We start from the raw sequence: 121,896 nt of genomic DNA on the forward strand, positions 1-121,896 counted from the left end.
AAGCGGAGTTGGTAACATCCTGATGTAGCCTGACGTTGTCATACTCATAATTCTAGTCAGAATATGAGTCTGATACCGCTCTGTTGGGCTGTGAGTATGGGGCGTGTTTCAACCGAAACCCGGAAAAATGCCTCTTCGCTCAATTGGATAGACCTACAACCAATTAGAGCAACGTAGTATGTTGTTTGCTCAACCCAAGCGCTCTTTGGTGACGTAGTTGATTACGTTACTGTTGATCATCTGTCCATCATCGTATAACGCCCGCCCTGACAATTTTATTGGTCCGAACAGCTCTTGTTCGGACATAGTTTTTCCCCAACCGAGCGACCCCAGACCCAACTTCCCGACCAAAATGTTTTGTGGGCGGGGCTAAATTCCGCTGGCACCGAGGCTAATCCTGATCATGTGCACACGTGCATTTGTACCATTCCTTCAACGGGCTGAAGCAAAGCTTTTTTTTCAAGTAGTAATTATTCATTCTAATAATTTTGATGAAAGAAAATGACAATTATCATGATAAAGCATATTTGATTAAATATTTAAAAAAACTTTAGTTTACACATTTCATAACCTGCAAAATGTGGCTCTGTTACAGGGCAGTTACAGTTGAACAGAACATTTCAACCTCATATGTTTAGTTTTATAAAACCTCTTCATTAACTCCTTGTTGTCCAAAGCCTCCTGGTCCAGACCATTGATGACCACCTTGCAAAAAATGTCTAGAACAAGTATCTGTTGCGCACGAGTGATTTTTTTTACATTCATACCTTAAACTGCATTATTCTGATAAGCAGGGCCGGGGTGGGTAATCGGGAGAATCGGGAGAGTTCCCGGTGGGCCGCTTCACTTTTGGCTACACACGTTCCGCATTCTGACACCTCAGCCTCTGCATGGGTTGTACCATGTGAGGGAGTTCTCCCCTCCCAAATAGAGTTGGTTGGGTCCATAGCGCGTCTTTTCCTAAATGTTTTCTCAGATAGGCTACCGATAGCTGGGACGGGCGGCCCTACCGTAACGATACGCGTCAGGGAGGATGGATGGGAGCAGGGCTGGAGTGATGGCATCACAAGACAAGGTTTTACCAATTGAAAAACGTCTGTTTATTTTACATAAAGCTCAAAAAAGTATTTTGCGCTCAAATAATGGCCACAAATTTTGCGCGCTCTCATTAAGTGTAGAAGTGCCTATCTTGCATCACATCAGACCCATACGTCCTAGGTTGGGGCAAAGCTCCGAATGTTTACAACGTTTGGCTACGTGCCTGATTAACACTCGGATCGTTAAAGATCCTGTAAAGTAAATTCCATGTTTTGCTTCTAAGTACATTATATACGTGTGAAATGAGTTCCTGAAAGCATGTGCAAAGCGCTAAAACTTTGTCACACTGAAATGTGGAGTTAAAGATCCTGTTTAAGTGGAATTGAAAACGAGTTATAAGTTCACCACACCACAGAAGAATGTGTTATTAACTACCCATCCAAATTCGAATGAAAAAAAAACACAGACAAGTATGTTAAACTAGAGCGGGTACAATTTCTGGGGAAATTGTAGGGTGTGCTTGCTTGCGTCGGTTGCACAGGGATCCGTTTTTGAATGACATTTTTACAACTGATTTCTGTAGGCCTATATTTTATATGAAAATGCATACTTATTATTTATAAAGATTAAATAGATTTAAAAGCATTTTTTTTTTGCTGCTCATTTACAACTGAAAATACAAGTGAAGTGTAGAATGAAATAGATGTCTTCTCATTTCCCCTGCAAGAGGCAGCCTCATCGTTGAATCAAAACGAATAAATTTGGCAGACCGGTGTAAAAATTGACCTAATCTCTATGACTTAAACGTCATTTTAAGTTTTTCCCTTCTAGTGATATTTTCAGCCATGTAGCCTACTCATTGCATTCATTCATGAATAAAGAACCCCCTTTGAAGATTATTCTACGACGTTACCCGGCAGTAGAAGATGGAATCGCGATTCAAATAGTACCATCTGCTAACTGAATATGCCCCCCAAATAAACTTGACATTTATTTAGTGGAAAATCGCTCATTCATAAAAAGCTCACTGGTAGCGATCATTGTCAGTAACAACGCAAAATGCGATATAGCCCTGTATGGAGAAGCTGCCCCGGTAAATTCTACTACTACTGTACAGTACAGTACTAGACTACTGCTGTGTTCGTCTTGGTAGCGATTGCGTTGGTTGAATTCGATTTAACGTTCCGTTGTATGGTTTAGGCTGAAATTAATTATTTTCATGAACAGATTGACAAAGTTAAGGCTGTGGCAATGAAGTTCAAGTTAGTAGTCAGATAGTTTCACCTATTGAAAGACTTTTGATATAAGTAAGGGGAGTGCCGAACATGTTCTGTCGCCGTTTGACTTCCTACAGCTGTGTAGATGTTTTTGTAGTGTGTCTCGCGTAGGCTACAGCGTTGCAGTGAGCAACACTGGTTTGAAACCACAGGTAATGATAATTTCACCAACAAATCGTTTACTTGTAATGTCATAATAAATACTACAACGAAAATGTATTTGTGAGAAATGTTTATTTTAACGATTGAAAACAGATGCATCATAGACCACTGTAGTGTGTGTTGCCCGGGCAACAGAGGCTAATGTCATGCTAATGCTTCAGTGAAATAGTAGACTACCGTTTCCGAAAGTAGATGTGGGCCTACTTCCTTAATAATATCAGCTAATATTGTACATTTCACAATTGTGTTTCACATCACAAATTAAAATGAGTAAATAGTTATCACCATGGCCTCTTTACTTGTGGCGTTTCTGCAGCTGCCTTGCAGTAAAGCTATAGTTAGCCTAGCTATCCCCTAAGTTAACAGATGCGAAACGAATGTTCTGCTACAGGTAGTCACGCGTGTTTTCGTGACGTTAGTGACGTAAGTAACGTCAGTGACTGTGGCTAGCAAATTAGCCACCGTTAGCTTCACTTTTCGCCGCAAAACTTAACTTCAGCCTAAACCATGCAACGGAACGTAAATAAAAATACAAGCAACTCAATCGCTACCAAGACGAAACTTTTGACACCTAGGTTGTCTATGTAGGCCAAATATTGACAAAGATTTAGGGGGGCAAAAATAAATAATAACTAGAAACGGCTGTTCCTGCGAAACAGCAGTGAGAATGCTGAAAACCTGAATGGGGATAGCTGACCATGCTAAAAAAGCGGAAAATTGTGAAAATTTAGTAGAAAGTTATAAGCTGAAGCTTCAAAGCAACCGAAAGGTATTTTTGAAAGGGGCTGGAGCAGCATTCCAACAATGATTTGAAAGGATATACCATTACTTTTAAAGGGAGAATAATTTGCACAAAAACCTTAATATTTTAAAAAGTATAAAAGTGAGAAATTAGAAAATACCCGCAAGCTGAAATGAATTTCAAAAATGTGTGAGTCACACAAAAGAGTCAGTGTGGAAGCTGAACTGCATCATCTTAACAAAGCTAAGAACTAAAATAGCCTACAATGCGGGAGAAGCTGAAAGCTGAACTGTTAAACAGAAGAAGTAGGCTAGCTAGTCGTAACAAGAATATTATCGTTTTAACAGCTGAAATTATAGTTGGGATAGTAATAGCAGTAGCAGATGTAGCCTACCATTGAGTGCGTTTACTCGGCTTTCTTAGTTGGATTCAATGTGTTGATGGAATGAAACATACAGCAGTAGGGCCGATACAGGAAGACACAGCGACACTTTGTTGCAGAAGGATGATGGTGCAAGTTTTGTCCGTGGAGCATACAACGATTAATAAAAAAGAATCATGTAGACGCGTTTATTGAGTAATCGCATAACTAACTAGAAACGGCTGTTCCTGCGAAACAGCAGTGAGAATGCTGAAAACCTGAATGGGGATAGCTGACCATGCTAAAAAAGCGGAAAATTGTGAAAATTTAGTAGAAAGTTATAAGCTGAAGCTTCAAAGCAACCGAAAGGTATTTTTGAAAGGGGCTGGAGCAGCATTCCAACAATGATTTGAAAGGATTTACCATTACTTTTAAAGGGAGAATAATTTGCACAAAAACCTTAATATTTTAAAAAGTATAAAAGTGAGAAATTAGAAAATACCCGCAAGCTGAAAGCTGAAATTAATTTCAAAAATGTGTGAGTGACACAAAAGAGGCAGTGTGGAAGCTGAACTGCATCATCTGCATCATCTTAACAAAGCTAAGAGCTAAAATAGCCTACAATGCGGGAGAAGCTGAAAGCTGAACTGTTAAACAGAAGAAGTAGGCTAGCTAGTCGGAACAAGAATATTATCGTTTTAACAGCTGAAATTATAGTTGGGATAGTATTAGCAGTAGCAGATGTAGCCTATGCGTTTACTCGGCTTTCTTAGTTGGATTCAATGTGTTGATGGAATGAAACATACAGCAGTAGGGCCGATACAGGAAGACACGGCGACACTTTGTTGCAGAAGGATGATGGTGCAAGTTTTGTCCGTGGAGCATACAACGATTAATAAAAAAGAATCATGTAGACGTGTTTATTGAGTAATCGCATAACTAATTACACATGTAAACGGAGTAATCGTATTATTGGCATAAACCGACAATTGCTAGTAATCGTGTTTCTCATGGTCAAGTAAACGTACCAATCACCTGTGTGAGAGACTGAGTGGTGCGTGTCTGTCGTTACGGTGATGGTGCAGCTATGATTGCTAACGCGCTGAGGGAAGAGAATAAGAGAAATGTAGCTAGAATCCACACCTCAAACAAGATAACCTAGACGCAAAACTGTACGTCCAATCCAAAATATAAGGATATTTTCCGAGACCCAAGACTCTGCCGAAACCAGAGATATTCTTTATATGTCTGTGCAGTCAGAAATACGACTCTACCTGCAGTTTCAAAAACGTGTTCCTTTTGCTTTCCTGGTGCTTGTTTGTTTGGTTGCCACGGTGATGGCGCAGCTGTGATAGCTAACGAGCTAGGCAGAGAGAAAAACGAACATTTACCTAGCATCCACACCTCAAACAAGTTGACCTAGACGCAAAACTATACGTCCAATCCAAAATATAAGGATATTTTCCGAGACCCAAGACTCTGCCGAAACCAGAGATGTCCTTTATATGTCTGTGCGGTCAGAAATACGACTCTATCGGCAGTTTCAAAATCTTGTTCCTTCTTGCTTTCTCTGACTGATTTTACTCACCTCTCCATTGAAGTTAGTGAGAGAATTTGAAAGGCTGCTCTCGCTTCAAGGCTCATAGCTGAAAATCTGTAAATGTGAGCTCTTTAGTAGTTACATTGGCTGAAAGAGGACAAATTTTCCTACATTTTAAGGTATAACTTGTTTCTGTAAGTTAAACTATATGAACGTTAGAGGAATTTGTTTGACAAATTAGTTGAATATCAGAAAAAGAGCAGCAAGCAGAGTGTGCCACTCTGCTTGATCAAAAATCAAGAAGGAGCAAACATTTTAATGTATTTCAAACTGTCATAATTCAAAATTGGCTGAACATTTGAAAAAGCTGAATCATTTGGGAATAGCTGAATGTCTTGTGAACATTTTAAAGGTTGAATGGTGTCTCTAGCTGAAAGTAAGCTGAAGTAGTTACGTTTGAAAGAGGAGGAAGCTTTTTAATGATTTGAAAGGATTTACCATTACTTTTAATGGGAGAATAATTTGCACAAAAACCTTAATGTCTTAAAAAGTATAAAAGTGAGAAATACCAAAAGTCATAGCCATCATCTCCTGAAGGAGCTGAACGTTTTGATACAAAAGTTGTAGGAATCGGTTAAAGTATGCAGAACGAGTTAAAGGCCAAAAAACGGCGGAAGAACTAAGAAGTTGATATAATAATAAAGAGAAACAGGAAAACAATAGTGAGAATGCTTAACAGCATTCTCACAACTAGAAACGGCTGTTCCTGCGAAACAGCAGTGAGAATGCTGAAAACCTGAATGGGGATAGCTGACCATGCTAAAAAAGCTGAAAATAGTGAAGGTATTTTTGAAAGGGGCTGGAGCAGCATTCCAACAATGATTTGAAAGGATTTACCATTACTTTTAAAGGGAGAATAATTTGCACAAAAACCTTAATATTTTAAAAAGTATAAAAGTGAGAAATGAGAAAATACCCGCAAGCTGAAATGAATTTCAAAAATGTGTGAGTCACACAAAAGAGGCAGTGTGGAAGCTGAACTGCATCATCTGCATCATCTTAACAAAGCTAAGAGCTAAAATAGCCTACAATGCGGGAGAAGCTGAAAGCTGAACTGTTAAACAGAAGAAGTAGGCTAGCTAGTCGGAACAAGAATATTATCGTTTTAACAGATTAAATTATAGTTGGGATAGTATTAGCAGTAGCAGATGTAGCCTATGCGTTTACTCGGCTTTCTTAGTAGGATTCAATGTGTTGATGGAATGAAACATACAGCAGTAGGGCCGATACAGGAAGACACGGCGACACTTTGTTGCAGAAGGATGATGGTGCAAGTTTTGTCCGTGGAGCATACAACGATTAATATTGAATTTTGAAAATGAATTCCGTTCATATTTTGAATTCTTTTTCAATCCTTATAAAATGAAGTCACTTAAAGATGCTAAATAAGTTGACAAAGGGGAAAAATTAGCAGAAATGTAGTTGCTGGAACTCTTTTCAGAGCTGGAAAGTACTTGTGGAAGGACGTGGAGCTGAATTAGCATTGAAAAACAAACTACTGTAAAACATGTAAAAAAAAGAACAGTGCTGAACAATACAGTGTAAAGAAGTTCAACTGTTAAACAAATATATATTTAAAGAAGCCAATATGACCATTGATATGTACTCTGATATTAGAAGGAAAGGAATAAATGAAATCTTAAACTGAACCAAGTCCAGTAAGGTTAATGATTGTTCAGTTTTTATAAAGGCGAGTCACACAAAAGAGGCAGTGTGGAAGCTGAACTGCATCATCTTAACAAAGCTAAGAGCTAAAATAGCCTACAATGTGGGAGAAGCTGAAAGCTGAACTGTTAAACAGAAGAAGAAGTAGGCTAGCTAGTCGTAACAAGAATATTATCGTTTTAACAGATTAAATTATAGTTGGGATAGTAATAGCAGTAGCAGATGTAGCCTACCATTGAGTGCGTTTACTCGGCTTTCTTAGTAGGATTCAATGTGTTGATGGAATGAAACATACAGCAGTAGGGCCGATACAGGAAGACACGGCGACACTTTGTTGCAGAAGGATGATGGTGCAAGTTTTGTCCGTGGAGCATACAACGATTAATAAAAAAGAATCATGTAGACGCGTTTATTGAGTAATCGCATAACTAATTACACATGTAAACGGAGTAATCGTATTATTGGTATAAACCGACAATTGCTAGTAATCTTGTTTCTCATGGTCAAGTAAATGTACCAATCACCTGTGTGAGAGACTGAGTGGTGCGTGTCTGTCGTTACGGTGATGGTGCAGCTATGATTGCTAACGCGGTGAGGGCACAGAATAAGAGAAATGTAGCTAGAATCCACACCTCAAACAAGATAACCTAGACGCAAAACTGTACGTCCAATCCAAAATCTAATGATATTTTCCGAGACCCAAGACTCTGCCGAAACCAGAGATATTCTTTATATGTATGTGTAGTCAGAAATACGACTCTACCTGCAGTTTCAAAAACGTGTTCCTTCTGCTTTCCTGGTGCGTGTTTGTTTGGTTGCCACGGCGATGGAGCAGCTATGATTGCTAACGCGCTGAGGGCAGAGAATAAGAGAAATGTAGCTAGAATCCACACCTCAAACAAGATAACCTAGACGCAAAACTGTACGTCCAATCCAAAATATAAGGATATTTTCCGAGACCCAAGACTCTGCCGAAACCAGAGATATTCTTTATATGTCTGTGCAGTCAGAAATACGACTCTACCTGCAGTTTCAAAAACGTGTTCCTTTTGCTTTCCTGGTGCTTGTTTGTTTGGTTGCCACGGTGACGGCGCAGCTGTGATAGCTAACGAGCTAGGCAGAGAGAAAAACGAACATTTACCTAGCATCCACACCTCAAACAAGTTGACCTAGACGCAAAACTATACGTCCAATCCAAAATATAAGGATATTTTCCGAGACCCAAGACTCTGCCGAAACCAGAGATGTCATTTATATGTCTGTGCGGTCAGAAATACGACTCTATCGGCAGTTTCAAAATCTTGTTCCTTCTTGCTTTCTCTGACTGATTTTACTCACCTCTCCATTGAAGTTAGTGAGAGAATTTGAAAGGCTGCTCTCGCTTCAAGGCTCATAGCTGAAAATCTGTAAATGTGAGCTCTTTAGTAGTTACATTGGCTGAAAGAGGACCATTTTTCCTACATTTTAAGGTATAACTTGTTTCTGTAAGTTAAACTATATGAACGTTAGAGGAATTTGTTTGACAAATTAGTTGAATATCAGAAAAAGAGCAGCAAGCAGAGTGGCACACTCTGCTTGCTGCTCATTCATAAAAATCAAGAAGGAGCAAACATTTTAATGTATTTCAAACTGTCATAATTCAAAATTGGCTGAACATTTGAAAAAGCTGAATCATTTGGGAATAGCTGAATGTCTTGTGAACATTTTAAAGGTTGAATGGTGTCTCTAGCTGAAAGTAAGCTGAAGTAGTTACGTTTGAAAGAGGAGGAAGCTTTTTAATGATTTGAAAGGATTTACCATTACTTTTAATGGGAGAATAATTTGCACAAAAACCTTAATGTCTTAAAAAGTATAAAAGTGAGAAATACCAAAAGTCATAGCCATCATCTCCTGAAGGAGCTGAACGTTTTGATACAAAAGTTGTAGGAATCGGTTAAAGTATGCAGAACGAGTTAAAGGCCAAAAAACGGCGGAAGAACTAAGAAGTTGATATAATAATAACTAGAAACGGCTGTTCCTGCGAAACAGCAGTGAGAATGCTGAAAACCTGAATGGGGATAGCTGACCATGCTAAAAAAGCTGAAAATAGTGAAAATTTAGTAGAAAGTTATAAGCTGAAGCTTCAAAGCAACCGAAAGGTATTTTTGAAAGGGGCTGGAGCAGCATTCCAACAATGATTTGAAAGGATTTACCATTACTTTTAAAGGGAGAATAATTTGCACAAAAACCTTAATATTTTAAAAAGTATAAAAGTGAGAAATGAGAAAATACCCGCAAGCTGAAATGAATTTCAAAAATGTGTGAGTCACACAAAAGAGGCAGTGTGGAAGCTGAACTGCATCATCTTAACAAAGCTAATAGCTAAAATAGCCTACAATGTGGGAGAAGCTGAAAGCTGAACTGTTAAACAGAAGAAGTAGGCTAGCTAGTCATAACAAGAATATTATCGTTTTAACAGATTAAATTATAGTTGGGATAGTATTAGCAGTAGCAGATGTAGCCTATGTGTTTACTCGGCTTTCTTAGTTGGATTCAATGTGTTGATGGAATGAAACATACAGCAGTAGGACCGATACAGGAAGACACGGCGACACTTTGTTGCAGAAGGATGATGGTGCAAGTTTTGTCCGTGGAGCATACAACGATTAATAAAAAAGAATCATGTAGACGTGTTTATTGAGTAATCGCATAACTAATTACACATGTAAACGGAGTAATCGTATTATTGGCATAAACCGACAATTGCTAGTAATCGTGTTTCTCATGGTCAAGTAAACGTACCAATCACCTGTGTGAGAGACTGAGTGGTGCGTGTCTGTCGTTACGGTGATGGTGCAGCTATGATTGCTAACGCGCTGAGGGCAGAGAATAAGAGAAATGTAGCTAGAATCCACACCTCAAACAAGATAACCTAGACGCAAAACTGTACGTCCAATCCAAAATATAAGGATATTTTCCGAGACCCAAGACTCTGCCGAAACCAGAGATATTCTTTATATGTCTGTGCAGTCAGAAATACGACTCTACCTGCAGTTTCAAAAACGTGTTCCTTTTGCTTTCCTGGTGCTTGTTTGTTTGGTTGCCACGGTGATGGCGCAGCTGTGATAGCTAACGAGCTAGGCAGATAGAAAAACGAACATTTACCTAGCATCCACACCTCAAACAAGTTGACCTAGACGCAAAACTATACGTCCAATCCAAAATATAAGGATATTTTCCGAGACCCAAGACTCTGCCGAAACCAGAGATGTCCTTTATATGTCTGTGCGGTCAGAAATACGACTCTATCGGCAGTTTCAAAATCTTGTTCCTTCTTGCTTTCTCTGACTGATTTTACTCACCTCTCCATTGAAGTTAGTGAGAGAATTTGAAAGGCTGCTCTCGCTTCAAGGCTCATAGCTGAAAATCTGTAAATGTGAGCTCTTTAGTAGTTACATTGGATGAAAGAGGACAAATTTTCCTACATTTTAAGGTATAACTTGTTTCTGTAAGTTAAACTATATGAACGTTAGAGGAATTTGTTTGACAAATTAGTTGAATATCAGAAAAAGAGCAGCAAGCAGAGTGTGCCACTCTGCTTGCTGCTCGTTCATAAAAATCAAGAAGGAGCAAACATTTTAATGTATTTCAAACTGTCATAATTCAAAATTGGCTGAACATTTGAAAAAGCTGAATCATTTGGGAATAGCTGAATGTCTTGTGAACATTTTAAAGGTTGAATGGTGTCTCTAGCTGAAAGTATGCTGAAGTAGTTACGTTTGAAAGAGGAGGAAGCTTTTTAATGATTTGAAAGGATTTACCATTACTTTTAATGGGAGAATAATTTGCACAAAAACCTAAATGTCTTAAAAAGTATAAAAGTGAGAAATACCAAAAGTCATAGCCATCATCTCCTGAAGGAGCTGAACGTTTTGATACAAAAGTTGTAGGAATCGGTTAAAGTATGCAGAACGAGTTAAAGGCCAAAAAACGGCGGAAGAACTAAGAAGTTGATATAATAATAAAGAGAAACAGGAAAACAATAGTGAGAATGCTTAACAGCATTCTCACAATAAAGAGAAACAGGAAAACAATAGTGAGAATGCTTAACAGCATTCTCACAATAATAACTAGAAACGGCTGTTCCTGCGAAACAGCAGTGAGAATGCTGAAAACCTGAATGGGGATAGCTGACCATGCTAAAAAAGCTGAAAATAGTGAAAATTTATTAGAAAGTTATAAGCTGAAGCTTCAAAGCAACCGAAAGGTATTTTTGAAAGGGGCTGGAGCAGCATTCCAACAATGATTTGAAAGGATTTACCATTACTTTTAAAGGGAGAATAATTTGCACAAAAACCTTTATATTTTAAAAAGTATAAAAGTGAGAAATGAGAAAATACCCGCAAGCTGAAATGAATTTCAAAAATGTGTGAGTGACACAAAAGAGGCAGTGTGGAAGCTGAACTGCATCATCTTAAAGCTAAGAGCTAAAATAGCCTACAATGTGGGAGAAGCTGAAAGCTGAACTGCTAAACAGAAGAAGAAGTAGGCTAGCTAGTCGTAACAAGAATATTATCGTTTTAACAGATTAAATTATAGTTGGGATAGTATTAGCAGTAGCAGATGTAGCCTATGCGTTTACTCGGCTTTCTTAGTAGGATTCAATGTGTTGATGGAATGAAACATACAGCAGTAGGGCCGATACAGGAAGACAAGGCGACACTTTGTTGCAGAAGGATGATGGTGCAAGTTGTCCGTGGAGCATACAACGATTAATAAAAAAGAATCATGTAGACGTGTTTATTGAGTAATCGCATAACTAATTACACGTGTAAACGGAGTAATCGTATTATTGGCATAAACCGACAATTGCTAGTAATCGTGTTTCTCATGGTCAAGTAAACGTACCAATCACCTGTGTGAGAGACTGAGTGGTGCGTGTCTGTCGTTACGGCGATGGAGCAGCTATGATTGCTAACGCGCTGAGGGCAGAGAATAAGAGAAATGTAGCTAGAATCCACACCTCAAACAAGATAACCTAGACGCAAAACTGTACGTCCAATCCAAAATATAAGGATATTTTCCGAGACCCAAGACTCTGCCGAAACCAGAGATATTCTTTATATGTCTGTGCAGTCAGAAATACGACTCTACCTGCAGTTTCAAAAACGTGTTCCTTTTGCTTTCCTGGTGCTTGTTTGTTTGGTTGCCACGGTGATGGGCGCAGCTGTGATAGCTAACGAGCTAGGCACAGAGAAAAACGAACATTTACCTAGCATTCACACCTCAAACAAGTTGACCTAGACGCAAAACTATACGTCCAATCCAAAATATAAGGATATTTTCCGAGACCCAAGACTCTGCCGAAACCAGAGATGTCCTTTATATGTCTGTGCGGTCAGAAATACGATTCTATCGGCAGTTTCAAAATCTTGTTCCTTCTTGCTTTCTCTGACTGATTTTACTCACCTCTCCATTGAAGTTAGTGAGAGAATTTGAAAGGCTGCTCTCGCTTCAAGGCTCATAGCTGAAAATCTGTAAATGTGAGCTCTTTAGTAGTTACATTGGCTGAAAGAGGACAATTTTTCCTACATTTTAAGGTATAATTTGTTTCTGTAAGTTAAACTATATGAACGTTAGAGGAATTTGTTTGACAAATTAGTTGAATATCAGAAAAACACTCTGCTTGCTGCTCATTCATAAAAATCAAGAAGGAGCAAACATTTTAATGTATTTCAAACTGTCATAATTCAAAATTGGCTGAACATTTGAAAAAGCTGAATCATTTGGGAATAGCTGAATGTCTTGTGAACATTTTAAAGGTTGAATGGTGTCTCTAGCTGAAAGTAAGCTGAAGTAGTTACGTTTGAAAGAGGAGGAAGCTTTTTAATGATTTGAAAGGATTTACCATTACTTTTAATGGGAGAATAATTTGCACAAAAACCATAATGTCTTAAAAAGTATAAAAGTGAGAAATACCAAAAGTCATAGCCATCATCTCCTGAAGGAGCTGAACGTTTTGATACAAAAGTTGTAGGAATCGGTTAAAGTATGCAGAACGAGTTAAAGGCCAAAAAACGGCGGAAGAACTGAGAAGTTGAAAAGCAATAGTGAGAATGCTTAACAGCATTCTCACAATAAAGAGAAACAGGAAAACAATAGTGAGAATGCTTAACAGCATTCTCACAATTACACATGTAAACGGAGTAATCATATTATTGGCATAAACCGACAATTGCTAGTAATCATGTTTCTCATGGTCAAGTAAACGTACCAATCACCTGTGTGAGAGACTGAGTGGTGCGTGTCTGTCGTTACGGTGATGGTGCAGCTATGATTGCTAACGCGCTGAGGGCAGAGAATAAGAGAAATGTAGCTAGAATCCACACCCCAAACAAGATAACCTAGACGCAAAACTGTACGTCCAATCCAAAATATAAGGATATTTTCCGAGACCCAAGACTCTGCCGAAACCAGAGATATTCTTTATATGTCTGTGCAGTCAGAAATACGACTCTACCTGCAGTTTCAAAAACGTGTTCCTTTTGCTTTCCTGGTGCTTGTTTGTTTGGTTGCCACGGTGATGGCGCAGCTGTGATAGCTAACGAGCTAGGCAGAGAGAAAAACGAACATTTACCTAGCATCCACACCTCAAACAAGTTGACCTAGACGCAAAACTATACGTCCAATCCAAAATATAAGGATATTTTCCGAGACCCAAGACTCTGCCGAAACCAGAGATGTCCTTTATATGTCTGTGCGGTCAGAAATACGATTCTATCGGCAGTTTCAAAATCTTGTTCCTTCTTGCTTTCTCTGACTGATTTTACTCACCTCTCCATTGAAGTTAGTGAGAGAATTTGAAAGGCTGCTCTCGCTTCAAGGCTCATAGCTGAAAATCTGTAAATGTGAGCTCTTTAGTAGTTACATTGGCTGAAAGAGGACAATTTTTCCTACATTTTAAGGTATAATTTGTTTCTGTAAGTTAAACTATATGAACGTTAGAGGAATTTGTTTGACAAATTAGTTGAATATCAGAAAAACACTCTGCTTGCTGCTCATTCATAAAAATCAAGAAGGAGCAAACATTTTAATGTATTTCAAACTGTCATAATTCAAAATTGGCTGAACATTTGAAAAAGCTGAATCATTTGGGAATAGCTGAATGTCTTGTGAACATTTTAAAGGTTGAATAGCTGAAAGTAAGCTGAAGTAGTTACGTTTGAAAGAGGAGGAAGCTTTTTAATGATTTGAAAGGATTTACCATTACTTTTAATGGGAGAATAATTTGCACAAAAACCTTAATGTCTTAAAAAGTATAAAAGTGAGAAATACCAAAAGTCATAGCCATCATCTCCTGAAGGAGCTGAACGTTTTGATACAAAAGTTGTAGGAATCGGTTAAAGTATGCAGAACGAGTTAAAGGCCAAAAAACGGCGGAAGAACTGAGAAGTTGAAAAGCAATAGTGAGAATGCTTAACAGCATTCTCACAATAATAAAGAGAAACAGGAAAACAATAGTGAGAATGCTTAACAGCATTCTCACAATAAAGAGAAACAGGAAAACAATAGTGAGAATGCTTAACAGCATTCTCACAATAATAAATATATATGTGAGAGAACAAAGGTTGTGCTCTCGCCGAAGGCTTGAGCACACCCAATTAGGCTTTGAAATCGTGACAAAATCAGCACTTTTCTCTGCTTGAGACTGGGGGGGCGTGTCGCCTGAAGGAGCTGAAGCTCCGCCCCTCGCTGCCTACCTACGACCCAGATAATGGACGTTACGTCAAGCCGAACAAAACAGTATAGAATTAGAATTTATTTGTTCAATGAGTAAAACATACAGATGCATATAAATGAAATGTTCCCCTGAGCTGTAACACAGGAGTAAAAATGGACACCAGAGACAGCAGACAGTGAGCTCTCCAACTACTTCTAGCACATTAGCTACCATTTCACCAAAATACCATCATTCTACACCGAGCATTTTTTGGCTCCGCCCATTAAAACCTGATCGGTCTAACTCCACATTTCAGTGCGACAAGGTTTTAGTGCTTTGCACATGCTTTCAGGAACTCATTTCACACGTATATAATGTACTTAGAAGCAAAACATGGAATTTACTTTACAGTATCTTTAAACCGAAGAACAGTTTCTCTTCCGTTTTCAGATCAGGTTTTAATGGGCGGAGCCAAAAAATGCCCTATCTACGTCATTTCGCCCTATCTACGTCAGATCACTGAATCGCTCCTCCTGCGGTACTGATATTGTAGCCTACATCAGCTAGCTAGCTAGCTTCAGTATGTCTCCCTCCACTCGCAACTGCATCTTCCCTGGATGCAAGAATTTCATCTGCGCTGCAACGCTATTTAATTTCCCTATTGATGAGGAAAGGAAAAATAGGTGGATAGATTTTGTGAAGAGCCACACTGATGGAAAGCTTCGGATAAACTCCAACAGCCGCCTCTGCAGTGACCATTTCACGGCGGATAGTTTTAACATGGACCAGAGAGACGGGGTTCAGGGACACACGGCTTCTCTTGCAGCGCGGAGCCGTACCGAGCATCCCCCTCCCGGCCGTTCCTCCTCCGGTCGCACCTGGACCATCCACCGCCACCAGCAGTTCATCACTCGGTTCTGTGTGCTTGTTATAATTATACTGGATAACCTTTCCAGAGGTATCTCTGCTATGAGTTAGTGCAAACCGCTAACTTGATATTAGGCTACTCGGTGTAGAATGATGGTATTTTGGTGAAATGGTAGCTAATGTTCTAGAAGTAGTTGGAGACTGCAGGTATGGCTGTTATGATATCTGCAATCGATTAAGCTAGTGTTGCTGTTGTTGCTAAATTCAATACATTCGAGGGGGCGGAGCTTCAGCTCCTTCAGGCGACAGGCTCCCCCCAGTCTCAAGCAGAGAAGACTGCTGATTTTCTCACGATTTCAAAGCCTAATTTAACATACTTGTCTGTGTTTTTTTTTTCCATTCGAATTTGGATGGGTAGTAAACAACACATTCTTCTGTGGTGTGATGAATTTAAAAGTCATTTTCAATTCCACTTTACAGGATCTTTAAGAAGAATTGGTTGTAAATACTTTTGAAATCCTTCCAAATAAAAATATGTACTTGACAGATCTTCCCAGGTACACAAGTGAACTTGTGTAGTGCAAGTTGTGTTAAAAATAGGAATTGATATTGTATCCAGATTTTTTTTTTTTTATACTGGTTGAAGGTCTCTTCACATCCTGATAGCTATCAATAATTTAAGTGGTCTAAATGTCATTGCGCAGACAATCACAAGTCATTAGCTCGGGTTCATTGTTGCTGTGTAGAGCAAATGTGACAATGGAGGACGAAGCAACCTTGTGTTCCTCACTGACAGAGATAGACAGGAAATTGGAGAGGGGAGGGGAAGAAATGGCCAGAGGTGTAATCAAACCCGGGATGCTGCGTGTGGGCCTCAGCTCGTATGGTACGCACCCTACCCAGTGAGCTACCAGGGAGCCCCATGCTAAGAAATATTTCCATTAAAGATGAGTCAGTCAGTCAGTCAGTAAAAAAAAAAAAAAAAAGAACATAGTTAACACAAATACAGTTTATATAGACACAAACAATATATGATATTCTTTCAATCAAAACAGATGTATTTGGGCTTGGAAATAGAGCAAAGGCAAAATATGAAAAGATAGGGCATTCAATCAAATATTTTCCAGTAAAGTACAAGAATGCAACACAATTTTGAAATCACAGTGCCAATACACTTTCCTATGCAGGATATTCATTACTTTATTTGTACATAATAATGAATATTTTACTTTTCAATTAAAAAAAATATTTTTCTACGATTTACAATAACTCATAAGGAACATAAAAGTCAAGCCAAAGTTAAACAGCACATTCTGCTGTCATGGCCCCTGAAAAAGACTGCATGCATTCTCCCACATATGGTACAGCCTTTGAATATCAAACAAAATCAATTCCTAAAATTAGTTTATGGACAACATATTAACCATAGCAAGTGACACAGAAACGTCTCCCCAAATGTATGCAGATTTGGCAACTAAGATCCCCATTTAATAAATAAAGATTTTCTGATGTCCTGCACTCTAAATAGTACATTTGTATATAAAAAAAAGTAATTATTGACTGTTCCATCTTGAGGACAGTTACAGCTTTAAACAAGCACAAGCTAATAACTATGTAATGCAGCACCTTTTCGAAATAATTATTCAGTATAAATACAAATGTTTGATACCACAATTATGATATCAATGTGACAATTGTAAGTGCATGACTTGTTCCATTGCCCTTTTCTGTACTTCATATAACCTCAGAAAGAGCCTTCCCCTGCTTTGACATTTTATTTTCACTCAAGTAATTCCTCACATTTTTTAGTTATAAAGATCTTGACTGTCATATACAGCACGAGATATGCTTGCTGTGAGGTGCTGGTGCAAGTATAATTCTGTTCTCGCCATCACACACACTTGGAACTCAAATTCAATAAATTAGCCTGATAAAGCAGTAAGGCAGTTGCACATACATGTCACAAAGAACAAAACATAACACGCACATACAGTACACGATAACAATATGTAAAGTAAGAGCAATACGGTGTTTTCAATTAGTTTTTGTGAATTGTGAAATTTTCAAGGCTTATAAGGTGATCTGGTCAACCTGGGTAATTTTCAGGGTGATGTAGTGGTTAAACCTGTTCTTTGTCTATCACAAGCCAACTCCTGACTAAAGAAAGAAAGAACAAGGACCCAAACCGAATACTGGTTTCACTCAAGGAGGGAACAGTTTGCATTGCAGTGAAAGTTCAAGTAAAACGAGACAAAATAGTAGTTAGAGGAAGTTAACATTCACCAAACCCACTGGCAGCCTATAGCTCTTCGCCTTACAAAACTCCAGACGTTTCCAGGTAACTTTGAAGCTTTCTGACTGTGGTTTTGTCCAAAGAGCAGAGGTCAAAGTCAAAAGTTGTGTTTGTGATATGGAAGTGTCCAGTCTCTTCGATGAGATTCACTATCTGTGGGAACAAGACACTGTAAGAAAACTGACAAGATGATGCAGAATGCAGAAGCAAAACAAAAGAGCAGAATGCAGCATAAATCTGCAGGTGGTGATGTTGCTATTAACAGATTTTCAAGACTAAATGTAACAGACGTGGTCGAGCCCGTAATCGGGATCAACCCCGCCACCTCGGACATCTCAAGAACGACCACTACCAGATACACCAACGAAAAGCCAGCAATTCACTGGCTTGTAACCAATCTACACCGTCTACACTCACCCCTCTAAACTCACTCCACACATCACAGCTACCCCAGCCGGTCGGCTGCAGGTAACCTGATGGAATCCGGGTCACGGCACCAATGTAACAGATGTGGTTACGCACCCTTTGGGGGTACACTTGGCCGAAGCTCGCACATACTTGGGATCGAACCCCTCACCTCCGACATCTCAAGCACGACCACTTCCAGCTACGCCAACTAAAAGCCAGCGATTAGCTGAGTTTGACCAGTGAGTTTAAACAATCTACACCAGCCACAAAGTCTAGAATTTGTATACCTTACTTCATACTGAGAGGAACTGACCTTAAGATAGAGTGTGTGTGCAGTGTGTATGGAGGACTAAATGTGCCATAATTAAATAAATAAATAAATAGACATCTCTTAAGTGACGGGCCACTTTTTAAACGATTTAACCAGATATATTACTGTTAACATGTGGCCTGTTCTCAGTCACATTCATTGAAGCAAGCACGTGATCAGGTAGAGGGTCAGAGAAGTGTGTGTCTTGGTTGTGCCAGGCTGCCAGCACCGTTCTACAGCTCAATACCAGTCATAAACCTTTACAGGTTATGTTTTAGGGCCATTTTAAAAAATTCTGGAAAATACAATGCATTTCAATTTAAATGCAAAGGGGCAGGCCCTGTGCCACATAACCAGTGGCACAGGGCTGTCCTTATTGGACTGCAATGTTTTACTCTTGGAGCACTGTGATTGGACACTTGAGAGCAAACTGACAGACCTGAGCTGTCAATCAAGTAGTAGACATATTCAATCTTATTGAAACACAAATGGGCCAATTTCAAATCTATTGTTAACATTTGGCCTGTTCTCAGTCACGTTCATCGAATAAAACCAACCCAGTCTCATCCCAACTTGCACATTGACTTCCACGTTAATATGTTTGGCTTTTCCCGTAGAACATTCTGAAATATGGCGTTGTATTTTGATGCATTAGGTCTCCAATAGATTTTGATGAGCTGCTTTCGGATTTTTACAAAACGTCACCAAAATAAATTGGGTGATTTTGTAAAAATCTGGCAGATGTGCTTTATACATGTTTCTTTTGTTACACAAGAAAATTGACAAACGTTATTCATAACGTTAAAAGTTATTTATAAAATGTATAAAGAATATAAAATAAACCGATCTAAAAACATATGCATTACATTTTTTATGAAAAGATCTGGCGGACGAGGAATATCATTTTACATTAATCATAATTTTAAGCGCATGGACACAATAATTATTTATCAAATGCACTGACTGAAAAACCTATAACCTAACTAGCCTACATTATTGGTGGCCAAGCCACGAAGCGGCGAAGCCACTTTAGGTGTTTCTACCTTTTCTTCTTCTTATTGGTGGCCAAGCCGCGAAGCGGCGCAGCCACCTCAAGTGTTTCTACCTTTTCTTATAATTAGGATTCCTCCGTAAGGAGGAAACCTATTGTTATTGTTAGTTTTATTAGGATTCCTCCGTAAGGAGGAAACCTATTGATATTGTTAGTTTTATTATTAGGATTCCTCCGTAAGGAGGAAACTTATTGTTATTGTTAGTTTTATTATTATTATTCTAGTTCCATGGGAGTCAATGGCAGCCCCTAGAACCCTTGGATAACCTTTTGTGAAATTTGGCACACTCATTAATGACAGTTCCTTCTATACCTACACCAAGTTTCATGTATCCCATTAGACCACTCTAGCGCCACCAATGGGTCAAAGTTGGACTTGTGTTTACACACGCAACTTTTGAACCGTATGACTTTTCAAAAATGAGGTACCATTGGATTCCCTGGATCAAGACGTCAATTTCCGGTTATATAGATTTTCCGCTATTTCCGGTTGTATCAAAAACCTTTGAAAGCCTACTCCTCCTACAATCTTTGTCAAATCTTCTTCAAAATTACCAGATATGCTCTTCAGACCAAGCCGCACAAAAGTTATCGTAGAGCATTTTGATACCCACAACCGTTTGTCCGTGACAGCCAATCAAAATCAGCAGAAAAGCCACCAAACAGGAAGTGAAGTCATATCTCAGCAGTTGTTTGAGGCAGTGAAACTAAATTTGGTACGCCGTCTCGGAACCTTATTCTGAGGATGTCCTCCAAAGATTGTGTCATGTGACTAAAAGGGGGCGTGGCCGGAAGCATAAACGTGTTTTGGCTAATAACTGTTGAAGTGTTTATCTTCATAAAGTAATTTCTTTGTCTGTTGATGTCTTGTGAGATATCAAGCCTGACTATTAATAACTTTTCATAAAATTCGACTGGACGTGGCCGCCATTTTGGATTTCATGGAAAAGTGTAAAAACCTTTTGCACGCCCCAATTTTTGTCCAATGTTTACCAAATTTGGCAAAGATGATCTTTAGACCCAGTTTCACAAAAGCAATCAGATGGATTTTCAATTTTCAAAAACGTTTGTTCGGTAGAGACGATCTAAAGCGGTGGCGAAGCCGCCAAACGAGGCGCAAGAGCATATCTCAGCAACCATTTGCGCGATTGTCACCAAACTTGGGTTCCATCGTTCCCATGAGGAGCAGAGGAGGCCTGCAGTGTTATACCAGAAAAATAACTTTGAACTCTCAGTACTCTTGAACGCAAACATATATTTCAACCAAACTTGGTGTGTTGCATGAGTGCAACAGGTTGTTGTGACTTAATTGTTGCACAAGTGCTATGGAGGCCATGTCCTGCTCTGGACTGCTTGGCCCCTCCATTGCTGCTTGCAGCTATATTTATTAGGGGCCAAGCAGCAGCGAAGCTGCGAGGCACCTATTGTTATTGTTAGTATTATTAGGGGCCAAGCAGCGAAGCTGCGAGGCACCTATTGTTATTGTTAGTATTATTATTATTAGGGGCCAAGCAGCGAAGCTGCGAGGCACCTATTGTTATTGTTAGTATTATTATTATTATTATTATTAGGGGCCAAGCAGCTACCGCATAGGCGGCAGCCATTCCTTGGGTGCGTCATGTTCATAAGTTCAACCTTTTTACAGTTACGTGTACACGTAAAAGGTCGAGGAGGGAAGCCGTTAGGAGATGTGGGAATTGTGCTTTTAGCCAGATGCTCCGATTATTTTTGTGATTTGTGGACCGGGGGTACTGTACATTGTTTTGACGTTAGCCTCAGAGTCAGGATCGGCTCGCCCACTGGCAGTGTGTAAACAATTTTGTATTTCACTCAATTCTACTCCAAAAACCTCAGGGAGGACATCTTTTTGTAGACGAGGGCCTGCTAAAGATAGCCAGTACATCTGATTTTTCAAGGCGAGCCTGTTTCATTCGTCATATGCCCTGAGAAAGCGACCTACGTTAGCCAGGCTAGTTTTGCCAATTTCAGTAAGTCAGGCTATTTAAAGGTCTCTGACAGTCAGAATCACTGTTTACAGGCAAAGGTCGAGCTGGTCTTTTGTCAGATGTGTATATATTGACCAGTTTAGAGGTAAAAACTCTTGCCAGAGCCTGGAATCGAACCCGTGTTTTGAGTGACTTTGCATGGGACATTTGACAACCTCAAGAAAAGGCTCGTCTTCATTTGCAATGCACCTAGACCATAAGGGGCAATGCTGGGGCCACTTGTAATGTTAGAAAGGCCAGTTACATTAAACATTATTGCTGTCATATACCATGTTCCTTTGATTAAACGCTGCAGCGTTTATTACACAATTATCATTTGTGGTGCAGCGTTTGATAATAAAAAAATAAGAAAAATTGTAGTGCAAAAAGATATTTCAAGGACAGTTCAGCATCCAGATGGCATGTGGGTAAAAACGATCCCTGTATCTGCTGGTACAAGTCCTTATGCTCTTCTATCGCCATCCAGAAGGCAGGAGGGAGAAAAGACTGTGGCAGGGATGACTAGGGTCAAAAAATGATTCACTTGGCCTTTCTCCTGCAGTGCTGGCTGTAAAGGTCCTGAATGCAGTCCTTGTAATACGCTGTGCAGATTTGACCACTCTTGTAGTGTCTTCCTGTCCTAGGCAGTGCTGTTGCCAAACCATGTTGTAATGCCACCAGTCAGTATGCTCTCAATGGTCCAGTGGTAAAAATTGGTCAGTATAGTGCAATCCGTGCCAAGTTTCCGCTGTCACCGCAGAAAAAAGAGCCTCTGTTTCGCTGTCCTTGTAACCACACCAATATGGTGGTCCAACTCAGGTCCTCGCTGAAGTTGATACCAAAAAATCAGAAACTTTTGACTCTCTCCACAGCTGTGCCCTCGATGTGAATGGGTGCATGTTCTCCCTGCAGCCGCCTGTAGTCCACTATCAACTCCTTGGTTTTTGCTACATTGAGCAACAGGCTGTTATGCTGACACCAGGATGTCATTGTTGCCACCTCTGCTCTGTAGGCAGACTCATCACCATTCTTGATGCAGCCGATAATGGTGGTGTCATCAGCAAACTTAATGATGGTGTTGGAGCTGTTAGTGGCTGCACAATCATAGGTGAATAGAGAGTACAACAGTGGGCTTAACACACAACCCTGTGGGGCACCAGTGCTGAGTGTTAGACTGGTTGAGGTGATGTTACCTAGCCGTACTGCCTGTGGCCTTTCTGTCAGGAAGTTCAATATCCAGCTGCACATGGAAGGACTGATGTTCAGGTCCTTTAGTTTCACGATGAGCCTGGATGGTACTATGGTGTTGAAGGCGGAGCTGAAGTCAATGAAGAGCATCCGCACGTACAGTTAGGTCCATAAGTATTTGGACATTGACACCATTTTCATCATGTTGGCTCTGTATACCACCACAATGGATTTGAAATGAAACAATCAAGATGTGCTTTAAGTGCAGACTTTCAGCTTTAATTTCAGGGTATTTACATCCAAATCAGGTGAACGGTGTAGGAATTACAACACATTTTATATGTGGCTTCGGATAAACTCCAACAGACGCCTCTGAGCCAGTGACCATTTCATGGCGGACAGTTTTAACATGGACCAGAGACAGACGGGGTTCACCAACATGCAGCTTCTCTTGCAGCGCAGAGCCGTACCGAGCATCACCCCCCCTGCCTTTCATCCTCCGGTCGCACCTGGACCATCCACCGCCACCAGCAGTTCATGACTCAGTTCTGTGTGCTTGTTATAATTATACTAGATAACTTTTCCAGGGGTATCTCTGCTATGAGTTAGTGCAAACCGCTAACTTGATATTAGGCTACTCGGTGTAGAATGATGGTATTTTGGTGAAATGGTAGCTAATGTGCTAGAAGTAGTTGGAGAGCTCACTGTCTGCTGTCTCTGGTGTCCATTTTTACTCCTGTGTTACAGCTCAGGGGAACATTTCATTTATATGCATCTGTATGTTTCACTCATTAAACAAATAAATTCTAATTCTATACTGTTTTGTTCGGCTTGACGTAGCGTCCATTATCTGGGTCGTAGGTAGCTTACTTGAGAGAGGTGGCGCCTTCCAGCGAGGGCAGGGATGTAGTGGGGGCTAAACGCACGTAAAAGCCGTTTACGCACCTCCCGAAATTGGGAAATAGCTTTTATCCACCTCTAAATTCTGGCAATTGCGTTTATCCACCTCTAAATAGCGTTTATATGCGTTTACGGACATCTAAATTACCTGCGCCTCGTATTCTGCCGTTGGAATAATCCAAAATAAATTTGGTATAATTTTAAAACACCAAGAACTAAATTTCATATTGTTGAACATATAAACGCTGTAGTCTGAATCATTTCAACTGTGCTGTTTATAGTCTGTGACCCTCCAATCAATGCGTTGCGGCAGAAAAACCAATCAGGATCCACAAAGTACTATGTAAACATATACACGTTGTGGATTAGCCTACCTGTTCGGAATGGATTAATTAGCCATGGATATAAGGAGACCATCGAGTGCTCCCACTCCCACAGATGCCCGCAAAAGGCCTCAAGTACAGAGTAAGATCAATTCACGTTTGTAAACGTTGTTTTGGTTCGCAGAACATCGCATTAAGACAGGGACAAACGCTAGCGGCTAGCCTAATAACGTGCTTTCAAATACGATGATGCAGGTACAAGCCAACCTTACTGGTTCCATCTAAATAGGCCTAATGAAACGTAATAATAAATAAATAAATAATAAAATTCATAGTTTACCCACCTCTAATTTTACCAATACACCACTGAGCGAGGGGGCAGAGCTTCAGCTCCTTCAGGCGACACGCCCCCCCAGTCTGGAACAGAGAAGACTGATGATTTTCTTACGATTTCAAAGCCGAATTTACCATACTTGTCGTGTTTTTTTTTCATTAGAATTTGGATGGGTAGTTAATAACACATTATTCTGTGGTGTGGTGAACTTGAAACTCGTTTTTAATTCCACTTTACAGGATCTTTAAAGGGGTGATTGATTGCAAAACCGATTTTACCTTGTCATGGTTGAATAATGACAGTTTGGTGGGTAAAATGAACATACAGTGAACCTCAAAGTCCATTGACAACTCTTTCCTATGCAAATTTCAAAATGAAAAAATTTGGCTGTATAACGCTAGCTTTTCAACAAAGCCACCGGACTGACGTCAGTCCGGGGACCGCCTTTTTTGGCTCTGCTCACTAGCCCACTCACTGGTGTTCTTGCCCAGTCCGAGGTAGCATAGATCTCCGATGCTAGTTTAGCTGCGCGCTGCTCGTAGGCTACTTCTAAGCAATTACAAAGAATAACGTTTTGAAGTATAACAAGGATATTGAAAATGGACCACGGTCGTAAATGCTGTGTTCCAGGCTGTACAGGGAAGGCTAACACTCATAGTCTTCCCAAGGAGCCAAACATTCGACAGGCATGGCTGCTGTTTGTCTATGAGAAGATCCCAGAGAAGTTCGACACTCAATTATTCATTTGCTCTGAACATTTCACCCAAGACAGTTTTGACAACCTCGGACAACTTCAAGCAGGATTTGCTAAGAAGCTGAACCTGAAAAGATGTGCTGTTCCGACCGTACGCTCATCGCAACCGCAAGCTGTAAGTAGGCTACAGTATGATTTTGTTATTAGCAGTTAATAGTCATGCTGTCTCCTGTATCTAGCATAGGTATACTGCTAAATACGTTTCTAAACACATCAACATACTTTTACTTAGCAAATGATTCTAGCTGTAGTCGGCATTAGAAGGGAAGCTTCAGATAGCAGTCTGGCCTATTGCTAACACCTGTCTAGTTTATCTATTTGAAAGAACTGGAGAAAGGCAGGTGCTAGATACAGGATACATTAGCATTGCTAATAACTGTTACCGACAAAATCATACTACAGCTTGCGGTTGTGATGAAAGTAAGGTCGGAACGCACCTCTTTTTAGCAACTGCTTCATAGCAAATCCTGCTTTAGCTACATTGTCCCAGGTTTTCAAAACCGTCCTTGGTGAAATGGTTCGCCCAAATGTGTCGAGGGTCGAACTGCACAGGGATCTTCTACGCTACGGTATAGACAAACATCAGCCATGCCCGTCTAGTCAATGTTAGCTAGAATAGCTCATCTGCTTTTAATTAACGCTGATTTGCAAGGAATGCAAGAACAGCTAGATAGCGAAAACACCCAGACTGCAGGCATTTAAACTAGTTTAGCTTGCTAACGCAAAGAGCATAGGTAGAATGTGTGATGATTTAGCCTAGTTTATTGGCAATGGGGCTAACGTTGTTTCATGTTCCTGACTGTTTCATTCAAATTAATAACCCGTGTTGTTATGTAAATCTACAATTCACGATGCATGCTTGTCCAGATCTTTGTCAGGTTATTTTTCAGCAAGATGTCTAGAGCTAGCTTACTGAAGCTGAGTTGAATCACGATATAGTTTGGTTGCTATAAGCTGTAACGTTCTACCCACCTAAGTCAATCCAGTTTGCTTCGACAACAGAGTTGGAAACAACTAACGTTAGCATTTCAAATGATATCTAGTCAATCTGTTGAAAACAGTGTTGTGTAGACACAATAGATTTATTCGCACGTTTTTATTTCAAGTCTCCACCTTCGGTGTTTCAGTGAGTGCTGTTGGCCGTGTTGCGTTTTTACTCCCCAGCTTCACTTGTTGAAAACCAACCAATCAGCGCGCAGCTCATCTAAATATTAATGAGCATACCATAAAAAGAGAAAACCTAGTGTTTTTTCCCGGGAAAATTTCAGAGGATCTATCAGGGGGCATAGAACAGCACCCGGGCCATTTTCAGCCCACCCAATGTTACATACCCTATTCGGAGACCTTAAGGAACAGTGTGAAATACCCCAAAAACCCAGTCAATCACCCCTTTAAGGAGTAGCGTCGCACATATGTGATCGTTCGAATGCGGACCCCACAGCGTAACGTTGCACATATGCACATTCTAATTGAATATTTTACGATAGACAAATACTATGGGACAAACGGTTTAGTACGGCTTCCAAATGTACTAATGAGGAGGCTAACAAGTAACACTAGCATGGTAGTAGCATTGCTACGAGTATTATGCTAGTTACGTTAGCCCAGAAGCTAACGAAAGCTAGCTAGCTTCCGCTTCGTAAAAATAACTCACGCTGTACCAACGATACCTCATTTTGGAAAATGCGGCATATGGTTCAAAAGTAACGTGTGTAAACACACCTTCAACTTTGACCCATTGGTGGCGCTAGATGGTTGGAATGGGAGACATAAAAATTGGTGAAATTGATGACGGGACTGGTCCCAAATTTCACAACTTCTGACAATGCGGTTCTAGGGGCTGCCATAGACTCCCATGGAAGAAGATGTGTAATAAGAATAAGAATACGTAGAGCTTCGCTGCGAAATATTTAGTCGGGAAATATTTAGAACTCACGCATGTAAGGGTTAAATGTTGGCTTTTAGTACTGATAAATTACGCCTTTCATAAAACACAATTTTTTTGTATATTTGTCATATTAAGAGATTTAAATGTAACTGAAGACAAAGATCTTTCCAAAAAAGTTTTTAAATAGAAAATAAACATTTCCGAAAACCCCGCCAATATGTTTTAAGCTAATATGCGGCATATTTGTAGTCCAGGTAGTTCACTATGGTTAAAACATTTGTGTAGCGCACATTATATGAATCCCTATTCAATTCCTTTAGAAATGTGTATAAGTCATAACACGTGTTCAACACCTTAAAAATGAGAATATATATATAATTCATATAGCCGACCTTCTCGCCATCACCTTATAAAGGCATGGATTATTCTGAATGCGACGTCATCGTGCCACACTCCCAGTGCAGACAATTAATATTCAGCTACAAGGAATCCATCATTTAACATTTTAATAGGATAAAAAAATGGACATCTGCTTGGAATGGCCTAATTTTTTATGTAAATCTTCTCTTCATAGGTAGTCTACTCTTATGTCTACCAAGCAAAGGATCAGACGGTGGCTTGTAGACTTACATAAGTGAGTCCAACCACGCAAATCAATGTTTATAAAATAATACCAAAGTTTATTGGACAATAAAACAAGACTGAGGTTAGTGGAAATAAAAACTAATTTTCTTGGATATAACAAGAGAAACATGTATAAAGCACATCGGCCGGATTTTTACCAAATCACACAATTTATTTTTGTGACGTTTTGTAAAAATCCGAAAGCAGCTCATCAAAATATATTGGAGACCTAATGCGTCAAAATACGCCATATTTCAGAATTTTCTATGGCAAAAGCCAAACATATTAACATGGAAGTCAATGTGCAAACCTAGGCGTCAAAAAACTACGAAAAAGGCGCCCCCCGGCATCAGTATAGTGACGCCAAAGGGGTCTGCCTGAGCGTCAATATTTGACGAGTTGGGATGAGACTGGGTTGGTTTTATTCGATGAACGTGACTAAGAACAGGCCACATGTTAAAAATAACATATCTGGTTAAATCGTTTTCAAAGTGGCCCAAGTGTTTCAATAAGACTGAAACTTGTATGTCTGCTACTTGATTGACAGCTCAGGTCTGACAGTTTGCTCTCATGTGTCCAATCACAATGCTCCAAGCACATGAGGACAGCTTCATGTAATGGGTTATGTCCCACCCCTTTGAATTTAAATTGAAATACATGCAACTTCCCATCACTTAAGAGATGTCTATTTATTGGTGGCCAAGCAGCGAAGCCACCTCAAGTGTTTCTACCTTTTCTTATTAGGGTTCCTCCGGTAGGAAAACCCTATTGTTATTGGTGGTATTATTATTATGTTTTACCCATGGGAGTCAATGGCAGCCCCTAGACCAGTAGCGGGAAAAGTTGTGAAATTTGGCATGTTGAAACTACAGTTTCAACATGCCAACTACTACCATACCAAAAATGGGCCACGTGAGACAATAGGTGGCGCTACAGGCCACGCCCCAATATGTCAATTTTCAATTGAAATTCATTACCTTATTTCTCATGAGGAACAAAAAAGCCTCAAGAACCTATAACGGCCGCCATTTTGGATTTTTCTGTACAATAAAGATTTAGGAAACACGTTTTTTCCCAATCCTTCCTGCAAAGCAACCAAACAGGAAGTTGGATCATATCTCAGCAAATCTTTGAGATATCAAAACTAAACTTGGTATGTCACGAGGAAGACACTACAACATATTACCATGTGCAAAGGCAACTATCTAACATATCTCCAAAAATGATTGATATAAAGGAAATCTAATTTATCGCTAACGCTAAAATAATGCTTTACACATCCGCCAGTCAAAAACTGATACTCTGATCACAATCACAAGTTCATATGAAGAAACTTGAGAATGTTTATTACACAAATCTGAGAAAAAGTTGACTGTAAAGTGAAAAATAGCTTTATTGTGAATATTTGAAACATGCATGCTTGGCTAATTGCTAGGGAGATTTCCAATGTAATGTCTCCCTCTGCTCCTCAGCGCGTGCGCTCTCCACATTCTCACACACTCAGCCTTTCCCTTGACATACGCGCGAGCTTGGCGAGACGCACACACATTTCAGGAGATTGTGGGCTGACCAAGCCCCCACTCATTTCTTGGCTTGAAACTAAGGCCCTTGTGGATCTTGATGGTATTGCATTTCCGATTTTGTATGCAATGGTAAAAAGTTCTCAAAATCCTTACTATCCAATGAAACATTGATAGTAAAGGCCAAGAGTAACTACCACACCACAAATGGCCCACCATTACCCATAGGTGACGCTACAGGCCACGCCCTGATGCACAAAGATACAAGGCTTTCTGGAATGTGTTGGCTCACCAAGCCCCCTCCCTTCACTCCTTGGTTTGAAGCCAAGGCCCCTGTGGATCTTGATGGTATTGCATTTCAGATTTGGTATCCCATTGGTAAGTCTGCAGCATGGATTTTTCTATACAGTGACAATTTCTGAAGTATTGAAATGTTTTCAATGGTTCGCAACGTTTGGAGGAATCCGCCATTACTGCTTGGAGCTATATTTGGTTTATATTACACTTGTTTCTACCTTTTCTTATTGTGTGTGCTTTGCCTTCGGCAAGTGCACAACCTTTGTTCTCTCACATATATATTATTATTGGGTGTGCTCAAGCCTTCGGTGAGAGCACACCCAACTAGAGAGGGTACAATTTCTGGGGAAATTGTAGGGTGCGTCGGTTGCACAGGGGTCCGTTTTTGAATGACATTTTTACAACTGATATTTCTGTATACTTGATATCAAAATGCATACTTATTATTTATAAATATTACATAGATTTAAAAGCATTTTTTTTTGCTGCTCATTTACAACTGAAAATACGAGTGAAGTGTAGAATGAAATAGATGTCTTATTTCACCTGCAAGAGGCAGCCTCATCGTTGAATCAAAACGAATAAATTTGGCAGACCGGTGTAAAAATTGACCTAATCTCTATGACTTAAACGTCCTTTTAAGTTTTTCCCTTCTCGTGATATTTTAAGGAATTTAGCCTACTCATATTGCATTCATTCATGAATAAAGAACCCTTTGAAGATTATTCTACGACGTTACCGGCAGTAGAAGATGGAATCGCGATTCAAACAGTACCATCTGCTAACTGAAAATATGCCCCCAAAAACGTAAATAAGCTTGACATTTATTTAGTGGAAAATCGCTTTCATAAAAAGCTCACTGGTAGCGATCATTGTCAGTAACAACGCCAAGTGCGATATAGCCCTGTGTGGAGAAGCTGCCCCGGTAAATTGTACTACTACGGTACAGTACTAGACTACTGCTGTGTTCGTCTTGGTAGCGATTGCGTTGGTTGAATTGGATTTAACGTTCCGTTGTACGGTTTAGGCTGAAATTAATTATTTTCATGAACAGATTGACAAAGTTTAGGCTGTGGCAATGAAGTTAAGGTTAGCAGTTAGATAGACTTTGGATTTAAGTAAGGGGAGTGCCGAACATGTTCTGTCGCCGTTTGACCTCCTAAACAGCTGTGTACTAGATGTTTTTGTAGTGTCTCGCGTAGGCTACAGCGTTGCAGTGAGCAACACTGGTTTGAAACCACAGGTAATGATAATTTCACCCACAAATCGTTTACTTGTAATGTAATGTCATAATAAATCCTACAACGAAAATGTATTTGTGAGGAATGTTTATTTTAACGATTGAAAACAGATGCATCATAGACCACTGTAGTATGTGTTTCCTGGGCAACAGAGGCTAATGTCATGATGCTAATACTTCAGTGACATAGTAGACTACTGTTTCCGAAAGTAGATGTACTTCCTTAACAAAATCAGCTTATATTGTACATTACACGTCACAATTGTGTGTCATATCAGAAAGTAAAATTAGTAAATAGTTATCACCCTGGCCTCTTTGCTTGTGGCGTTTCTGCAGCTGCCTTGCAGTAAAGCAGTTAGCTTAGCTATCTCCCAGAAGTTAACGAGCTGCTAAACTAATGTTCTGCTAGAGGTAGTCACGCGAGTTTTCGTGACGTTAGTGACGTAAGTACCGTCATTGACTGTGGCTAGCAAGTTAGCCACCGTTAGCTTCACTTTTCGCCACAAAAACTTAATTTCCACATAAACCATGCAACGGAACGTAAATCCCAATAGAAGCAACTCAATGGCTACCAAGACGAAAGTTTTGACACCTAGGTTGTGTATGTAGGCCAAATATTGACTGAGTTTTAGGGGGGCAAAAAGAAATAATAATAATAACTAGAGAGGGTACAATTTCTGGGGAAATTGTAGGGTGTGCTTGCTTGCATCGGTTGCACAGGGGTCCGTATTTCTGTATATTTAATATAAAAATGCATACTTATTATTTATAAAGATTACATACATCATTTACAACTCAAAATACGAGTGAAGTGTAGAATGAAATAGATGTCTTCTCATTTCCCCTGCAAGAGGCAGCCTCATAGCTGAATCAAAACGAATAAATTTGGCAGAGCGGTGTAAAAATTGACCTAATCTCTATGATTTAAACGTCCTTTTAAGTTTTCCCTTCTCGTGATATTTTCAGGCATTTAGCCTACTCATTGCATTCATTCATTAATAAAGAACCCCCTTTGAAGATTATTCTACGACGTTACCCGGCAGTAGAAGATGGAATCGCGATTCAAACAGTACCATCTGCTAACTGAAAATATGCCCCCAAAACGTAAATAAGCTTGACATTTATTTAGTGGAAAATCGCTCATTGATAAAAATCTCACTGGTAGCGATCATTGTCAGTAACAACGCAAAATGCGATATAGCCCTGTGTGGAGAAGCTGCCCCGGTAAATTCTACTACGGTACAGTACTAGACTACTGCTGTGTTCGTCTTGGTACTGTAGCGATTGCGTTGGTTGAATTGGATGTAATGTTCCGTTGTACGGTTTAGGCTGAAATTAATTATTTTCATGAACAGATTGACAACGTTTAGGCTGTGGCAATGAAGTTCAGGTTAGTAGTTAGATAGACTTTTGATTTAAGTAAGGGGAGTGCCGAACATGTTCTGTCGCCGTTTGACTTCCTAAACAGCTGTGTAAGTTAGATGTTTTTGTCGTGTGTCTCGCGTAAGCTACAGCGTTGCAGTGAGCTACACTGGTTTGAAACCACAGGTAATGGTCATTTCACCAACAAATCGTTTACTAATGTCAGAATAAATCCTACAACAAAAATGTATATGTGAGGAATGTTTATTTTAACGATTGAAAACAGATAACGCTACATCATAGACCACTGTAGTATGTGTTGCCCGGGCAACACAGGCTAATGTCATGATGCTAATACTTCAGTGAAATAGTAGACTACTGTTTCCGAAAGTAGATGTACTTCCTTAATAATATCAGCTTATACTGTACATTACACATCACAATTGTGTGTCATATCACAAAGTAAAATGAGTAAATAGTTATCACCCTGGCCTCTTTGCTTGTGGCGTTTCTGCAGCTGCCTTGCAGTAAAGCTATAGTTAGCCTAGCTATCCCCCAAGTTAACAGATGCGAAACGAATGTTCTGCTACAGGTAGTCACGCGTGTTTTCGTGACGTTAGTGACGTAGTGACGTTAGTAACGTCAGTGACTGTGGCTAGCAAATTAGCCACCGTTAGCTTCACTTTTCACCACAAAAACGCAATTTATACTTAAACCATGCAACAGAACGTAAATAAAAATACAACCAACGCAATCGCTAACAAGACGAACCTTTTGACACCGCCGCTGTGTATGTAGTCCAAAAAGAGACTGATCCTTAGGGGGGCGAAAATAAATAATAAATAAATATATATGTGAAAGAACAAAGGTTGTGCCCTTGCCGAAGGCAAAGCACACCCAATAATATATATGTGAGAGAACAAAGGTTGTGCCCTTGCCGAAGGCAAAGCACACCCAATTAGCCTAGTCTTATTTTCATTATCACACGATGACTGACATATTGTCACTTTATAAACATCTCTTTCCAAATAGGCGTAATAATTTTATTAGCAGAGAATGTCACTCTTGCCTGTCTTCAAAACTTGAGAGCCCTGAGTTAAAGGACAAAAAATGGCGGAAGAACTAAGAAGTTGGAAAAACAATAGTGAGAATGCTGAACAGCATTCACACAATAATATATATGTGAGAGAACAAAGGTTGTGCTCTTGCCCAATAATGTATTTAAACTCAAGCTTGTGTGGAGTGTCGCTGTCTTCAATGCCACAGCCTAAACTTGATGTCAAAAGAAACTTTTTTCATTTCCGGCGCATTCAAACAATCCCCTTAAGTTTGGCTAGCAACAGCAGCTAAGCTAGGCTAGCTTGCTCGTAGCACAATTTACCGAGGTCAGCTTCTCCACCGTGCAGGGCTCTAGTCTCGTCAAATGGTATTTGGCATTGTTACTGACAATGATCACTTCAAGCAAACTTCTTTTGAATGAGCCATTTCCCCATAAATAAATGTCAAGCTTATTTTTTTTTTTTTTTTTGGGGGGGGGGGCATATTTTCAGTTAGCAGAATGCTTGTTTCAAGGGGGTTCAACTTGTTTCAAAGGTGGTTCTTAGTGAATGAATGCAATATGAGTGGGCTAAATGCTTGAAAATAGGCTATCACTACTGTAGAAGGGACGTTTAAGTCATATAAGGTTAGGTTCATTCTACATTTCTCACAGAGGCTGTGACATCATACATCAGCTTCTGTGAGGAATGCTGTATACCAACACGCACCAGAGTGAGCTACAACAACGACAAACCCTGGTTTACAGCTAAACTCAGAAGGTTGAGGTCAGCGAAAGAGGCCGCGTTTAGGAGTGGGGACAGAGACAGTTTCAAGGAGTCGAAGAACAGGTTTAGCAAGGCGGTGAGGGAGGCTTAACGACTGTACTCGGAGAGACTAAAACACCAATTCTCTGCAAACGACTCTGCTTCTGTCTGGAGAGGGCTCAAGCAAGCCCAGAGCCCCCCACCCCACTAACGACTCCCGCCTGGCCAACGACCTGAATGAGTTCTACTGCAGATTTGAAAGACAATTGGACAGTCCTGAAATACCCATTCCCACCCAGGAGGCCTCCCACCTCCCCCCCTCTACAGTGACGACTCTCTCCATTCAGGAGGGTGAAGTTAACAGAATTTTCAAAAGGCAGAATCCCCGCAAAGCAGCTGGGCCAGACGCTGTCTCTCCAGCCACCCTCAAGCACTGTGCTGACCAGCTGTCTCCGGTGTTTACCTACATCTTTAACACCTCCCTTGAGACATGCCATGTGCCAGCCTGTCTCAAGTCCTCCACCATCATCCCTGTGCCCAAAAAGGCAAGGCCAACAGGACATAATGACTACAGACCCATCGCCCTGACCTCTGTGGTAATGAAGTCTTTTGAGCGCCTGGTGATGGCACACCTTAAATCCATCACAGACCCTCTACTGGACCCCCTGCAGTTTGCCTACAGAGCCAACAGGTCTGTGGACGATGCAGTTAACATGGCCCTCCACTTCACCCTACAGCACCTGGGCTCCCCAGCATCCTATGCCAGGATCCTGTTTGTGGACTTCAGCTCTGCCTTCAATACCATCATCCCTGCCCTGCTTCAGGAGAAGCTCTCCCAGCTGAACGTGCCTGATTCCACCTGCAGGTGGATCACAGACTTCCTGTCTGAAAGGAAGCAGTGCGTTATGCTGGGAACACAAGTCTCTGACTCCCGGTCCATCAGCACTGGATCACCCCAGGGCTGCGTCCTTTCTCCTCTGCTCTTCTCCCTGTACACCAACAGCTGCACTTCCAGTCATCCGTCCGTCAAACTCCTGAAGTTTGCGGACAACACCACCCTCATTGGGCTCATCTCTGGTGGAGACAAGTCTGATTATAGGTGGGAAGCGGCCAACCTGGTGACCTGGTGCAGCCAGAACAACCTAGAGCTCAATGCTCTTAAGAGAGTGGAGATGGTTGTGGACTTCAGGAAGAATACATCCCCTCATCCACTCTGTGTGACTCCCCAGTCAACACTGTGGAGTCCTTCCGCTTCCTGGGCACTATCCTCTCCCAGGACCTCAAGTGGGAACTGAACATCAGCTCCCTCACCAAGAAAGCACAACAGAGGATGTACTTCCTACGGCAGCTGAAGAAATTCAACCTGCCAAAGACAATGATGGTGCACTTCTACACAGCCATCATTGAGTCCATCCTCACCTCCTCCATCACCATCTGGTACGCTGCCAAGGACAAGAGCAGGCTGCAGCGTATCATCCGCACTGCTGAGAAGGTGATTGGCTGCAATCTGCCTGCCCTCGAGGACCTGCACACCTCGAGGACCCTGGGGCGAGCGAGGAAGATTGTGGCCGACTCCTCCCACCCTGGTCACTGTTTCAGTCACTCCCCTCCGGCAGAAGGCTGCGGTCCATCAGGACCAATACCACACGCCACAAAAACAGTTTCTTCCCTTCTGCTGTTGGCCTCTTCAACAAGGCCAAGGGTTCAACACTGACTTTATGACTCAATGCCCTTAAAACACACTGCTTTTTGCACTGCACAATACAATCTTGTAACATTTTTATTTTTTGTAATTTGTATTTTTATATTGTAAATTACTGCAATTTTATTGTATAGTTTTTTTTAAATCTAATTCCACTTAGTATTGCTAGTTATGTACCCTTAGTATAGTTAGTCCTCATATTTCAATTTTTGATTCCTATATGTTTAATGTTGCACCTTCCTGCCAAAGCAAATTCCTTGTCTGTGCAAACTTTCATGGCGAATAAAACCCATTCTGATTGATTCATTTACATATAGTCATTTAGTAGATGCCCGTATCCAGAGCGACTTACAGTACAGGGACATGCTACACTTCACTTTTTGTATTTTGAATTGTACATGAGCAGCAACAAATGCTTTTACATATATGCAATCTTCATAAATATTAAGTAGGCATTTTTATATAAAATATACAGAAATATCAGTTGTAAAAATTACAGTTAATAAACGGACCCATCTGCAACCGATGCAAGCAAGCACACCCTACAATTTCCCCAGAAATTGTACCCTCTCTAGTTATTATTCTTCCGCCATGGTTTCCTATGGCAGGCCCTAGAAGCACTTGGTCAAAAGTTGTGAAATTTGGCACGCTCATTGGGGACAGTCCCCTGGTCCAATTCACAAAGTTTCATGTCTCATACTTGGGCACTAGCGCCACCAACGGGTCAAAGTTGGGAGTTTTATTTACATAAGTAACCTTTGAACCGCATGTCCGATTGTCAAAAATGAGGTACTGTTGGATTCCTTGGATCAAGTCGAGTTCAACGCACAACATGGCGTCAATTTCCGGTTATATAGATTTTCCGCAATTTCGGGTTTTATCAAAAACCAAAATCTTCTTCAAAATTGAAAGAGATGATCTTCAGACCAAGCCTCACAAAAGTTATCGAAAATAATTGATCCTCACAACCGTTTGTGCGGTGCAGCCAATCAAATTCAGCAGAAAAGCCGCCAAACAGGAAGTGAAGTCATATCTCAGCAAATCTTTGAGATATCAACACTAAACTTGGTATGTCACGTGGAAGACACTATAACATGTTCCCATGTGCAAAGGCAACTTTATATCTTCAAAAATGATTGAAATAAAGGAAATCAAATTTATCGCTAACGCTAAAATAATGCTTTACACATTCGCCGGTCCAAAACTGATACTGAACTTCATACTTGAACACAAGTTCATATGAAGACTCTTGAGAATGTTTAGTACACAAATCTGAGAAAAAGTTGTAAGATGAAAAGTAGATTTTTTGTGAATATTTGAAACATGCATGCTTGGCTAATTGCTAGGGAAATTTCCAATGAAATGTCTCCCCTGCTCCTCAGCCAAGCCCCCACTCCTCGCCCCTCGGCTTGAAGCAATGGCCCCGGTGGATGTAGGTGGTATTGCATTTCGTGTTTGACTTCCGACTCTTCCGGTCGTTTTTATTCTATTAACTCCAGTCAACATTTACAAAACTATCTCCCCCAATAATTTTTGTTCGATTCTCGAACCTGGCTCATACTACTAGCTTTTTCATAGAAGCTAGTAGAATTTTCATAGAAGAATTTTTCCTGATTTTTGCTAAGTTTGAAACCAATTCGAAATGGGTAAACTAGCACCCCATTTATTTGCTTACGTCAATAAAAGTTGCCTGCAAATGTGCTCGCGGATACTAACAGGGCACGAGCACAAAAGTTCACATTGGCCGAGAGCCGATTTACCTGGAGCCGAAAGAAATGGGTTCAGTTGCCTGCCCTGTTGTAGCAAGTTTAGCAAATGGTTGTCACACATACATGAAATGTTGTTAATATAGTTTATTCCCGTTATTTTAAAATAGATTAGATTTTTCGTAAAAACGTTCATGACATGATGGCAAATATTATATTATGTTAAGCGTGAGCATAGATTGTTGACATGTTTATATGGAGCAAAGACGAAGATTAATAGTACTTTAACTGATAACCACAATAGGAAATGATATATATATTTAAATAATATTAGTCTTGCCTTCAGAAGCTTTTGTTAAACACACTCATTATTCATTTTTTGATCGTGTCAAAGCCAGACTGCTTTTGTGGGACAATGAAGGTCCTCAGTGACTCTGTTTCACCCCCACTTATATCTGATCGAAACGTCTTGTATATAGTTCTGTTAATATGCCCCTTTCAAAGGCACGTTCAATAAAGTAGATTATATTTTAGACACACTTCTCAATTTATTACATTATTACCAAGTCTTGTTAGATCACGTTATATGGACTCAGGACCCTCTTATTAAGAGGTCTGAGTAGTGTAATTTGACCTCTAGGGGGCACTACAATAGGCATGATTGTGTGTTTACCAATAACTGTTGATTTGTTTGTCTTATTTAAGTGATTCCTTTGTCTTGTGATATCTTAGTAGATCCCGTGTCTGACACGTTAACTTGTGATACCAGCCGAATTGATGTGGCTGCCATTTTGAATGCATAGAAAGTTTTTTCGCTACCTCTCCTATAAAGTTGTCCAATCTTCACCAAATTTGGCACAGATCATCTTCTGACCTCAAGCCTCACAAAATACATCACGTTTTTTGATTTTCTAAACCTTTTGACTGTAACAGCCGATCAAAGTCGTCAACCAAGCCACCATAAAAGAAGTGAGGTCATATCTCAGCACCTCTTTACTGAATTGACACCATATTTGTTATAGGGACTAGGGACCCTGTTCTAAAGAGGTCCAAAATAGGTCATGCCATTTACATTTAGCAGACTCTCTTATCCAGAGCGACTTACAGTAAGTACAGGGACATTCCCCCCGAGGCAAGTAGGGTGAAGTGCCTTGCCCAAGGACACAACATCATTTGGCAGAGCCGGGAATCGAACCGGTAATCTTCAGATTACTAGCCTGACTCCCTAACCGCTCAGCCACCTGACTCCCCATTTCACCTCTAGGTGGTGCTGCAATAAGCACAAATTTGGCACCAATTATCTTCAGATCAAGCCTCACAAACGTTTTCACATGGTTTTTGATTTTTTGATTTTCAAAACTGTTTTTCCGGTAAAGCTTATCAAAGTCGGCGATGGAGCCGCCAAAACAGGAAATGAGATCATATCTCAGGAAATATTTGCTGAATTGACATCAAACTTGGTACAGGTGCTCGGGACCCTGTTCCAAAGAGGTCCACAAAAGGCTGTGTCATATAACCGCTAATGGGCGATCCCGTGTCTGACATATGTTAAATTGTGAATTGATGTGGCCGCCATTTTGAATGAATTAATAAAACGTTAATTCCTTACTCCTACAAAATGTATCCAATATTCCCCAAATTTGGCACAGATTATCTTCAACCACAATCACATTGACATGTCAAAATAGGACTGAATTACAGCTGTTTAAACTTGGGCCAAATCTGACAACCACTTGCCACATGAAAAACTGCTTATAGTTTTACACAGTAACTGAACACAGTAATTTCTAGGGCTGTCCCCACTCAGTCGACTAGTCGATTTTCTGGTCGATATGCTCTTGGTCGACTAAGATATTTTTAGTCGAGCTGCCGTATGGCAGTGTGAGATCTGATTCCCGCTTGTGTCATCATTGCTGAAATAACGAAATGTTCTACAGAAATTGTAGATTATGTTATTTAAGAATAATAAAGCAACTCTAAAAATATATAATAAAAAAAAAAGGTGTTACTGTTTTCCCTTTCGTTAATCTGAGCTTTGTTTTGGTTTGGTGTTTTGCACACGGCATGAGCACAATTGGCTGCCGAACTACAAACTCTGCCATAGCCTACTTTGTCGGTGTTATTAGTCAAAATGGCAAAGAAATCGGTAACCCTTCCTTTTACAGTCCCTTAAGTACTAGGTATTTACATATAAAGTAAAGGGTATGTTATGTGTTTTATTGGGTATTACCGATTGGTACCAAGGTGGTAAATACCTAGATAATTCTTAGTATTTACCCATTAACTAAATACTAACGTACTGGTCATTACTGGGTATATTTTCTGTATTATTGGGTATTACCGATTGGTACCAAGGTGGTAAATACCTAGATAATTCGAAGTATTTACCCATTAACTAAATACTAACGTGCTGGTCATTACTGGGTAATTTGCACTGGTCCTAATTAGGTAAAGACAGAGTACAAAACTTAGTATTTACCTGGAAACTTATAAATATTACTATTTAAATACCGCTGGTAGTAAGTTGGTAACAACGGGAGATATATATGGTAAATTATAATGTGTTATTGGGTAAATACCGCTGCTACTAAGTAGGTAAAGACGGCCAAGCTCCAGCAGAATTACGAACAAAATACTCTACTGTTACCCTGCAGTTACGTAAGGTTTATGTCGGTAACAGTCCACGTCTAATGAGAAGATAAGATAGTACTTTACAATAAAATACCTTTTCAGATACATTTATCGATGGCCTCATTTACTTGGCTGGTATAGCTACCTACCTCCGCGGGAAGAGTTTTCCTCTACTGTCACGGTAAATCTTCTTGGATACTGGGTATGTTCTTGCGCATGTTTGGACTATTTACTCAGTAAGTAGGGGAGACTGGGGACAGTCGCAACAAGGGGCAGTTGCAACAAGTCTTATTCCTCCAATCAGAAACATGCTAGAGTGATGACACTCATACTGCACATGCACAGTTAGATCCCTCCCACTACCAAGAAGAAAGAAGACACATTCGAGATCTGCTGCTGCATTCATTGACAAAACTTGTTTTGGAGGTATGAAAGTAAATTTTTTCATTAAGTTTATTTTTGTCATACTGTCCTGACCGTTTGTATGAATTAATCAAAATGTACTTAGTTTGAATTATTGTTTTGTTGACTTCGAAGTGACATGGTTAGCATGTGTCAATGTCAGTGTGGCTAGCTAGCACATTATGTTTTGTCATGGCTGCTTGATTGGGGACGGTTGCAACAAGTTGTTGCAACTGTCCCCTAGCTAAGCAGCAATATCAAAACAGACCACACAACAGTATTTCTCAACATAAACAAGTCATTTAGTTTGTTTTCAGCATGCCAAGAGTGAGGAAGAGGGTGACTAACAGAGGGGTTCCCCTCAATATTTTGGAACGAGCATCAAATATAATCAGGGATGAGGGCAGGTCAGTCAGGGCAGTGGCCAAGGACTTTGCCATCTGTCACACCACGTTATACAGATTCCATAAAAAAAGAGAGAACCTTACAGCCCAGGGATCAAATAAGCTACCAAGAGCAGGGTACTGGACAAGCAGAAAAGTGTTCTCAGAGGACCAAGAGAGGAAACTCAGAGAGTATTTAAAAAGAGCAGCTGACTTATACTATGGGTTAAATCCCAAAGAGGTAAGATAAATATGCGAGGAAAAACACATTTTAACAAGAGAATTATGTAGCCTATATAAGAGAGTGAAAGACAGAGAATCAGTTTTAAAACAGTTGCAGTTTTGTACAATAAATACATGTTTAATAAAAGTTTGTTGCATTGCAAATTGTTCAATTCTTGCCTGTGAAATATGGAGAGATATTATTTGATAAATATGACAAAATAAATAAATAATACAATAATATTATTGTATAAATAAATAATACGATAATATTATAGTAACACAGTTATTATTTTCAGAATTCTATGCTCATTGAGACAAAAAGCTAAAGTTAATTAGTGAAACTTAAGGTACTTTTAACATGTTGCAACTGCCCCTGATTGTTGTTGCAACTGTCCCCTGGGTTGGGGTCAGTTGCAACATCTGGCTTCTTCCATTCAAATGAATACTGTGAACGATATGTCATATGTAATCATCTTTAAATGGTATGGGTAATTAGCAGACAGATGCAAGTTTGATATATACAAATTTGGTTGGTCTAGTCCAAATAGTCTCTGAGAAACTGAGAGAAATTTAAAAAGTGTTGCGACTGTCCCCAGTCTCCCCTAATCTGAAACTGGACTGTAAAAGGAAGCCGTGTTTGTTTCCATGGTGTTACCAGGGGCCGGTTGCACAAAGCACCTTAAGTTTTTTCCTTAAGTATGACACTTAAGGGTAGATTTCTCCTTAGCTAAGGGATTTACTTAAGGGGGTTGCACAGAATCCCTTAAATGGTTTCCTTAGCTAAGGTGAAACGTTAAGGGATTTACTACATTAAACGTGATTTCACAGCAGTAAAATTCGACCGTTTCCACGGTGACCGCGTCTGTTCAGTTTTATCGTTAGTAGGCCTACATCACCTTACAAGAGCTACAGTAGAGCTAAAAATTGAAAAAAAGGGCAAGAAACCCGAATTGGTCAGAGGAGGAAAAGATTGTCCTTCTACAGGAATATAGCAAAAGAAAACACATACTGAAAAGTAAATTCGATCCGCACATAACAGCCCACAAAAAACTACGAATGTGGGAGGAAATAGCAACCAACATAAACTCACGAAGTTTTATCAAATGGTCAATTTCAGAAATTCAAAAAAAATATGATAACTTAACTGTAATGTCCAAAAAAGAGATCACGCATTTCAGGAGGGAGTCCACTGGTGAGATCAACTTTACTTGTAGGTGTAGCTTACTGTAGTTGCTACACAGTAACGTTTTGTAACATTTACTGTTACAGTAGCTAGTCGAGGTAGACTAGCCGACCCGTAAATAGCCTTCATGTTTAGACTGCAGCAGCACAGTAGCCTATACAGAGTGCTATAAAACAACTACATTGACATACAATACATTTTGTTTGGAATACATTTTCAGGTGGTGGTCCACCTCCAAAACCACTTTCAGATGAGGCAGTGATGGTAGCAAACATCATTGGTATCGACTCAACTGTAAACGGTCGGACAATTTGTAAATTGACTGCCGGTCAAATCTATAATTTAAGATCAATTGCTCATCATTAAGTGTATCCATTGGGTTTTCGCGGTCGCGGAACACTTCTTGGGATAGGCCTACGTTCATTTATATCCATAAACTGGGCCATGTTGCGGATTAAAAATGAACTAGAGGTACCTTAAATTTTCTTCCTTAGTTTGGTTGCTAAGGTCTTTCGTGCAACGCTTTAACGAACTTTAAGGGATTCCTTAAGTATAAGACGAAGTTAAGGAGAAAACCTTAAATACTTAAGGGAACATTTAAGGAAACCTTAAGGAAAATACTTAAGGGTGCTTTGTGCAACCGATTACATTTTAAGGAAACCTTAACTCTGACTTTAAGGAAAATCTTAACTTAAGGTGCTTTGTGCAACCGGCCCCTGGCTCTTACCATACCCTTTGTAAGCGAATACCACTTTGTCAACGTTACCCTTAGTATGAACTTGTACTATACGTTCCAAGGCGATACCAGGTAAAACATGGCTATTTACTCAGTAAGTAATATGAAACTGGACTGTAAAAGGAAGCCATGTTTGTTTCCATAGTGTTACCAGGCTCTTACCATACCCTTTGTAAGCGAATACCACTTTGTCAACGTTACCCTTAGTAAGAACTTGTAATATACGTTCCAAGGCGATACCAGGTAAAACATGGCTATTTACTCAGTAAGTAATATGAAACTGGACTGTAAAAGGAAGCCGTGTTTGTTTCCATGGTGTTACCAGGCTCTTACCATACCCTTTGTAAGCGAATACCTACGGTGGCCGACATGTGCAAACGCGCTGCAAATTAAGAAAACACATGCAAATAGACAAAGCAAAAGCAAATTAACCCTCGTGCTGCCTTCGGGTCACATGACCCAAAGGTTCATAACGAACCATCGTTGTGTTTACCCAATTTTACCCAATACAAAAACAAATTAAAATAATTTTCTTTTAACCTTTGCAATGTGGGGGGTCTGAGACAGCCTAGCTGTTAAAAGAAAATGCTTCACTTTGTCTTTGTATGCAGTAAATCTGTCGCAATACGACGGTGGGTCACAATGACTGATGGGTCAGAATGACCCGAAGATAACACAAGGGTTAAGAAAACAATTTCATGAATTTGACAACACATACGCAGCATTCAGCAAACGCGCTGCAAATACACACAACACAACCAAATACATAAACGCGTTGCAAAAACGAAAGCACGCAAAACAAAAACGCTGCAAATACATAAACGCATTGGGAGCGCTAAGTGGAACATCTTGATTTTCGGCCCCACGGTGCGAAAGAGAGAGAGCATATGAGAAGTTTGGACCAACATCGAAGTAAAGAGGCGACATAAAAAGGTTATTTTCATTTTTACATGCGGCCCTCCTCTTTGACAGTTTTTCAAAAGAGCAACTTCGATTTTGGTCCCATTTCCAAAACAAACTTCTCATATGTCTCTCTCTCTCGCTCCGTGGGGCCGAAAATCAAGCTGTTCCACTTAGCGCTTCCCCTAGAGGCCTGGACAACTTTCGTTGTGAAAACTGGATGCAGCGTTTTTGGTTTGCATGCTTTCGTTATTGCAACGCGTTTATGTATTTGCAGCGTTTTTGGTTTGAGTGCTTTTGTTTTTGCAACGCGTTTATGTATTTGCAGCGTTTTTGGTTTGCGTGCTTTCGTTTTTGCAACGCGTTTATGTATTTGCAGCGTTTTTGGTTTGCGTGCTTTTGTTTTTTCAACGTGTTTATGTATTTGGTTGTGTTGTGTGTATTTGCAGCGCGTTTGCTGAATGCTGCGTATGTGTTGTCAAATTCATGAAATTGTTTTCTTAATTTGCTTGTGCTTTGTCTATTTGCATGTGTTTTCTTAATTTACAGCGCGTTTGCACATGTCGGCCACCGTAGGTATTCACTTACAAAGGGTATGGTAAGAGCTTGGTAACACCATGGAAACAAACACGGCTTCCTTTTACAGTCCAGTTTCATATTAATTACTGAGTAAATAGCCATGTTTTACCTGGTATCGCCTTGGAACGTATATTACAAGTTCTTACTAAGGGTAACGTTGACAAAGTGGTAGTCGCTTACAAAGGGTATGGTAAGAGCCTGGTAACACTATGGAAACAAACACGGCTTCCTTTTACAGTCCAGTTTCATATTACTTACTGAGTAAATAGCCATGTTTACCTGGTATCGCCTTGGAACATATAGTACAAGTTCTTACTAAGGGTAACGTTGACAAAGTGGTATTCGCTTACAAAGGGTATGGTAAGAGCCTGGTAACACCATGGAAACAAACACGGCTTCCTTTTACAGTCCAGTTTCAGATTACTTACTGAGTAAATAGCCATGTTTTACCTGGTATCGCCTTGGAACGTATAGTACAAGTTCATACTAAGGGGTAACATTGACAAAGTGGTATTCGCTTACAAAGAGTATGGTAAGAGCCTGGTAACACCATGGAAACAAACACGGCTTCCTTTTACAGTCCAGTTTCAGATTACTTACTGAGTAAATAGTCCAAACATGCGCAAGAACATACCCAGTATCCAAGAAGATTTACCATGACACTGACAGTAACGCTAGAGGAAAACTCTTCCCGCTGAGGTAGGTAGCTATACCAGCCAAGTAAATGAGGCCATCATCAATAAATGTATCTGAAAAGGTATTTCATTGTAAACTATCTTATCTTCTCATTAGACGTGGACTGTTACCGACATAAACCTTACGTAACTGCAGGTTAATAGTAGAGTATTTTGTTCGTAATTCTGCTGGAGCTTGGCCGTCTTTACCTACTTAGTAGCAGCGGTATTTACTCAATAACACATTATAATTTACCATACATATCTCCCGTTGTTACCAACTTACTACCAGCGGTATTTAAATAGTAATATTTATAAGTTTCCAGGTAAATACTAAGTTTTGTCCTCTGTCTTTACCTAATTAGGACCAGTGAAAATTACCCAGTAATGACAAGTACGTTAGTATTTAGTTAATGGGTAAATACTTCGAATTATCTAGGTATTTACCATCTTGGTACCAATCAGTAATACCCAATAAAACACATAACATACCCTTTACTTTCTATGTAAATACCTAGTACTTAAGGGACTGTAAAAGGAAGGGTTACCAAGAAATCTGTGGTATGGCAGCATTTCATCAAAGTACATTTACATTTACAAAGTACCGGGTGACTCGAAAAACGTTGAATGCAAACTCTGCCAACAAAGGTTTATTTTTCATAGTTCAAGGTCAAATATGATGTAGCCTACTACCTGAAAAACGTAAGTTGGCCTAGCCCTACTTCGCTCATGCTAACGCGCTGGGTTGAAAAATGAATATGCCTATTATAAGAATCACATCCAAATCGAATGACATTATCTTCTCCAGCCAAGACAACAAAATCTTTCTCTGTTAAACCGTTCCCCACTCAGCTTCTACGCAAGTTCGCATGCTGCAAGTTTTCAGGCAGTGATAAGCGCGCTCTGATGATTTGCATGTTAAACAAACATATTTTTAATTTGTAGTACATTGTAAGAGATACTAAATACCATCGGCATTCGGTTACAACAGGACTGGTGATACAAGTCTTATTATTAGTAGGTTATCAACGGCTGAATCTGCAATGACCAGCAGCCATTGAGTCAGATCGGGAAAATGTGTGTACGTTTTTTGTGTGTGAAAAAAGCGTTTCAAATTTCGATTTGTCAATTTTCAGACGTTTTAGTCGAGTCTTGGTCGACCAAATAAAATCTTAGTCGGGGACAGCCCTAGTAATTTCCAGCACTGACAATATCTCACTAGGATAAGTTGGTGTCCTGGCAAGGGCCACGTAAGAGGTTCGAATCCAGCCAAAGCCAACAAGCCTGTCATGTCACTGATTCTCTGTTTAGCAAGTGTTATGCCCCAACTTTAGTGGCCCTATGGGGCGAACAAACATTCCGCCACTGACCCAAAACAACTACTAAGAACACCTTTAAAAGTACCAAATCCAAGGGATTTAATAATACAACATAATTTCACAACTATATGACAAACATAGCAGTGCAACAAACTCCCAGGCTAAGAGGCAGCAAGACCAGCAGTCCCCAAGCTAGAAGCCTCTCTCTCCTGCAGCAGGAAACTGGAGTCTTTATCTGCTGCTTAATCACCTGGCCAGGTGCATCTCATCTGGCAATCATGGGGAACACAACCTGGGCGGAGCTACAGAAAAGGGAAGGGAGGTGACAAACAAAGAACACAACACATGTGGCCGTACCACCCCCACCTTTAAAACAATGAATAAACAGTGAGTCACATACAATAATACTAACAAGTTCACTGACCAATGTTTAATCTTTGTACTCTGAAACAAAAATAGGGACTGCTTCTCACAAAAAGGTGTTAACTTAAAGTCAGAGGGGAATCAAAAAGCTTGCCGTTATGACAAACAAAGGGTAACAAGGTCAAAGTTCATTCAAAAAGGGCCAATGAAGTTGCTGCTACTAGGTTCAAGGATAGCAGCCAAACAAACAGGTAGCCATACAAAGTGGGTCCCACTCCCACAAGACACAAAATGGCTACCACCATGAGGTGAACAAACAAAACCCAAACAAAGTTACTGCATTTACCCACAACCATACACAGCTTCACAGGCGACCAACACAAAGTGGAGTGCAACAGACACAAACCAACAAGGGTCACAACAAGTAGACCTAGACCTACAAAGTTGCTGTTATCCCAACAACAACAAACAAGACCCAAGTGAAGTGAACTGCCACCACCACAAGACAAAATGGACACCACGTGGTCTTCGTGATGGATGCAAGAAACCAGCAACACACAGTGACCTATATATGTAGTGGGTGTGGCCTTCCAATCCAAGATCCACTGATCTCTGGAGCAACCACATCCCACAAACAAAAAGGGCACAACACAACTAATTAGCTGCAATCCAAACACGTAAGAGCATCAACACACAAGTGGCCCAACCAAACGTGGACTGCGACAACCACAACGCACAAATGGGTCACACAGTAGTCATCACTACACACAAAATGTTGCCAACTTACACCTAAGCTAAGTTCCGGCCGTAACACAAGACTGTAAGCCACTGCAAAGTAAGCCAGGTACACCGCAGTCACTAGCTTCCTGTAGCCAAGCTTTACATAGTTTGTGTGAGGATCGCATTGACTATCAAAATTATATTAGATTTTCAAAACCGTTTTTCCGGTACAGCCAATCGAAATCAGCAGCAGAGCCGCTAAACAGAAAGTTGTGTCGTATCTCAGCAAATCTTTGATGGATTCACGCCAAACTTGCCCATGCAAAACCCTCTTCTGAGGATGTGGAAAATTTCTTCTGGGTCATCTTACCTGCTTGGCCACCCCCTTGCTGCTTGCAGCTATATTTTATTCATGTGTTCAATGTTTTACTTTTTATTTTTTTACTAATTATGGCACATTTAGTCCTCCATACTGTGGACTGTACAATGCTTGTGTCAGATATACACACTGTTGTAATAGGGGTGTAACCTGATCTGTTTCACACTCAGCCCTCAGTTGTCATGTAGTAGTAGTTTATTTCTGCCCAAGTGCAGACCAAGAGATCCAGGGGAAAGTATCTTGGGCGATACACTAAGTTATGTCTTGGAGCAGTCTGAATTGGAAGCACTTTAGACATAAGCATCTTTTCCAATTTGTGGTTTCAAAGAAAAAGGTCTGTAAGAAAGGATGGTTTGTGAGATAATCTTTTCTATTTTACTCTCACACATCTTCGAACATGAACAAATGAGCTTAATTCCTTTGGGATTAGTTTCTCTTTCTACATCCTATTGGGAAAACCCATGAAGTGCCTTCATACAATAGGCCACGCCGCCACGACGAAGTGTCCTCTTTTGCACAAACTCAAATCTGGTCACCCTATTTACTTTACAGTTATAAACGTAGTTGAATGTCATTGATTTTCTGTATACTTCACCGCTAATCACCTCAAGCTGGACCTACAGTATGAAGGTCCCTCTAAGTACTCACATCTTGTGCGAAATACACAGTATTTGAACTCACTTGTTGTAATATGTGCCTTTCTCGCAGTGCCATTAGTCTTCTGTGCAGCTCTACCAGCTCATCCAGGTAAGCCTGAGACATGGAAGATAGCAGGTTAGTGGAGAAGAAGTTTGGAATTATGCATTATCATGGTTGCAGAGTACTGCACCCATGATAAAGTCACATTTGGATTTCAAGGATGTTCTCTTGGTATAATGATATGCCTGACAAGAGAGGAGCAAGATGACCATTAGTAAAGAAGGTTCACCTGAGGTTCACATCTCTGAAGTACTTGTTTAACCTCAACATCTATTCTAGTCGAACATTATACTTGTGCATTTGCAATGTGCAGACATCAGTAAACACATTCATTTATGCAACAAAATTCACTGATCAATACTGAAAGTACATCCACTGTATATTGTCATTATGTTAGCTAGCCTGCTCCTTTGAAAGCAGCTGAATATCGGTTGTAAAAGCGAATTCGCTCAGATTTCCCTATGCTTAGTTTCATTTAATTACGAATGCCTTTGTTAAAGATCCTGTAAAGTGGAATTGAAAACGAGTTTCAAGTTCACCACACCACAGAAGAATGTGTTATTAACTACCCATCCAAATTCGAATGAAAAAAAAACACAGAAAAGTATGTTAAATTGAGCTTTGAAATCGTGAGAAAATCATCACTCTTCCAGAGCCTGTTCAAGGAAAGCCTGTCCCCTCCCTATTAAGCCCCATTGTACCAAATTTGGTTGCAGTTCCACCAGAGTTCCACTGGGGGTGATCGCGAGCATTAGCAACAACATTAGCAAGCCAAAACTCTTTCTAGCATGTGTATTGACAGGGAGAGCCTAACCTGTCAGATGTGTTGTCGATGCCTCGAGAGAAAAAAGGAAGTGACCAGAGCTTGCCGTAAAGCAGTATCTCTGGTCGTACGATGTGTATGACGTCATTGACATTTTAAAAGGATTTTTAGAACAGAAAGGTGACTTTAAAAAAATCTAACACCCAGCCTCCCCTTTCGAACTCAGAATTCAAATTACTAGACAAAAAATTATATCCTGAGAAAAGAGGATTTTGAGGGGTATAGCTCCATAGACCATTCATTCTGCACTCGCTCGTTAGTGCCCTCATATGGAACTAGAGTGGAACTTCAACCAGTTCAGAACCCGGAAGTTTCCCGAGAGTGGCAGTTCTCCCTATATTAGAAATTCTCGGACTCTTCTCTGCTTGAGACTGGGGGGGCGTGTCGCCTGAAGGAGCTGAAGCTCCACCCCTCGCTGCCTACCTACGACCGAGATAATGGACGCTACGTCAAGCCGAACAAAACAGTATAGAACTAGAGAGGGTACAATTTCTGGGGAAATTGTAGGGTGTGCTTGCTTGCGTCGGTTGCACATGGGTCCGTTTTTGAATGACATTTTTACAACTGATATTTCTGTATATTTTATATAAAAATGCATACTTATTATTTATCAAGATGACATAGATTTAAAAGCATTTTTTTTTTGCTGCTCATTTACAACTGAAAATACGAGTGAAGTGTAGAATGAAATAGATGTCTTCTCATTTCCCCTGCAAGAGGCAGCCTCATCGTTGAAACAAAACGAATAAATTGGGCAGACCGGTGTAAAAATTGACCTAATCTCTATGACTTAAACGTCATTTTAAGTTTTTCCCTTCTCATGATATTTTCAGGCATTTAGCCTACTCATTGCATTCATTCATTAATAAAGAACCCCCTTTGAAGATTATTCTACGACGTTACCAGGCAGTAGAAGATGGAATCGCGATTCAAACAGTACCATCTGCTAACTGAAAATATGCCCCCCAAAACGTAAATAAGCTTGACATTTATTTAGTGGAAAATCGCTCATTCATAAAAAGCTCACTGGTAGCGATCATTGTCAGTAACAACGCAAAATGCGATATAGCCCTGTGTGGAGAAGCTGCCCCAGTAAATTGTACTACTACGGTACAGTACTAGACTACTTCTGTGTTCGTCTTGGTAGCGATTGCGTTGGTTGAATTGGATTTAACGTTCCGTTGTACGGTTTAAGCTGAAATTAATTATTTTCATGAACAGATTGACAACGTTTAGGCTGTGGCAATGAAGTTCAGGTTAGTAGTTAGATAGACTTTTGATTTAAGTAAGGGGAGTGCCGAACATTTTCTGTCGCCGTTTGACTTCCTACAGTTGTGTAAGCTAGATGTTTTTGTAGTGTGTCTCACGTAAGCTACAGCGTTGCAGTGAGCTACACTGGTTTGAAACCACAGGTAATGGTTTTTTCAGCAACAAATCGTTTACTAATGTCAGAAAATGTATATGTGAGGAATGTTTATTTTAACGATTGAAAACAGATAACGCTACATCATAGACCACTGTAGTATGTGTTGCCCGGGCAACACAGGCTAATGTCATGATGCTAATACTTCAGTGAAATAGTAGACTACTGTTTCCGAAAGTAGATGTACTTCCTTAATAATATCAGCTTATATTGTACATTACACATCACAATTGTGTGTCATATCACAAAGTAAAATTAGTAAATAGTTATCACCTGGCCTCTTTGCTTGTGGCGTTTCTGCAGCTGCCTTGCAGTAAAGCTATAGTTAGCCTAGCTATCTCCCAGAAGTTAACGAGCTGCTAAACTAATATTCTGCTAGAGGTAGTCACGCGAGTTTTCGTGACGTTAGTGACGTAAGTAGCGTCATTGACTGTGGTTAGCAAGTTAGCCACCGTTAGCTTCACTTTTCGACACAAAAACGTAATTTCTACTTAAACCGTGAAACGGAACGTAAATCCCAATACAAGCAACTCAATCGCTACCAAGACGAAACTTTTGACACCTACGTTGTCTATGTAGGCCAAATATTGACTGAGTTTTAGGGGGGCAAAAAGAAATAAAAATAATAATAATAATAATATATATGTGAGAGAACAAAGGTTGTGCTCTCGCCGAAGGCTTGAGCACACCCAATTAGAATTTATTTGTTCAATGAGTGAAACATACAGATGCATATAAATGAAATGTTCCCCTGAACTGTAACACAGGAGTAAAAATGGACACCAGAGACAGCAGACAGTGAGCTCCCCAACTACTTCTAGCACATTAGCTACCATTTCACCAAAATACCATCAATCTACACCGAGTAGCCTAATATCAAGTTAGCGGTTTGCACTAACTCATAGCAGAGATACCTCTGGAAAAGTTATCTAGTATGATTATAACAAGCACACAGAACTGAGTGATGAACTGCTGGCGGCGGTGGATGGTCCAGGTGCGACCGGAGGAGGAACGGCCGGGAGGGCGATGCTCGGTACGGCTCTGTGCTGCAAGAGAAGCCGTGTGTACCTGAACCGCGTCGTTCTCTGGTCCAAGTAAAAATTATCCGCCGTGAAATGGTCACTGCAGAGGCGGCTGTTGGAGTTTATCCGAAGCTTTCCATGAGCGTAGCTCTTCACAAAATCAATCCACCTATTTTTCCTTTCCTCATCAATAGGGAAATTAAATAGCGTTGCAGCACAGCTGAAGTTCTTGCATCAGGGAAGATGCAGTTGCGGGTGGAGGGAGACATCCTGAAGCTAGCTAGCTAGCTAATGTAGGCTACAATAACAGTACAGCAGGAGGAGCCATTCAGTGATCTGATGTAGATGGGTCAAAATGACGTAGATAGGTCCTATTTTGGCTCCGCCCATTAAAACCTGATCTGAAAACGGAAGAACCTGTTCTACGGTCTAACTCCACATTTCAGTGCGACAAAGTTTTCGCGCTTTGCACATGCTTTCAGGAACTCATTTCACACGTATATAATGTACTGAGAAGCAAATCATGGAATTTGCTTTACAGGATCTTTAATCGCATTAGTTCAATCGCAAAATATTAACTTTGCTGAGTGCACGGTTCTCGAGATATTAGTATGGAAACTTGCTGGAGATCAGCGGACCAATCAGAGTGAAAGGGATGCGATGCGACGAGAGCAAGCCAAACTGGCGGAAAAGTACTGTCATTGTTTTTCATTATTTTATGTCGAAATGCTTATCCAAACAACGTCAATCGCAGCACTGCACTCCTTTGGATTACAAAGAGGACACATGCAGAATATGAACTTTGCAGAGAGCCTGGTTCTTGAGATGATCGAGGGAAACTAAATCCATTCTAATTTGTACACACAGATTCCTGGCATTATTAGATATATTAGTGCAGAAAAGCGAGGGGAAGTGCTTTTTATAAATGTAATTTTTCAGGGGAAGAGAGTAGTAAAGGTGAAAGAAAATGCACCCAGAATTTAGTAGATGCTCATCATTCCCCTACAGATTTTCTCCTGCCAACCTCTTTTGATATGCTATCAATCACTGTCCTTTATCAAAATCCCACCCTGGAGAAACTGGAGCAACTTTGGAATACCCAGGGTACACCGGTTAAAGCTATATTTGCTGAGACTGGAATTGCACTAAATGGAACTGGAACTTGAACTGGTGTGAATGATGGCCATCCAGTAAATGCACACAGAAGCAAATCAATGAACCAAATAAAAAATGCGTACAGTCATTATTAATTATAATTGTCACAAAATGGTCTTGTTATTACCACAACAAGTTTTGGTGGCTCATATACAACTACCCGGTTAAAATTGGCACAGCACTATCTAGGTTACTTATGTGCTCTCTGACTATCGGCTCTTTAGCAATCAACGTTTGAATTAATTGTTCCTTCATTGCTTATTGTGGTAATAATAATCTGTAAATTACTCAGTTTCTTAGAAAAAAATGTCTCTACTCAATACATGCTGAACTACAAAGTTTACAAAAGTTTTATATTTCTGGCTTTGGTATAGGATACTAGCTATGAATTAGTCTTACCTGGTTATTACTTGTCTTTAATAAAGGAGGCGGATTGTTGCGTAAAAGGGGTGAAGGAGTAGAGCTGTTTTCACTCTCACTACCATCACTCAGGCTGATCCTATTAAGGACAAGAGAAGTTAGAGATAAGGAGAGGATGGGTTGACCCTTGAACATTATAAAATATAATTATAAACATAAAAATCACTAAGATCTCACTTGTTTGCACCTTCCTGCCACAGTAAATTCCATGTTTGTGTAACATACATGGCGAATAAACCAAATTCTGAATCTGATTCTATAACTTAATCCTGTCAGATTGCAGAATCCGGTTAGATTTTAAATTGGCTGGCTTGCCCCGCCAGACCAGAGTATCATGCAGTTTCTTTGGAAAAGATGGCATTTGTCAAATCAGACAAGTGTAACTCTGCAATAGTTGACTACCAAAATTAGTCAACATGCTACATTTTAATAGCTCAATGATTCTTGAGACATGGGACAAAACACGGCCAGCCTGCAATGTTGACTGAATTTAGGTTTAAAAATGAAAAAATATTCATTTTCAATTGTAGTTGTTCTGAAGGATTAATATAAGGTATTGAACACAATCATCCCCTTCAATTTAATCATCAAATCTATAACACTGCACTACATATAAAATAGTGTGTCCACAGACAGGGGTTCAATCATTTGCATGCTATAAAATAGATACAAATGTTTAGTTTTTTTTAACAATTAAAAAGAGCTTGTTCATCAAAAGCAAAACTTGTTTTTCAATGCCACATGCGTGTTTCATAAAGTTTCAAAGTTGTCCAAACTTTTTGTCAACACCTTCAGACATTCATTAAAATTGTATAAAATCATGCAATATCAGAGGCAGTTAGCACTCTGCAGAGGTGGCTTGTGGCAAGGGGTCCTTCAGAGTGCATCAATGACAGGCAGGCTCAGAAAAGATTTCTAGTTTCAGAATATTTTGACCTTCATGCCAATTTTGTCTGTCAAAACCATGATATGTCAACACCCTCTTCCAGTTTCTGAGGAAATTATTTTGTATTTTTCATTATGCTGTCATGTCCCATTTTAGTATATACACCTTATACAAAACACAAATCTATTTTTATATTTAATACAATAATAAAATGACTTGTAAACCACAAAAACATAACTTCACATTGAACGTCAACTCTGTAATTGGCAAAAAATACAAATCTGACGGTGGTGACATCTGACAGTTTACATATTTAAATATTAATCTTGAATAACATGAGAATGTATTTAGAAATCTTAAAAAACATCTTGATTCCTGTTAAAAGTTCAAACCATTTTTACACATTCCAATTCACAAAACACAGATGAAATATGATAATATATTTTTGTATATATTATATATTTCATATATTTTTGGTAATTAGGGTTAAGTATTTTATCATGGCCTCTGTCAGCCTCTCTGAACATTTGTGTTGACTATACTTCTTATAGTTCTAGAATAATGTAAGTGGAAATTAATCTGTGTTTTTGGTGTCTACATAATAAGTGATGGCAAAGGGAAAAAGCACATTTTGATAAAAAAAGAGAAAGGTTGGATCGAATCATTACTCATTAGCTTAGTACTTGTTAGATATGTACATGTAGTTTAATTTGTGTGAACATATTTTTTACATTTTGAACCCCGTTTTGTCCCACTTCTCCAGAATCACGTAGCTATGAGCTGCTGATGTTGAGTCAGACTTTTAATTTCATTGGTAGGCTAGTCTACCAATTTGTTCGCTAGTCTACCGTTTATTCAATCTATGAGGTTTACCACCTGTTAATCCGCAACAATCATAACCATTTTTTACATCAATCTTGTAAAGAGAGCTAACACCTGTAAGATTAGTCCCTATGGTCACATATCACAATACAAAGTGGTACATTTTGAAGTTCTATCTTGTGAAATCCTACAATTATTAACCATTGCTATTCCAAAATGTAACAATCAAGGTCATTGAATTTCCTGTAGGCTTTTAAAAATAGAGATGCACACATTAAATGTTGTCTTTGACAAGGGATTAGATTAAAAAGTGAATATGCCACTGGGCTTTTCAGTCGGTTTTGAATTTGCAGATATGAAACGACCAGATTTAGGGTTTTGTCTTTAGGTTGAAACACAAGATAACAATGGTTGATCATATTGGTTCACCTGCGGTGGCAATGTGTCATATGTGTGTGCATGGGCCGTTCAAGGTCAGAGTCTGCTTCGTTGTCCTCCTCAGACTCCTCTACATTATCGTCAGAGTGCAGGTCTTGGATGATTGATTGGAGGGGACCCAACACTGCATTTGTGAGAAAGGGGCACACATGTAAAATATTCAAATATGTTGGATTTATAAACAAAGTATATACAAATGTGTGTGTGCACACAAGGTTACATCATAGAGACAGAAAGGGATATAGTAAGAAAAATTAAAGGACACATCATAGTACCAATGGCACTTTCTTGCCTAATGGGAGTTAGAAGACATGTTTATAGAAAGGAGGTTTTTAAGTGTTTGTGTCCATGTAAGGGTTTTTGTGTGTGTAGAAGGGGGAAGGGGGGCATTCTGAAACACCCCACCGGGATCAGATCAATGGTTACCTGTGTGGGTAGTGGCAGGAACTGCCACAACCTTCCTATGGACAAAGTTGGCCCGTGTTTGTAAATAAAAGTGCATGCAAACAGGTGTAAGAGGAAAAGAAGAGTATAAACTGCTGTATCTGCACATCACTTGGAAAAACATTACACAAATTGTTTGCATTAGAGAGAGAGAAGGCAAGAGAGTGCAACACATATCTGTTCATGCATGTTGTTCCTTTCATTTACCTTGATGCCTGGGTATAAAGCTCGAGCTAGAACTTGAACTTGAGCTGGCAGGGCTAGGCTGCTTTGACTGGAATAGAGGAGTAAATAGGACACAGCATTAGAGAACACATTAGAATGCATATAAACTATCCACACGAGGAATAGTTTAATTAAGGTTACTCGCTTAACTGCAAATAAGAAAATAAGAAAGCGTAAAATGCAGTCTTGGATTTGTAGAACAAAACATGCAATTTTATGGTTTGACGATGTGGCATAAATACGATATAGCACTAAGAGAGGCTAAAGTCGTGGCCAAAAGTATTGGCAGTGACAAATGTTTTTAGCAAAGTTTGCAGGTTCAGTATGTGTGGAAAATCCTCACGTTTCTATGGAATAGGCTACTGGAAAACAATAATACACATATCATCGTTTTTCAAAGCTTTTATTGGTGAAAACGTTCAATATATGAAAATAGTCCCCTCCTTTACAGCAATCAATCTGCTCTTGAAATCAAATCAGAATGATAGTGATTTCACCTGACTAGAACTAGTTCACACTTTCCCATGTGCTGAAGATATGACAATGATGTTAGCAGACATTGTATGCCAGGGACCAAAAAAAGTGAAATGTGGGTTTTTGTAATAAACAAAAATGTTGGGGGGCCAATGAAGATTTTAATTAATATCCATCTGATCACTGCAAAATCATTGAGTAAAAATGTCAGGGTTTGTCTTGTCTCAAAATGAGGCGTAGGTGGTAACATCCTGGTCATGTGCACGCATGTATACACTGTAATTAACCTTAATGTGATTTTTGAGTAAGTTGAACAAAACATTTTTATTTGCCATATCAACTATATACAATTTGTTGTTCTAAATAGCTTTATTGATTTGTGTGAGAAAAGTTAGCCTTACTACAATGTTCAAGTTAGGAAGACACATTTATATGTTATACTACAGTCTGGCCCTGAGCAACAACGTTGCGCATGCCCATTTCAACGCCTCGCTGAAACTGGGGTTTCCGAACAGATTTTGCGGGCTTTTCATCCACCGTCTTTCATGCAAGGCTTCCATTGTGGAAAATATGTATCTAGCTACTTCAAAAGGTGAGTATTTTCTTTACAGAAATAGATTTAAATATATAAATTTATTTGCAGAGATTGAATGGGGCATGTTACTATGTATAGGTTTGAAATGTAGGCTATTTAGCATGTTTATTTGCTATCAGATTCACATTGTTTTAGCTAGGATTTCGCTAGCTAGAGGTCAAATAACTAACGTTAAAGCCTCCAGAAAGTTATGTTGAAATAGTGGAAATACATATATGATAGCAAAGTTTAGCATCTCACAAATCACCCACAAAAGAATCTGTGAAAATTAACGTTCAGAACTGCTAGAAAACCTTGTTCAAAAATAGCTCATTTAGCCCTCAATTTTCTAAGACTGTGAAGCTAGCGCGTGGCTGATCACCTTCATACACAGCAATGGCGCTAAAAAACAGTCTGCGCTGTTGCTCCTTAATAAGGACCTTATATGTTTGAGCCGTCAAATTCAAAATCACATTAAAAAAAAATCAAAATCTCAGCTAACACATGCAAAGTTAGCTGAGATTCTCCACACAATGCTAGCTCTGCTTAGCTAATTTAGGTAGTGCCATATTGTTTTATAATTATCTAGCTAGCTAATTGCAAAAGGCTACATAGAGGCTCCTTTGGAATATTGCTCTTTTTTAATTTAGTTAACGCATGCAGTGCAAATTCTGCAAGTTCGTCGCATCCAGTCAAGAAGTTCTTCAAAGACACCAGCGACTGCAGCATGGAAGTGGAGCACACTGGCACTGTTTCCACATTGGTTGTGTGTGTACCTTCAAAACACCTGGAGCATTGAAATCACACCTTTCCAGATCACACAGCAGAACTGGCAAAAGGCAAGATAAATCAACATTCTTTTGTGAATTATGTGACATGCAGTAAAAACAAATTTTTCACTCATCTTGGACATCCTCAAAAAAATCAAGAGTGTGCATTGCCCTTTTCTTAGATTTGAACAAACAATTATAAAACATTCAGTTGTCACAGAAGTAGAAAGTACAAACATCTTTTACTACATGAGATTCGAACTTATGTAAGCAGAAATTCTGAAAATGAATATGATGCTATTGACCAACCATCTGATGCCTGTGTTGTGCCAGAGACTTCAAAGTGTTCTGAGGGAAGAGTCATGTGAAAATGGCAGGGAAGAGGATGCATGAAAACAGTTCTACATGTTTCCAAAAGTGCAATATAGGACAGAGTTGAAGAATTTCAGGATACTCTGCACTTTTCCAAATGTAATTATCTTCAAAGAATCAAAGAGGTGCTTACTAAACATAATATTGAATTAGATGATTTTGTTGTCAAGGAAATTAATGAAACAATATTCAAAACAAATCCACTTATTTTAACTACTCAAGCGAAAGGTGCATTATCCACTGATCACAGGAATAATTTATATTTCAAGGAACACTTTCTTGTGATTGAGCCAAATGAATATTTGTATAATAGGACCCATCAAAGTACCTTTGTTTATGTTTTAATCATTCAAGTTCTAGAGAGTCTACTAAGACGAGCCAATTTTTTAGATAAGGTTCTATTTAGTCAGGAAACCTTACCTGGCCAATACAGATCCTTTCAAGATGGTCAGTACTTCAAAGACAATAAGCTTTTAGGGGAGAAAGAGACAGGTATTTCTGTAGGGCTGTATATTGATTACTTTGAAGTACCGTATTTCTTCGAATAAACGGCGTCCTCAAATAAACGCCGCCCTCGAATAAACGCCGCACCAAAAATGAACGTTGTGTAAGAAACACCGCCCTTGAATAAACGCTGCACCAAAAACATCTGAAAACGGTTATTTAATTGGTTAAATTCAACCCCAGTATTTATTACACATGTAATTAACTTTCTGCACAGCTTTCTGTTTGAAAGCTAACGTGTATGAACGTTTAGGCATGCTGCTTCAGAATTCTACACAATGTAGAACACTTGTATTTGAGACAGTTGTATTACCAACGCACACCTAATTGATAGCCAATGAGAAAGGGAGTTGCCGCACTCAGACAAACAAAGAATAGACAAGGAGGTCAACAGTAGTAGCCTAAATGAAACCTGCGTTTTTAGCTGCATGATTCATTTATCACAATGCCAGCAACGAAGTTGTCTATGGCTGCACTGCAGCTACAATTCACAAAATCTCTCTTACTAATTTGAATGGCGTTAAAGGGGTCATTGATTGCATAACTGAATTTACCTTGTCACAGTTGAATAACGACAGTTCAATGGGTAAAATGGACATACAGTGAACCCCAAAGTCCATTGACACCTCTTTCCTATGCAAATCTCACAATTAAAAAATGTAGCTGTAAAACGGTAGGTTTTGAAAAATCCACCGAACGTGGCTCAGTGAAATTGGAGCCACCGAACTGACCTTTTTTGGCTCTGGTCTGTACCTTTGTCACGCCCCAAAATTAGCTGCGAGCTGCTCTATGTACTTCCACGGAATTACAAAGAATAACGTTTTTCAAGGATATTGAAAATGGACTACGGTCGTGTTCCAGCCTTTACAGGGAATGCTGACAATTTTCAGAGTCTTCCCAAGGAACCAAACACTCGACAGGCTGTGATGTTCGTCTATGAGACAAACATCCAATTTCACCGAGGACAGTTTTGAAAACCTGGGACAATGTAAAGCAGGATTTGCTATGAAGCTGTTGCTGAAAAGAGGTGCTATTCCGACCTTATGTTCATCACAACCGCAAGCTGTAGTATGACGTTGTCACTAACAGTTATTAGCAATGCTAACGTATCCTGCCTGTATCTAGTGTAGCGGGGTTTGCTCATTTAAGATTAGCAATACTTAATTTATAATTAAGTATGTAGTTCTTAGGGGCACCACCTCTTATTTGTTAAAGGTACAGAGGAAACCTTATTGAATAATAGCCTTCGTAATAATCAGTCTAATCTTAAGTGAATTCTATGAAAGTAGAGCAGATCAGATAACGTGAGGGATAATGCGAGTATTAAAAACAATGATTTATTTAAGTAAATGTAATTATAATGAACAAATACCAAAGAAGTTATAGGTTAGTTGAGCGAGTTGAGTTGAACTGTATACAGTAGGTCCTAAACTATGATGAGGGTTGGTGCAAGATGGTAGGTTGAGAGCGCGTGGGGAGGGGGAAGGGACAGAGAGAGATAGGCTTCTGGAGAACAATGGGAGAGTATGTTAACTAATCCTAACGAAAGTTAGGTTAAATCATTTGCAAACTAAAATCAAACGTAACAAATTAAATCACAATATGCCAATGTTCACAAGTAAGAAATGTAGCAATATCGCAGTTACTGTTGTCAGTTTGAAGAAGAAGAGTCAAAGTTCCGTTCGTTGTTGTCAAACGGTTAGAGCAAAGGAATCTTTCGTTCAAGTTCCTAGCGGTCCAGTGAGTTGCTGATTGAGAAGGATAGGTCAGATGTGTCGCGAACACTTCCGGTGAATCCTAGCGAAAAAGCCAGGTTTGCTTGTGCGTCGGTATTTTATAATCCTTGCGAAAGGGGGGTATCCTTTTGGTGGTTAACTCTTTGATTGGTCAGTTACTCCCACCTGGGCGTCCATCCTGAGATTGACGTATGGGTGTGAAGTGGTTGATAACTTTTCAGAGTTCAGCTATTTCAAATGTCCATGTATTGCTTATACTTCAAAATATAACAATACAACATTAATAAATGGTTTAGTTTGTAGATTAAAATCATTTTGATATCAAGATTGACTGATTTATCATAACAGGAAAGGAAGTTACATTAAAACATCAAATTATATCAACACAGCATTAAAGGGAAAGCATACATTATAACACATCAACTACTGTCATTGAAATAGTGTCCATGAGCCATGTAGTCCTTGAGAATATGTTTGTAAATCCAGAAAAGTTAGTTGTTCCTTAAAATCCTTTGTCTCCATACTGTAAGGCCATTTTGGTCTACCTTCTGACCCCATGCTGGGCCAGAAGCTTTGAAGCTCCTGCTCTGAAGGTAAGGACAAAGGGGAAAACCCCCTTTCTCCTTGTCGGGGGTAGGGGAAAGGTGTGATGGTACGTGGTTTGTCTGTTGGCTCTGCTACACTAGCATCAGTAGAATGTGTGATGATTTAGTTTATTGGCAATGGGGCTAACGTTATTTCATGTTCCTGACTGTGTTCCATTCAAATAAATAACCTGTGTTGTCATGTAAATCTACTATTCAAGATGCATGTTTGTCCAGATCTATTTTTCAGCAAGATAGCTAGAGCTAACTGAAGCTGAGTTGAATCACAATAATTTGTTTGCCAAGCTGTAGTGCTAACGTTACCCACCTAAGTTGATCCTGTTTGCTTTGACAACAGAAGTGGAAACAACTAACGTAATCATTTCTAATGATATCTAGTCAATCAGTTGAAAACAGTGTTGTGTAGACAATAGATTTATTTGCACATTTTTATTTCAAGTGTCCACCTTCGATGTTTCAGTGAGTGCTGTTGGCCGTGTTGTGTCTTCGCTCCACAGCTTCACTCGTTGTAAACCAACCAATCAACACACAGCTCATCTATATATTCATGAGCATACCATAAAAGGAGAAAACCTAGCGTTTTATTCCGGGTCTATTTCACAGGATGCATTAGGGCTCAGAACAGCACCCGGGCCATTTTCAGCCCAACCAATGTTACATACCATATTCAGAGACCTTAAGGAACAGTGTGAAATACCCCAAAAAACAGTCAATCACCCCTTTAAAAGAGAATATGTACTGAGTAAGTATCTGTCATACTTCTATCCAGTTACTGGATTTCCATCAGATATTTTGCATGACCTGACCCTTTAGAAATATATTTCTGTCTGAAGGAATTTATTTCAAAAGGATTCCTTACATTTGATGGACTGAATAATCAAATACAATCCTTTCCATACACATATTCTGATAAGGTAAACAAGCCACAGAAAATTACAAAAGCAAATTTTGCAAATTGAAGTTTTGGTGGCAATGGGAATAAAAATTGGGCACTATTACGATTACTCCCTCTTATGATTGGCAGCAGTATACCAGAGCATGAGCCCTCATGGGAAATATTGAAGAGATCGTTGAGATTGTTGTTTCTAGCACCTTCTCTGAGGAAATACTCTGTTACTTGGAGAGAAAACTGTCTAACTATCAGAAGTTGCTTATAGATTGTTTTCCTGACTTTAACTTGTGACCAAAGCACCACTTTATGGAACATTATCCTCATTTGATACGCTGCTTTCGACCTTGGTAAATCTATGGACTATGAGTCAAAGCATAGCTTCTTCAAAAAAGTGGTGCATGACTTTCATAACTTCAAGAATGTGCTTTTTACTATATCTTTGAAACATCGGCAAATGATGGTATACCACCTCGATGGCCAAAATGTGTTCAAACCAAAGCTGTTCATTGGCAATGTTGACAGTTAAAACATCATCATTGGATGAAATGACAGCAATCAAGACAAAATATCTTCACCAAGACACTGTCACTGGCCAAAGACATTTATTTATATGGCACCCAGTATGTAAAGGGCATGATAATATCTGCTGGTCACTGCAGTGGACTACCAGATTTCTACATGAGAAAGAGCATTGTGGTTAACCTTGACAAAGTGTAATTTATCTGTAGAAAGCTCTCATCCAGGTTCATGGAACATTACAGGTCTTACGAACTTGTTGAAAGCAGCTACACAGATATAGAAATCCTGGATCCAGAGGCCTTGAATGATTACTACCCGTTTACTGCATACAGAGTAGGAGGAAAGGTGCTGGTGACCCTGAAGACCTGTCTGCTGCATTGAAAAGACTTTAAATGGTTTGTAAACCCTGTTACAGTATCATTTAAATTTGAAGGATTACCTCCATTTGAATGTCAACAGGAATATGCTATTTTGACGGCCTTTGGATTAAGTGGGGGTCAGATGGCTGAGCGGTTAGGGAGTTGGGCTATTAATCAGAAGGTTGGTGGTTCGATTCCTGGCTGTGCAAAATGACGTTGTGTCCTTGGGCAAGGCACTTCACCCTACTTGCCTCGGGGGGAATGTCCCTGTACTTACTCTAAGTCGCTCTGGATAAGAGCGTCTGCTAAATGACTAAATGTAAATGTAAGTTGAATGACTGAGGTTTAGGTGTCGAGTATTTTATTTTTTGCTATTGTCTGGAAGTGTAAGGATGTCTTTTTTCACTCCTTCACAGGCTTTGTTATTGCGAGTACAGATAACTCCAAAACTCATTCAAAAAGTCCAGCTAACACAGCAACCAGAATCCATAGAGAATCTGCAAACTGAACTCTGGAAATAACTTGAGTTGAATTCTCCTTGCAATATGAAGATCCAGATTTGGGGAATGCACTTTGTAACTTGGTGGACATGGTTGGAACGGGTTGTCTTGCACATTCTGCGGGAATATGACATGCCTGAATTTGATCAACCAGAAGTCCCGTCCAATTCTTCCATTTCCTCTCTAGACACAGCCAGTATTATCCCTCCAGGGTCTTCGTACAGCCCTTCAGCGTATATTCGCAGCTATATGCGAAGCCCCTCACGTGGCCTTCTCCATTTCCGATGTCATCTTTCTCATAAGATGTTGAGTTAAGGGCAATGAGGTGTATGAGAAGACGGATAAAGATCTCAATGTAACAAGACAGAGATGGAAATTCTGGACAAGGTTTCACAGACTACGTATGCCTTGAAAGCCTACCCTTAAAAAAGCTAAATCGAATCTGTGGCTTCTGAACTTGTCCATAAACATCCACGTCTTAAGGAGCCTGGCACTGGCACAGGTTATGGTGGCTGGACCACAAGCATCAGGTACAAGTTTGGCAACTACATCAAAGCTACGTCAAGCTGGCTGCAGTGAGGTCACTGTAAACGGAAAAAATAAAAAAGACAGAGAAGTAGATGGTGAAGAGCATACCTTTTCCTTGACAAAACCCAAGCGAGGGGAGGTTAATTATGTCCCTGATCATCCTGAAAACCAAGATGATGATACACTTGAAGACGTAAGACTTGCCCTGGTGGATAAAATGAAAAATAGAAGTAAAGACATGACATTCATCAGACAGATGATGGACCTTACTTTCTCCCTTAGGAGAAAAGAGGTTGTCGAGGTGCAGGCAATGGTATGAGAGATACAGGACAGATGGCCTGCTCTTTTTTCTGAAGAACAAGTCAAATTCATTTTTTATGGATGGTGTACTTATTTCACGTTTTAATTTGATTAGTTGTATGTAATGAGGAGTGAGATGGCTGAGCGGTTAGGGACTTGGGCTATTAATCATAAGGTTGCCGGTTCGATTCCTGGCCATGCGAATTATGTTGTTTCCTTGGGCAAGGCACTTCACCCTACTTGCCTCGGGGGAATGTCCCTGTAAATACTCTAAGTCGCTCTGATTAAGAGCGTCTGCTAAATGACGAAATGTAGATGTAAATGTAATGACATCAGAAAGTATGCCTTACAATAAAAGAAAATGTTTGCAAATCTAGGCTCACTCCAAGGCTATTGGATTATGTGAACCCTGTTTATGGAAGGATTTTTGAAGTATATGCACAATTAGAATTATGCCTAGACATACTCAACATTAATGACAAAGTCTTCATAGCTGTTTTTGTGATAAACATTTTTGTGCGGAGTTCTACCGCATCACCACCAAGGACCTATTGGAGACTTTCAGAGCAGCCTTAGACAAGTACTCTCCTAGTTTGCTGAAGCTGTACCATGCCAGGGAGTCTTTGGTCTGAAGATGGAAAACCTCCTGGACAAGGTTGATGAACAGGTTCAATTATTCTCAATGTTATTTTACATATTTATTAAACACAAATTGCTACATTCCATTTCCATTTAATGTTCTTTCGTTTTAATTATTTTCTGATTGCTACAGCTTGTTTGCAAGATACAGGTTTTGTTAACACGTTTCATTCTGTTTGCGGCTTTGTTTTGGGCATTACTTATTTTACTACTACTACAGATCTGTAGTCTATCGTCTTAATTTTCGTTATCAAATGGAAATATACGATCATTTTTTACCCATATCGCCCAGCCCTAGGCTGTAAGATGTGCCTAATCTCTTTACAGATAAAATGTTGCCCTCATTGAAGACCATAAAAGGCTCTGTGGTATGTAAAATACATCTAAGCTAAAACAGTTACAAACCTATGTGCCTTACAGGCAGACACCAGAAAAATAAAATATGACAGTTTTACTGACTAGGCTGTCAGAGGCTGGGTATTTAACCTTTGTGTTATCTTCGGGTCATTGTGTAGAGACATGGTCACTCGACCATGTAGAGACAGAAATGACATGCCGTTGTGTAAATAAGATAAATAACATAGGGCCATTTAGTTTGTTTAGTAAAAGAGCAAGCTATAGACCTGTTTTATAGGAAAGGTAACCTTAAATGACGCTATATAATAATAACAATTTTTAAAAACAAAAACAACTTCCAGGGGGGGCCAGGGGTGCCGTTGGGGGGGCGGGGCACCCCCCTAATATAATGGTAGGGGAAACACTGGACTAAATGAAAGAGATGGCAAAGGAAGAATTATGTGGTACAATGTGGTGTCCATCTTGCAATCAGAAAAATTGTAAACATGGCATGTTTTCCATGTTTAGAATTACGAGTTACACGTTACGAGTGATCTCTCACTCTTGTTAGGGTTATTATAATGATACATGAATTTGGTCATAATCTGTTGTCCCTCTAGGAATGGTTTGAAAAAATATTCAGTTGTTGAAAGTCAGCTGGGTAATTGGTGAACATATATCTGATGTGAAGGTTTGAGTAATTATGATAAGTTGATGCGGGTAACAACATCAGAAAACTGAACTGCAACCTACAGAATGAAAAATGGAATGTGGCACTGACAAGGGGGTAACCCCCTATTCACACCGGAGGCAACTGCGGCGAGTTACGGTGTTTGTACCGTCCTTGACGCAACCTCAATTCACATTGGACACTTCTGCGGGGCGTTGCGTCTGTGATGCGACCAGGTTTAGTTTTACAGCATTTCAGAAGAGAAGCTTTGAGGCAGCTGTATTGGCGAGTTCGCGAGATACAAATTTGTGTAGGCTATTTGTGGATTTGTGGTGTCATACAAATAGTGTTGCTCCACTTCTAGGATGAATCTTTTGTTGTCCATGATGTAAAATCCTTTGATTTCTGGCCTTTTGCCACTGAAGTGAAATACAATGATGAGTCTGCACACAGTGTTTTAATGAACCATGATGTTTTAATTTTTAAGTGACCTGGGGCATGCTCAATAAAGCAAATTTAAGCCAGGCATGTCAGTTACGTTCCCATTTCTTTGTTAAACTCTCTTTATGGAACAGGCCCCCGATTTTATGACTTATTTAGTATTTCACCTGACGGCTTGGACGCGACCTCCATCAAAAATAGCCTCTCTCACCTCTCTCGCGCAAAGCTGTGCAGAGGCCCATGTCTGGGATGCTTCTGAAACGCCGAGAAGCGACCATTTCAAAGGAATCGACCACCACCATTCACAAGGAGAAACAATGACAAAAAAAGGAGATAAATAAAATGCAGACAGGGAAACCCCAAAAATATAGCTGCAAGTAGCAATGGCGAATTCCTTGCAAACAATTACAAAATGTACATGGTAGAGACTGTGTCTCAAACATGTATACAACATTTAAGGGGAATTGGATGAATGGGCAATTTTGAGTTCATTTTTGTAGTTTTTCACAAATTGTTAATGAGCAATAAGGCAGGCATACCAACTTTCTGACATTCTGGCCTGATTGGGTCGAAATACCATCATTTTGAATGGTACAACTTTGAGGCGTGGTTTGCCGCACCACCTATGCTCTGATCACATGCTAATGTCTACCTCAGTAACTTAATTACTGCTATCCCTGACTTTCTGTTGCAGATGCCTCCTTGCTCTTTCAATTTGCCTTCATTGCACATTTAGACTTAAATTTGTACTTTCCATTCCACATTACATTGTACTTAATTGTTTCAAAGATTTTTGGGGGGGCCCTCTTCTATTTACACTTCTGGTCAGATGCCAACTGCATTTCGTTGTCCTGTACTTGTACAATAAAGTTTAATCCTGAAACAGGCAAACTTGAATGAGTACATTGCACTAGCATTTAGCATGCCTTTTTCAAGTATAAAAAAATAAATAACATCTAACATTTAGGCATACCTATTTCTCAGATGTGTTACTAAACAGTCAAGAGTCCTAATATGAACAAGTGATTGAATATCAGTTTATGACAACTGAATGTGTAAATCAGTATTTTAGAGTTCTCAATAAATTATGTTTCCCTGTTATGTTTGTATTCGGAGATATAAAGTTGCCATTGGACATGGTATCATACTGTCGTGTCCTTGTGTGTCCAAAGGTCAATGTGGCATTGATTTATGGACACATGAAATATATGCAACAGTCTTCTTTTCACCAATATGTAAATATTTCATCCATTTTGTATTTTAATCCTTATCCATAAGGAATTTGATTCTACACATTAATAGTACATTAGTTTTTCCTGACTCTGCTCTTTTCTTGGAACACAACTCAACTACTGTAGGCTACCTTCTACCAGTTCGACTAGCCACGCACAAGACAGATTCTCTTGGCCGGCCCAAGCTACAAAGTAAGTTGACTACAATGTCTCTCACCCACTCACATTGTCCTACATGTGACATTTTACTTGAATGGTTGACTATGCTAGAGAGTCGTGTCCAGTCGCTTAAAACCTGTTTACGGTCCAGGCCCGCCTGCGGGCCGGAAACTCTGCCCCCTCCTCCCCCAGTTACTGCACACTAAATTGTAACAGATATATTTTTTAAACTGCACATGTCATACATCATTGGAAAGCTACGATTCTTGTGCTTCCATTGATTTACACCATTTCAAGATCGAGTCGCAAACAGCAAGTACACTCAACGTCTTTGTGATATACTACCTTTGTTGAAAAGCGTGAGGAAAAACTATTTACTTACCTAATACGGCTCACAGCTGCAAAACATCCCAACAAAAATGATCTGGTTACATGTATGTATTACCTCCACACAGACACGATCTTGTTGCTTCATTCTGCTTTCGCCAGTTACTCACGCCAGTCACTCACGCACTATTGCTCATGGAAGGAGTTTCGCTTAGAATATTTACGAACAGAAAACGTGATGATGGCCGCTACACTCTGACCTTTCGATTGACACCTTGTTTGACCCAATAAGAGCTTCCATGCCCTGGTGATAGCCTTCTAAAGCCAACTAGGTCTGTGCGTCCTAAGGCAAAGCCAAAGCTCAGGCACATGGTGCACGTATTGATGATAGGTACAAGAATGTCACATTATGGCGCCGATGATGGCTGCCTCAGTCGTTTGGTGCGCTCTGTTTTGTGTCGTTTTGTCTGTTAATTCAGTGTTCTGCCAAGATTTCCGGGGTTCTCTAACAAGAGAAGTACTTCTTAACATCAGGACTACAACTCCTGTGGATTTATTTCCCACTTTCCTGCTTCCAGCGGCAGAATTAGTGGGTATTATAGTCAAAGCCACCCTCAGCTTTGTCCTAGCAGCGAAAGCTCGTAGGAGAGGCAAACGAGCTGGTAGATTTTGAGTGTGGAACATGCAAATCCGGAGTCCTTGGTTATTGTACTAGGCGACTTTAACAAAGGCAATCTCACCCAAGAACTCCCTAAATACAGACAATTCATCAAATGCCCTACCAGAGAAGGGAACACTTTGAATTACTGCTACTCTACAATCAGCAAAGCATACCATGCGGTCCCACGAGCAGCACTGGGTCACTCAGACCACGCCATGGTCCACCTGATTCCAGCACACAGGCATAAGCTAAAGCACTGTAAGCCTGCTGTGAGGACATCGAAACAGTGGAACAGTGAGGCTTTGGAGGATCTGCAAGCGTGCTTGGACAAAGAGGCCGCGTTTAGAAGTGGGGACAAGGACAGATTAAAGGAGTCGAAGAACATGTTTAGCAAGGCGGTGAGGGAGGCTAAAAGACTACTCGGAGAGACCAAAACACCAATTCTCTGCAAACGACTCTGCTTCTGTCTGGAGAGGGCTCAAGCAGATTACCAACTACAAGCCCAGAGCCCCCCACTCCACTAACGACTCTTGCCCGTATCAGATTCAAGACTCTGGTACTGACCTTCGAGCGGTGAACGGGACTGCACCCGACTACATCAAGTCTCTCCTTCAGCCTTACACCCCCACCCACCACTTTCGGTCTTCTTCTGACAACCGTCTGGTGGTCCCACCGCTCAAGAGCGCCCGGTCTCAACACAAGCTCTTCTCCTGTCTGGCCCCCAATGGTGGAATCAAGTCCCCACCTCCATCAGGGACACTGACTGTCTCCCCACCTTCAAGAAAAGGCTCAAGACGCACTTGTTCCGGGAGTACAACGGCACTTAGGAATGATTGGCTGGACCTGCTGTTCGTTTCCTCCAGGATCACAATGTCTCTTATTGAGAGACTGTAGCTTTTGTTGGTTTGTTGTAACTTTCTACATTTACATTTAGTCATTTAGCAGATGCTCTTATCCAGAGCGACTTACAATAAGTACAAGGACATTCCCCCCGAGGCAAGTAGCGTGAAGTGCCTTGCCCAAAGGACACAACGTCATTTCTCATGGCCGGGAATCGAACCGGCAACCTTCTGATTACTAGCCCGATTCGCTAACCGCTTAGCCACCTGACTCCCTCCCTCACTGTCTTAAAATGATTGTACTCGCCGTGAAATATATTATTGTTGCTTGCTTTTTTCCACAGGTACACTCTTGCACTTTTGTGGTTCTTGCTGTTTAATTGTAACTTGTCTAACTACATGTTCTTATTGTTCTTCCCTCTGGGACTTATTTGGTTTTCACAATGTATGCTTCATGTTTGGCTACCCACAATGTTTGGGGCTATCTTGTTGTTATGATCAGTGACCTATGCACTTTTGTAAAACTCTCTTGGAAGTCACTTTGGATAAAAGCGTCTGCTAAATGCGTAAATGTAATGTAATGCCTGGCCAACAACCTGAATGAGTTCTACTGCCGATTTGAAAGACAATTGGACTGTCCTGAGCTATCCCTCCCCTCCTCCCCCCCCTCTCAACAGTGACGACACTCTCCATTCACGAGGGTAAAGTTAACAGACTCTTCAAGAGGCAGAACCCACGCAAAGCAGCTGGGCCAGACGCTGTCTCTCCTGCCACCCTCAAGCACTGTGCTGACCAGCTGTCTCCGGTGTTCAACTTGCCCCAGTTGAAATGGTTTATAACTTCCACTGGTGTACAGCTGGTTGTGAGCGTGCACAAGCCTCGGAACCAAGAGCATAGCAAGCCACTCTACCGCGCAAGACTGGACGACCCGCATGCTCAAGATTTTACAATAGTTTACCGTAAAATCAGTGACCGTTTCATATGCAGAAACTAGGGGTTTAATATGTAACTAACAATTTAATATTTACCTTGGTTTTTGTTGTGTATTACGTTTGTCCATGCAGGTATACCGTAGTGGGGTTATCCAGGGGCACTATGGGATATTTAAGCATTCATTGTTATTGGGTGTGCTCAAGCCTCCGGCGAGAGCACAACCTTTGTTCTCTCTCATATATTTATTATTATTATTTATTTTCCCACCCCTAAGGATCTGTCAATATTTGGACTACCTAGACAACGTCAGTGTCAAATGTTTCTTCTTGGTAGTGATCGAGTTCCTTGTATTTTTATTTACACTCCGTTGCACAGTTTAGGAGGTTACAACGTTTTGTGACAAAAAGTGTCTTCTGTCAACGAAGGGTACCAGTGCTAGCCTACGTCACTACGTCAGCACACGTTAGCAACGACGCATGGATACAATGTGATAGAGACGTTCTAGCACGCAAATTGGAGCTTGTATTATGAGTGAAAAATGCCAACCACCAAAATTACCAACCATTGGGTTTTGTTGAGAAAGCAATTTCGAGTGGAACTGCCATCTCAGATTTTTTATTTAGGTCGTGAAAGTCTTTGTAATTTGAGCGAGTGCGCGTCGCCCGTGAGACTGCCTAGGCGGCAGCCATGCAAGCGTCATAGTAGTTCAGTATTTTCGTAATTACGTAATGCTACCAAGACAAAACTTTTGACACCTAGGTTGTCTATGAAGTCCAAATATTGACTGAGGCTTAGGGGGGCAAAAATAAATAATAATAAATATATATGTGAGAGAACAAAGGTTGTGCTCTCGCAGAAGGCTTGAGCACACCCAATAATAATAAGATATATGTGAGAGAACAATGGTTGTGCTAGCCGAAGCATGAGTTATTAACCTAATAATAATAATAATAAATATAGCTGCAAGCAGCAATGGAGGGGCCAAGCAGTCCAGAGCAGGACATGGCCTCCATAGCACTTGTGCAACAATTAAGTCACAACAACCTGTTGCACTCATGCAACACACCAAGTTTGGTTGAAATATATGTTTGCGTTCAAGAGAACTGATAGTTCAAAGTTATTTTTCTGGTATAACACTGCAGGCCTCCTCTGCTCCTCATGGGAACGATGGAACCCAAGTTTGGTGACAATCGCGCAAATGGTTGCTGAGATATGCTCTTGCGCCTCGTTTGGCGGCTTCGCCACCGCTTTTGATCGTCTCTACCGAACAAACGTTTTTGAAAATTGAAAATTCATCTTGTTGCTTTTGTGAAACTGGGTCTAAAGATCATCTTTGCCAAATTTGGTAAACATTGGACAAAAATTGGGGCGTGCAAAAGGTTTTTACACTTTTCCATGAAATCCAAAATGGCGGCCACGTCCGTTCGAATTTTATGAAAAGTTATTATTGTCAGGCTTGATATCTCACAAGACATCAACAGACAAAGAAATTACTTTATTAAGGTAAACACTTCAACCGTTATTAGCCAAAACACGTTTATGCTTCCGGCCACGCCCCCTTTTAGTCACGACACAATTTTTGGAGGACATCCTCAGAATAAGGTTCCGAGGCGGCGTACCAAATTTAGTTTCACTGCCTCAAACAACTGCTGAGATATGACTTCACTTCCTGTTTGGTGGCTTTTCTGCTGATTTTGATTGGCTGTCACGGACAAACGGTTGTGGGTATCAAAATGCTCTACCATAACTTTTGTGCGGCTTGGTCTGAAGAGCATATCTGGTAATTTTGAAGAAGATTTGACAAAGATTGTAGGAGGAGTAAGCTTTCAAAGGTTTTTGATAAAACCGGAAATAGCGGAAAATCTATAAACCGGAAATTGACGCCATGGTGTGCATTGAATTCGGCTTGATCCAGGGAATCCAATGGTACCTCATTTTTGAAAATGGGTCATACGGTTTAAAAGTTGCGTGTGTAAACACAACTCCAACTTTGACCCATTGGTGGCGCTAGAGTGCCCGAGTATGGGACATGAAACTTTGTGAATTGGACCAGGGGACTGTCCCAAATGAGTGTGCCAAATTTCACAACTTTCGACCAAGCGCTTCTAGGGCCTGCCATAGACACCCAGTCTTAAGAAGTATAATAATAATAATAATAATACTAACAATAACAATAGGTGCCTCGCAGCTTCGCTGCTTGGCCCCTAAATATAGCTGCAAGCAGCAATGGAGGGGCCAAGCAGTCCAGAGCAGGACATGGCCTCCATAGCACTTGTGCAACAATTAAGTCACAACAACCTGTTGCACTCATGCAACACACCAAGTTTGGTTGAAATATATGTTTGCGTTTAAGAGTACTGAGAGTTCAAAGGTATTTTTCTGGTATAACACCGCAGGCCTCCTCTGCTCCTCATGGGAACGATGGAACCCAAGTTTGGTGACAATCGCGCAAATGGTTGCTGAGATATGCTCTTGCGCCTCGTTTGGCGGCTTCGCCACCGCTTTTGATCGTCTCTACCGAACAAACGTTTTTGAAAATTGAAAATTTATCTTGTTGCTTTTGTGAAACTGGGTCTAAAGATCATCTTTGCCAAATTTGGTAAACATTGGACAAAAATTGGGGCGTGCAAAAGGTTTTTACACTTTTCCATGAAATCCAAAATGGCGGCCACGTCCGTTCGAATTTTATGAAAAGTTATTATTGTCAGGCTTGATATCTCACAAGACATCAACAGACAAAGAAATTACTTTATTAAGGTAAACACTTCAACCGTTATTAGCCAAAACACGTTTATGCTTCCGGCCACGCCCCCTTTTAGTCACATGACAATTTTTGGAGGACATCCTCAGAATAAGGTTCCGAAGCGGCGTACCAAATTTAGTTTCACTGCCTCAAACAACTGCTGAGATATGACTTCACTTCCTGTTTGGCGGCTTTTCTGCTGATTTTGATTGGCTGTCACGGACAAACGGTTGTGGGTATCAAAATGCTCTACCATAACTTTTGTGCGGCTTGGTCTGAAGAGCATATCTGGTAATTTTGAAGAAGATTTGACAAAGATTGTAGGAGGAGTAGGCTTTCAAAGGTTTTTGATAAAACCGGAAATAGCGGAAAATCTATATAACCGGAAATTGACCCCATAGGGTGCGTTGAACTCGTCTTGGTCCAGGGAATCCAATGGTACCTCATTTTTGAAAATGGGTCATACGGTTCAAAAGTTGCGTGTGTAAACACAAGTCCAACTTTGACCCATTGGTGGCGCTAGAGTGCCCAAGTATGGGACATGAAACTTTGTGAATTGGACCAGGGGACTGTCCCTAATGAGTGTGCCAAATTTCACAACTTTCGACCAAGCGCTTCTAGGGCCTGCCATAGACACCCAGTCTTAAGAAGTATAATAATAATAATAATAATAATAATACTAACAATAACAATAGGTGCCTCGCAGCTTAGCTGCTTGGTCCCTAAATATAGCTGCAAGCAGCAATGGAGGGGCCAAGCAGTCCAGAGCAGGACATGGCTTCCATAGCACTTGTGCAACAATTAAGTAACAACAACCTGTTGCACTCATGCAACACACCAAGTTTGGTTGAAATATATGTTTGCGTTCAAGAGTACTGATAGTTCAAAGTTATTTTTCTGGTATAACACCGCAGGCCTCCTCTGCTCCTCATGGGAACGATGGAACCCAAGTTTGGTGACAATCGCGCAAATGGTTGCTGAGATATGCTCTTGCGTCTCGTTTGGCGGCTTCGCCACCGCTTTTGATCGTCTCTACCGAACAAACGTTTTTGAAAATTGAAAATTCATATGATTGCTTTTGTGAAACTGGGTCTAAAGATCATCTTTGCCAAATTTGGTAAACATTGGACAAAAATTGGGGCGTGCAAAAGGTTTTTACACTTTTCCATGAAATCCAAAATGGCGGCCACGTCCATTCGAATTTTATGAAAAGTTATTAATAGTCAGGCTTTATATCTCACAAGACATCAACAGACAAAGAAATTACTTTATTAAGGTAAACACTTCAACCGTTATTAGCCAAAACGCGTTTATGCTTCCGGCCACGCCCCCTTTTAGTCACATGACAATTTTTTGAGGACATCCTCAGAATAAGGTTCCGAGGCGGCGTACCAAATTTAGTTTCACTGCCTCAAACAACTGCTGAGATATGACTTCACTTCCTGTTTGGCGGCTTTTCTGCTTATTTTGATTGGCTGTCACGGACAAACGGTTGTGGGTATCAAAATGCTCTACCATAACTTTTGTGCGGCTTGGTCTGAAGAGCATATCTGGTAATTTTGAAGAAGATTTGACAAAGATTGTAGGAGGAGTAGGCTTTTAAAAGGTTTTTGATAAAACCGGAAATAGCGGAAAATCTATATAACCGGAAATTGACCCCATAGGGTGTGTTGAACTCGTCTTGGTCCAGGGAATCCAATGGTACCTCATTTTTTAAAATTGGTCATACGGTTCAAAAGTTGCGTGTGTAAACACAAGTCCAACTTTGACCCATTGGTGGCGCTAGAGTGCCCGAGTATGGGACATGAAACTTTGTGAATTGGACCAGGGGACTGTCCCCAATGAGTGTGCCAAATTTCACAACTTTCGACCAAGCGCTTCTAGGGCCTGCCATAGACACCCAGTCTTAAGAAGTATAATAATAATAATAATAATAATAATAATAACAATAACAATAGGAGCCTCGCAGCTTCGCTGCTTGGCCCCTAATAATAATAATAATAATAATACTAACAATAACAATAGGTGCCTCGCAGCTTCGCTGCTTGGCCCCTAATAACTAGAGGGTACAATTTCTGGGGAAATTGTAGGGTGTGCCTGCTTGCGTCGGTTGCACAGGGTTCCGTTTTTGAATGACATTTTTACAACTGATATTTCTGTATATTTTATATAAAAATGCATACTTATTATTTATAAAGATTACATAGATTTAAAAGCATATTTTTTTTGCTGCTCATTTACAACTGAAAATACGAGTGAAGTGTAGAATGAAATAGATGTCTTCTCATTTCCCCTGCAAGAGGCAGCCTCATCGTTGAATCAAAACTAATAAATTTGGCAGACCGGTGTAAAAATTGACCTAATCTCTATGATTTAAACGTCATTTTAAGTTTTTCCCTTCTCATGATATTTTCAGGCATTTAGCCTACTCATTACATTCATTAATAAAGAACCCCCTTTGAAGATTATTCTACGACGTTACCCGGCAGTAGAAGATGGAATCGCGATTCAAACAGTACCATCTGCTAACTGAAAATATGCCCCCAAAACGTAAATAAGCTTGACATTTATTTAGTGGAAAATCGCTCATTTATAAAAAGCTCACTGGTAGCGATCATTGTCAGTAACAACGCAAAATGCGATATAGCCCTGTGTGGAGAAGCTGCCCCGGTAAATTGTACTACTACGGTACAGTACTAGACGACTGCTGTGTTCGTCTTGGTACTGTAGCGATTGCGTTGGTTGAATTGGATTTAACGTTCCGTTGTACGGTTTAAGCTGAAATTAATTATTTTCATGAACAGATTGACAACGTTTAGGCTGTGGCAATGAAGTTCAGGTTAGTAGTTAGATAGACTTTTGATTTAAGTAAGGGGAGTGCCGAACATGTTCTGTCGCCGTTTGACTTCCTAAACAGCTGTGTAAGTTAGATGTTTTTGTCGTGTGTCTCGCGTAAGCTACAGCGTTGCAGTGAGCTACACTGGTTTGAAACCACAGGTAATGGTAATTTCACCAACAAATCGTTTACTAATGTCAGAATAAATCCTACAACGAAAATGTATATGTGAGGAATGTTTATTTTAACGATTGAAAACAGATAACGCTACATCATAGACCACTGTAGTATGTGTTGCCCGGGCAACACAGGCTAATGTCATGATGCTAATACTTCAGTGAAATAGTAGACTACTGTTTCCGAAAGTAGATGTACTTCCTTAATAATATCAGCTTATACTGCACATTACACATCACAATTGTGTGTCATATCACAAAGTAAAATGAGTAAATAGTTATCACCCTGGCCTCTTTGCTTGTGGCGTTTCTGCAGCTGCCTTGCAGTAAAGCTATAGTTAGCCTAGCTATCCCCCAAGTTAACAGATGCGAAACGAATGTTCTGCCAAAGGTAGTCACGCGTGTTTTCGTGACGTAGTGACGTTAGTAACGTCAGTGACTGTGGCTAGCAAATTAGCCACCGTTAGCTTCACTTTTCGCCACAAAAACTTAACTTCAGCCTAAACCATGCAACGGAACGTAAATTCCAATAGAAGCAACTCAATCGTTACCAAGACGAAACTTTTGACACCTACGTTGTCTATGTAGGCCAAATATTGACTGAGTTTTAGGGGGGCAAAAAGAAATAAAAATAATAATAATAATAATATATATGTGCGAGAACAAAGGTTGTGCTCTCGCCGAAGGCTTGAGCACACCCAATAATAATAATACTAACAATAACAATAGGTGCCTCGCAGCTTCGCTGCTTGGCCCCTAATAATAACTAGAAAAGGCATTTCATGCTGAAAATGCGTTGGAATGCTGAAATCTGAAATTATTTTTTTTAAATGGCTGAAAATACAGAAATGAGAAAATACCCGCAAGCTGAAATTGATTTTAAAAATGTGTGATTCACACAAAAGAGGGAGTGTGGAAGCTGAACTGCATCATCTAACAACGCTAAGAGCTGAAATACAATGCGGGAGAAGCTGAAAGCTGAACTGTTAAACAGAAGAAGAAGTAGGCCTAGGCTAGCTAGTCATAAAAAGAATATTATTGTCTTATCAGCTGAAATTATAGTTGGGATAGTAATAGCAGTAGCAGATGTGTGCATTGAGTGCGTTTACTCGGCTTTCTTAGTAGGATTCAATGTGTTGATGGAATGAAACATACAGCAGTAGGGCCGATACAGGAAGACACGGCGACACTTTGTTGCAGAAGGATGATGGTGCAAGTTTTGTCCGTGGAGCATACAACGATTAATAAAAAAGAATCATGTAGACACGTTTATTGAGTAATCGCATAACTAATTACACATGTAAACGGAGTAATCATATTATTGGCATAAACCGACAATTGCTAGTAATCGGGTTTCTCATGGTCAAGTAAACGTACCAATCACCTATTTGAGAGACTGAGTGGTGCGTGTCTGTCGTTACGGTGATGGTGCAGCTATGATTGCTAACGCGCTGAGGGCAGAGAATAAGAGAAATGTAGCTAGAATTTACACCTCAAACATGATAACCTAGACGCAAAACTGTACGTCCAATCCAAAATCTAAGGATATTTTCCGAGACCCAAGACTCTGCCGAAACCAGAGATATTCTTTATATGTCTGTGCAGTCAGAAATACGACTCTACCTGCAGTTTCGAAAACGTGTTACTTTTGCTTTCCTGGTGCGTGTTTGTTTGGGTGCCACGGTGATGGCGCAGCTGTGATGGCTAACGAGCTGGGCAGAGAGAATAACTAATGTAGCTAGAATCCACACCTCAAACAAGTTAACCTAGACGCAAAACTATACGTCCAATCCAAAAAATACGGATATTTTCCGAGACCCAAGACTCTGCCTAAACCAGAGATATTCTTTATATGTCTGTGCGGTCAGAAATACGACTCTACCTGCAGTTTCGAAAACGTGTCCCTTTTGCTTTCCTGGTGCGTGTTTGTTTGGTTGTCACGGTGATGGCGCAGCTGTGACGGCTAACGAGCTAGGCAGAGAGAAAAACGAACATTTACCTAGCATCCACACCTCAAACAAGTTGACCTAGATGCAAAACTATACGTCCAATCCAAAGACCCAGAGACCCAAGACTCTGCCGAAACCAGAGATGTCCTTTATATTTCTGTGCGGTCAGAAATACGACTCTACCGGCAGTTTCAAAATCTTGTTCTTTTTGCTTTCTCTGACGATTTTGTCACCAGATTTGCATTGGTCTCTATGGGGCGAGAGTTGGACTTTGTCTCGCTTTCGTGGGGCTCTGATCAAATGTGTACGTCTGTTGGATTCAACAGACAACTGTCTACGACCAGCACAAAATTAGCTATCTATTGATCCAAAAACGAAGCATGAAGAGCGAAAATTGTGGCAATGCTGGCAAACTAGAAATATTTTTTCAACGACATCCGAAGCTGCCCTCCACTCTAAGCGTTTCAGTCTGCACTCTAGGGTTTCACGTAAACACCCATGTAAATCTCAGAAACGGCTTGAAAAAGTCATGAAACATAATCAGTGATATTGAAAAAAGTTGAATAGATATCAAAAAGATGAATTATTTAAAAATAGTTTAGGGTTTTGTCAACATTTTAAAGTTTAAATGGTGGCTCTAGCTGAAAGATTGAGGAAGAAGAAGGATTTGGAAGTTGAAGAAGTTTAAAGAAGTTTGAGAGGATTTGAAAGAAAACTCCATTGGAAACCCATGTTAAAAATATTATGAATATTGATTTATATTAATTCAAGCATAAGAGGTACAAAGCTGAAAAGTCATAGCACCCATGGCCTGAAACTGCTGAATTTTTTGATAGCTGAACGGTTTAATAGCTGAAGATTTGAAGGTGCTGAAAGGTGTCACGGAAGAAATAGAAGATAAATAAGTTGAATAAAGATTCAAAGAACAATACTTGGAATGCTGAAGCAGCATTCCAACAATAATAATACTAACAATAACAATAGGTGCCTCGCAGCTTCGCTGCTTGGCCCCTAATAATAACCCTAACCCAAATGAGACGTGAGAGCGTAACTCGGCAACCATTTGTCCGATTGTCACCAATCTGGTATAACACCGCAGGCAGAGGAGGCCTGCGATGTTATACCAGAAAAAACACTTTGAACACTTCGTAATCTTGAATGCAAACAGATATTTCAACAAAACTTGGTGTGTTGCATGAGTGCAACATGTTGTTGTGACTTAATTGTTGCACAATTGCTATGGAGGCCATGTCCTGCTCTGGACTGCTTGGCCCCTCCATTGCTGCTTGCAGCTATATTTGTTAGTTGTCACACAGTTCCGAATAAAAGCCAGTTGAATGCAATAACTCGTTTCCTCCCTCCTTGCAAAAGACAAAGACCCACCCCAAGATATAACAGTTTTGGGTTCAATATGGAGTTCGGTACAACAGGAAAACCCTATATACTAGGTTTCTTTTCATATTACTTCAAATGCCGTATCCTAAACTTTGTCAGTCTGTTCACGAAAGTATTGTCTACCCGACTGTGAAAATTGATAACATTTTCTATTTGGGGCATGTGAAACATTTTAGCTTAAGTCCAATGTTTGCCCGTTTCAACTTTAGAGCGCTGACAAACTACCATTGGCTCTATCTAGCTAGCTTACCGTTTGCATTTCTCAACCTCCCGGCACTAAAATACAGACAGATGAGAGAAAATTGTGCAGTGTTTGACTGACTGCATGCACCAAACCGTGACGTACATACCGTGACGGTTCGGTAACAATACATGTATCGTTACACCCCTAGTAGAAAACATTATTTTTTGTCTTAAATTTGAGGTGTTAACCAGATTACCAACAGGATGATTTTTTTTTTATCACATTGAATCAAAAAGGTGAAATCCTAAACCGGCACCAATACCAATTATTTATAAGGGGAGGAAAGAAACCTTAATTTTAAAAGGTGTTTCAACTGAACAAGCTGTAGACATACCTAGGCCACCAGGGTTGACAGCATGTTGTAAAGAGCACCCGGCATTTGACTCACTAGCCATGCACTCTACCCCTCATTTATGACCTGTCTTGGTGGACAATCTCTTTAGGTCACAATAACACTTGCACACACACAGAGCAGGAAATAGACCACCCTCATATGTTTTATTATCAAAAAGGTCCTGACTGTCCATATTTGAAATAAAACTAGTGTCAGGACAGACAATCAGTGTAACTGTAAAGTAAAAGTGAAAATAATGTGTTAAATTGTATTTTAGGCATTCTAGACTCAGGGCATATACAATAAACTACTGGCAACCTTAAAATAAAAACATGAAATGATTGAATTAAAAGAAATTCAGTCAATAACTAAGGTACCAATACACAGTGAGTTACTTTGTCTTGAATGCAGAATGTTTGCCCAGTGTCCTTGGAAGATGAAAAGGTACCCCTCTGCTATTCATTGCCTCTTTCTTCATTCTCCTTACATGCCATTAAACCATAAATCAACTTGCCTTTCTGTTCCTTAGAAAGCCTCTCTTAAGCAGAGTTTCCTCAAAATGTGTGAGGACATGGCAACCCTTGGATCCTAGACACACTAAGAAGTCTGTCAATCGATTGCCTCCCAAGGGCACTTAACACCGCAACACTGAACTGAGTTTCAGCGAGAGTTTAGAATGTGTTCACAAAATGCAGTCCTCTTTAGTGTTCTTTTTGCTGATAGATCCTCCGCCTGCGCTAGGAATAAAACTCCTTAAGCCAGTTGGTGACAGTAATGTAGCCGTCTTCGTCAAGTGAGTGAGTGAAAAACTTCCTACTCAGGAAGACGAGATATTAGTTACTGTAGATAAGATATTTAACCATGGTTTATAGTCTAGACTCAACTTCAAATTCCCAGCCAGACACCAACCAGTCAGTGGGTGCTGTTCTCCATGACATAAATGTAAAAGCAAATAATCGATCCATAAAACAGTAAAACTTAAACTGGCAAGATTAGTTTGCTGTTCATGGGGCTTTAGAAAGGCCTGCTTAATAATCATCAAATGATGGGTAGTGTAAAGTAACGTTTGCAAGTATTTGAACAAAAAACGTATTGTTAAGTTGAGGTAGCCTGCATAGTAAAACATTTTTGTGAATGGTTTATATCTTGAAAATGCCACAGTCTTTATGTTCAATTCCACCAGGGACGGTGGTGCTGGGGGGGTACATTTCCTGTTTGGCCACCCAGAGAAAGGCATCCCTCTGCAGCTGAACCCCCATTATGTTTATTGGCCCCTCTTGGAGACCAGACCTTTGTTATGGGGGTTCTCTGAATCCCATAATTTAATGTTTATAGCCCGAGCATGAGGAGGATGGAACAAAACACTAACAACCCTCAAAACATAATCTAAAAAATAAAAAAAATAATAGCATAACCTTTCATCTGCATTGCCCAACTCCAGCCTACCTCTTCACTCACATTCAAATTACAGCAGGCACAGAGATCAATATGTTGAATTGATACAAACAAGGATTCATCTTTGTTTACCCTTAATGAAAACCTGCACCCAATTTTTGAGAATATGCAGATAGAAATGTACTTTTAAAGGGACTAAGAGTTTGTGTCTTGTAAGGAATTAGGAGTGTAATGGTACACAAGCCACGGTTTGGTAAGTACCGTAGTTTTGGGTTCACAATTTTTTTCACGAGTTCGGTACAACAGGAAAAAGAAACAAATGCTAGGTTTCCTTGCATATTACTTCAATGTCACAGTCAAACTTGATGCCAATCTGTTCACAAAAGCAACTTAGATTTTCCATTTGGGACCTTTGAGATATTTGATCTCAAGTCCGATGAGTCCCCCTTTACATTTTGTTTGACATCCTTTCACTTACCTAATTTATGTAGCCTATGACTGTTCCAGCGCAGATACAGCCGCATTTAGCAGTGTTGAGTGATAACGCTGACACAGTGGTTGAATCAGCTTGTTTAAAAGGGTTTCTTTTATGGGTGAAATGCTGTCTAGCTAACTAGCAGCAAGACTATATAAAGTGGGTACTTGAGTTTCAGCAGAGATGCAGGAAATTTGATCTAGATTTAATATATTAACATGCTTATATTCAATCTCTTGACAACGTACAACAGACATTGCTGTCCAGGTTACAACAGTGCTGGATAGCTGCCTGACAAGCTCCAGATATTTTATGGGGGAATACATGTTTTTGCTATAGTGTAGCCCTACATTCAAATTAAACTGGGTGTCAGAAAATACAACGAAGGGGGCTTTGCCCCCTCTTGCCTCCTCGTGGTGCCGGGCCTACATTCGCTCTCTCTAGCCAGCTTGCCGCAAGCATTTCTCAAACTCCTGGCACCAAAATACGGACAGATGAGAACATTTTGCATTTCATCTGGTCAACCTCATAATCCGTTTCCTTAAAGTAAAAAGGCCTGTGACCAACTGAACATGTATTCTTCATCTGACTGCATGCACCGAACCATGACGTCCGTACCGTGAATTTGTGGTACGAATACATGTACTGTTACACCCCTATAAAGAAGGGTGTAAAACTGATACATTTCCACCTTCAATGTTTAGATCAGTTATTAAAGATGCAGAATACATAAGAGACTTCAGCCTCTACTCACCTCTGATTTGGTGTATATGTTGCCCTCCATGTCCGAGTCATTAGGGTCCACTAGCTCCTGAAATTGTGGTAACGTAGGTGCTCGTCTACTGTCTGTCATTTCCACTGTGTCTGTCCGCTGTTTTGCCATGCGTATCTGAGATTTGTCCTTCAGCAGTTTCTTCTCCACATGATGTGGGTGCGGCAGGGAGGCTGTGCCCGTTCCCGCTTTCACCGGTAACTCCAAGAAACCCTTCTTGCGCTTTTTGGTCACGTTGTCCTCATTATTGGACACCAACAGTCGCTTGCTGATCCCTGGGCCAGTCCCATAGGAGAGGCCGAGCTCGGTCCGATGTTCCTTGGACAAAGACTTGGGCTCCTTAAAGCCCATCTTTGGGTTCGACTCTGTATCCCTAAGTGGTTGGTTCTCTTTGGGTTTCCTGGAATCTTTGGAGGCTTTGCTGCTAGGTTCACTGCCACAGTCTTTGAAGGCACTTTTGGGTTCTTTACAGTCTTTCAAAGGTTTTTCCTTGTGGTCCTTGAAGGGTTTGTGGAGTTTGGAGAATCTGTTACTATTGGTGGTGGTTGTGGTGAGGAGCGCTGTGTTGGTTCCTTTAGTCCCATCCTATAATAAAAATTGTATTAAATCATTTTTGAACATTCTTAATCTTTCTGAAGAATTAACTAAAACAATAGGTTCTCAAAATATTTTGTGCAGAGGTAAGACATTTGTGCGGCAGTCAAGTATTAAACCTTATAGTGAGCAGTATTGGTTATAATAAAGTTAAAAAATGCATATATACTGTACATAGTTTTCCTTTTCATTACCTCTCCAGCTAACATGCATTACCAAGTAATTGTATAGCAGTTCATGCGTCACTTTAATGTTATGAGATATTGCTATGTAGTTAACATACACCAAGGGGAAAGAGTAATCAAAAGGAAAATAAAATAATCCTGGACAGTTTACTGAAAGAATTGGATGGCAAAACTGTGTGGCGTGAAATAATGGCAAGTCTATTACCCAAAGAAATCAGGCCTGACCATTGGACATTATTTTCAACAGCACTATCAGTGCGAGGGGAAAGGATTCACACAGTCACACATGTGCAACCCAAAAAGTAGTGTGACAGACACCTTGAGTGTATAGAGTAGTAAATGCGTTTGCTTTAAACAACAAAGCTATTTTTCCTGAGATTGTGCCACAAGCACTCTGTCAAAATTCATCGATGCAGTAAATCCATTAAACAATCTAGAGTCTAGACGATGGATGTGTTACGACCTTCCAAAACTACCTCTAAACTTTTTGTTTTGTTTATCTGTTGCTGACCCTGGAACCTCTGGTCTTAAACCTGCTAGCCCTCTTACAGACCTAGACACAGAGGATAGGCAGAGAATACAACTTTAAAGATAATTCAAACCTAAAACTTTTAGTGGTTTGAAAGTTATTGTCTGCATCTAAATAGCAATGATCACTTAAAGATGCTGTAAAGTGCAATTGAAAAAAGTTCATCACACCACAGAAGAATGTGTTGTTAACTACCCATTCAAATTCAAATGAAAAAAAACAGACATGTTAAATTAGGCTTTGAAATCGTGAGAAAATCAGCAGTCTTCTCTGCTTGAGACTGGGGGGGGGGGGGGGGGGGGGGGCGTGTCGCCTGAAGGAGCTGAAGCTCCGCCCCCTCGAATTTAGCAACAACAGCAAAACGAGCTAAATGAATTGAAAATATCAGAACAGACCAACCTGCAGTCTCTGAGTGTTTTATGTGTTAATTACTTTGTCTTTGCATCATACCAGCTGAGTAACAGAATGCAACCGTCTGTGATCAGATCTAGATCGGTCGCTGTGCCGCCCATACAAAACCTGAGCTGAAAACAGGAGAGAAACTGTTCAACGGTCTAACTCCACATTTCAGTGCAACAAAGTTTTGCGCTTTGCGCATGCTTTCAGGAACTTATTTCACATGTATATAATGTACTTAGAAGCAAATCATGGAATTTACTTTACAGGATCTTTAACTGCACATACAGTTAGGTCCATAAATATTTGGACATTGACACCATTTTCATCATTTTGGCTCTGTATACCACCACAATGGATTTGAAATGAAACAATCAAGATGTGCTTTAAGTGCAGACTTTCAGTTTTAATTTCAGGGTATTTACATCCAAATCAGGTGAACGGTGTAGGAATTACAACACATTTTATATGTGGCCCCCCCCCTTTTTAAGGGACCAAAAATAATTGGACAAACTAACATAATCATAAATCTAATTGTCACTTTTAATACTTGGTTGCAAATCCTTTGCAGTCAATGACAGCCTGAAGTCTGGAACCCATAGACATCACCAGACGCTGGGTTTCGTCCCTGGTGATGCTCTGCCAGGCCTCTACTGCAACTGTCTTCAGTTCCTGCTTGTTCTTGGGGCATTTTCCCTTCAGTTTTGTCTTTAGCAAGTGAAATGCATGCTCAATTGGATTTAGGTCAGGTGATTGACTTGGCCATTGCAGAACATTCCACTTCTTTGCCTTAAAAACTCTTTGGTTGCTTTCGCAGTATGCTTCGGGTCATTGTCCATCTGCACTGTGAAGGGCCGTCCTATGAGTTCTGAAGCATTTGGCTGAATCTGAGCAGATAATATTGCCCGAAACACTTCAGAATTCATCCTACTGCTTTTGTCAGCAGTCACATCATCGATAAATACAAGGGAACCAGTTCCATTGGCAGCCATACATGCCCACGCCATAACATTACCTCCACCATGCTTCACTGATGAGGTGGTATGCTTTGGATCATGAGCAGTTCCTTCCCTTCTCCATACTCTTCTCTTCCCATCATTCTGGTACAAGTTGATCTTGGTCTCATCTGTCCATAGGATGTTGTTCCAGAACTGTACAGGGTCTTTTAGATGTTTTTTGGCAAACTCTAATCTGGTCTTCCTCTTTTTGAGACTCACCAATGGTTCACATCTTGTGGTGAACCCTCTGTATTTACTCTGGTGAAGTCTTCTCTTAATTTTTGACTTTGACACAGATACGCCTACCTCCTGGAGAGTGTTCTTGATCTGGCCAACTGTTGTGAAGGGGTTTTTCTTCACCAGGGAAAGAATTCTTCTGTCATCCACCACAGTTGTTTTCCGTGGTCTTCCAGGTCTTTTGGTGTTGCTGAGCTCACCAGTGCGTTCTTTCTTTTTAAGAATGTACCAAACAGTTGATTTGGCCACACCTAATGTTTTTGCTATCTCTCTGATAGGTTTGTTTTGATTTTTCAGCCTAACGATGGCTTGCTTCACTGATGGTGACAGCTGTTTGGACTTCATATTGAGAGTTGACAGCAACAGATTCCAAACACAAATACCATACTTGAAATGAACTCTAGACCTTTTATCTGCTCCTTGTCAATGAAATAACAAACTCCCATGAAGGAATAACATACACCTGGCCATGGAACAGCTGAGCAGCCAATTGTCCAATTACTTTTGGTCCCTTAAAAAGAGGGGGGCCACATATAAAATGTATTGTAATTCCTACACCGTTCACCTGATTTGGATGTAAATACCCTGAAATTAAAGCTGAAAGTCTGCACTTAAAGCACATCTTATTGTTTCATTTCAAATCCATTGTGGTGGTATACAGAGCCAAAATGATAAAAATTGTGTCAATGTCCAAATATTTATGGACCTAACTGTAGAAGTCAACTTTTAACCCTCGTGCTGCCTTCGGGTCACATGACCCAAAGGTTCATAACGAACCATCGTTGTGTTTACCCAATTTTACCCAATACAAAAACAAATACAAATTATTTTCTTTTAACCATTCCAATGTGGGGGGTCTGAGACAGCCCGACAGTTAAAAGAAAATGCTTCACTTTGTTTTTGTATGAGGTAAATTTGTCGCAATACGACGGTGGGTCACAATGACTGATGGGTCAGAATGACCCAAAGATAACACAAGGGTTAAACACCTATGCTAGCTTCTCCAACTACATGTATAACCATTTGCAAGATTGGAATCAACAGCCACCTACACACAAACAGCTGTTTAGGTCAAAAGGCTAATATCCTAAAGTCCCAGTCAACCTAGTAAATCAAAATTCTCAGGAAAAAATAATCCAACCACGTGATGTTCACTTTACTCATTGGTGCCAAAATATCACCAATTAAAATATTTTTATTTTCAGTTACCTAACATGCCTGTCTAAAATGAATCAACATATTTAACCCTATACTCCTTCCTTTATGGAATAAATATTTCGTAGTGTGCTTCTGCAAAGTAGGATATATGGAAACATGGAACATATGTTGATTGTGTGAAGAAAAACAAACAATGTGACACCATGAAATTGGTGTAAAATAATGGGTAGAATAATGGAGAAACGTGTGTGTGTGCCTCTGCTCCAACAGTAATCAATCACACACACAGTCTGTTTGGATTGGAAACAGGTTCCATGTGCAATGGGCCTCTCGTAACTCTGCCCTTGCCAGACTGTGCTCTGCTGGATGCAGTAAAATAAACCCTTTAAATTGACTAAAACTAACACGTAATAGAAGCAACATGCCAATTTATTGACAAGAATGATTTACGGCTGTGACAGATGGTGCCCCAAAGTACATACTCATGTATTTTCTGCATAGACTGAAGTTGCTTTTTAAAGGAACCTACAGCCTTGTCACAAAAAAGTGTAATGCACTCAAGGTTTCAAATTGACAGCTTTTAAAAAACTGAACTTACTTCAATACCTTTATTTATACATTGTGAAACCTTCCAAAACCATTAGTAGCTTGTGATTCCTGAGTGAAAATCATAATGATTGACAGAGAAGTCAAAAAAAAATTAAATTAAAAAGAATTAAAACACACAATATTCTCGAACCTTCCAAATATGCAGGGATTATGGAGTAGGAGACTTCTAAGTGTTAGGAGAATACATTTTAGGGCATACAGTTTAGGGCTGTCCCTAGAAACCACCAACTGACCTTTTCCTGCTGGAAAGATTTGTTCTTCTTAGACTCTGAGAGACTCACAGTCAAAGAGTTGCTTGGAAGTGTCGACAGCTTGAGGTGCTGCCCAAAAGTGGCTTCTTCCTGCAAAACCATTACCTTACCAAGACAAAAGGAAAATGTATATACAGACACCACATTAAAAGTGCATACCAAATTGTATGTTTAATGACAGTCCATTTGAGTTCATTAGACAGTATATCAGAAACTTCTCATTGATTTAAAGAAGGTATGGTACAATGTGCCGTTTAAGTGCAGCGTATGTGGTGCTCTTTATATTACATTTAATATAATTTTATGTCAAAACTTACTTTAGAATTCTCAAAACTACTTTTGTGAGGATCCCGTTGCTGTTGAAGACATAAAACAATTTACATAACAATCAGCAATAAATATTGATTACATTAAATTCTCCAAACCAATCTTCTAAACAGTGAACTCTCTCCTGACAGTTTCTGCAAATATCCCTGCAAGCAGATGATGCCTGACCTGTAGCAGGTCCAGGGTTGCCAAAAAGATAACAGGCACAGTGCTACTTTAACCCTTGTGCTGCCTTCGGGTCACATGACCCAAAGGTTCATAACGAACCATCGTTGTGTTTACCCAATTTTACCCAATACAAAAACTAATAAAAATAATTTTCTTTTAACCTTCGCAATGTGGGGGGTCTGAGACAGCCCACTGGTTAAAAGAAAATGCTTCACTTTGTTTTTGAATGCGGTAAAGTTGTTGCAATACAACGGTGGGTCACAATGACTGATGGGTCAGAATGACCCGAAGATAACACAAGGGTTAAGCTACATTCAATAATTTCTGTGAAGCTCACATAACCCTCAGTTTCTTTTCACCCTAGAAACTCTCTAGAAACGAGTTTTGGTAGTTTAACAAGGTGGAATTATCCATTTTTAAATGGTGTGGTCAAGACCCCCCCCACTCTCCTACCCCTCCGGCTTTCAGAAGCTTTCTGTGGAATTCCTCTGTGGGGTTGTTGAAGGTAAGCTTCTCACAGCGCAGATGATTGACAGGTGGGTGGCCTTCCAGGTGCAGGAACAGGTCGTAATCAAAACGTACTTTCCTAGGTTCTTCCTGAGGGGAGGAGTAGCCCAGAGAAATCATTGTAAATGTATCAAATTGGATAATCTCACAGTGTGATGGACTTTATGATGGATACACTTAAGGCTTCATGTACTAACGCTTTTGCGCCCACTTCAGGCGTATTTGTTTCGCAATGTGAGCGTAAAAGTATGAGGGGCCGTGAGGGACATTATTCAGAATACGCTCTCACACACACACTACTGAAATGCTCTCACACACACTACTGAAAAGCTATACGCTCACACACACTACTGAAATGCTCTCACACACACACACTACTGAAATGCTCTCACACACACTACTGAAATTCTCTCACACACACACTACTGAAAAGTGCTCACACACACATATGAAAAGCTCTCACACACACTACTGAAATGCTCTCACACACACACTACTGAAAATCTCTCACACATACTAGTGAAATGTGCTCATATACACAACTGAAATGCTCTTGCATAATATTGTGGAATATAACAGTTCAGTGGTGAATATGAGCATTACAATTAAAAAGGAAGGCCTTCCTTTCAACTGAAGGAAACAGGAAGTCCACACCAGGAAGTGCATGTGCTTTTACTGGATTTGAAGTAGTACTTCAACCACAATGCATGTTCACCTGATCCTCTTTGTTTTTCACGTCCAAACTTGATTTTTTGAGGTGAGAGGCAATGAAGAGGATATTGTACGTTTTTTTACTAGTGCTCTGCAATGCATTGAGTCATTGCAAAGTGAGGAGTCCAACAATTTCGGTCAGGAGAGGCTTTATAGAGAGCTTGGTGATCATACACAAACTCTATCTGCATTTCTTGCTGTGTCCAGATATGATCATGATGATAGTGTTGTGAGTAATCTACTAGGATCATTTTATAGATGCTTTCGCAACTTGCTTTATGAACATGCGGCCAGACAGGGATCCAGTGATGTGAGTAATCTACTAGGATCATTGTATAGATGCTTTCGCAACTTGCTTTATGAACATGAGGCCAGACAGGGATCCAGTGATGTGACCAATTTGATACCCCCAACAATCTTGACTGGCCATCCAGGTCGGCCCCGATACAGCATAGCCGCCATACATTAATTGTAGACTAAGGTGAACATTTGTAGACTTTATACAACAAAGTTGTAGACTTTATATATATATATATATTTTTATATTACTTTGGAGGCCTACGTACCCTAGCTACTTTACCTATATTCACCCTATATTAAATAGGGTGACCAGATTTGAGTTTTTTGCGGAAAAAACGTCGGGGGGGGGGGGGGGGGTGCTGTTCGTGTATTGCATGCTGCACTATCTGATCAAATTGACAGTTCTCTCTACAGTCAGAGCTCGCGCAAGAAGGTGGAACGTTCAAAACTTGTAAGGGCCTAATAGTTTGTGAAAGACCCAGAGAAACACATATCCGACAAGGCAAAATCCCATACAATTTTGGAATCCCTGCCGGACGCATTTTTTAGGTCTCAAAAAGAGGACATGTCCGGGTAAAAGAGGACATCTGGTCACCCCATATTAAACCTGACTACACAATGTTGGTAACGAACAGCCTTTACATAAGGTTATCGTGATGAAAATGAATGAAAATAAACGGATTGATCTGTTGAGCTGGCATGCCCGTAATTGTTTTGTTTGTTTGAGAGAAACGAGTTGTCACGCGTTGCACACAACACACGCGCGTTCAGACACAGCCTACCGAGAGAGAACCCCCAAGTCGATTTCTAAAATCAGCGAGAAGTTCAAGGAGATGGACGACATCAAATTATTTCTCGAAGTTGAAAAGCACAGGGAGTTGTATGACCTCCAGCAACAATTTTACAAGAACAACGTAGGCTAGATAAGGATCGATGCTGGGATATAGCAAATGCCATGTTTATGTACCATGTCAGCGTAAAGGAAAGCTCAGAGTACATTTAGTCATTTACATTTAGTCATTTAGCAGACGCCCTTATCCAGAGCGACTTACAGTAAGTACAGGGACATTCCCCCTGAGGCAAGCAGGGTGAAGTGTCTTGCCCAAGGACACAACGTCATTTGGCACAGCCGGGAATCGAACCGGTAACCTTCAGATTACTAGCCCAACTCCCTAACCGCTCAGCCACCTGACTCCCTAGAGTAGCTGAAAAGCTTGGTGACCGGCGCGGAGAAATGCACGCTGGTGTGAACAGCTTTTGCTCAGTCGTAGCCGATCGTAGCCGATCGTGGCGCTTCCAGGCGCTTCGCAGCCAGTGTATCCCAGGCGTTAGACAGTGTTCTGATTGTCTCCGCTGAGGCCAATATGTTGAGTAACGCCGTTGCTTCGGCTAAATTGCTTGAGGGCTGTTGAGCACATGGTTGAGCTGACATCCTTGTGCACCTTCCGTTTCATCTGAGGCACCTTCCGTTTCATCTGAGGCACCTTCCGTTTCAACTGAAACACCTTCCGTTTTAACTGAAATTTTCATGTGTGTATGAGAGCTTTTCATATGTGTGTTTGAGAGCTTTTCATGTGTGTATGAGAGCTTTTCATATGTGTGTGTGAGAGCTTTTCAGTAGTGTGTGTGAGAGCATTTCAGTAGTGTGTGTGAGAGTATTTCAGTAGTGTGTGTGAGAGCATTTCAGTAGTGTGTGTGAGAGCATTTCAGTTGTGTGTGTGAGAGGGTATTCTGAATAATGTCCCTCACGGCCCCTCATATAAAAGCATGGCGAGGTATGTACAAACATGCCGCACTGAGGTAAAAGCGCAGACTGCCTGTCGCGGGAACTGAAAATGGTAAATTGCGCTTTTCATGCATGTCATGCATATGCATTCACGGGAGGGTCAGGGGAAAGTGGGAGTTTCCCATAAAGAGATGGGATGCGTAAAGTGCGCCTAATTATGTATTCCGCGGTATGTACAAAAACCGCCTCTGAAAGCGCACCTCTATTTTGCGGTGAAAATTCTCCACCTGTTAAAAGCAGGCGTAAACCAGGATGCGCATAGGCCAAAGGATTTTTGCCACAAGGATCACACTTTTTGTGTTGAGTGAACACAAAATCATTACGCGTTACAAATTAAGCAGCCATGCAATATTACAGTTACTGGAAGAAATGAAAGATTACATCGAATCTCCGACTCAGCGTTCACATTCCATTCCAGCAGTTGTTAAACTCCTCGCTACATTACATATATTGGCATCAGGATAATTTCAAACATTCATCGCTGTTTTGACTTTGGTGGCTGATCCATGATAGAGAGAAGGAGGCCCATTCAATTGCGCATTTAAATGCTCGCAATGTCTGGTATAGTGGGCGGAGAATACCCGATGACCTGCAGGTTTCGTAAATACGACGTAAACTGTAGCATCACAGCGTGTGCTTTCTGCGTGTTGGCCATGGCGCTAATAAGGTTACGTTTGCAAATATACGTACATGAGGCCCTTAGTGTCACTAAAAAGTTTGTGTATTTAAATGCAGTTGTTTAGTGACACCCAAGTAAGACTAAAGGCACATGTCTGTACATTTTCTGTTCTTTAAAAAATATATACATTATTTGGAGCAAATACTGTATAATATTGGTCAAACTTTTACATTTGTCCTATATATTACTATACTACTTTATCAAGTGTTATGAAAAAGTAATTGCATGGAATTAGAAAGATTAAGGCAGAATCCCATACTCTGTTTTACCCCTACCCCTTACCCCTAGCCCTTAGTTCACCCCTAGCCCTTGCATCTTTTTTTCCGCTGCTAATGGAGTTTAATTCAAACTGTAGACATGCATGGAGTCCATTCAAGGCTAATCAGAGAAATGCGGGACTGTTGTGAAAATCAGCAATGTAACATTAGCGTAGCAAACTAGCGATTTAAAAAAAAAACGTTTCAATTAAGAACATGGTTGCAAATACATATGTACAGGTGTGTAGAGCACAAAACAAGACTGTCATATTTTTTAATCAATTATTTAAAATATTACATTTATGGGACTCTGGGTGATCTGTCCGCCATTGTTGCAGGTAGCACAGTATTAACATACCCCTTGGTTTCAAATAAGCTCCCGAGCTCACTTGGTTTTAAGTGGTGTATACCCCTTCATCTTAGCCTTAGCCCTCGATCAAAAAGAGTATTGGGACACCCCTTACTCTCACGGGAATGCACAAAACTAAGGGCTAGGGGTAAGGGGTAGGGGTAAGACAGAGTATTGGGATTCGGCCTAAGTATATGTTTGATGATATAAGATACATAAAAAATGACACATGACACTTACTGTATCAACACCATTCATTTCCTGCAAAACATAGATCCAGTATGGAAGAGGCAATTGAATGGAAATGGTTTTAATGGTACATGAATATTTGTAAAGAACAATATAGATTCTTTCAGTCGGAGTCAGAAGAACATTTTAATGTATACCGTTACCTTATTTCTGAAGTACACTTCAATGGGTAATATAAAACCGGCGTATCCAGACTCCTCCACTTTGTAGGGTGGATCCTTGCACACTGAAATCCAGAAATGAGCAGAGCATGTATTTTATCAGGCTTTTATTTATGATCACGCTGAAACACCACTTTACCATAAAGTACGGAAACACTAAAACTATGCACTTCTGATACTTGATCTTCTATTGTACTTTCTATATGCACTATTTGTATGTCGCTTTGCATAAAAGTATTTGCTAAATGAAAATGTTATGTTATGTATTACAACTGCAAATATTCAAGGTACTGTCGCACAATTCTCCATAAAAATGTGCTTCTGAATCGCCTACATAAGATGCTAAACATAGATTTGGGCAGAATTCACTGAAGGAAGCCATTCATGTATTTGAAACATGAAACAAGGGAGATTCCAGTTCCCTTTAGTGCCTGTGAGATTTGTTCACTACACAAGAACCATATTAGACGTAGCACTCTCCTGAGATCTCATTAGACTAGTGCCATATCTATCACATGTGACACGTCAATACCAGAAATTGTGTCCCAAATTAGATGTCAAGAAAATAATCTGTCGGGAATTCAGCGCAACTGGCATTAATAAGGCTGTGCATTTGGTTCCCATCAGGCTTTTCAGGACAAACAACCTTCTGTCATGGTCAGGTGTCCTCCTTGGGGGACAACTGTTTGTCAGAAAACCCATCCCAGACGATTTTGCAGCAGGAGTGTCAGTGATTGAGGCCATCATTGTAAACAATTTGTTCCTCATAGAATAACATTGATACATGTTTGTAAAAAAAAAAAAAAGCATACAACCTAGAATCCGAATGCGGTCGGTAATACAGAGAGGTGCAGACCATAGGCTGAACACAATTATATAGTAAGAATAGAAATAAAATAAAATTACAAGTAAATGGATGGGGAAATACTGATATTCAGAGATCTGAATTAGTAGAGCATTTGCAACGCTCTACATTGGCATTTGTGAGTTTGGGTTAAGATACACAGCAGAAAAGTACAGAATAGAGACCCCAAATGATAAAAACTATTGGCATTAGGGGGGCCAAAACTTACAAGGGACAAACTTAAAAATATTCAAATCAATTTTCCCCTACAGTCAACTACAACTACAGAGCACAAATCTAACACCATAATTGAGGCCCACTCCCTTACAGGTCTTAAAATGCTAGACAAGGGTCACGCCTTTCAGAACTCAATAACGCTGCACAAATATTGTGAGTCGTGACTAATCGTGCGACTGGGTCAGGTTTAATTACATATAGCTAGAAGCTTCCCTTCTCCATAACATTTGTGTAAGAATAATGTCAGTCAAGGTTGAAGATGAGATGATCAACACAGAAACACTGGGATAGTGTTAAAATGTATGTGCTCTTAAGTGTTTTGAAAATTGTTTAGATTGCAGCAGCAGATTCTGAAAAATTCTCAGAGTGGGTAGTATATCTGTTACTTTTATTTGAAATATGTATTTCAATTACTTTTGAGTATTTTGTATTTGAAAGGGCTGGATAAAAGTGTAATGCAATTTGTAACAACATACTTTGGCGTGGAGTAATTTTGCATAGTCAAAATATTATATACGCACGCACGCACGCACGCACACACACACACACACACACACACACACACTTTTGTCATCCTTGCTGAAATAAACTTCACATCCTGACAGCAATCAATAAATTGTTTGCTCTGACAGTAAAATGAAATAAATCTTGTCGCATGACTGTAATAAACATGACCAATCATTCCGTTCAGACCAAATGCAATGATGGACAATATTCAGACCAAATGCCATGATTGGATGGGTTACTTAACTAACATATAGTGTGTGTGTATTAGGGGTGGGGGAAAAAATCCCCCAGAATAAATTGCGATTTAGTCTGCTAGAGATTCAGATCGATTCACAAATGTATGTGAATTGATTATTTTTTATGTTAAAAAAAAACACCCCTTTTTTTAATCTCTATTTTGACCCCAAGGATCAATTAAAATCAATTCATGAGGTACCAAAAGATTCCCACCCCTAATATATATATATATATTATTTTTTAATTATTATTAAAACATACCCATGTTGAATTCCATATAGAAACTCTAAAAATAAAAACAATTGATACACAATTGTGGCACTTGAAGGAGTGTGCCAGCAAGCTGGCTAGCTACTTATTAGTGATGTTCACTTGCATAGTTAACAAAAGTAAACAACAACCATATATACTGGTTAGCCATGGGTAGCCAGCAAGTATTGGCCAGAAGTATATACAAATTCAGAATTCCCATTTTGAAAATAAAAAGTAGGCCTACATGTATTTTATCTTGATAAATCTTTTGGGCACCAGTATTTTATTTTGATATATTAATTTGAGGGGTGTTTTATAATGAGACACATTAAAATGTATCTTTGCCCATCTCTGCTGGGTCTTTTATTTGGTGAAATGTCAAACTATTGAAATTGTAATGTATATCAAACAGTGTTTGTCAGGTGGATGTGGCTAGCTTGCCTAATGGTAAACAAACCTCACACATTGTAGCAAAGAGAAATAATACTGGTGCGGGACTATGATTATATAGTACATTAAAACACTATGGCAATGACAAAGCAGGGAGTTAGTGGCTTTGAAATACAAGTACCAAAACCACTGAGAATAGCTGTCATGACCAACTGCATCACGGGCACGGCACTATCTATAATTCCAGACGTGTGTGTGTCACCGACAATCGTGGGCATTGTGCCCCATTTATAATTCCAGGAATATGTGTGTGTGTGCCATTAATTTTATCTATAGGTCAAGTAATCTGTATTTTTGTGTTTCACTGACATCTTAATCACCTACTGCATCATGGGCACTATGCACTAGTACCTGTAATTGAGCAGGCCGGGGAACTTCTTTTCTTGCCCCTGCTGCATTAACTCAATATTTACATTACATTTACATGTATGCATTTAGCAGATGCTTTTATCCAAAGCGACTTCCAAGAGAGAGTTTTACAATAGTGCATAGGTCACTGATCATAACAACGAGATAGCCCCAAACATTGCGGAACATTGTGAAAACAAATTAAGTCCCAGAGGGAAGAACAATAAGAGCATGTAGTTAGACAAGTTACAATTAAACAGCAAGAACCTCAAAAGTGCAGAGTGTACCTGTGGAAAAAAGCAAGCAACAATAATATATTCCACGGCGGGTACAATAATTTTAAGACAGTTACAACAAACCAACAAGTCTCAATTAAGCAATAAGGTACTCGAGGCAGTACATTATCGTCAATAAAGTAAGTGTTCCAGGGTGTTGTACTGCCTCTCATACCTTATTGCTTTTATAATACGGTTACCAGCGAAATTATAAATAGTAAATAAATAGTAAGCTGTCTTTCAGCACAAAATAGTTATAGCCAACAAACGTTGTGTATCCATTTCAGTAGCCGAGAGAAAATAGTCCCGTACGTGTGGCTGTTGCTATGCAACGGACAAACAGCATTGTGAACTTCACGTTTGTTAGCCTAGCTAGATCTCGCACCATCTCATTCATTCTCAATGCTCATTTTATAAAAGTTGCCTTTAAAATAACAACAATAACAATGGGACACTTTCAATAAAATTATATTTAATTTAAACATTAGGCCTAAACATTCTAAATCATTCAAATGTAGGCACTGGGTATAGGCTATACTATAGTTACGAGTTACTCAATAGAATAAGGGCAAACAGTGTTTCTTACGTTGCGCAACATTTCAAAGACCTCAATTTCTTTTTTGTCTATAAGAGCATGACGCCCACCTGAATCATCCTCTTCGGCTAACCATTGATCAAAAGTCATCCCCCCCAAAAGATCGAAGTTAACACGAAACATGTTGTTGATGTGATTACTGTCAAGCTTGAAATGAATTGAATGAAACAGTTGTGCACAATCTAACCGTTATTTTGATAACGCACCAATAAGGAACGCTCCTCAGCTTAATTGTAAACAGGTGTACAGTTACTTTTTGAGTGCGCACTAATATGGAACGCTTACCTTTTAAGGTAAATGTAAAAAGGCGCACAGTACTTTATCGCTCAATAATGCACACCCCGGAACTCCCTCTCAACCAATCAGAATGCTTGATTTCATCCACCCGTATTATAATAAGAGACATTGTGATCCTGGAGGAAACTAACATCAGGTTATAAACAGTTACACTGCTTTTCTCTTTTCCTCAAATATTTGGAACAAATCATTGTAAACAAGTTTGTAATGAGCCAGACTTGGACAGCAAGCTGAGCTGTAATTTGGTTATTTAGGTGTAACAGTTAATTCCCTTCATGATGGGGGTTGTGGCTTTCACACTTTTGGAATTACCATATTTCTTTCGATTAAACGCCGCAGCGTTTATTACACAATGATAATTTTTGGTGCACGCTTATTCCAGGGCGGCGTTTATTCGAGGGCGGCGTTTAATCAGTAAGAGATTTAGTGAATTGTAGTTGCAGTGCGGCCATAGACAAACAAAGAATAGACAAGGAGGTCAAACACAAAGCCTATTGTAAAATTGAAGCCGCGCGTGTCTACATTGTGTAGAAATCTGAAGCAGCATGCCGAAACGTTCTTACACTTTAGCTTTCAAACAGAAAGCTGTGCAGAAAGCATTCAACAGCAGCAACAGATCTGTAGCATGCAAACTTGGGGTTGATGAAAGGCGAGTTCGCGAGTGGTGAAATCAGCTACCTTGCTAGGCTAATTGTCGCAATTACATTATAGTAATGTATAATTAGTTTTCAACCAATGTCAGTTTGAATTATAGAATTGCATTCAGTATTATTGAGTGACTATTTGGTAAGAGTACAGTGCCTTTATTTTGAAGGACTTGGAACGCTCGTGAGTGAGAGAGTCGACAAGCTAACAGCAAGCGAAGCACGGACAATTTAATGCTCTGATAAAAGTTTAGCTGAGGTTAGCTATCTAAAGAAACCTCTATTTCCATGTGTACAGCATGCAGCCAACGAGGTGTTGTTTTGTGTCTGTATTTTACTTTGGTGAACGTTCTTTACATGCTGCGCACGTAATGGTATGTTCATATTAAGCTAATGTGTTCTTTATTTTATCGTTATACTGTGGGTTTAGTTTTCACAGTGGATTTGGAGAAGCTTCAAATAAACCTGTAGCAAGAAAGCCAGTGTGTCTGCCAGTGCTTCAAAGGAGTTATAGTACACTTGTGATTTACTTGTGTTATAAATACTGTGTTCCAATTAAATATGTTTTCTGATTTTTTTGGTGCAGTGTTTAATCGAGGGCGGCGTTTATTACACAATGTTGATTTTTGGTGCAGCGTTTATTCGAGGGCGGTGTTTATTTGAGGGCGGTGTTTAATCAAAGAAATACGGTAGTTAAATTAGTAGATTTGTTGATAAGGCATCCAAAATCTCATGTGCTGCCAAAGAATCTACAAATTGTTGTCTTTGAGATGACGACAGAGAGAAGCTGGAGACTTTTTGGTCAAGGCTATTCTTTTTTCCCAAAAGTAAAAGGCGGGCTGAGATTACATGTTCCTCATTTAATTGGAGCATTCTGGCATTGTGGCAAAATGGAATATGTTGGTTGATGGTAGGGCTGGAACAGTGACGTGCGGTCAGGGGAGGCAGTGCCTCCCCTGTGTCATCATGAAATGTAAAAAACGAATAATATAAAATAATAATATTTGTCCATTGATCTGTGATAGAAATATAATTATTGGATGATTCCAATGATTTTTATAGCCAATATCGCTGAATTTGTGTATTTTCCTGTTCAAATATGGAAAGAAGGGAAAGGAGGCAGCGACTAGCTGTGCCTCCTCTCGGATTGTGCAATCCCACACAAACTGGGCTGAGCTGCTAATTTTTTTGCTCAATTTGAGCATGTGCAATTTGATCTCTCTGTATGTCACCAATGTAATGTTTGTACACATTTTTATTATATGTCCTCACATTTCATAGTCTTGGTCATGTATTTTACGTATTTGTATAACATATTAATCTTGCTGATCGTACATAACGCCACAGTGAAAAAGCAGGAGGGGAGGCAGCCAGTACCTCTGCCTCACTGAAGGGGGCGTGTATGAGCACACGGGCTTGTTCTGCTATTGTTCTTCATGTATTACAGACAAATGCCATTGTATGGTTGTTGCTAGGCTAGCTAAAAAAGTCCAATAGAAAAAGTGCACCCTATCGTTTACTTGTATTTTTTTGCCCTGACTGATTATAAGATTATTTATTTAAATATATATATATAGAAATAAATAATCTTATCATTATATATATATATATATATATATATAAAATCTTGCATATATACACTTAGGTCCATAAATATTTGGACATTGACACATTTTTCATCATTTTGGCTCTGTATACCACCACAATGGATTTGAAATGAAACAATCAAGATGTGCTTTAAGTGCAGACTTTCAGCTTTAATTTCACGGTATTTACATCCAAATCAGGTGAACGGTGTAGGAATTACAACACATTTGATATGTGGCCCCCCCCTTTTTAAGGGACCAAAAGTAATTGGACAATTGGCTGCTCAGCTGTTCCATGGCCAGGTGTATGTTATTCCCTCATGGGAGTTTGTTATTTCATTTACAAGGAGAAGATAAAAGGTCTAGAGTTCATTTCAAGTATGGTATTTGTGTTTGGAATCTGTTGCTGTCAACTCTCAATATGAAGTCCAAAGAGCTGTCACCATCAGTGAAGCAAGCCATCGTTAGGTTTGTTTTGATTTTTCAGCCTATCAGAGAGATAGCAAAAACATTAGGTGTGGCCAAATCAACTGTTTGGTACATTCTTAAAAATAAAGAACGCACTGGTGAGCTCAGCAACACCAAAAGACCCGGAAGACCACGGAAAACAACTGTGGTGGATGATACCTGGTGAAGAAAAACCCCTTCACAACAGTTGGCCAGATCAAGAACACTCTCCAGGAGGTAGGCGTATCTGTGTCAAAGTCAAAAATTAAGAGAAGACTTCACCAGAGTAAATACAGAGGGTTCACCACAAGATGTAAACCATTGGTGAGTCTCAAAAACAGGAAGACCAGATTAGTTTGCCAAAAAACATCTAAAAGACCCTGTACAGTTCTGGAACAACATCCTATGGACAGACAGACCAAGATCAACTTGTACCTGAATGATGGGAAGAGAAGAGTATGGAGAAGGGAAAGAACTGCTCATGATCCAAAGCATGCCACCTCATCAGTGAAGCATGGTGGAGGTAGTGTTATGGCGTGGGCATGTATGGCTGCCAATGGAACTGGTTCCCTTGTATTTATCGATGATGTGACTGCTGACAAAAGCAGTAGGATGAATTCTGAAGTGTTTCGGGCAATATTATCTGCTCAGATTCAGCCAAATGCTTCAGAACTCATAGGACGGCGCTTCACAGTGCAGATGGACAATGACCCGAAGCATACTGCGAAAGCAACCAAAGGCAAAGAAGTGGAATGTTCTGCAATGGCCAAGTCAATCACCTGACCTAAATCCAATTGAGCATGCATTTCACTTGCTAAAGACAAAACTGAAGGGAAAATGCCCCAAGAACAAGCAGGAACTGAAGACAGTTGCAGTAGAGGCCTGGCAGAGCATCACCAGGGACGAAACCCAGCGTCTGGTGATGTCTATGGGTTCCAGACTTCAGGCTGTCATTGACTGCAAAGGATTTGCAACCAAGTATTAACAGTGACAATTAGATTTATGATTATGTTAGTTTGTCCAATTATGTTTGGTCCCTTAAAAAGGGGGGGGCCACATATAAAATGTGTTGTAATTCCTACACCGTTCACCTGATTTGGATGTAAATACCCTGAAATTAAAGCTGAAAGTCTGCACTTAAAGCACATCTTGATTGTTTCATTTCAAATCCATTGTGGTGGTATACAGAGCCAAAATGATGAAAATTGTGTCAATGTCCAAATATTTATGGACCTAACTGTATATATAATCTTAACATTTCTCAAAACTGGACTTTCAATCCAAACTGGAAGTGATAAATCATGGAAGATCGATGCCTGGAGCTAAAAGATTTGCTTCAAACGACGGGAAAGAAGATAACAAAATTATATAAAACCAGTTAAGAAAAATTAAGTTATTTTAAAGAATAAAACAACATTTGTCTTTTTGTTATGGGCTGTATATACTTTCATTTCTATTGAATGAGTATGAATTGTGGAATTGTGATGGCAAATTAAGAGCCTCTATAAATGTAACGCATTTCTTTGGCCAAATATGTGTGTGTAAAGAATGCTGATATGGGATATGAAAATAACCATTTGTCAATGTGCAAGCAGCCAGTTGAAAGGTGAATTGATGCTGCTCTGTTGAATTCATATATTTGTAAATCTGACTTTGAAAGAGTCAGTGCCTCCCCAGCCACGAACCTCACCGCATGTCACTGGGCTGGAAGGTATGAACGGTATGTAAATATACCTGTATGAATTTGCCCTACAGTTTGGATTTTGACTATACCGCTATACTGACCGCGATAGAGCCTTCCGGAGAGTAGATTTGCCACAGCACCATTCACACCAGGCACAGCATAAAATTACCGTATGGAATTTATTATAGCTAGCTCACTACAGATATTGAATTAAGTTTTGACAATCCCATAAAGCTACATATATCTCTTTTGGTGGTACATCAGCTTCCATTAGCTTTGAATACATTTCTGATACTGTACGGCACAGCACCGCAAAAGTAGCAGTTTTTATTAATGCAACACACCTGCTGTACCCTCTCCAAATCCATCTGAGTGCAGTAGATTAACTGCAGCGGTACGGATTGATTTCTTCTGCCGGAATGCAATAAATCCAAATGTAGGCACTATAGGCCTATGCAGTCCTATTCTTGCAATTCAGTATTTCAAGTATTTTTATGTTATGTTAAATATGTTCTGTTAATACAGTTAAGATTACAGTAACAGCTGCCATGCAGTTGCCATGTCAGTGCCCATTCAGATGCATTTGTATAGAAATTAGAAAAACGAATATACCGTTACTGAGCAGGCCTAGTTGATGGGTGTTTAAGGCTGGGTGTCAAACCTGCCCCCACCTCTCATATGCTAAAGTCTGGAGTTTCTGGACGGTCTCAACTTGATGGCTCTCACACCCCATTCAAGATTTGGTCTGATTGGTTGGTCTTGTGTATAAAGGGAATTGTAATGCATTGTTCTGTTGATTCTTCATCTCCTGAGACCTTCTCCTCAGTTCTGGCTTGTCCTACTGTCCAACTCCTTGCTCACCTCTTTCTCTCTCTCTGATTTACAATGATCATGGTAGAGTAGGTAGGATTTAAAGCTTTCATTTTGTAACATGTTTGCCTTGTAATTGATTTCATTCATTTGCAATGTTATTAAATGTGTATTTCATTAACGTAGTGACTAACGTCACTACGTCACGAAAACACGCGTGACTACCTGTAGCAGAAGATTCGTTTCGCATCTGTTAACTTTGGGGATAGCTAGGCTAACTATAGCTTTACTGCAAGGCAGCTGCAGAAACGCCACAAGCAAAGAGGCCAGGGTGATAATTATTTACTAATTTTACTTTGTGATGTGAAACACAATTGTGAAATGTAATGTACAAAATTAGCTGATATTATTAAGGAAGTAGGCCCACATCTACTTTCGGAAACGGTAGTCTACTATTTCACTGAAGCATTAGCATGACATTAGCCTCTGTTGCCCGGGCAACACATACTACAGTGGTCTATGATGCATCTGTTTTCAATCGTTAAAATAAACATTCCTCACAAATACATTTTCGTTGTAGGATTTATTATGACATTACATTACAAGTAAATGATTTGTTGGTGAAATTATCCTTACCTGTGGTTTCAAACCAGTGTGGCTCACTGCAACGCTGTAGCCTACACGAGACACACTACAAAACAAACACTCTACACAGCTGTTTAGGAAGTCAAATGGCGACAGAACATGTTCGGCACTCCCCTTACTTAAATCAAAAGTCTTTCAATAGGTGAAACTATCTGACTACTAACCTGAACTTCATTGCCACTGTGGAGAAATTTTTGGACATTCATTTGAGTGCAAAATAGTTTGAGCTCTATGTAAAATAAACCGCCGCCGTTTTCCAATTGGTAAAAACCTTGTCTATGAAGGTGATGTCTTTATCATTTCTGGCTCCAAATTGTCGACAGGGGAAGCAGAAACATGCATGTAGCTTGGCTGTGTTCTCTAACCAAGTTTGAGAGCGATGCCTAGGACCTTGGCTGAAAATGCGCATGGGGTACATTTGCAGAACAGGCTGCATTGGATTGCTGTCATTCAAACCAATTTAGTGATGTGTCGTTCGTGAACGATTCGTTCATTTTGAACGAATCCTTACAAGGACTCAGGAGTAACGAGTCCTCTCAAAGATTGATTCGTTCATTTTCTCGTGGCCGCGCATCGGGACTGTTGCATAGGCTCGTCCAAGTAAACAGAAATGATTCGTTCATTTCCCGACTCGGTCTTCGGGTACGAGTCTTTGGATCATTTTTCACGTGACGTGCATAGGCTCTGTAGTGGTAGCTAGAGGAAACGCTAGAGGGAACGATTCGTTCATTTCCCGACTCGGTCTTTCTACGAGTCTTTGGATCATTTTTCACGTGACCTGCATAGGCTCTGTAGTGGTAGCTAGAAGAAACAAACGATTCGTTCATTTCCCAACTCGGTCTTTCTATGAGTCTTTGGATCATTTTTCACGTGACCTGCATAGGCTCTGTACTGGAGGAAACAAACGATTCGTTAATTTCCCGACTCGGTCTTTCTACAGTCTTTGGATCCTTTTTTCACGTGACCCGCATTGTATTTTTTTGTAGAGGAAACAGTTTCCTCATTCCCTTTCGCGTGGCCGCTGTTTTAGTAAGACGTGAATGATATTCGCTCAAGTCATCATACTGACTGGTTTTGTTATTTTCACTTACAGTTTAGTGCAGTGTAATTGTTTGCCATGATAATTAAATGCTAGTGTGATAATAAATGACCAAATCATACAAACTGTCATGATACATTATTTTAATGCAGGAATTTCTTTTAAAATAGTATCTGCTGGTGCACATGTCATGCACTAACCTACATGAGAATATGATACGTGTTTGCGGTGGACGGATAGCCCCCCCCCCCCACCCCCCCCTCCCCGGTTGAAATGAACGAATGACTCGAAAAAAGATTTGTTCATTTTACTGAACGACATTTAAAGAACCGAATAAGTAAAATGATCCGAACTTCCCATCACTACAAACCATGCTCGCCTTCACACACAGCAGCAGTAATGTTGGTACCGAGAGACAGGGAAGTGCTTCCACTAGGACCAGCACGCTCTGCCTGCTATGGAGTATGAGTTTAATATCCCTTGTTGCAGGGGCAGTAGTAGATGGTTTGGGGATCAGAAATCGATGCATGATAAAAGGTTTTTCTTTGAAGGTACAAAGATGCACGCAAAGAACAATCGATGGCTAACGAAGCTAAAAGACTACTGTTAACGTCTTTAACCCGTGTATCTTCTATGAGAACAAATAAAGATTACAAAAGTTGTAAAGTTTAGGCTGTGGCAACAGGGCCGGATCCAGGGGGGGGGGGGGGGGGGGCGGCAGAAATCTGGGGGGGCTTGGACCGTGCCCTGACAATAAATGATGAATAGTAAATGTTTCCCAGGATAACTGAATCTATCAGACCATTGAATGTTTATGATGTCCCTGTGTGTTTATATTTTTTACTCGGGACAACGGTGTGATTATTGCAAGCCCCCACCCCTCGCCCCTCTGCTTGAAGCAACGGCCCCGGTGGATGTAGGTGGTATTGCATTTCTTGTTAGACTTCCGGCTCTTCCGGACGTTTTTATTCTATTAACTCCAGTCAACATTTACAAAAACTATCTCCCCCAATAATTTTTGTTCGATTCTCGAACCTGGCTCATACTACTAGCATTTTCATAGAATAATTTTTCCGAAATGGGTAAACTAGCACGTCAATAAAAGTTGCCTGCAAATGTGCTCGCGGATCCTAACAGGGCACAAGCACAAAAGTTCACATTGGCCGATAGCCGATTTACCTGGAGCTGAAAGAAATGGGTTGATTTGCCTGCCCTGTTGTAGCAAGTTTAGCAAATGGTTGTCACACATACATGAAATGTTGTTAATATAGTTCATTCCCGTTATTTTAATTTTATATTAAATATACATATATATACATAATATTATATTATGTTAAGCGTGAGCATAGATTGTTGACATGTTTATCTGGAGCAAAGACGAAGATTAATACTTTAACTGATAACCACAATGGGAAATGATATATATTTAAATAATATTAGTCTTGCCTTCAGAAGCTTTTGTTAAGCACACATTATTATTTTTTTGATCGTGTCATCAAGCCAGACTGCTTTTGTGGGACAATGAAAGTCCTCAGTGAGTCTGTTTCATCCCCACTTATATCTGATGGAAACGTCTTGTATATAGTTCTGTTAATATGCCCCTTTCAAAGGCACATGTTCAATAAAGTAAACTATATTTTAGACACACTTCTCAATTTATTACATTATTACCAAGTCTTGTTAGATCACGGTATATCCATTAATAGGCGTTTGGTTTTGTAGGTTGAACATATAAAACACAGGCCAGATTTCTACACTGATGTTAAATTGAAGGCAGTGTGAATTTCGTGGCATTTCGTTTGAATATAAAGTTGACAGTAAGCTATGGTACTTGTACCCCATTCTGCCACTGCAATGCCTTAGCTCACACGCTCGCAACCATATAAATCTATGCTCGCGACTGGTTGTCGCAAAGTATGACGTGTACAGCTAATTGCAAGCGTGCATGAGGTCTCGGAGCTAGGGAAAAAAAGAGCTACTGTTTAAAGCTAGACCGGAAGATTCGGAAGTGGAAAGATGGCGCGGTCCAGTTTCGTGCTCTCGCTTGCCTCACTGCGCCACTGAGCACTTTTCATAGAAATGAATGGAGTCGCCATCTTGGAAGACAAAAGTTGCTTCCTCTAGTAATATTAACTCTATGGATTATTGTCAGCCGACAATAGAATGTTGATAATGTTGGGTTACACATTTAGACCTACTGCAGTCTAAACCTCAACGTGTGTGACAGCCTTTATAATAAATAAAAGATTTCTGAATGATTGAAGCGCTAGACAACAATCGTTCTCATGAAATAGTCACTGACTATCAACACGGAAATGAATGACAGATGGATGAAGGCCACTTAAAGCATGAAAACTTCACTTTAGGAGGTTATTTAACATTAATATGAGTTCCCCTAGCCTGCCTTTGGTCCCCCAGTGGCTAGAATTTTCGATAGGTATAAACCAAGCCCTGGGTGTTCTTCTCCGCCTTTGAGAAAATTAAGGCTCAATTGCTCTGTTTGAAAATCTCCTTGTGACGTCACAAGGAGGAAGGTTAACCCCCCCTCTCTCTGCTTTGCCCGCCCAGATAATCTGGCCCGCCCATGAGAAACTGAGCTACGACCGTGCAAGGGCGAGTGCGATATCGGTTTTTCCTGGAGAGACATCATGGCGAGCAAACGAACGAAGCATAACAGTTGCTCAGTGCTGTACAAATAAAATAAAAAGTATTTTTTTAGTTCCTTCATCCGAGCCTCTGCACAACCAGTATCTTAATTTGATTTTCGCTGGAAATGCGCCGACACAACTTCCCAAAGTTTTGCATGTCTGCGCCAAACATTTCAGAGACAACTGTTTCCACAACTTGGGACAATACAAAACTGGCCTTGCTGAAATTAAATTCTGGATCAGTATTAACTCTCCTTGGTCCAGCTACAAACCTCGGACAAGTAGTTAACTAACGCTATATCATTTTGTTGCTTTACTGTATATGTTTAACTAGCTTGCTACCCTTAGAATGTGGCTGTAACATTAGCTCTGCAGCTAACAGCTGAGTTACTGTCGCTAATGTAACGGTAGATAGCATCAAGTATGTGTGTGAATACACATGCTGTAACGCGAGTGTTGTACACTTCTTTGTTATTTGGATAACCGTTCTGCTTTTGGTGTTATGGCGCGCGCGATATCAGCCTTTCCCCTCATTGAAATGACTGAGTGTGCACCTCTGCAAACCAGGGTGATCAGATGAGAAAGGGCAAATTCGAGGCATCTTACAGCAAAGGGCCTACGATACATCCATTGTAAACATTAGCGCATGGTGCCGCCCCTCAGCTCCTCATTAGCATTTAAAGCTACAGACACAAAAACAGCACGTCTTGAGGAAAGCTCATTGTGGGACTGCTCGTAGTGGCTGTAATTATGCACCAAGGCTTAATTTCGGGAAAGAGACTTCAGATACAGTATTAGGGGACCACTAAGGCCTATATAAAAGCATCCAAAAACAGCATGTCATGTGACCTTTAAGTTTCCAACCTTGCCTTGGCTGCGTGCAAGAAGCGCCATCTAGCGATCATTAGGGGACCGTTAACCCCCCATCCGGGCTATGAGTAGCCTAGTGAAAACTGGCTGCACCGTGATGCAAATCACGCATGATGCGCCCACAACTCAACTGGAAGCTTAGGTCAACAAGAACAAATTATGAGTATTTAGTGATGCTAAACATGTTTATTATATTGAGTGCCTTCTTGAACACTAACTTTTGTAATATGCAAGAAAATGAAAACGGTAAAAACCGAGCCACTTTTCACCAGAGCGTGTCACAATTTGATTGATCCCTTTATGGGTCTGGACACCTGGGGTCCATTCTTCGTACGTCGCTTATTACATCTGAGATCAAATGACACATCCAATATGACATCATCTTGCTAATCATGATCTGGCTAATGAGAATCTTCGAACACCCCTGTTTATTATTAGTATAGCTGGATTGAGTTGTCTGGGATAATTGCGCGTTCATGCGTTGGTTTAAAAGGGGGTATGTATCTATACTAGAAACCTTGATCAGCAACGCTGCTATTGGCTGCCTACAATGCCACCTTGAAATCTACCTATTTGCATTACTCCTAGTGAAATGTCACTTAGTATCAAGTATCCTTGCAGAATTGATTACATATGCTCTTTTAAGCATGTGTATTGGAAAAATAATCAACTAATTGCTTTGAATGAGGGGATTTTTTTTCTCCAAGACAACAGTTTTGAGGAGATATCTTGGTCAATCATTATCAGTATCATTAGTTTATCAAATATTTTGAGTATAGTGGTCTATTTACCATGATTCTATTTACCATGATTCTCAGTGAGTTATGAGTACTTGATCCTGAGCGAAATCCTGGTGTCATATCTGACCCACAAACTGCCAAAGTCTAGAGTACCATCACTTACAGCAACATACTCTAGCGGGCCATTGATGAACAGGTGATATAGCGATGATGCTCAAATAGTTCTACATCTATACTCACTTCAGCCAGCCTGACCTTGTCTTTATCCAATTCTGCTCTCCTTTAACAATCACTGTAACCCTACATGCCTCTGACCATCAAATTGTTTCCTCATCTCCCCCCCCCCCCCCTTACCTCAAACCATAAATCAATTTCTATATAGACCAAGCATCAAAGCTATTTCAAGATAGCGTGGTTTTTATGGAAAGTGCTCATTGGTGCATTCAAACTCACAAAAACAAGATTTGATCAGTGCCATTTTGAACTTCCGGCTCGTCTGTTCGACTTGAAACTCTTTAGCAAAAGACCAAACTCCATTGGGGCCTTTGCTTCAAGTTGAGGAGCTAGGGGAGGTGGATGGCCTCAAAGCCCCCTCAAGCAACTTCTACAAAACACTTTTGACTGAATTTATTCTACACACCCATGAACTGTCATGATCCTCTTTTTCCTGTTCTAGTTCCCATTGACTTGACTTTTACAACCCTCTCTGCTACAGTTCTGTGCTCTCCAACAAACAGGTACCAACATACCAGTCCACATCCCCGCTTTCTCCTTGGATATTTATTGTCTAGAATTGTGTACATCGATAAATCTGCTGAATTGGTTGACATCACCCAAAATCTCTACCTCCCATATTCTGTTCGGACCTGCAGTAAAATAATCTCTCGTTCTTGACAAAGACTGATCACCGGCTTTTGCAGATACATCTACAAGCATAGAACTTGAGCTTATGTTGAGCAAAGTACAGCCATTCTCATTCAATAGTCCTCAACCAATAATTGATTATATATTTCAGCCAGGGCCACTCTGACCACACCATGGTTCACCTGATTCCTGCATACAGGCAGAAAGCCCAGTAAACCTTCTGTGAGGACATCAAAATAGTGGACAAGTGAGGCTATGGAGGATCTGCAGGCATGCTTGGACTATACTGACTGGGATATGTTCACGACTGCTACCAATAGTCTGGATTCAAGGAGTAGAAGAACAGGTTTAGCAAGGCGGTGAGAGAGGCTAAACGACTGTACTCAGAGAGACTGAAGCATCAGTTCTCAGTGACTCTGCTTCTGTCTGGAGAGGGCTCAGGCAGATCACCAACTGCAAGACCAGAGCCTCCTATGCCATTAACAACTCTAGCCTGGCCAACGACCTGAATAAGTTATTCTAATGTTGTCAATTTTTTTCACTAGGGAAGGCAAAAAGTTGCTAAATATAGTGACAAGGTCGTTAAATTGGCGACAAGCAGCTAAAGCGGCAAGGGCTCCAATAACATTTGTTGACAAGAAAAGTGGAATAGCCACGTATGGAAATAACTTTGTGAGGCAGACGACGATAAGAACATCGATCACCAGAAAACAATTAGCAAACATCACCATTCAGGGCTCTCAAGTTTAATCAAAGGTTTGGTGTGAGATTACATTACCATGTACTGTATGCCATGAGTCTCACGGTGAATGCGTGAGACTTGAGAGCCCGGACCATTCATGTCCTTTATGGTTTGCAGGCAAGAGGAAACCTCCGGCGCTGATATTAAGCCTCAAAGATCTGTTTATTTGGGGGCATGGCTGGCTTGATTGACAGGTCCAGTCGCGAGTCATTGACAACCCGTTTGGACAAGGGGGGTCTTCTCGATGGAAGCTAACGATGTTTGCAGTGACTTTGCACAGTTTACTAGCCAGGTGCATAGAGGCAAGTAGAGGAGAAGTTTTTAGATGACAGTTTGTCGAAAAGTGTGTTTTGGAGTTTGGAATGTATATTTACTAGGGCTGGGAAAGTTAACGCGTTAATCTTCTTAATCAATTTGAAATGTTTAACGCATAAAAAATAATTTTGCGCTATTAACGCAAGACCTTTTTTGCATCTATTACAAACACTATAAGCCTCAGTTTTAACCACTTCCTGTTATGGCAGCTGTTGTGAGTGCCGGAGCCAATTCACCCTGGCATGATGGAAAAAGACAACAGTGGAGTTTTAGGAGGAAAGTTTACATTTAAAAAGTATCCGGATGGCAATGTGGACAAGACAAAAGTGGTTTTAGAACAAAAAAGTGGCTTTGTCTCAAGATCTCTACAGACCTTGCAGCCAATTTAATGCTCAACACTTGAATGGGGGCTTATTACTTGAAAGAGTAAGTAAGTAAGTAAGTAAGACTTTATTTATATAGCACATTTCATACAAGAATTGTAGCTCAAGGTGCTTTACATAAAATCAATAAAAACAATAATACAAGTGATAAACAATTCAAACTAAAATAAAAATCCCAATAAGATCTCTGTTCGAGAGAAAACAACTTTAAAAAGTAGGAAAACCCTTTTGAGAAATAATTACTTAAATGCTTCGGTAAAAAGGTAGGTTTTAAGCTGTCTTTTAAAAATGTCTAGCGTATTTGCTTCCCTAATATTTATGGGTAATTTGTTCCATAGTTTTGGGGCGTAATTGACAAAAGGCCGAATCACCAATCTTCTTATGACTGCTTCTGGTGACCTCTAATAGGCCTGCATTTGATGATCGCAGTGTTCTAGCTGGTGTGTAGTTTATAAAGGAGTTAGCAATGTAGCTAGGTCCTTGTCCGTGTAGAGCTTTGTATGTGAGGAAAAGGACCTTAAAGTCAATTCTGAAGGTAACAGGGAGCCAGTGTAAAGTAGCTAGGACAGGACTAATGTGTTCTCTCCTTTTAGTTTTGGTTAATAATCTAGCTGCAGAATTTTGAATGAGCTGTAGTCTTTTAGTGGTTTTCTTGGGAATACCAGTGAAAAGTGCGTTACAGTAGTCCAGCCGGCTGGATATAAAAGCATGAATTAACTTCTCTGCATCATTTTGGTTTATGAATGGTCGTACCTTTGCTATATTCCTCAGGTGAAAGAAAGCTGTTTTGTTCACTTTATTAATGTGAGAGTTGAAATTCAAATCTGAGTCCAGGATTACACAGAGACTCGTCACCTCTGGTTTAAGACAGGGGGTTAAGCCTCCAAGATTCTTAATAAGCATCTCTCTTTTGGATTTGGGGCCACATAGTAGGACTTCGGTTTTGTCTTCATTTAATTTAAGAAAGTTATCATTCATCCATTTGTTTATTGCCAACAGGCAGTTGGTAATGGAATTGATGGCCGTTGCATCGTTGGGTTCAGTGGATTTTATTTGCATCAGAGTTTAGTCTGAGGTCGCTAATTATTTTGGTGAGAGCAGTTTCAGTACTGTGATATTTCCTGAAACCTGACTGCGAGACTTCCAGGATGTTATTTTCTTCAAGAAAATAATTTAATTGGACTAAAACTATCTTTTCCAGTACTTTACTAATAAATGGAAGGTTTTATATTGGTCTGTAATTTGCAAGTAGACTGTTATCCAATTTGGGTTTCTTTAATAGGGGCTTTACAACAGCTGTTTTGAAGGCATCTGGGAAGACGCCAGTTCTAAGGGATGTGTTTATAATCTCTAGCACCGGACCTGAGACACTATCAAACACTCGCTTAAAGAATGTTGTGGGTATAGGATCAATATCTGAGGTTGTGGAGTTAGATTCGCTGACAATTTTGGAAAGTTCACTAAGTGTGATACAGGTAAATGTGCTCATGGTTATGTTGCAGAATCTACTGATGTCAGTTTCGACCCCACTATTAATAATACTCGCTCTGATCAAAGTTATTTTGTTCTTGAAGAACAAAGCAAGCTCTTCACATTTAACTGCTGAGGATGGAGGTGGGGCAGGGACAGTGTTTAGCAGCTGGTCAATGGTGGAGAAAAGAACTCTGGAATTTCTGGCATTTTCTGTAATAATGTTGGAGAAATATTCTCTCCTTGCTAGACGGATGGTTTTGTTATAGGTGGTTAGTGTATCTTTGTAGATATTGTAGTGGATATTGATCTTTGTTTTCCTCCATTTTCTCTCTGCTGCACGGCATTTTCTTTTCGTTTCACTAACATTTTTATTTCTCAGCCATGGGGAGGTTATGCTTGTGCACTTCTTTTTGGTTTTCAGTGGTGCAACAATGTCTAACACAGATAATAGTGCATCATTGAGGTTCTCTACCATTTCATTCAGAGAGCAATCATGGTTAGTCGGCTCATATAGAGCAAATTGTTCAGAAAATGTCATCATAGCTGTATCGTCTAAATATCTTCTATGGACTAATAATTATTTTTTGGTTTTTGTTAGGATAATTTCCACATTAAAAAGTATATAATGATGGTCTGAGAGGGGTAGATCAGTTATTGAAATATTATTGATATTTAGTCCAGTTGTTATCACTAGATCTAGTGTGTTTCCGTGCCGGTGTGTTGGGTCTGTTATGTGTTGAGTTAGATTGAAACTGTCAAGGAGATTTAAGAGCTCAATAGTTCTTGGGTCTGCTTTTTTATTTACTTGGATATTTAAGTCTCCGTTTAAAACTACTTTGTCATATCTAGTGACACATAGTGATAATAGTTCAGAGAATTCTTGTATGAATATTGGCGAGTGCTTGGGTGGCCGATATATAATAACAAAAAGTATTGATTCGGTTTTGAGCTCTATAGCAAGATATTCATATGATGTGAATTCACCTAGCTCAGTGATTTTGAACAACAGTTTAGAGGAGAAAATAGCTGCGACTCCTCCACCTTTTTTTGATGTCCTTGAAACTTGGTGAAAGCTGTAATCAGGCGGACACGCTTCTATCAAAGTTGCTGTTGCCGTGTCATTGTTTAGCCAGGTTTCTGTTAGACAGATGCAGTCTAAGTTGTTTTCTTTGACCAGATCATTAACTAGAAATGTTTTGTTATTTAGTGATCTAACATTTAGAAGGGCCAGTTTCATCTGTGGGGTATTAACAGATAAAACAGGGGTAGATAAATCTGTTGGAAGAATATGGATAGTTCTGTGACTTCTAACACTAGTTTCAGGTTTTTAACCATGCATTTTACCATGCCATTTTCTGTTTGTGATGATGACCGGTATGTCCAATGAAATAGCCACCGCTGTCTTGGACAGCCGAGATGCAGGAATTATTTAGGCTACTGTGTCGTCTCAGTTACACTATCAGGGCTTGGAAATACAGTGACTTTCTAAAGGAGGCAAATGGCTAGTAGAACATAACATTTCATAATAATTTGAGTTAATCAAACAGCTGAACCCCGTCACCAAAGAGCGCTTGGGTTGAATTCATTGAAAGCTCCATGTTTGTTGAAAACGAATTCAACCCAAGCGCTGCCGCTGGAGAGCCGAGATGTGATGATTCTGCCATCGAGTCTGTTTTAGAACACATCGACAGCGCATTAATTTTGAAAGAGGAACAGAGAAACGCAATCAAGGCATTTGATGTCCATCATCGTATAAAGCCCGCCCTGACAATTTGATTGGTCCGAACAGCTCCTGTTCCGACAGTTTTTCCCCAACCGAGCGACCCCAGACCCAACTTCCGAGCTGGGCTGGCACCCAGGCTAAAAAAACATCTCCAGAGGGCTAAAATCATAGCAAGTGAATGGAGACACGCCAAGCCTCAGGGTTCAAGACCCAATTATAGATTTTGTGTGTGATTAATCAGACTTAATTTATTTTATCTCCTTACCTTATCATTTTTGTTTGGGAATCATTCATTTAACACAACTACTTATGCATCCACACTTTATTGGATAGAGACAATTCAAGTCAGACAGGACGGCAGGGAGATAGAGAGGGGAAGACATGCAGCAAAGGGCCTGTGCCCAGGCTGCTGCAGTAGGGCCTCAACCTTGTTATTTAAGATGGGTGGTCTGGGGTTGCATTGGGAGTACTGTTCTCACAATACAAAAATGTGGACTTCGATACTGATACCAAGTGTAATATCACGGTACTCTCTACTGAAACGATAATGATTAAATAGAAATTGATTAATTTGACAATGCTTTAGTCTTTTATTTTCAATTGGAACTTTTTACAATGTGTATGGAAGTGCAAGCATAAATACAATGGTTCCCAAGGTGGTTGAACCCCTGAGCTCTGTTAGAGACTGTTGTAAAGATTAAACTTGTTATACATAATGATAATCGTAAAATAAGAATGAAACTACTTTTCTAAGTGCACTTCTCAGAAATAAATCCTAGAGCGTAACTGAGATGAGTAGCCTAAAATACTTTATTTGTGCCTGAAACAGAACATGAGGATGTTAAAAATGACACACAATAATAATAATATACACTAGCCAGGGCTCAAATGGGATCAAAGGTTTGGCGTGAGATAACTATGCATACCTGTCAACGTTTGTCAACATATCCCTGTAAAGATGCCATCTCAAAATATGTTTAAATGCCTGTTATGGCAGCAAATTAGGGTGTTTAAATCAGCATGTGCGATTACTTGTGCCAGTCACAAGAAATAACTCCTTCCCCCATTCTTGATCCAAGCCAACTTCTTCGGGGAACTGCATGGTCCATTGAGACGGTGGGCCGTCTCCACGGCAACACCTGAACACCAGCAGGCCATAATAAGATGCTGTTGTGACTTTACTGACTGTTGCATCATTAATTGTAACTTGCTGGAGAGGGCAGCCTCTCTGGACTAGTGGAAACCACTATAGCTGTGGGTGATAAGAGGGAGAGAAAGCTACAACACATCTGTCTGTTTCTTAAAGGAGTCATTGATTGCAAAACTGATTTGACCTTGTCATAGTTGAATAACGACAGTTCGGTGGGTAAAATGGACATACAGTTAACCTCAAAGTCCATTGACACTTCTTTCCTATCTAAATCTCACAACTTGAAACTGCAGCTGTAAAACGATTAGTTTTGAAAAAGTTGAATTTGTGACGTCACAAATGTAGCATCACCTTTGTCATGCCCCAACATTTACATACAGACCAGCCCTCTGGTGTTCTGGCCCAGGATCTTATACACTAGTTTAGCTGTGTGCTGCTCTGTGTACTTCCACGGGAATTACAAAGGAGAAAGTTTGGAAGTTTTTAAAGGATATTGAAAATGGACCATTGTAAATGCAGTGTTCCTGGCTGTACAGTGAATGCTGACACTTTTCAGAGTCTTCCTAAGGAACCGAACACTTGACGGGCTGTGATGTTTGTCTATGAGAAGATCCCTGTGCAGTTCGACCCTCAATTACACATTTGCTCGAACCATTTCACCGAGGACAGTTTTGAAAACCTGGGACAATGTAAAGCAGGATTTGCTTTATGAAGCTGTTACTGAAAAGAGGTGCTGTTCCAACCTTATGTTCATCACAACCGCAAGCTGTAGTAGGATGTTGTCGCTAACAGGTATTAGCAATGCTAACATATCCTGCCTGTATCTAGCATCGGTAGAATGTGTGATGATTTAGTTTATTGGCAATGGGGCTAACGTTATTTCATGTTCCTGACTGTGTTTCATTCAAATAAATAACCTGTGTTGTCATGTAAATCTACAATTCAAGATGCATGTTTGTCCAGATCCATTTTCCAGCAAGACAGCTAGAGCTAACTGAAGCTGATTTCAAATGATAACGTTAGTTATCGGCCCCACGGAGCGAGAGAGAATATATGAGAAGTATGTTTTGGAAATGGGACCAAAATCGAAGTTGCTCTTTTGAAAAACTGTAAAAGAGGAGGGCCACATGTAAAAATGAATACTAACCTTTTTATGTCGCCTCTTTACTTGGATATTGGTCCAAACTTCTCATATGCTCTCTTTCGCTCCGTGGGGCTGAAAATCAAGCTGTTCCACTCAGCGCTCCCCCTAGAGGCCTGGAGAACTTCCGTTGTGAAAACTGGATGCAGCGTTTTTGGTTTGCGTGCTGTCGTTTTTGCAACGCATTTATGTATTTGCAGCGCGTTTATGTATTTGGTTGTGTTGTGTGTATTTGCAGCGTGTTTGCTGAATGCTGCGCATGTGTTGTCAAATTAATGAAGATGTTCTTAATTTGCTTGTGTTTTGTCTATTTGCATGCGTTTTTTTAATTTGCAGCGCGTTTGCACATGTCGGCCACCGTAGATATGCAAGGTTAGTGCTGACTTAATATTGAATCAGATGCTTTCACACGGGTTTCTTTATGAATGAAAGGCTGGCTACCTAACAGAACGACAATATAAAGTGGATATACTTTCAGTATAGATCAGTGAATTTTGTTAGATAAATTATTGCATTTACTGATGTCAAAACTGCCTGCACATTGCAAATGTGGTTAAACAAGAGCTTTAGAGAATTTCAATTGTGATCTGAGAAATATAAGTATCAAAGCCACTGAGGAAAACTGTCATTACCAGATGCATCACGGGCACAACACTATCTTTCTATTAATCCAGAAATGTGTGTGTGTGTGTGCCACCAATTTTATCACAGGCACTGTATATAGTTTAAGTAATCTGTATTTAGTTCTCATCTTAAATTGCCAACTGCATCACGGGCACTGTGCACTAGTTCCTTCCAATTTAACAAAGGCCATTCCATGACTTCATACAAAGGCCCTTACCTTCTCCGCAAAGGTTACCAATGTCATGCTACTAAAGCACATCATTCTAGTATGATAATATAGTACAGATAGTATAAAACTAATATAAAAAGTTAAAGTAAGGAAGTACTCAGGCACTCATTTTATCACTATGTGAAAACCTTGGTATTTGAGAGTATTTCATGATGTGTCTCATCTGAAGAGTTATTGGAAGTTAAGTATTCTCTTGCTGGTCACTGGGATATTTCCTCCAGGCCCCTGCTTCACATTTATTAAAGGAATCTGGGAGGTCAGCAAACTCCCCCTAAAAATAATTTAGCAAACCACATCATCAAAGGTCATCAAAAGTGACACAGTTCCATATCAAAGATGACAGGTTGATTTGTGTGCAGCTTTGAAGCATTTGGGAAAAGAAATACTGTGTGGGTATCTCAACACACACACACACACACACTTATTGGACCCAACATTGAAGTCAGTCCATTCCAAAGCCAAACATAAATCCATTGAACTGTGAAAAATATGCAATTTTGCTCACCACCTCAGCCTATCCCCTGTCATGTGCACTCACCAAGACCAAAGTTCAGTTTAATGTCTCAATAATTTGCTGCACACAATCAAGAAACCCCCAAAATCCATCACCATATTGTAGGCCTGGTAAAGTGGACAAACAATAATGTTTACCTGGCATATATATTTTCCTGGCAGAAATATTTCACGCATATCATAAAAATTATCATCCATGCCAAATTGTCATACATTTATGGTGCCCTACCCAGAAAGTTAAAGACCCTGGGCATTTGATAATTAATATTCTTCAAATAGTATGCTATCCATTTGTATACTGTACATATATAGGAATACATATTTTCTTTTTGACACCAATAATGGATTAAGGAGATGCATTACTTCATATAAATGCATCTGTGCATGGGCGGATCTACAGGGGGGCAAGGGGGGGCTGCCACCCCCCCACTCTAGTGCCCCCCCCAGCTGCCCCCCTAACTTTGGTGATCCAAAAACAAACATCCACTATGTCCACAAGCATCTCAAAACATTGAACTGAACAATACATTTACCGAAAGTGAACAATTAAATGTTTTATTTTAAATGTATTCTTAGCCCCCTGCCCCTCAAATACTTAGCTACGTCCCTGCATTAAAACGTGCAGAACAGCGTTCACACAGTCTGGCTTGCACACAGCGAGTCTGCTGCAACGCAGTACTGCATCCCGGCAAAGACTGGAGCGACTGAGCTGTGAAGTTTAAAACACACATGTTTAACTTAAAGTTACATTTGTAATGAATGTAATGTATGTTAAAGACGATTCAGCATCAGCAAAAACAGCGAGTCTGTTGGAAAAAAGACGGGTGATCATGGGTAATTTGTAGACTGTAGCCTAATTATAAAGTTTTTAATTATAATAAGTAGGCCTACTTGAGTATTAGTCTGCTGTTTTATACTTGTAGTCCACTGCATCTTGGACACAATTATTGTACTTTGAATTTTCCTTTTGCTTTTTATACTTTTACTTTTTAAAAGATGCACAGTTTTGTTTTGTTTGAACACTGGGCTCAGACCCGGAGTGGCCATCGGGAGAATTCCCGGTGGGCCGCTCTGCCGGCTCATAAATTGGGCCGGCAGATCGCCTGCTTTCTCTTAGTTTTTTCACACACCGAATAAAATGGTATGTGTTAAGTTTGTTAAGTTACTGTGTGAATGATAAGCTAATAGGCTACACTAGGTTTTCATTTAAATAAACATGATCAGACCGTGCATTAAAAAGTGCAGTTTTCAATTGTCGCGCATGCTCTCTTTCTCAAACAAAAGTGTGTGTACCAAGGTTGTTGCCATGGAGACAACCCTAAACCATTTATTGTTGTGGAGGGAGTTAGCAAGATTAAGCTGATGCGAAAATAATTAAATGGATGGGAAAAAGATGCCAGGAGGAACTGAAAAAGCTGTAAAAAAAAAAAAAGATGGCACTTCATAAATCTAGGTTCCTGCAAGGGTGGGAAAATATATTCTCAAAAGCCCCGAATCTTTCAGGTAAAAATTTGGATTGTAGCCTAATTACCGGAAAATATAACAATACGAGTCCAACTTAATGCTTATATTACATAAAGCTCAAAAAACTATTTTGCACTGAAATTAATGCAAAAAATCTCCCTCACGCGCTATGCGCGCTCGCATTAATGTGAAGTTCCAATTTCACCTCACATCAAAACCTATAGGTCCTAGGTTCGGGTTAAACTCAGAATGTTCAACGTATGGCTCGACCCCTGGTGGGGGATGGGCTGGTTTTGTCTATTACACTCCCGGGCTTAAAATGGGTCCCACTCCGGCCCTGATTGGGCTTATTCCTGTTGTGAATAAAAAATGCTTGTAGTGTGTAAGGGCATGATTAAACAATAACTACTGTAGTTTAAATGTATTTTCGTGTTTGTTTTGTTAAAGCCATTCATATAGGGATTCCCACGTACCGTTTACCCATGCAACCCTGCCAAGACCTCTTGCCACCCATTTGCCCCCCCCATGTCAAATGTTCTAGATCCGCCACTGATCTGTCTAATCAAACTGCGAGATTGTGTTTAACTCTGTGCCCTTTACTTTGTGACCAATATACCTTCCTTCCTACCTACCCATCATTGTATTTAATCAGTCTTTGAGAACCACGCAATTGTTTGTCTACTAATGTAAATCAATTTTCAGAAGCTCCTCCTCCTCGACCTACAAAATGGGAAACTCAAAAGCAGCATTTGAGAATAAAAGGGTATACAACAGATTGTACCTGCTGCAATCATTTGATGGAACTTTTGAAGTGGTTTCTTACAGACATGGTAAAATATTCCCATTGACTCATTTATAAAAAACAGTCATGTCTGACTGATGGTCAAATATCACTATTCAGCCAAGTCTCGATAAAGAACGCACAAAGCGCATATACAGCAAGATCCCCAAAACATTGAAAAACAACTACGAAACAGTAAATTACAAGCAACACTTATTAGAAACAAATGATTACTATTTATAAAACAAGTTTGCATTAACGGGGCTAAAGCTCTAATTTTGCTGGATGGGAACAAATAACCAGACACTGCGTTGCAATATTACAACTGTTCGAAAAACTGCGAATGTTCTACTGCAATGCGAGTCGCGTGTAATTACAATATGACAGGGTCTCTCAATGACTACGTCTTTGGCACGTTTCCCAGCAATTGTCACGCCAAAAAACACTCAACGTCACACACACACACACACACACACTAATTGATCCCTTCCCTTCTTTCCAAACGCTCTTCAACTCATGGACATTAGGCTGGGTTTGCATGTTGGTCTGTAGGCTACATTGCGTTTTGGACATTTGCCTATATGTTTTATATGTTTCTGGATCCTTGCTCATACAATGTCAGTGTATCCACTGGGGGCAAGCATGTCCCAGATGCTTAAAATGTTATGATTCACGTAATGCATTACATTTAGTCATTTAGCAGACGCTCTTATCCAGAGCGATCCAGAGCATTAAAAGCATTCATGCTAAAGCAGGTCGAAAGAAACGATTGTTGTAAAGACGCATTAAGGAAAAAGACTTGAAAAAAAAAATAGCATATATCCAAAAAGTCCAAGCGTCGCTAAAATGATTGCGAAAAGCAATTCTATAAGCTTGGAAACACAAACGTTTCAGTTACAGCTACTTCGTGGATCTACAACAGCAGCATTGGGTTCCTCACGGCCATGTGTGCGACTGTACTGTAGTAGTGTGCTAGTATTGTGGGTAGACAATGGAAAATCAAATGGGTTAAGTTCATCTGTCTTACCTCTTTTGGGTTTCGGGAAGCTTTCGTGCAGGTGAAAAACTACTTTTTCCACAAAATGCTGTATATTGCTGTGCTCTGGTCCCCGGACAAACACCAGCCAGTCGTGCGTAAAGCCTTCAACAGTCGGTTTCTTTCTGACCTGAGCACGATGACCAAGTTCTAATTTGACCTGAACAGCACCCTGTAAAACATCCACAATGTGTAAATAAGAATGCATTTTCAGTCCTTAACATGCCACTTTATACAAAAACGTTTCAGTTGATGTGCATACGAAGAATGTATTACAATTATATATTAACAGGAAAACGTAGGCTCATAAACACATGCATTTTAAAAATTGTATTGTAGGCCTATAGCCTACGTTGAAAACGAGCGACATCTTATGTTAAACAGTTTCAGCATTCTTTAAAAAATTAATCAACGTACAATAATAAAAGACAGTGAAACTGCAGGTCATTTTCAACGCTAAAGATAATTCTAAAAAAAGTTTGTTTTATGGTTTCTTTATCACTTTCTAATAAAGGCTATACCTAAAGGTACAGTATATTGATTGAATGGGAACGCAGCGCTAAATTTGCATTTTTCGGATCGACTAGTTCCACTGTATTGAGATATTGATGTAAATATGGCAGAAAATCTTCGGCACCAAGACGCGCAGAGTTGCCAATACTGCCTTTCTCATCCATGTACAGATACTGTGCGAGACACCCAGGCAAAAGCATGGTTGCTTTCTATTTACTCACCGAGCTGGTCATTCTTGATGTCGCGTGTAACCACTATATCACGAGGAATTTGTTTTAAATGAGCGGATATTGTAGTGCAGATGGCTGATGGCGGACATGGTCTCTTAATTGAACTCAACCTCGAGTTTCAAAGGCTGAGAAGAAAAGTAATACGCATGCGCTGTGTAGTGCGCTGACAGAAATCGCAGACAGACCAGAACCTCCTTGAAGGGAACCAATGAGACAGCACACACGCACAAAGTACTCCTCCATCCAGTAGCCTATCCTACCTTTTCCACCTCTTCGAAACGGCAATGTTGGGCAGTTTATTGGCTTCAAAAAATATATAATATAAAAAGCAAGTACAAATGCAAGAACTGACTAAACTACGTCCAATATTTGTATTCATTTCACTCAATCTGTATTTGTCATTTCAAAGAAGATATACAGTTCTCCCAAATCCAAGTGTATGGCTATAGTAAGAACATTTGAAATCTGACT

General features: G+C 40.0%; 1 protein-coding gene across 1 annotated transcript; it reads right to left on the reverse strand.

Annotated features, from left to right (window-relative positions):
- Positions 1-16,416: 16,416 nt before the first annotated feature.
- Positions 16,417-121,535, reverse strand: mllt3 (MLLT3 super elongation complex subunit). The gene is given in 13 exon segments (XM_062449613.1): positions 16,417-17,857; positions 48,274-48,345; positions 53,114-53,213; positions 55,272-55,404; positions 55,707-55,760; positions 55,914-55,998; positions 82,621-83,223; positions 87,578-87,700; positions 87,913-87,951; positions 88,544-88,687; positions 93,072-93,154; positions 120,674-120,854; positions 121,417-121,535. Coding segments are annotated over 13 exon segments (1,761 nt in total). The 5' UTR covers positions 121,429-121,535; the 3' UTR covers positions 16,417-17,725.
- Between the last annotated feature and the right edge of the window lie 361 nt (positions 121,536-121,896).

This window comes from Osmerus eperlanus, chromosome 23 (genome assembly GCF_963692335.1).
Source record: "Osmerus eperlanus chromosome 23, fOsmEpe2.1, whole genome shotgun sequence".
Classification (NCBI taxonomy): Eukaryota; Metazoa; Chordata; class Actinopteri; order Osmeriformes; family Osmeridae; genus Osmerus; species Osmerus eperlanus.